Genomic DNA, 144,179 nt, shown 5'->3' with positions numbered 1-144,179 from the left:
TGAACCCAGTACCTCAGTTGAAAATGCAGAAATCACCCGTCTTCTGTGTCACTCACGCTGGGAGGTGGAGGCTGGAGCTGTTCCTATTCGGCCATCTTGGGCTCACCTTCATTAACTTTCTTCTAACTTGTTATTTAATCATAGATTTTGAGTTTATTTTAACAAATGTATTTTTTATTCCAACAAGTTCCATATGTCTTTGTTTTCCAAATATTGGTTTTTTTTGACATTCATTGCTTACCTATTTTTGTATATGAATAAGCTACAATCTTTTTTTTTCTTTTTTTTTTTTCTTTTGAGATGGAGTCTCACTCTGTCGCCAGGCTGGAGTGCAGTGGTGGGATCTCAGCTCCCTGCAACCTCCACCTCCAGGTTCAAGTGATTCTCCTGCCTCAGCCTCCTGAGTAGCTGAGATTACAGGTGCATGCCACCACACCTGGCTAATTTTTCATTTTTAGCAAAGATGGGGTTTCACCATGTTGGTCAGGCTGGTATCGAACTCCTGACCTCATGATCCACCTGACTCAGGCTCCAAAAGTGCTGGGATTAAAGGTGTGAGCCACCATGCCTGGTCTGGATCTGTATTTTTATAATAAGGTGTCAATGTGATTTCTCACAATCCACTGTCTTTATGGTCAGAATTATGAAATTCCAACACTTGAAGTATATCATAAAAAAATCACAATTTGACTGTGATACAACATTTATCACAAGATTATTTGGGATATTTGATATTGCAAAATGACTGTCTAGTGGACATGCTCATTTTCCAAATAGTCTAATTTCTCTAGTCTGCATTTGTTTCATAAATTAGCCCTCAGTGAAACAATAATGATGTCATATTTCTGTCATTTACTGAACAATTTCTATATGCCATATATTAACTCAAAACAATTTTACAAGATAGGCACTCACATTATTCTCATTTTACATATAAGAAAATTCAAACTTAGAGAAGTTGAAGAATGTGCACAACAACTATACAACTAGGACCCAGCATTCAAATTCTGAATTGTTTCATTCCAATTCCAAAACCATTTGAAACATGGCATGAAGTAGTTTACCAAAGTAGTACCTAATTTCCCTTACATATAGACTGAAGAAAAAAAATTCCTGGCCGGGCGCGGTGGCTCAAGCCTGTAATCCCAGCACTTTGGGAGGCTGAGACGGGCGGATCACGAGGTCAGGAGATGGAGACCATCCTGGCTAACATGGTGAAACCCCGTCTCTATTAAGAAATACAAAAAACTAGCCGGGCGAGGTGGGGGGCGCCTGTAGTCCCAGCTACTCGGGAGGCTGAGGCCAGAGAATGGCGTAAACTCGGGAGGCGGAGCTTGCAGTGAGCTGAGATCCGGCCACTGCACTCCAGCCTGGGTGACAGAGTGAGACTCCGTCTCAAAAAAAAAAAAAAAAAAAAAAAAAGAAAAAAAATTCCTGTTTAAATGCAGTCTAAGATTACCACTGTACTCCAAATTATTTGCTTTCTGCTGTAAGATCATGAGAAGTATAACATTTCATGTGATTCACAGATGTTTGGTAATAAACATCAACTTGCTTTTATCAGGTGTTTGTTTGCTTTTTACTTGTACGTTTTCTTAAAGAGTTTCAGATATTTTTGTAATGCAGTCAAAGCATGTCTACAAAACTCATTATGCTAGGTATGAAGAATTTTCATTGCCTCAACACTAATTGTCTAGTTTAGCTTATTTCAACTAAAATTAATTACTTGGTTGTTTCAGGAGCTATCTTTAACGTTAGGGATATAAAGTTAACTATGACATAGGCTCAACCTCTGGGAGTTTGCAGATACAGTCAGTTTGATTCCCAGTGGAGGTGTGGTCTGTTGTGACTTTCTTAGGCACATATATTAAACACTACAGCTAGCAAAAAACTTCCCTTTCAATGCCTACTATCATCACCACTATACCCATACCACATACCCCCCAGTATCAAAATTTTGGAGGTATTACTACACTTATCTATTTTTAGAAAGATTAGACCCAAAGGATGTGCATTACCATTTTTTTATTTAGTCTGCTAAAAAAGTATTCTAAAAAGTTGCCAACAGGCAAGAGACATATGTTTTCTATTGTTGGTGCCACTGAAATCCCATTTGTAAGCTTCTATCATGATAATGTTTTAACTTTTTCATCATTGCAAAATGTATATCTTTTAGAATGAACTAAAATTATTTCTTCCTAGTTAAGTCTTTATTAAGAGACTATGATATTCAAACTTGTACTAGATGTTATAAAATAAAATAAAGCAATTGAAGAAAGTTTAAAAAAACAAAGATTAAAAGTATGCAAAAATAAACAACTCTAGAGGTGCAGTTACAACTGTAAAGGTGCAGTTATATGATGCATGCAAGCCAGAGAGGTGCATGTCTCTACACATATGCAGCAAAATGTCAATGTGTAACTTGGTATCAGTCAGACAGTCCAGCATTTTAATAAGATGGAAGGCTTCTCTCATGGCATGGCATGAACAGAAAGTGTACAGGAGAGAGTGAAGGAGTGTGGTCTCTCTGAGAAATATAATAGGAAACAGGAATCAGAACCATTGTTAACAACACGAGAGGAGAAAGAGTGGAAAGTAAAGAGGATGGAGAGTGGACAGCAGCATAGTACAGCAGCTGAGGACACCAGTTCTACAGCCACATAACTAGAGTTAAAGTCTTGGAGGCCAATGAACAGAGGACCTTAAATTTCAGGCTGATACTTCTGAAGGATAATAGAAAGAAAATATTTCACTTAATTTTCAAAGGAGATGGCAGCTATATTTTCTGTTTGTGCTTGCTATGTTTTAAAATAGAAGTTGTTACATTCACCTAGACAAAACAGTCAGGAATAAATTGAAAGACAGGAGAGGTTCCAAGATGGCCTAATAGGAACAGCTACAGTCTACAGCTCCCAGGGTGAGTGACACAGAAGACGGGTGATTTCTGCATTTCCAACTGAGGTACCAGGTTCATATCACTGGAGTTTGTCGGATATGGGTGCAGGAAAGTGGGTGCAGCCCACAGAGTGTGAGCTGAAGCAGGGCAAGGCATTGCCTCACCCATGAAGCACAAGGGGTCAGGGAATTCCCTTTCCTAGCCAAGGGAAGCCATGATAGATGGCAACTAGAAAATCAGGACAATCCCACACTAATACTGTGCTTTACCAATGGTCTTAGCAAATGGCACACCAGGAGATTATATCCCATGCCTAGCTCAGAGGATCCTACACCCACAGAGCCTCAGTTACTGCTAGCACAGCAGTCTGAGATCAAACTGCAAAGCAGCAGTGAGGCTGGGGGAGGGGCCTCCACCATTGCTGAGGCTTGAGTAGGTAAATAAAGTGGCCAGGAAGCTCGAACTGTGTGGATCCCACCACAGCTCAAGGAGGCCTGCCTGCCTCTGTAGACTCCACCTCTGGGGGCAGGGCATAGCTGAACAAAAGGTAGCAGAAACTTCTGCAGACCTAAATGTCTCTGTCTGACAGTTTTGAAGAAAGTAGTGGTTCTCCCAGTATGGAGTTTGAGATCTGAGAACAGACAGACTGCCTCCTCAAGTGGGTCCCTGACCCCCGAGTAGCCTAACTGGGAGACACCTCCCAGTAGGGGCCAACTGACAACACATACAGCCGGGTGCCCCTGTGAGACAAAGCTTCCAGAGGAAGGATCAGGCAACATCTTCCATTCTGCAATATTTGCTGTTCTGCAACCTCCGCTGGTGATACCCAGGCAAACAGGACCTGAGGTGGACCTCCAGCAAACTCCAAGAGACTTGCAGTTGAGTGCCCCGACTCTTAGAAGGAAAACTAACGAACAGAAAGGACATCCACACCAAAACCCCATCTGTACATCACCATCATCAAAGACCAAAGGCAGATAAAACCACAAAGATGGGGAGAAACTAGAGCAGAAAAGCTGAAAATTCTAAAAATCAGAGGACCTCTTCTTCTCCAAAGGAATGCAGCTGCTCACCAGAAACAGAACAAAGATGAACGGAGAATGACTTTCATGAGTTGAGAGAAGAAGGCTTCAGATGATCAGTAATAACGAACTTCTCCAAGCTAAAGGAGGATTTTTAAACCCATTGCAAAGAAGTTAGAAACCTTGAAAAAAGATTAGACGAATGACTACCTAGAATAAATAGCATAGAGAAGACCTTAAATGATCTGACAGAGCTGAAAACCATGGGACGAGAACTACATGATGCATGCACAACCTTCAGTAGCCGATTCAATCAACTGGAAGAAAGGGTATCAGTGATTGAAGATCAAATGAATGAAATGAAGCAAGAAGAGTTTAGAGAAAAAAGAGTAAAAAGAAATGAACAAAGCCTCCAAGAAATATGGGACTATGAGAAAAGACCAAATCTACATCTGATTGGGGTACCTGAAAGTGACAGGGAGAATGGAACCAAGGTGGAAAACACTCTTCAGGGTATTATCCAGGAGAACTTCCCCAACCTAGCAAGGCAGGCCAACATCCAACTTCAGGAAATACAGAGAATGCCACAAAGATACTCCATGAGAAGAGTAACTCCAAGACACGTCATTGTCAGATTCACCAAAGTTGAAATGAAGGAAAAAATGTTAAGGGCAGCCAGAGAGAAAAGGTTGGGTTAGCCAAAAAGGGAAGCCCATCAGACTAACAGCAGATCTCTCAGCAGAAACTACAAGCCAGAAGAGAGTGGGGGCCAATATTCAACATTCTTAAAGAAAAGAATTTTCAACCCAGAATTTCATATCCAGCCAAACTAAGCTTCATAAGTGAACGAGAAAAGCCTCCAAGAGGCTTTTACAGACAAGCAAATGCTGAGAGATTTTGTCAACACCAGGTCTGCCCTACAAGAGCTCCTGAAGGAAGCATTAAACATGGAAAGGAACAACTGGTACCAGCCATTACAAAAACATGTCAAAATGTAAAGTCCATCAATCTAGGAAGAAACTGCATCAACTAGCGAGCAAATTAACCAGCTAATATCATAATGACAGGATCAAGTTCACACATAACAATATTAACCTTAAATGTAAATGGACTAAATGGTCCAATTAAAAGACACAGACTGGCAAATTGGACAAAGAGTCAAGACCCATCAGTTTTCTGTATTCAGGAGACCCATCTCACATTCAGAGACACACATAGGCTCAAAATAAAGGGATGGAGGAAGATCTACCAAGCAAATGGAAAACAAAAAAAGCAGGGGTTGCAATCCTAGTTTCTGATAAAACAGACTTTAAACCAGCAAAGATCAGAAGAGACAAAGGCCATTACATAATGATAAAGAGATCAATTCAACAAGAAGAGCTAATTATCTTAAATATATATGCACCCAATACAGGAGCACCCAAATTCATAAAGCAAGTCCTTAGAGACTTAGACTCACACACAATAATAATGGGGGACTTTAACACCCCCTTGTCAACATTAGAGAGATCAACAAGCCAGAAAGTTAACAAGGATATCCAGGAATTGAACTCAGCTCTGCACCAAGTGGACCTAAGAGACATCTACGGAACTCTCCACCCCAAATCAGCAGAATATACATTTGTCTCAGTACCACATTGCACTTATTCCAAAATTGACCACTTATTTGGAAGTAAATCACTCCTCAGAAAATGTAAAAGAACACAAACTATAACAAACTGTCTCTCAGACCACAGTGCAATCAAACTAGAACTCAGGATTAAGAAACTCACTCTAAACCACTCAACTACATGGAAACTGAACAACCTGATCCTGAATGACTACTGAGTACATAACGAAATGAAGACAGAAATAAAGATATTCTTTGAAACCAACAAGAACAAAGACACATTGTACCAGAATCTCTGGGACACATTTAAAGCAGTGTGTAGAGGGAAAGTTAGAGCACTGCAAGCAACAAGAGAAAGCAGGAAAGATTTAAAATTGATACCCTAACATCAAATTTTAAGAACTAGAGAAGCAAGAGCAAACAAATTCAAAAACTAGCAGAAGGCAAGAAATAACTAAGATCAGAGCAGAACTGAAGGAGATAGAGAAAGAAAAAACCCTTCCAAAAGATCAATGAATCCAGGAGCTGGTTTTATGAAAAGATCAACAAAATTGATAGACTGCTAGCAAGATTAATAAAGAAGAAAAGAGAGAAGAATCAAATAGATGCAATAAAAAACGATAAAGGGGGTATCACCACCGATACCACAGAAATACAAACTACCACCAGAGAATACTGTAAACATATGTACACAAATAAACTAGAAAATCCAGAAGAAATGGATAAATTCCTGGACACATACACCCTCCAAAGACTAAACCAGGAAGAAGTTGAATCCCTGAATAGAACAAATAACAGGCTCTAAAATTGAGGAAATAATTAATAGCCTACCAGCCAAAAAACTCCCAGGACCAGATGGACGCACAGCCGAATTCTACCAGAGCTACAAAGAGGAGCTGGTACCATTCCTTCTGAAACTATTCCAATGAAAGGAAAAGGAGGGAATCCTCTCTAACTCATTTTATGAGGCCAGCATCATCTTGATACCAAAGCCTGGCAGAGATACAACCAAGAAAGAGAATTTTAGACCAATATCCCTGATGAACATTGACGGAAAAATCCTCAATAAAATACTGGTAAACTGAATCCAGCAGCACATCAAAAAGCTTATCTACCATGTTCAAGTGGGCTTCATCTATGGGATGCAAAACTGGTTCAACATAGTCAAATCAATAAATGTAATCCTGGCCGGGCGCGGTGGCTCAAGCCTGTAATCCCAGCACTTTGAGAGGCTGAGACGGGCGGATCATGAGGTCAGGAGATCGAGACCACCCTGGCTAACACAGTGAAACCCCGTCTCTACTAAAAATACAAAAACTTAGCCAGGCGAGGTGGCAGGCGCCTGTAGTCCCAGCTACTCGGGAGGCTGAGGCAGGAGAATGGCGTAAACCCGGGAGGCGGAGCTTGCAGTGAGCTGAGATCCGGCCACTGCACTCCAGCCTGGGTGACAGAGCGAGACTCCGTCTCAAAAATAAATAAATACATAAATAAAATAAATGTAATCCATCATTAAACAGAACCAAAGACAAAAGCCACATGATTATCTCAATAGATGCAGAAAAGGCCTTTGACAAAATTCAACAGCCCTTCATGCTAAAAACTCTGAATAAATTAGGTATTGATGGGACATATCTCAAAATAATATGATCTATTTATGACAACACCAAAGTCAATATCATACTAATTGGGTAAAAACTGGAAGCATTCCCTTTGAAAACTGGCACAAGACAGGGATGCCCTCTCTCACCACTCCTGTTCAACATAGTGTTGGAATTTCTGGCCAGAGCAATCAGGCAGGAGAAAGAAAAAAAAAAAAAAAAAAAAACGGTATTCAATTAGGAAAAGAGGAAGTCAAATTGTCCCTGTTTGCAGACGACATGATTGTATATTTAGAAAACCTCATCATCTCTGCCCAAAATCTCCTTAAACTGATAAGCAACTTCAGCAAAATCTCAGGATACAAAATCAATGTGCAAAAATCACAAGCACTCCTATACACCAATAACAGACAAACAGAGAGCCAAATCATGAGTGAACTCCCATTCACAATTGCTGCAAAGAGAATAAAATACCTAGGAATACAACTTACAAGGGATGTGAAGGACCTCTTCAAGGATAGCTACAGATCACTGCTCAATGAAATAAAAGAGGACACAAACAAATGGAAGAACATTCCATGCTCATGGATAGGAAGAATCAATACTGAGAAAATGGACATACTGCCCAAAGTAATTTATAGATTCAATGCCATCCCCATCAAGCTACCAATGACTTTCTTCACAGAATTGGAGAAAACTACTTTAAAGTTCATATGGGACCAAAAAATAGCCTGTATTACCAAGACAATCCTAAGTCAAAAGAACAAAGCTGAAGGTATCACCCTACCTGACTTCGAACTATACTACAAGCCTACAATAACCAAAACAGCATGGTACTGGTACGAAAACAGATATATAGACCAATGGAAAAGAACAGAGGCCTCAGAAATAATACCACACACCTACAACCATCTGATCTTTGACCAACCTGACAAAAACAAGAAATGGGGAAAAGATTCCTATTTAATAAATGGTGGTGGGAAAACTGGCTAGCCATAAGTAGAAAGCTGAAACTGGATCTCTCCCTTACACCTTATACAAAAATTAATTCAAGATCGATTAAAGACTTAAATGTTAGACCTAAAACTATAAAAACCCTAGAAGAAAACCTAGGCAATACCATTCAGGACATAGGCATGGGCAAGGACTTCATGTCTAAAACACGAAAAGCAATGGCAACAAAAGCCACAATTGACAAATGGGATCGAATTAAACTAAAGAGCTTCTGCACAGCAAAAGAAACTACCATCAGAGTGAACAGGCAACCTACAGACTGGGAGAAAATTTTTGCAATCTACCTACCTGACAAAGGGCTACTATCCAGAATCTTCAAAGAACTTAAACAAATTTACAGGAAAAAATCAAACAACTCCATCAAAAAATGGGGAGACGTTAAGAACAGACACTTCTCTAAAGAAGACATTTATGCAGCCAACAGACACATGAAAAGATGCTCATCATCACTGCTCATCGGAGAAATGCAAATCAAAACCACAATGAGATACCATCTCACACCAGTTAGAATGACGATCATTAAAAAGTCAGGAAACAACAGGTGCTGGAGAGGATGCAGAGAAATAGGAACGCTTTTACACTGTTGGTGGAACAGTAAACTAGTTCAAACATTGTGGAAGACAGTGTGGTGATTCCTCAAGGAACTAGAACTAGAAATACCATTTGACCCAACCATCCCATTACTGGGTATATACCCAAAGGATTATAAGTTATGCTGTTATAAAGACACATGCACACGTATGTTTATTGTGGCACTATTCACAATAGCAAAGACTTGGAGCCAACCCAAATGTCCATCAATGATAGACTGGATTAAGAAAATGTGGCACATATACACCATGGAATACTATGCAGCCATAAAAAATGATGAGTTCATGTCCTTTGTAGGGACATGGATGAACCTGGAGACCATCATTCTGAGCAAACTGTCACCAAGGACAGAAAACCAAACACTGCATGTTCTCACTCATAGGTGGGAATTGAACAATGAGGACACTTGGACACAGGATGGGGAACATCGCGTACTGGGGCCTGTTGTTGGGTGGGGGGAGGGAGGAGGGATAGCATTAGGAGATATACCTAATGAAAATGATGAGTTAATGGGTGCAGCACACCAACCTGCATGTATACATATGTAACAAACCTGCATATTGTGCACATGTACCCTAGAACTTAAAGTGTATTTTAAAAAAATCTGAAAAAAAATTTAAAGACAGATGATACAGACAACTTTTTGCCTACAAATACGGCCTTTTTTCAGTGATAACATTTTGTTTCCTTTCCTGAAACTTAATGTTTAATAGTCTCAAGGAAAGCATTTATAAAATATAAATGATACTACACTGGGGTCGGGGTGGAAGCACCTTGCACTTCATCCTGTTGATTACTGAGCTCAATCCAAAAGCAAATAAGTTCCAGTTGCATGTGGCTTTTGTGTCCAAATATGGTAAAGCCACGAGGTCAAGAGGTTATGAGGTCAAAGCCAGCCTTACTTGTTTAAGGAGTTGGTAACTCCTATGCAATGTTCCTTCACAAACAACAGGAAGGCTGCTTACCACTCAAAAGAACTCCCCTATCTATAGACTGACTTCTGATGCTTTTATAGAGGAAGAAGCCTTCATTCCTTCTTTAAAAAGACTTTTAAATAAAAATACACTGTGCTACAAAAGGTCGTGGTTTAAATTTACTTCAAGGTATAAATGAACAATGTTGATTCAATCATGCCTATAGAATATTCACTTCTTTTTTTTTTTTTTAAGAGTCTCGCTCTGTCACTCAGGCTGGAGTGCTGTGACATGGTCTTGGCTCACTGTAACCTCCGCCTCAGGGTTCAAGCAATTCTCCTGTCTCAGCCTCCTGAGTCGCTGGGATTACAGGCACCCACAACCACGCCCGGCTAATTTTTTGTATTTTTAGTAGAGACAGGGTTTTGCCAGTTGGCCAGGTTGGTCTTGAACTCTCGACCTCAGGTGATCCACCCACCTCGGCCTCTCAAAGTGCTGGGATTACAGTGACTCATGGGAGTCACTGTGCCTCATGTGAATATTCACTTTTGATCAATCAGATAGTGTGATCACCTATCACAATTCTCTTTGCTCAGGGAAAAAATACTTCTCAGTGTGAAGTAACATTAAACATTCTGGACCACTGATTTACTTATTCAAATAACTTATTGAAATACATTAGGAAATGCAGCTTCAATTTTACCCACCATCTATAATTTATATGTTGAATAAAATTTAAATTTCAGCCTTACTACCTTCAAATTTAAAAAAAAATTTAAATTTCCAATACTAAAGAGCTTAGCCTCTGACCTCTAATAAGTACCATTTCTTAAATATCAAGGACTCCATGTTATTATAGGAAGATAAATCATATGAGAAAGACTCTAAAATGGATTTACTCTTAGATTCTATGTCAATTGCTGTAAAAGGCAGTTACAGTTGGCGTGTAAAAACCACACAGCTTTCAAATATTAACAGATTCCATGTGGAACTATGAGCAGTCTCTTTTAGGCAAAAGGAATAAGGAGAAAATTCAACAGAAGCAGCAGAAGGAGAACCTGACAAGTTAGTATAACAATTAACAAGTGGATGCCCATCAATTTGATAACTATCTAAGTATCTATCTTTATAAGGCAAATCTATTGCATATTTTAGGAGCAACACCTGCAGTTTAAAAAATTTAATAATGCATGTACACACACACCTACACACACATATACATACATACAAATGTATATATGTAATATACATATATATATAAACATATATATATGTTCCATAGTTATAATGCATGGTTTAAAGGAGAGGAAAGGAAGCTGGGCACGGTGGCTCACGCCTGTAATCCCAGCACTTTGGGAGGCTGAGGTGGGCTGATCATGAAGTGAGGAGACGGAGACCATCCTGGCCAACATGGTGAAACCCCGTCTCTACTAAAAATACAAAAATTAGTTGGGTGTGGTGGCGTGTGCCTGTAATCCCAGCTACTCAGGAGGCTGAGGCAGGAGAATTGCTTGAACCAGGGAGTCGGAAGTTGCAGTGAGCCAAGATCATGCCACAGCACTCCAACCTGCGCGACACAGCAAGACTCCATTAAAAAAAAGGTGGGGGGTGGGGAGAGAGAAAAGGAAAAAAGAGAGAAGCCTGAAGCCGGTTAGAGGTCTGAGGGACTCTAGGGAGAGAAAAATAGAAGGGAGGACAAATTTAGGGAAAATCCAGTGGCCCAAAATCCCAGTGTCCCACACACAGCCCAGCCCTTGGAGCAGGAGTGAAGAATTAGATCAGTTTTGCACATGAAAAAAAAAAAATAAGTTAAATCACAACAAAGCTGACTTGGTTTCCCTTTGAGCCTCCTGCATCACCACATGTCTGTCTGTCACTCTGGTCATTCCTGCCTCTCCACCACATACACTGTTTCGGCTCTCCTAGGCCTGCACCTGTGTGCCAGTCTGGGGTTTTCATGGAATGTGTACACAAAGTTAGAGTGAGGCTGCTTCAGAGTCTGGCCCATGTGTCCATCCAGACTCCAAGTGGAGTGCAGGGGTCCAGGGGAAGAGAGGGGTAGGTGTGGCAGACCCTGCCCAGGCAGTCTTCACATTGGACATGGGTGTGTGTGTTTGTATGTGTGTGCATGTGTGTATGTGTGTGTATATCTAGTTCCAGAAAAAAGAGCAACTAGAAAGAGGGAAAGGCAATATTTGGAGAGATAATAGTGGATATATTTTTATAACTGATGAAAGACAAATCTTTATAATTAGAATATATAAAGGCATATTCTTCCATAACCTATCATAGTGAAAATAAAGAAAAGCAAAGGCAAATAAATCAGCTAAAAACTGTCAGAGGGGGAAAAAAAGGATCATACCTGCAAAGAAACAACAATTAGAGTCAATGCAGACTTCTCAACCTCAGCAGTGGAAGCCAGAAATGTTTCAAAATACTGATACAGATTAATTTCACCAGTAATTATACACAGATAAAAAATTATTCAAGAATATGAACAAAATAAAAACATCTCAGAGCAACCAAAAATAGGTTAGTTCTCCGTCAGTAAACTCACAAAAAAGGAAATTCCAAATACTATATTTCAGAAAAAAGTAAAATGGTCCCAGAAAAATGAAGTCAGATGAAAGAAGAAATAAATGATTTAATAATTAACAAAAATTAAAAGGTTGATAAATCTTTTTTTAAAGACTACATCAAGTAGTCTTCTCTGCCTACATGAAAGAAGAGACTTCCACATAGAACAGATGTCTATCATTATATCTTAGTCTACACATTTAAAGTGAATTCCTTTCAAAATCCTGCCTAAGTGTGCTATGCAATTTGACAGACTGGTTTGAAAGTATATATGCATGAACGAATTTCCAAGAACAGCCAAGACAATCTTGAAAAAGAACACGATGGAGGGATTTGCCTAACTATAAAGCAGTGCTTATTACAAAGCACTAATAATTGAGACAATATTGTATTGGCTCAGGAGCAAACAAAAGACCGAAGGAACAGAATAGTAAGCCTAGAAACAGAATCACACATAAACAGAAACTTTATATATGACAATTTGCATTGCAAATTAATATGAAAAAGATGGAAAATTCAATAAATAGTGCTAAATAATTATTCGCATTTACTAAAAAATAAAATTTTATCCATATGTCACATCATACACAAAAATCAACATCAGTTAAAGTCCCAAATAAGATAAGAAAAAGCATAAGGCTTAGGAAATTATGAAACTACTTAATGACTTTAGACCAAAAAAGAATAAAATTTTACTTGTTTAATACATTTAAAACTAAACCACAAACAGGGAGAAGTTATTTGCAATACATGAGTCCAGTTTCTGGTTAAAACCCTTTGTGTAGTTTCTCAGGCCTAGCTGTAGGCAATTACAAATGTTTTACCCGGCAGGCCTCACAGGGAAGCTGTCCTCTCCACAGCAGACTTGGTGCACAGCAAGTGCCTGACAGTCTCTGAAGACAGTTGCAGTCAAGAACTCATATTCCTCTCTGGCTAGAATATGCTCTTTGCATATCCACATTCCTAGCCCAAGTGCCTTCTTTCCTAGGTTTCTTTATCTGAGGCTTTGGGTAGAGGTCTTCTTCTGGTACCTTGCTGAGACCTCCCTAATGGGCCAAAAAGAGGGGAAGAAAGTCTGAATATGGTTTTCTTCAGTCTGACTCCCCAGTACTTTTCTGCTCTTAGGCCCATTCCTCTTGCCCTCTCCCCACCTCAGGGTTCATAAAGCTGTCAGAGACCTTTGTTCCATCAAAAACAAAATAAAAAAAGGCAGGGCACTCTCAACAGTAACATGACCCCCATGTCTGTGCTGATCCACCTTACCCTCAACCAGGACACCTTTCCATGGAGAAAAATGGAACAGGGAGTGTAGGTGCTTTCTCTGGTGTTAGCCTATTGCCTTTGCCATGGGAATAATTAAAGCCTTGACTCTTCCATTTTTGACTTGTTCTTTAGTCAGCTACTCTGACACCTTACAGCTCAGCTATCTCTATCTCTTAGCTCGTCTGAGCTCCTAACTATATACAATTGATAAATGTTGAATATCCAGAATATAAAACGTTTGCCTACAAACATTAAAAAATTAGGAAATGGGGAAAAACATGAATGAATTACAGAATTAGAAAGAATGGTCCATAAACATACCAAAGATGCTTAAGCTTAAGCTTTTCACACCTATCAGATAAATAAAAGTGTAAATTTGATAATATAAAGTGTTGGCAAGGATATGGATAAATAGGAATCCCAATATGCTGGTGGCCATAATCTGCTTTCTGCAAGCTGGAGACCTAGGAAAGCTAGTGGTTTAATTCAGTCCAAATCCGAAGGCTTGAGAAGAAGAGAAGTCCGTAATGTAAATCCAAGCCTGAGGGCAGGAAAAGATAAAATGAGGAGCTCCAGCTCAAGCAGTGAGGCAAGATAAAATGGGCTAATTCCCCCTTCCTCTACCTTTTATTCTATTCATGTCTTCAGCAGACTGGTTGAGACACAATTCTTTTGGGGGGGACATATTCTCTGACTACAACATAATAAAACAATGTAATAATAAAAGTATTTTTTTAAAAAGTTAAAAATTTAAAACTCAGAGGTTTCAAATTTTTATACAAAAAGGAATAGAACCTGCACTTAAAAACCGGAGCTGTGATTTCCTTATAAACATACATTCTGAAAGCCCTAAGTAAATATTAAATGAAATGAATTCAGTCATATGCAGAAAGTAATAAACTTAGTTTAAATGACTCTAATCAAGAAATACTAGAATAAGCTGGGCATGATGGCTCATACCTCTAAGTCCCACCATTTTTGGAGATGGAGAGAGGCAGATTGCTTGAACCTCAGTGTGTGAAACAAGCCTAGGCATTGTTTCAAATACATGGCAAAACCCTGTATCTACAATGTTGGGGTCTGCGTGTTTCCTAAACAAAGGAATGAACACACAAGACAACACAATACAAGACAAACATGGCGGCCACCTCCAATGGCAGCCACCTCGAATGGTGTGCTCTGCTTTATTTTATACAGTCGTTTGTGGAATGTTGCCAAGTTATAAGACACAATGTTGTTTTTCTGACCTTTCCCTGACTTTCTGGATTTTCAAGATGTTTACACATAAACAAGCCCCCAGGGTCTGCTGTTAGCAGCTGGCTCCTTTGTCCTCCCTGTTTACAGGGAAGGAACACCCTGCTTCGTTTGCAAGAGCAGGACTTATGGGGAACGCCCTGCTTCGTTTGCAAGAGCAGGACTTATTGGGAACGCCTCGTTTGCGAGCATGTAGTCCTCTACACTACAAAAGATATAAAAATTAGCTGGGCCTGGTGACATGCACCTGTAGTCCCAGCTACTTGGGAGGCTAAGGTTGGGGGATCACTTGCACCTGGGAGGTTGAAGCTGTTGTGAGCCAAGGCCACACCACTGCATTCCATCCTGGGCAATGAAGTAAGGCCCTGTCTCAGAAAGACAAACAAACAGCAACAACAACAACAACAAAAAAAACACAAAAGAAAATAAATACTAAGATCAGGCATGGTGGCTCATACCTGTAATCCTAGCTCTTTGGGAGGCCAAGGTAGGTGGATCATCTGAGGTCAGGAGTTCGAGACTGGCCTGGCCTACATGTTAAAACCCCTTCTTTACCAAAAATACAAAATATGAGCCAGGTGTGGTGGTGGGTGTCTGTAATCCCAGCTACTCAGGATGCCGAGGCAGGAGAATCACTTGAACCTGGGAGGCGGAGGTTGTGGTGAGCCGAGATCTCACCACTGCCCTCCAGACTGGGCAACAAGAGCAAAACTCCATCTCAAAACAAAAAACAAACAAAAAAAAAAAAAAAAAAAAAAAAAAGAAAGAAAGAAAAAGAAATACTAGAATAGCTTAATTATATTAAAAATGTATTTATATAATTAAGTCCATTTATGGCCACCAGCATATTGAGGTTCCTATGTATCCATGTCCTTGTCGATACTTTATATTATCAAATTCTAACTTTTGTTTATCTGATAGGTGTGAAAGTTTAAGCGTCTCTGGGGTGGTTATATAGGATTCTTCCTCTTTCTGTGAACTATTTATGTTTTTCCCCCAAAGTCCAAAGTGTATAATTATCTTCCTAGAAGTCATAACAAAATTCAACAAAATTTAATATACATTTCTGCTGACTCTTCTCAATAGAATAAAAATATATTTTTGGCACATATTAATTAATAATCACATGGTGCTCTCACTTCTGGTATTAGCAAAGGACTTTACTGTAGACTAGTCCTATAACAAGTACCTAGAAAAGCTAGATAAAATATAAAACACATTAAATAGGGGGTAGGATCTTAAAGAAAAGGGAAACATATCAAAGCTTAGAGCAAAGGAAGACATATCAGAGCTTGACATTCCATGACATTTTTCCTCCTTGGCATTTGTCAACTTACAAATGGCACAGCCACAAAGCCAAGTACAAAATAGAGGCTAAAAGTGTGAGACTAAGCTGAGCTTTCACAAATTTATGTGCTCACAGAGACAAAACTTAAAGTTTGATACTACAAAGGCAGACAAAGCTTGGAAATTCTAGATTACAGAGAGAAAGGAAGTATATTTTCCACAAACATTTGCTTATTTATAACCAGCATGAAATCTAGAGACTAAGTGGCCAACCAGGAATATTCTCATAATGTTCTTATAGTTGCCTCACAGATTTCAGAGGCAAAACTTGCAATTCAGGACCCATTAAGGAAAAGGGTCTATGGCAAATATGTATGAATTTCACTTTGGTTCCCAGAGTAATGCAACTCAAGAGTAAAATTGATTAGAGATGGTTCAATTTTCTTTTTTTTTTTTTTTAATTTTTATTTTTGTTTTAAGTTCCAGGGTACACATGCAGGATGTGCATGTTTGTACATAGGTAAACATGTGCCATGGTGGTTGGTTGCACCTATCAACCAACCACCTAGGTATTAAACCCAGCATCTATTAGCTATTTTTCCTAATGCTCTCCCTACCCAATTTCTAAGGAGCAAAGCATTCAAGATGTGACTTGGGTGCTGTTAAAGGCATTCAGTTTCAAAAGGGAAACAGAGCATACAAGTTTGGACAATGTGCAGCCTGCCAATGTGAAAGAAAAGAAAATACCATTTTCTGAGGAGAAATTCAAGCTGACTATAGAAATTTGCAAAAGTAAGGAGAAGCTGAATGTTAATCACCAAGACAATGGGGGAAATGTCTCCAGGGCATGCTAGACATTTGTGGCAGCATGTCCCATCACAGGCCCATTTAGGAGGAAAAAAATGGTTTTTTGGGCCAGGCTCAGGGTCACTCTGCTGTGTGCACTCTAAGGACTTGGTTCCCTGTGTCTCTGGCACTCCAGTCTTGACTAAAAGGAGTCAAGGTACAACTTGGGCTGTTGCTTTAGAAGGTGGAAGCCCTAAGCGTTGGCAGCTTCCAAATGGTATTGAGCCTACAGGTGCAAAGAAGTCAAGCATTGAGATTTGGGAACCTCTACCTAGATTTCAGAGGATGTATGGAAACGTCTGGATGCCCAGGAAGAAGTTTGCTGCAGGGGTGGGGCCCTTACAGAGCATCTCTGCTAGGGCAGTACAGAAAGGAAATGTGGGGTCAGAGCCCCCACACAGAGTCCCTGCTGGGTCACTGCCTAGTGGAGCTGTGAGAAGAGGACCACTGTCCTCCAGACCCTAGAATGGTAGATCCACTGACAGCACCATGGTGCATGGTAGTACCATGCACCTGGAAAGGTGGAGAAACTCAATCTAAACCTGTGAAAGCAGCCAGAAGGGATGCTGCACTCTGCAAAGCCACAGGGGTGGAGCTGCCCAAGACCTTGGAAACCCACCACTTATATCATTGTGATCTGGATATGAGACATGGAGTCAAGGGAGATCATTTTGGAACTTTAAGATCTGACTGCCCTGCTAGATGTCAGACTTGTATGGGGCCTGTAGCCCCTTTGTTTTGGTCAATTTCTCCCATTTAGACTGGTGGTATTTACTCAATGCCTGTACCCTCGTTGTATCTAGGAAGTAACTAGCTTGCTTTTGATTTTACAGACTCATAGGCAGAAGAGACTCGCCTTGTCTCAGGTGAGATTTTGGACGGTGGACTTTTGAGTTAATGCTGAAATAAGTTAAGCCTTTGTGGGACTGTTGGAAAGGCATGATTGGCCTTGAAACATAAGGACACAAGATTTGGAAGCAGCCAGGGGCAGAATGATATGGTTTGGCTATCTCCTCACCCAAATCTCATCTTGAATTCCCACATGTTGTGGGAGGGACCCAGTGGGAGGTAATTGAATCACAACAGTGGGTCTTTCCCATGCTGTTCTCATGATAGTGAATAAGTCTCATGAGATCTGATGGTTTTATAAAGAGGAATTCTGCTGCACAAGCTCTCTCTCTTTGCCTGCTGCCATCCATGTAAGACATGACTTGTTCCTCCTTGCCTACTGGCATGATTGTGAGGCCTCCCCAGCCATGTGGAACTGTAAGTACATTAAACCCCTTTCTTTTTTAAATTGCCCAGTCTCAGGTATATCTTTACACCAAGGTGAAAATCAACTAATACAATTCCCTACTTAATAAATGGTGCTGGGAGAACTAGCTAGCCATATGTAGAGAATTGAAACTAAATCCCTTCCTTACACCTTATACAGAAATTAACTCAGGATGTATTAAAGACTTACATGTAAAACCCAAAACTATAAAAACTCTAGAAGGAAATCTAGGCAATACCATTCAGGACATAGACACAGGCAAATATTTGATCATGGAATCACCAAAAGCAATAGCAACAAACACAAAAATTGACAATGGGATCTATAAACTAAAGAGTTTCTGCACAGCAAAAGAAAAAATCATGAAAGCAAACATGCGCCCTACAGAGTGGGGAATTTTTTTGCAATCTATCCATCTAACAAAGGTCTAGTATCCAGAATCTCCAATGAACTTAAACAAATTTATAAGAAAAAGACAACCCCATTAAAAGGTGGGCAAAGGACATGAACAGACACTTCTCAAAAGAAGACATTCATGTAACCAACAAACATATGAAAAAAAAGATAGCTCAATTTTCACAGTGATTGAAAACCAACTTTAAATCAGCTTAATTCCCACTTGGTTTAAAGTGTTCTATTCTCCTTTAACTGCCTGCTAGAAAGCAAAAGTAAATGCTGAAGGAAAACATGAGTAGCCAGAGCCTTAAATTATCTATTAAAAGTTTTGTATACATTTTTATCATTTAATCAAAATTATTAGTTACATCAAAAAACAGAACTAAATGATCAAAAAGAGAAGAAAAAAATAATAGAAACATGTACACAGGTTTTAGAATTTGGAATTATTGGGCCTAGATTTTAAAATATTTACAACATAGCAAGAATCTCACCAAAGAATGAAACTCTATTTAAAACAACAAAAAATTTAGAATGCAAAATTTAATAATTAAAAATATGAACTCAAATAAATGTATTTGACAGTAGCTTTAAAAAACAAAAGGTATAGAAGATTAAAAATATGAAGAGAATGGAGAAGAGAAAAATTATTATTTTTATTTATTTTTTTTTTTTTGAGACAGAGTCTTGCTCTGTCGCCCAGGCTGGGGTGCAGTGGCCAGATCTCAGCTCACTGCAAGCTCCGCCTCCCGGGTTTAGACCATTCTCCTGCCTTAGCCTCCCGAGTAGCTGGGACTACAGGCGCCTGCCACCTCGCCCGGCTAGTTTTTTGTATTTTTTAGTAGAGACGGGGTTTCACCATGTTAGCCAGGATGGTCTCGATCTCCTGACCTCGTGATCCGCCCGTCTCGGCCTCCCAAAGTGCTGGGATTACAGGCTTGAGCCACCGCGCCCGGCCGAGAAAAATTATTAAAGAGCATAAGAGAGAGAGAGGAAATGTTAAATCTGTCCAATTTAAACATAATCTGAGTTCCAAAAGAAGAGAGAACAGAGAATGTTGTTGAATACTGACTGAGAATTTTCAAAACTATTAAAACGTATTAATTCACATCAAGCACTTTAAAACTGAAGCAGGATAAATACAAGAAGAAGAAAAAACACTGCAAATTTCTGGGGAAAAAAAAAGTCAAAGATAAATTTTTAAAAAATAATCTGAAAAAAAGACATATTACCTTCAAAGCAGCAATAATTTACCTTACACCAACTTTTCAGCAATGACAAAAGCCAAAAACTATGGAATGACCTTGTGATGGTTAATACCAAGTGTCAACTTGATTGGATTGAAGGATGCAAAGTGTTGATCCTGGGTGTGTCTGTGAGGGTGTCGCCAAAAGAGACTAACATTTGAGTCAGTGGGCTAGGAAAGGCAGAGCCACTGTTAATCTGAGTGGGCACCATCTAATCAGCTGCCAGCATGGCTAGAATATAAAGCAGGCAGAAAAACGTGAAAAGACTAGACTGGCCTAGCCTCCCAGCCTACTTCTTTCTCCCATGCTGGATGCTTCCTGCCCTTGAACATCAGGCTCCAAGTTCTTCATTTTTGGAACTCGGACTGGCTCTCCTTGCTCCTCAACTTGTAGGCAGCCTATTGTGGGACCTTGTGATCATGTGAGTTAATACTTAATATACTCAGCTTGTCAGAAAATATATATATCTCCTATTAGTTCTGTCCCTCTAGAGAATACTGACTAATAGAGACCGCTTTAAGTTGCTGGCAGAAAACAGGTAACAAACTAAAATTTGATAGCTAGTAAAAAATAACCTTCAAAAGTGAAGGTAAAACAAAAGTACTTTCAGGTTAAAAAAAATTTAAGAGGCCAGGCGCAGTGGCTCACGCCTGTAATTCCAGCACTTTGGAACGCTGAGGCAGGCAGATCATGAGGTCAGGAGATCGAGACCATCCTGGCTAACACAGTGAAACCCTATCTCTACTAAAAACACAAAAAGTTAGCCAGGTGTGGTGGTGGGCACCTGTAGTCCCAGCTACTTGGGAGGCCGAGGCAGGAGAATGGCATGAACCTGGGAGGCAGAGCTTGCAGTGAGCCGATATGGCACCACTGCACTCCAGCCTGGGTGACAGAGCAAGATTCTGTCTCAGAAAAAAAAAATTTAAGAGAGGCCAGGTGCAGTGGCTCATGCCTGTAATCCCAGCACTTTGGGAGGCCGAGGTGGGCAGAATGCCTGAGGTCAGGAGTTTGCCACCAGCCTGGGCAACCGTGAAACCCTGTCTCTACTAAAATACAAAATTTAGCCAGGTGCGGCAGTGGGTGCCTGTAGTCCCAGTTCTTTGGGAGGCTGAGTCAAGAGAATTGCTTGAACCCGGAATGTGGAGGTTACAGTGAGCTGAGATTGCACCACTGTACTCCAGCCTGGGTGACAGAGTGAGACTCCATCTCAAAAAAAAAAAAAAAAAAAGGAAATTAAGAAACTTCATGGTTCTATGAATCACCAGATAATAATGTATCTCTATTTTCATTTCAGAAAGAAACACATCATGGACTACAAGTCTCTTTAAATAAACATTGTGTACTGGAGGCCTAAGAATCAGAGCTACTCTTTCTGGGCTCCAAAAAACTGGGTGCTGCACACTACAGTGCTATCACTGAGTGAGTTGCTCCTGAGCTGTGGGGTAAACTCATTTGAGCTCTCTTCTGAATTCCACTCAAATGCTCTTTGAATGATGGCTACCAGATTTCCTACACAGACAAGAGGAAATAGAAGGTATGTACTTTATTGAAATAAGGCAGACCCCATACCCCTGCATCCATTTTGCTCAAGAAAGGAGCAAAAGAAATGTTTACTCTAGGTTTCAAAGCCAGTTGATGATGCCAGAATATACCCAAGCCTGCCACACAGACCAGAGACAGATCAAGTCACAAGTTCCATAAAGTGGAAATTAGTTTTTGCAACAGTCAGGAGTACATTTAAAAACAAACAAACAAACAAACAAACAACAACAAAAAAAACCTGTCTAAATATTTCAGATGAAAAGCTACCTCTGATATGGCTAAAATGCACACTATATCCCAATTTCTTTTCTTTTTCCACCTTCAGGCACTGCTACATAAACCTGTCAGTGTTATTAATGCTTCTCAGTCTATTATTCCATGGATTACTAAATATGGGAAGATCAGATAAAGAGGTCCTTAAAAGAAATAAACGTTATTGCCGTTGTAGGATGAACAATTCTGCCCTTCCCTTTTCTATGGCTTAGGGTGCTGCAGGCCTCCACAGAGGAGTGTGTGCCATAGAAAATAAAATAAACTAGCTCCATCGAATGCTCAAACAATAAGCTATAGAACAAAAATGCACTCTCTCAAAATCTTAAAAAATAATTTACTGTAATAAAAAGTTTCCAGAGTATTGTTAGCTGAGATTTTCAACTATTACTATCATTCAATTGTGACTGTTACGTTGTACTTCAAACCATTTTGCACAGTTACTGCATAATAATGTTTTTAAATTATTTGGCTTTTCCTTCACATCGTGTTTCTTTTCCAAAACCTATAAATAACCTGGAAATGACAAGTGTAGATGGTTTCAGAAGTTTGATAGTGATCCTCTTCATGTAGAGACTATGATCTACTCTGCGGCCTCAAATGCTATTTGTTCTCCACCCTGCCCCTGTCACACCCTGGTCTTTGCCCACGTGTCAGGTAAGTGGGACTGGTTGTCTCTGTTTTCACACAACAGGTCATCTTTATTCACTCCTTTCATGTTTATTTACCCTGCCAAATTAACAGCTCTTATTTATATTTTCTTTCTTCCTTCCATTCTTCCTTTCTTCTTTCCTGCCTTCCTTCCTGCCTTCCTTCCCTCCCTCCTTCCTCTCTTCCTCCTTTCCTCCCTTCCTCCCTCCCTTCCTTCATTCCTTCCCTCCTCTCCTCCCTCCCCCTTCTCTTCCCTCCTTCCCTCTTCCCTTTCTCTTCACTTCTCCTTGTCCACTCCCCTCCCCTTCCCTTCTCCCCTCCCCTCCTATCCCCTCCCCCACCTTCCCTTCCCTTCCTGTCATCCAGCCACTGAGTAACTACTTTACCTAGACCCTGTGCTTGGCTTTTAATACCTTTTTCTTTTGTGTCAATCCTCCAACATTGATTCTTTTAAGATATGAAAATGGAAACAAACCAGTGTTGTTTAGTGACCAACATATTGCTCTGTCATATAACTAAGGATTTGATATCAAAAGTAAAATAAACGCAAATGCATATTAAATTAGAATGAGAAAGTATTTTCTCTTTAGGAAGTTGTATTAGTTGATTCCGGCATTGCTATACAGAAATATCTGAGACTGAGTAGTTTATAAGAAAAGAAGAGGTTTTGTTGGCTCACGGTTCTACAGGCTGTACAGGAAGTATAGCAGCAGCTGCTTCTGGGGAGGCCTCTGAAAGCTTCCAATCACTGAGGAAGGCCAAGCGGGAGCTTGTGCCTCACATGGTGAAAGCAGGAGCCAGAAGAGAGGGGGGAGGTGCCACATACTTTTAAATGACCCAATCTTGTGAGAACTCACTCATTATCTCTAGGACAGGATCAAGGGGATGGTACTAAACATATCATGAGAAATCTGCCCACATAATTCAGTCACCTCCCATCAGGCCCTACCTCCAACATTGGGGATTGCATTTCCAACATGAGATTTGAGCAGGGATGACACATCTATATATCAGAAGTCACAAGTGGAAATAGAAAACATATGAGAAATTGGACAGTTACATAATGAAGAGATGGAAGATTTTTACTGGTAAGAGCCAATGTCCCAAAATGTGAAAATCAACGGAACAACCAAACTGATTTCAAAAAGAATTTAGGCCAGGTGTGGTGGCTCATGCTTGTATTCCCAACATTTTGTGAGGCTGAGGCAGGAGGATGGCTTGAGCTCAGGGGTTCAAGACCAACCTAGGTAACAGTGAAACCTCATCTCCACAAAAAATAAAAAATTAGCCAAGCATTTTGACACGCGCCTGTACTCCTTGCTACTCAGGAGGCTGAGGTGGGAGGGTCGTTTGAGCCTGGAAGGTCGAGGCTGCAGTGAGCTGTTCCATTCTGGTGACAGAGTGAGATCTTGTCACACACACACACACACACACACACACGTAATTCAACTTGATTTGTGTTTATAGAAGGGAATAAATATTTTGTGCATTGGATTTGTTAATTAAGAAAAAGAGCACAAAGGTAGTATTGAGAGGTGACAACATGCTAGCAGCCCTCACCAGAAGGGGCAAGACGGGTTCAATTCGTCATGGGACTGTTTGGAAAAACCCAGGAGAAGCCTCCCAAAGAACCAGTCAATGAGTGGTCATTGAAGATAAGAAAGGAAATGAGAGTTGTGGACAGGCAAATAAGCGATATCCAAAGAGAAAAAGAAAAAGTGAAATGGTCTGTGAAAGATGCTGCCAAGAAGGGCCAGAAGGATATCTGTGTAGTTCTGGCCAAGGAGGTGATCAGGTCAAGGAAGGCTGTGAGCAAGCTGTATGCATTCAAAGCACACATGAACTCAGTGCTGATGGGGATGAAGAACCAGCTCGCCGTCTTGTGAGTGGCTGGTTCCCTGCAGAAGAGCACAGAAGTGATGAAGGCCATGCAACGTCTTGTGAAGATTCCAGAAATTCAGGCCACCATGAGGGAGTTGTCCAAAGAAATGATGAAGGCTGGGATCATAGAGGAGATGTTAGAGGACACTTTTGAAAGCATGGACGATCAGGAAGAAATGGAGGAAGAAGCAGAAATGGAAATTGACAGAATTCTGTTTGAAATTACAGAAGGGGCCTTGGGCAAAGCACCCAGTAAAGTGACCGATGCCCTTCCAGAGGCAGAACCTTCAGGAGCGATGGCTGCCTCAGAGGATGAGAAGAAGGAAGAGGCTCTGGAAGCCATGCAGTCCCAGCTGGCCACACTCCGCAGTTAGGGGCTGCCTAGCCCACTGGGTGTGCTCACACTCCGCTCAAGAACTGCCATTTTATGTATCTCTTGCACTACATCTCTGTTGTGAGGACTACCATTTTGGAGAAGGTTCTGTTTGTCTCTTTTCACTCCCTGCCCAGGTTTTGGGATCACAAAGGGATTGTTCTTGTAAAGGTGGCATAAATAAATGCATCACTTTTAGGAGTATAGACAGAAATATCTTGTTGTGGGGAGGGGAAAGAAATCCATCTGCTCATGAAGCACTTCTGAAAATACAGGTGATTGCTTGAATGTCCAAAACTCTACTTTCGTCTATAAAACACTATATAAATGAATTTTAATAAATTTTTGCTTTCGCACTTGGCCCCACTGTAGATTGCCCTGTGCAGTAAACTTTCCAGGTGTTGGCTTCCCCAGATTACTTCATTTGTTGGGCGTGGAAAGAGTTGCTATGGCCAGGCATATGGGATTTGGAAGCTCAGCAGAAATGACTTCTGCTCTGCAGATGCTGCTCCCCAGCTTTCACAGACATGGTGTGGCAGCCGTTCTTTTATCTATTTAACCAAGAGGATGCTTGGGAATTGTGCTGCTTTTCCTGTTGGCTGGTGGCTGTAGTATGTCCTAGGGTGTGTATGTGGGTCTATTTAGAGCTTCTGTCCCTTCCTTCCCATTGCAAGTTGCACCCAGATCAGAAGCTGTAAGACTAGGTCTCTTTCACCTCTCAGTGCCTGTCCCTGCTTTGAGCTGGTTGTCTTGTGCATGGGACATGGGCCTTCCTATCCTTGTTTTCTCAAAGTCAGGAGCTGACCAGGAGCACACGAAGATGTGGTCATGCATCCTAACCAACATTCACTCATCCGGGACATTCTTGAGATACATTTATAAATCATTTCAGCAGTAGCACTTTGTATGTGTTGAGAGGTTACAGAGCTTTTCGACATATGCGATCTCATTTAGTCTTTACAAATAAGGAAGACAGCTCAGTTTGGGAAGTATCAGAGCTGGGATTCAAACCCAGATCCTCTGGTCCAAGTTGTATGTGCACTGAACTAATCAGGCAGGAAAAAAGCCCAGTCACTGTCTCACAGATTGGTTTTCATATATTATAGCAAAATCCTGAAACAATAGGGTCCTTCCAGTCTTATCATACAAAATGGCAATCTTGGCTGGGTCCAGTGGTTCATGCATATAATCCCAGCGCTTTACAAGAGTGACACAGGAGGATCTCTTGAGAATAGGAGTTCAAGACCAGCCTGGGCAACATAGCAAGATCCTGTCTCTACCAAAAAAAAAAAAAAAAAAAAAAAAGAAGTCATTCTTGAGTCCAGAGGACCCTCCTATTACTCTTGATTTCATCTTTAGAGTATAGTTTAAAAAATTTTTTTAAATCGGTTGTAGGTTCACAGCAAAATTGAACAAAAAGAAATTTGTGATATATCCCCTGCCCTCACACATGCGTAGCCTCCCACCACTATCAATATCCCACACCAGACACATCATTATTGCCCAAAGTCCATAATTTACATGAGGATTCACTCTTGGTATTGTACATTGTATGGGCTTGGACAAATGTATAATGATATCTACAATTATGGAATCATACAGAATAGTTTCACTGCCCTAAAACTTCTCTGTGCTTCACCTATTCATCCCTTTCTTTCCTAATCCCCTGGCAACCACTTTAAAAAAATTATTTTAGGTTCAGGGAGTACATGTGCAGGTAAACTCATGACAAGGGGGTTTGTTATACAGATTATTTAGTGACCCAGGTACTAAGCCTAGTCCTCAATAGTAATTTTTCTGGTCCTGTCCCTTTCCCACCTTCTACCTTCAGGTAGGCCCCAGTATGTTATTCCTTTGTGTCCATGTTATTTCACTCCCACTTATAAGTGAGAACATGCAATATTTGGTTTCCTGTTCCTGTGATAGTTGTTAAGGATAATGGCCTCCAGCTCCATCCTTGTTCCTGCAAAGGACATGATCTCATTCTTCGGCAACCACTTTTTACTGTCTCCCTAGTTTTCCCTTTTCTAGAATGTCTTATTGGAATCAGACACTATGTAGCCTTTTCAGACTGGCTTCTTTCACTTAGTAATATGCAATTAAGGTTCCTCAGGGATAGTACGAGATGCCACCCGGCGTTTACAGGAAGAGACTTCTAAAATCAGACGCCTTTCAAACTCTTATACCAACCTCTGGAATTGGCAGCATGGCTTTTCCCCTTTCTAGGTCCCATGGCAGCCATTTTCCTGTTACTCACCTTTGGACCCTATATCTTTAACGTTCTTGTCAAATTTGTTTCCTCTAGAATCGAGGCCATCAAGCTACAGATGGTCTTACAAATGAAACCCCAAATGAGCTCAACTAACAACTTCTACCAAGGACCCCTGGACCAACCCACTGGCATTTTCACTGGCCTAGAGAGCTCCCCTCTGGAGGACACTACAACTGCAGGGCCTCTTCATCGCCCCTATCCAGCTGGAAGCAGCTAGAGCGGTCATCGGCCAAGTTCCCAACAGCAGTTGGGGTGTCTTGTTTAGAGGGGGGATTGAGAGGTGACAATATGCTAGCAGCCCTCACTCTGGGTGCCTCCTCTGCCTTGGCGTCCACTCTGGTGGTGCTTGAGGAGCCCTTCAGCCCACCACGGTACTGTGGAAGCCGTCTCTGGGCTGGCCAAGGACAGAGCCCGCTCCCTCTGCTTGCAGGGATGTGTGGAGGGAGAGGTGCCGGCGCGAACCGAGGCGGCGCTCAGCGCTCACCGGCCAGCGCACTCGGAGCACCAGTGGGCGCCGCCAGCCCCAGACAGTGAGGGGCTTAGCTCCTGGGCCAGCAGCTGCAGAGGGTGCACTGGGTCTGCCAGCAGTGCCAGCCCGCCAGGCACTCAAATTCTCGCTGGGCCTCAGCTGCCTCCCGGTGGGGCAGGGCTCAGGACCTGCAGCCCGCCATGCCCGAGACTCCCCCTGACACTCTGGGGTCCTGCACAGCCGGAGCCTCCCCAACGAGTGCCACCCCCTGCGCCATAGTTCCCGGTCCCATGGACCGCCCAAGGGCTGAGGAGTGCGGGCTCACTGCACAGGACTGGTGGGCAGCTCCACCTGCAACCCCAGTGTGGGATCCACTAGGTGAAGTCAGGTGGGCTTCTGGGTCTAGTGGGGACTTGGGGAACTTTTATGTCTAGCTAAGGGATCCTAAGGGCACCAATCAGCACTCTGTGTCTAGCTCAGGGTTTGTAAATATACCAGTTGGTACTCTGTATCTAGCTAACCTAGTGGGGACTTGGAGAACTTTTCTGTCTAGCACTCTGTGTGTAGCTCAGGGATTGTAAACACACCAATCATCACCCTGTCAAAACAGTCCAGTCAGCTCTCTGTAAAATGGACCAATCAGCTCTCTGTAAAATGGACCAATCAGCAGGATGTGGGTGGAGCCAGATAACAGAATAAAAGCAGGCTGCCAAAGCCAGCCAAGGGCAACCCGCTTGGGTCCCCTTCCACACTGTGGGAGCTTTATTCTTTCACTCTTTACAATAAATCTTGCTGCTACTCACTTTTCGGGTCCACACTGCCTTTAAGATCTGTAACACTCACTGCGAAGGTCTGCAGCTTCACTCCTGAAGCCAGTGAGACCATGAACTCACCAGGAAGAACAAATAACTTCAGACCTGCTGCAGTTAAGAACTGTAATACTCACCACGAGGGTCCGCAGCTTCATTCTTGAAGTCAGCGAGACCAAGAACCCACCAATTCCGGACACAGTAGAATAGAACACAGTATATAGTACCATTAATTTAGAGTTGAATTAGAAAGATGGAGGAATAGCAGAAAATTAAAAAGAAGAAGATAAAAGGAAAAAATAATATATAAACAAAGACACAAAACAGACACAGGATAGGGTGGGGAAAGAATGAGAAGAATAATTTATGTTGAACACAGTCAATATCAGGCACTATATTCGTGATTTGTTTATAGACTTAATTAAACCCATATAGAACTCTGAAAAGTAGGCATTAATTACTTTGTTTAATAGATGGATATTATTAGCTACGAGTGGAAAGAGGATATACGTATCTCCCCACTTCTCATAGCTCTGCCTTTGGGATCAGCTTATTAATACAGCCATTCTGCTCTCCTCCTGTTGCAAGGGAACAGGCTCAGCCTCTGTGTGACAAATCTGCTGCAACTGACTCAAGAGAGCTGTGTGATTTCAGGGGTGAGTATTACGAAACCAGTGAACAAATATACTTAAGTCTCATTCTCCAAAATACTGTTGCAACAACACTGCATAACAAAGAAACACAAAATTTCAGTGGCATCTGGTAATAAGTATTTATTTCACTTCTAGATGTGTGGGTCAGATGGTGAGGCTCTCCTCCCTTGTGTGTTGTTTGTTCATTTGTTTGTTTTGAGACAGAGTCTCGCTCTGTCGCCCAGGCTAGAGTGCAGTGGTGCCATCTTGGCTCACTGTTGCCTCCGTTTTACAGATTCGAGTGAGTCTTGTGCCTCAGCCTCCCTGCCAAGTGCCACCAGGCCAGCTAATGTTTGCTGTTTAGTAGCGATGGTTGCACCATGGTGGCCAGGCTGGTCTCACTCCTGACCTCAAGTGATCCACCCACCTTAGCCTTACAAAGTGCTAGGATTACAGGCAAAAGCCACAGTGTCCAGCCTGCATGTGTTCACTCGGGGGTCTCAGCAAAAGAAACAGCAGCTACCAAGGGAAGCTTTCTGCATAAGAAGAGCAGAAGAGCAGAGGTACAAGAGGGCAAGCCCTCCTCTTCGAATACATTTCAAGTATTTGAAATGCCTCAAATATGTTTATATCCCATTGACCAAAGTAAAGCCACTGGGATAGACACTTTGCTTTAGAGTGAGTGGCAAAGGGCAAAGCATCAGATATACGGAGAGAGAAAGAATGCGGTCAATAATTTAATTTACCACACTCTAAAATCCCCAACAATTATAATCAAGAAAAATAGAAACATGCAGGCAGCTTAGTAGGCATTTGAGGTGTTCGTGTTTTTCCCCCCACTTCCACTAGCCAGCTATACTTTCAGTTCTCTGAATGAACCATGCTGTTGCATACTTCTGTGTCCGAAATTGGTGGGTTCTTGGTCTCCCCAACTTCAAGAATGAAGCCACGTATCCTCGCAGTGAGTGTTACAGTTCTTAAAGATGGTAGTCCGGAGTTTGTTCCTTCAGATGTTCAGATGTGTCCGCAGTTTCTTCCTTCTGGTGGGTTCATGGTCTTGCTGTCAGGAGTGAACTGCAGACCTTCATGGTGAGTGTTACAGCTCTTAAAGGCACTGTGTACCCAAAGAGTGAGCAGCAGCAAGATTTACTGTAAAGAGTGAAAGAATAAAACTTCCATAGTGTGGAAGGGGACCCAAGCCGGTTGCCGCTGGCCAGCTCAGGCAGCCTGCTTTTATTCCCTTATCTGGCCCCACCCACATCCTGCTGTTTGGTCCATTCTATAAAGAGTTGATTGGTCCATTTTACAGAGAGTTGATTGGTCTGTTTTGACAGAGTGCTGATTGGTGCGTTTACAATCCCTGAGCTAGACACAGAGTGCTAGACAGAAAAGTTCTCCAAGTCCCCACTAGGTTAGCTACATACAGAGTACTGATTGGTGTATTTACAAACCTTGAGCTAGACACAGGGTGCTGATTGGTGTATTTACAATCCCTGTATTTACAATCCCTTAGCTAGACATAAAAGTTCTCCAAGTCCCCACTAGACTTTGGAGCCCAGTTGGCTTCACCTAGTGGATACTGCACCAGGGCTGAAGGTGGAACTGCACTCCTCAGCCCCTTGATGGTTGATGGGACCCGGCACCGAGGTGCAAGGGGCCACACTCATTGGGGAAGCTCCAGGCACATGGGGGCCCACCGCAGGGGCGGGGGCTGGGAGGGAGCGGTTCTGGCATTGAAGGGGTGGCCTGCCCCTTCACACCTGTGGGCGTTTCTCGTTAGGTGGAACTAGAGACTTGAGAAAAGAAATGAGACACAGAGACAAAGTATAGAGAAAGAAAAAGGGGGCCCAGGGGACTGGCACTCAGCATACAGAGGACCCACGCTGGCACTAGTCTCTGAGTTCCCTCAGTATTTATTGATCATTTTCTTTACCATCTTAGAAAAAGGGAAGTGGCAGGATAATAGGATCATCCTAGGGAGAAGGTCAGCAGTAAGACATATGAATAAAGATCTCTGTGACATGAATAAGTTTAAGGAAAAGTGCTGTGCCTTGATATGCATATGCAAACATCTCCACAAACCTTTTTAGTGCATAAAGAGCAGCATTGCCGCTAGCACGTCCCACCTTCAGCCCTAAGGCGGTTTTCTCCTTTCTCAGTAAACAGAACAATCGTGTTTTACACCTAGATGTTCCATTGCCCAGGGACAGGCAGGAGACAGATGCTTTTCTCTATCTCAACTGCCAAGAGACCTTCTTTCCTCTTATACTAGTCCTCCTCAGCACAGACCCTTCACGGGTGTCAGGCTGGGGGACGATCCGGTCTTTCCCTTCCCAGGAGGCCATGTTTCAGACTATCACATGGGGAGAAACCTTGGACAATACCTAGCTTTCCTAGGCAGAGGTCCCTGCAAACTTTGGCAGTGTACGTGTCCCTGGGTACTTGAGATTAAGAGAATGGTGATGACTTTTCACAAGCATACTGCCTTCAGTCACTTGTTTAACAAAGCACACCCTGCACAGCACAAAATCTGTTAAACCTTGAGTCACCAGAGCACACGTCTCTTGCAAGGACAATGTTGGGGGTAGGGTCACAGATTAACAGCATCTCAAATACAGAACAAAATGCAGTCTCTTATGTCTACTTCTTTCTATATAGACACAGTAACAGTCTGATCTCTCTTTCTTTTCCCCACAGGGCATGGTGATGGTGGGCTGCAGGTCCTGAGCCCTGCCCTGCAGGGAGGCAGCTGAGGCCCGGCAAGAACTCGAGCGCAGTGCTGGTGGGTCGGCACTGCTGGGGGACCCAGCGCACCCTCTGCAGCTGCTGGCCCAGGTGCTAAGCCCCTCACTGCCCTGGGCTGGTGGTGCTGCCCGGCCACTCCAAGTGCTGGCCCCCGAGCCCGTGCCTACCGGAACTCATGCTGGCCTGTGTTGCCATGTTGCCCAACTCCAGAGGTTGGTATAAGAATTTGAAAGGCATTGTCTGATTTCAGAAGAAACCTTTTCCTATAAACGCCAAGTGGCATCTTGTACTATCCCTGACTGGTTAGTGTAAAAACAACACTTCCCCTAAGAAGATGCAGAGTCCTCCTTTCTCAGCAGTGAGGAGATCTAGGCCTTGACGGTTTTGGAGAGTCACTGCTGCTAAAGAGTATATTTGGGATTGAAAAGTAAGGATAGATTTCATTATTTCTTGCAAACTGTCTGAGAAATCCTTTGAGAGCATGTGGTAGTAGGATAATGAAGTAGATAAACCAGCTATTCTGGTTCCTGTAGCAGTAGCCATTCCTAACCCTACAAATAGGGGTATTAGTTGTACGACTCTGCGCTGACGGACTTAAGCTGTGATGGGTACTGATAAGGTCTGATTTCCTGGGGCAATATTAATGTTGGGACTTAGAAAGACTAAGGTGCAGGTGCCTGTCCACTTAGTGGGGAGGCAGATAGAGGTCGACATTCCACATAAGAATATGCCTTGACTGGGTAGACAGAACTTTACCCTGGCTTTTAAAGGAATAGTGTACACTGTTTTTTCTTTACTGCTTCTTTCTTTACTCTTCTACTTCTTCTTTGTCTTTTTCTGAATCTCTTTCTGTCTTTCCTTCTTTGACTGTCTGTCTCTTCCTCTCTCTGACTTCCTGTCTCTCTCTCTCTCTCTCCTTTCTGCTGGTCTTTCCTTGCCTCTGCCAGCTGCTTAGGATGCTGTTCTCCCTCTCCTTCCCATTTTGATGGCTTTGGCAGTGTAAGACTGCCACTTCCTTGTGTTTTTGCATGGCGTGCTGTAACTCCATGATCTCCTTGTGGTATTTAATGGGGGTTCCCGCAGAGGTTAGGAACTCTATTTCTTTCCATATTTCAGCATGGGCATGTAGTAGTAGATAAGCATACTTGCTATCTGTATACACATTTATTCTTTTTCCCTTTCCCAGTTCTAAGGCTTGGGTAAGTGCCACTAGTTCTGCTAACTGGGCACTGGTCTCTGGGAGAAGAGGCTCACTTTCAAGTACAGTTACATCACTAACTGTGGCGTAACCTGCCCTTTGTATCCCATTCTCCACAAATGAACTTCCATCAGTATACAGGTTAAGGTCAGGATTAGTTAAGGGGACTTCTAAGAGATCATCTCGGGAGGCATAAGTGTGGACTATAATTTGGTGGCAGTCATGCTCGACTGGTTACATTACTTTGAATCTGTTCATGTCTGTCTGGTTGAGTGATAACATGATAAATATGTAGTAAACACTTTTTTAAAAAATGGCAACTTAACAAAATATAGTGCTAAACAGTTTATTTTTTTATAACCTTTCAATCACCTCCTCCTTCATGGTATAAATGGAACCACTGTAGCCATACACCAAGGATATGCTATTCTCTGGGCTATATGTAGCTCATCTATTTTAATTTCTTGTGAATATTTTAAATCAAGGCAACAACTGGAAGTTCTCTGTCCTTTATCCTAAATTGATCATAAGAACACCCCAGAGGGGCATTTCAGAATATGTTACTGACATAGAAGAATTTGGATTCCTGAGCACTATTTACTGTTGTGCAATTTCATCACACAAAGAGATTGTTTGTTCAGTTCATTATATTTGCTTGCCGACTACATGACCTTTGCCTACCTTGTATAATGCTTCATTTTCTTCCACTTCCTTTTTGTAGTAACTGAGTTACTTTCTTTTAATCATGGCAAAGGACTGACATTAACACATCCCTCCTTTACCCCACCAAGGGGCCTTCCTGCTGACCTCATGAAGAAGGACAAAATGTCAGCGAGATTCATCGTGAGATCTGATGTGATGAAAACAGATGTGAAAAATCCAGACACTGCCCACATTGTGACTCCTGGAGAGAGCATGTGTGCCTTTGCACTCTTAAAATTAATATAAGCCAGGTACAATGGCATGTGTCTGTAATCCAGCTACCTGTCAGGCTGAGGCAGGATGATTGCTTGAGGCCAGGAGTTTGAGGCCACCCTGGTCAACATGCAGAGATCCAGTCTCTAAAACAACATTGAAAAAATTTTAAATTTAATACATCTTGTAGGGTTTCTAAAATTTCAAAATAAATTCTTCCCTGTTTCCTACTGAAGTAGATAAATAATATTGAATTTCAAAATGTCTGAGTCACTGGTAAGAGTCATTCAAGTTCAAATTATTTGACATAGAAAAAAATACAGGAAACAATATGTTTCACATTGAAAGAGAACTAGTTCAGGGTTCATGTGGTTTTCTTCTGGTTCTATACATCCACATCAGGCTTAGCATCCCCACTGTGGGCTTTTCAAGTTAGTTTCATAAAGTTCCTTTTTTTGCCTTTGGTGCATTCAAATATTCCACCTTTATTTTAATTATTTGAGCAGTTATTACTAGTTTTATGTGTGTGAATTGACTTTTCCTGGCACTTAGATGACATAAGTTTGTGTCAATAAATATAGAACCAAGTCAGCTCTGCTCTGTCTGTTGCAATTTTACCTCATTACGCCCAGTAGCAATACAAGTGAGGTGGTGACTGAGATGCCTGCAAGAGAGAAAGACTTTATCCATCCATTCATTTGTTCAACAAGTAATTAAAGCTCCTACCATCTTCCAATCACTATGCCATAAAAAGGTGAGGAAGATAAATATGGTCTCTCCTCTCATGGAACTTAGAGTGCACCAAAGAAGACATTTATTTAATATATAAACATGAGTTTTATACTTACACATAAAGTATTATGCATCTGTGTCAAGATCTAATCACAAAACAAAAACCACTTGTGTAACTAGAACAGAGGGAATTGGGAACTGGCTACACAAGTGATAAACAATTAAGAAACCCAGTGGAGGATGGTGAGGCCAGGCAGAGGCTAGCAACAGTGGGAAACCACCATTTTCCTTTTCACAGCCCAAAGGGATATAAGGAAGAGGCAATGTTATCAGAACACAAGGGTCACGTCACCTGGCAGGAGCTGGAGCCACATTAGGAAACACAACTACTGTCAATTACCACACCAGTGAAAAGAAGATTGAGGAAAGCCTTGACTTCCATTTTTCTCCACCCTCCAGTTTCTCTTCAATAGTTGTCATTGGCTGTAAAGCAACTTGCATGGGAGTTCATTCTTTTTGCAAAATAGAACAGAGCAGGACAGGGATTGGAGGGTAAATTGGCCCAGAATATACAACATGACAATCTAACCTAATATTGGGAATATCAGGGACAAAACCACTATTTATTCCTGACCATCATGTCAGCCTGGCTATGTAGCTACATAGTTAGAAATAGTTGCTGACAGTCTTAAGATATTCTTTCTTTTTTTCATTCAGACATAAACCTGAGTAATGGGAGGAAAAGAGAGAGGAAGTTCTAAAAATGGTATAGGCAACCAAATGGAGGGTGGGCTTATTTTTTCTTTATAGCCAGGAGCTTAGTATAGACGCAAATCGGAAACATAACAAGTATTGAACTACTATTTTCAAAACCTCACAAGGTTTGTGTTCAAATTTTATCTTTTGCATTTATAAGCTTTGGGACCTTTGGCAAGTTCTTTAACCAAACTGAATTTAGTCTCCTCATCTGTAAGATGAGGTTAATAGTATCTAACGTGAGATGTATTATGAGGATTTCCATATAGCAGAGACATAGGGATGTCAAGCTGGATGGGATTAGGGGGTAGGGGCTTCAAGTCACATTTGCACAGAAAACCAAATGCCCACTTTGTACTGCCACCAACTAGAGTTAATATATGTTAATGACTTGGATACATAGTAGGTGCTCAATAGTTACTTGTGTTACATTTCTAAGTCTGCCTAGAATATGGTTTTCTAGGATGCAGAACTTCCTAAAATAGTTGTTAAAATGCAGGCTATACTTCATTAATCCTCTCTCTGTCACCCAGGCTGGAGTGCAGTGGCACCATCTCGGCTCACTGCAAGCTCTGCCTCCTGGGTTCACGCCATTTTCCTGCATCAGCCTCCCAAATAGCTGGGACTACAGGCGCCCGCCACCATGCCCGGATAATTTTTTTGTATTTTTTTAGTAGAGATGGGGTTTCACCATGTTAGCCAGGATGGTCTCGATCTCCTGACCTCATGATCCACCCGCCTCGGCCTCCCAGAGTGCTGGGATTACAAGCGTGAGCCCCTGCACTCGGCCCATTAATTGATTGTTTAACTGGTAATTCTGAAATAATTAAGTTGCTGAGAGCTACAATTACAAAAGATTGCTTCCTTCCTAACACACCTTCTTAGACTGGATATTAAAACTACTGTTTCCACAGTGGAACAAATAATTCATGGAAATAGAATGAGTTGTGCAGTCAACTCAGCTGAATTCGTCAAGTGCCAGTTTAACTTTATAAATAGGAGCTTACTATAAGATTTTAAAAGTTATTCAGATAAGCAAATTTTAGAATAATGGTTGAAACAAAAGGACTGATTTAGTTAAGTTCTTCTCTGTGAGTCAGAAAGACTATGAATAACACTGTGAATAACACTAAATAAGACAGATGGACCAAGTGCGGTGGCTCATGCCTGTAATCCCAGCACTTTGGGAGGCCGAGGCGGGCAGATCACGAGGTCAAGAGATTGAGACCATCGTGGCCAACGTGGGGAAACCCCGTCTCTACCAAAAATACAAAAATTAGCTGGGAGTGGTGGCACACACCTGTAGTCCCAGCTACTTGGGAGAATGAACCAGGAGAATCGCTTGAACTTGGGAGGCAGAGGTTGCAGTGAGCCGAGATCACACCACTGCACTTTAGCTTGGGTGACAGAGTGAGACTACATCTCAAAAAAATAAAATAATAAAATAAATAAAAAGCTGGGTCTGGTGGTGTGCACCTGTAATTTCAGCTATTTGGTAGGCTGAGGCAGCAGGATGCCACTGCAATGCAGCCTGGACAACAGAGTGATACCCTGTCTCAAAAAAAAAAAAAAAAAAAAAAGAGAAAATCTACTAAAACTCAGTGAGAACACTAAGAATCTGGGAATCTAGATCATTTGAATCACAACCTGCTCCCTCTCTTCCCTCTTCCAACTCAGTATGAGAGAAATTTCACTTCAGACAAGCAGCCAAGGACAAGGGTTCCCTCCTGTCATAGCTGTCAGGCAAGGGGTAGATTTCCAGCATTTTTCAAATGCACCAGCTATGTTTTGCAGAGGCAAAATTTATCTGCTCCTGAGAGGTCAGAGGCTCCCTTCTTCCATCCAGCCCCTACTTAGTGCAGAATCTCTACCATAGGTGTTGTGGCTGGCTGAGAAGACTGAGAGCCTAATTGCTTTCACCAGAGTTCATTTATAGGGTGAAGGTTCCACTTTCGTGAGGAAAGCCGGGAGGACCAGAAGGTGCTGCCTCCATCTTGAATCCTCCTCTTAAAGGAAGGGTGTCATTCATAGCAAAGTCCCTACTTTAAGCCCCATGGCTCGGAGATTTTTCTCTCAGGAAAAGAAGTAGGCCTTCAGAAAAGAGTTTCCCATTTCTCCACAAAGAACTAGCTTTAATCTGAACCAAGTGTAAGAAAGTTCAAGCTTAAGGGTGTTCTTTAAAACTGAGGTGTTGAAAGATGGTGAATGCAACAAATTAAAAAGTTGGCCAGCAAGTTTGCTAAAGAGAATAAATGATGAAAACAATACAGAAACTACCTCTAAAATGAGGCCAATAGTTTAACTGTGTCAAACTACGGGAAATTTATGCCCAAGGGCATCTTAAATATAAAAAGGCAATCAGCCACCAATTAAAGAAGGCTAACATCTGGGTGTGATGAAGGAAAGAAAGAGTCAAAGAGAGCACTGCTAAAGCTGCTCTCATCTCAGCTGAATGTTCCCATGCCCAAGGTTGTGCCCTCTAAGGAGCCACATCAAAGGCTTCCCACTAAAATAGTACCATCAGAAACTAAAGGAAAAAACAGGCAAATAATAACAAGCACCATGAAATGAGGGACAATTATATCCACAATTGCTACAATATATTATTTAAGTGTCTAGTTTTCAGAAAGAAAAAAAAAAAAGACACATGAAAAGCAACAAAAATGTGTGACCCATACATACACACACACACTTTCACACTCACACACACACACAGGGCTGGGTGTGGTGGCTCACGCCTGTAATCCCAGCACTTTGGGAGGGGAGGAGGGCAGATCACGAGGTTAGGAGATCCAGACCATCCTGGCTAACATGATGAAACCTCGTCTCTACTAAAAATACAAAAAAATTAGCCGGACATAGTGGCGGGAGCCTGTAGTCCCAGCTACTTGGGATGCCGAGGCAGGAGAATGGCCTGAACCCGGGAGGCGAAGCTTGCAGTGAGCCGAGATCTCACCACAGCACTCCAGCCTGGGCGACAGAGCAGGACTTTAAAAAAAAAAAAAAAAAAAAAAAAAAAAGCAGGCAATAGAAACTTCCTTTGAGGAGGCCCAGACTTTGACCACTTCTGACAAAGACTTTAAAGTAGCTATTATAAATATGTTTGAAGAACTGAAAAATAAAAATCAAAAACAAAAAAACAGCCTTAAAGGCTTAAAGAATTGTATGATGGGTCTGGCACGGGGGCTTACGCCTGTAATCCCAGCACTTTGGGAGGCCGAGGCGGGCGGATCACAAAGTTAGGAGATTGAGACCATCCTGGCTAACACGGTGTGAAACCCCATCTCTACTAAAAAATACAAAAAAAACAAAAACAAAAACAAAAAAAACTAGCTGGGCGAGGTGGCGGGCGCCTGTAGTCCCAGCTACTCGGGAGGCTGAGGCAGGAGAATGGCGTGAAGCCGGGTGGCGGAGCTTGCAGTGAGCCGAGATCGCGCCACTGCCCTCCAGCCTGGGCGACAGAGTGAGACTCCGTCTCAAAAAACAAACAAACAAACAAAAATCAAAAACAAACAAAAAAAGATTGTATGATGGTAATATCTCATTAAAGAGAGAATATATTAAAAAGAAATTATTAAAAAAAAAAAAAAAAAAAAAAAAAAAAAAAGGACCAGGCCAGGCGCAGTGGCTCACGCCTGTAATCTCAGCATTTTGGAAGGCGGAGGAGGGCAGATCACCTGAAGTCAAGAGTTGGAGACCAGCCTGACCAACCTAGAGAAATCCTGTCTCTACTGAAAATACAAAATTAGCTGGGCATGGTGGTGCATGCCTATAATCCCAACTACTTGGGAGGCTGGGGCAGGGAATTGTTTGAACCTGGGAGGCAGAGGTTTCGGTGAGCTGAGATCACACCATTGCACTCCAGCCTGGGCAACAAGAGCAAAACTCCATCTCAAAAAAAAAAAAAAAAAAAAGACTAAATAGAAATCCTGAAGTTGAAAGTACTGGAATCAAACTTTAAAAATCACTATAGGGCTCAACCACAGATTTGAAGTGGCAGAAGAAGAAATGAGCAAACATGAAGCATGAAGATAGGCTAATAGAGAATAATATCCAAAAAGCAGATAGAAAAAAAGAATAAATAAAAATAAAAAATGTCCCAGAGGAATGTGTGACACTAAGAAACTCACCAACACACATATAATAGGATTACCAGAAGAGTAGAACAAAAGTATTCAAAGAAATAACTAAAATTTTCCCAAATTTGAGGAAAAACAATATAGATATATCCAAGAGGGTTAACAATCTCCAAGTAGGAAAAACAGAGCGCTATACATAGAAACATCATAGTCAAAGTGTTGAAAGTCAAAGACAAAAATAACTTTTTTTTTTTTTGAGATGGAGTCTTGCACTGTCACCTGGGCTGAAGTGCAATGGCACAATCTTGGTTCATTCTGACCTCTACCTCCAGGGTTCAAGGGATTCTCCTGCCTCAGCCTCCCAAGTAGCTGGGATTACAGGTGCCTACCACCACGCCCAGCTAATTTTTTGTATTTTTAGTAGAAATGAGGTTTCACTATGCTGGCCAGGCTGGTATTGTACTTCTGACCTCGTGATCCACCCACCTCGTCCTCCCAAAGTGCTGGGATTACAGGCGTGAGCCACTACACCTGGCCCAAAAAGAACATCTTAAAAGCAGCACAATGGCTGGGCGCGGTGGCTCACGTCTGTAATCCCAGCACTTTGGGAGGCCGAGGCGGGCGGATCACAAGGTCAGGAGATCGAGACCACGGTGAAACCCCGTCTCTACTAAAAATACAAAAAATTAGCCAGGCGCGGTAGTGGGCGCCTGTAGTCCCAGCTACTCAGGAGGCTGAGGCAGGAGAATGGCGTGAACCCGGGAGGCGAAGCTTGCAGTGAGCTGAGGTCGTGCCACTGCACTCCAGCCTGGGGGACACAGCCAGACTCTGTCTCCAAAAAAAAAAAAAAAAAAAAAAGGCAGCACAATGAAGCTGAAACAAGGACAATTGCAGACAAACAAAAACTGACAGAATTGTTAGCAATCCTATCTCATAAGAAATACTAATATAACTGCCCAAGGGGTTCCTCCTGCCTCTTGCACAAAGACAGACCATGGCATTGCAGTAAAAGAGTTTAATTAGACATGAGGCCAGCCACACCACATGGAAGGTGGAGTTAGTACTGCAATAATTCTCCTCTAAAGCTTCTAAATTACAGATTTTTCACAGGCAGTTTGGGGGAAGGGGTGGGAGGTTGCTAGGCTTGGTGCTGATTGGTTGGGGTGGAGATGAAATCAAAGGGGGTCAAAGCTGTCTTCTTGCACTGAATCACTTCTGGGTAGGGCCACAGGAGCAGGGTTGGAGGGTCCAAGTGGTGTCAGACGTGAAAAAAAACCTGAAAAGATATCTCAAAAGGCCAATCTGCAATAGTAGTATTATCTGCAGGAATGGTTGGCAATCTATGTCTACACCTCAGCAGAATCAGTCTCCTCTCTGCCCCCTAGCCTGATAGCCTCTCATTAACTTTATGAAAACAGATGAGTTTGGGGGAAGGTCTATTATTTAAACAATCATCTGGCCAGGCCTGGAGGCTCACACATGTAATCTTAGCAGTTTGGGAGGCCAAGGTGGGTGGATCATGAGGTCAGGAGTTCAAGACTGCCAAGATGGTGAAACCCCGTCTCTACTGAAAATACAAAAATTAGCTGGGCATGTTCTCAAAAACAAAACAAAACAAAAAAAAAACAAACAGCCTTCCAGAGTTAGCTCAGCCTAAGCCCAGGAATAATTGAGGCAGCTTGAAGCTAAAGGCAAGAGGAGGGGTGGGCTAGATCAGATCTTTTTCACTGTCTAATTTTGCTGCTGATATAATTTTTATAAAGGGGGTTCACTAGGGGAACTTCCTCAGGATGAAGGCAAGTGGCCTCAAAACATATTTTATAAGAAGCAAAATAGAGGCCAGGCGCAGTAGCTTACACCTGTAATCTCAGGACTTGGGAGGCTGAGGCAGGCAAATCATGAGGTCGGTAGTTCAAGACCAGCCTGGCCAATATGGTGAAACCCCGTCTCTACTAAAAATACAAAATTTAAGCAGGGATGATGGCACATGCCTGTAGTCCCAGCTACTCAGGAGGCTGAGGCAGGATAATCGCTTGAACCCAGGAGGCGGAGGTTGCAGTGAGCCAAGATCATACCACTAACTTCAGCCTGGGCGACAGAGCAAGACTCCATCTCAAAAAAAAAAAAAAAAAAAAAGAGGCAAAATAGAAAAAGAGCATGCTTAAAGGTAATTATGTAGTTGTAAAGGTAGTATAAATGCATATTAATTCTTCTCCTAATTGATCTACAAAACAAATGAATAAAACATCATGCTTATAATTTCATTGTTAGGCCTATAACATATAAAACCAATAATATTACAACGAATATGGGTGTGAGCAAAGCAGTATTGGAGTAAGGATGTGATACCAGATGATAACCCAAATCTACAAGATAAACAGAAGAAGAAATGCTAAATGAGATGGCTAATATGGCAAAACCTATAAGCATTTGATCTCTTTTGTTCTCTCAGGTTCTTTAAAAGACATACAATTATATAAATTAATACTTATAACAATGTATTGCTGCATTTGTAATATGCTTAGATGTAATATATGTAACGATAACTGCAGCAAAAGGCAGAAAAAGAAAAACTATGCAGGGGTAAATTTCCATATCTTACTGGAATTGTCAGTAAAACTCTGTAGTAGGTTCTGACAAGTTAAGATGCATGTGACAACTCTTAGAGCAACCACTCAAAAAAAGAACTTAAAAAAATTGTTAAAGAAATAAAAAGTATAACCACACAATATTTATTAATACAAAAGTAAGCAACGAAGGAACTAAAAGACATGAGGCATAGAAAAAAAAAGTGGCAGAATTAAATCCATTTTACCAATAGTAACACTAAATATAAGTGAATTAAATAACTCAATAAGGCCAGGCACGGTGGCTCATGCCTATAATCCCAGCACTTTGAGAGGCCGAGGTGGGTGGATCACAAGGCCAAGAGATAGAGACCATCCTGGCCAACATGGTGAAACCCCATCTCTACTAAAAATACAAAAATTAGCCAGGTGTCGTGGCATGTGCCTGTAGTCCCACCTACTCAGGACGCTGGCGCAGGAGAATTGCTTGAACCCAAAGGCAGAGATTGCAGTGAGCTGAGATAGCGCCACTGCACTCCAGCCTGGGTGACAAAGCGAGACTCCATTAAAAAAACAAACAAACAAACAAACAAACAAAAACACCTCAGTAAAATGGCAGAGATGATCAAACTGGATGAAAAAACAATAACCAACTATATGCTGTCTAGAGTTGACACACTTTAGATTTACAGACACAAATAGATTGAAAGTAAAAGGATGGAAACAATATATCATGCAAATAGCAACCATAAGTTTGCTGAAATGCCTATATTAATGTTAGACATATAGAACTTTTAAAAATGTTACAAGAGAGAAAGAGGGACATCTTTAATAATAAAAAGATCATCCTTAGGAAGATACAACATTTATAACCACATAACCACATATTCACCTAAAAATGGTCCCAATATACATGAAGAAAAGTTAACAAAATTGAAGGGAGAAACAGACATAAAGAAATAGATATTCAACAATAATATTCAGAGACTTCATGGTCCACTTTCGACCAATGGAGAAACAACTATGAGGAAGATCAACAAGGAAACAGAAGACTTGACCAACATTGTAAACCAGTTATACCTAATAGATACCCATAGAACACTCTATACCTAGATGAGACATATTATTCTCAAATGGAAGTGAAACATTCTCCAAGATAGACTACATGGTAGGCAACAAGAAAAGCCTCAACACATTTAAAATAATTGAAGTCATACAAAGTTCATTATCTGGTCACATTGGAATGAAGAAATCAATAACAGAATGAGAAAATAACAAGAAATTTGGGGGATGCACAAATAGTGGACATTAAACCACACACTTCAAAATAATCAATTGGTCAAAAAAATCATGAGGAAAATTCAAAAACACTTTGAAATGAATAAAAATGAAAACATAAAATATCAAAACTTATTACCTTAGAGCAGGTAAAACAGTGTTTGGAGGCAAATTTATGCCTATAAATATCTATATTTAAAAATTAAGAGATTTGAAATTCATAAAATCACCTTCAGATATTAAAAAGGAATAAATTTAAAGTAAGCAGAAAAAAGAAAAAAATGACTGAAGCAGAAACTAGTAAAACAAGAGACAATTAATGAAAATTAATGAAGCCCAAATGTAGCTTTTTGAAAAGATCAACAAAATTGACAAAGCTTTATTTAAACTGACAAAAAGAAAAAGAGAGAAAACTCAAGTTATCAAAATTCAGAATTGTCTTTGTTTGGGTTGCTCTAAAAAGCTACCATAGACTGCATATCTTAAAAACAACAGAAATGTATTCCTCACAGTTTTGGAGACAAGGAAACCTAATATCAAGACAGGCAGATTTGGTGTTTGGTGAGGACCTATTTTCTGGTTCATGGATAGTAGTTTCTTGCTGTGCCCTTATATGGTGAAAATGGGAAACCGGCTCTCTGGAACTTTTCTTATAAGGGCACTAAACCCAGCCTGACCTCATGATCTAATCATCTCCCTAAGTCCTTACATCCTAACACTATTATGTTTGTGATCAGGTTTTCAACATATGAATTTTGGAAAGACACAAGCATTCAGACCACAGCAAGAATAAAAGAGATAATATTGCTAGCAACATTACAGAACTAAAAAGGATTATAAGGAAATACTATTGCAATTGACTTCATGTTTATGTTCCCCATGATTTATATATTGAAATCCTATCTCCCAAAGTCATGGCATATACATTATTCTCAACTTTACATGGAACATTCTCCTGGGTAGGTCATATGGTAGGCCACAAAACATGTCTTAACAAATTTAGGAAGCTATAGATAATATGGAGTATCTTTTCTGGTAAAAATAGTGTAAAACTAGAAATCAATAATAGGAGGAACTGTGGAAACTTTACAAATACATGGATATCAAACAAAGTATCTTTGAATAACCAATGAGTCAATAAAGAAATTAAAAGTGAAATTAAAAAATTTTATGAGACAAACAAAAATAGAAACACAACATACATGCCAAAATCTATGGGGTACAGCAAAAGCAGTTCCAAGATAGAAGTTTACAGCAGTAAACACCTACATTAAAAATGAAGAATTATCTCAAATAAATGACCTAACATTGCACAGGTGGAACAAGAAAAACTAAAACCAAAAAAAGCAGAAGAAAATGATAATAAAGATTAGAGCAGAAATAAATGGAGCCTAAAGAAACAAACTTCAACATCCTTCATGATTAAAAAAAAACCTTCTCAACAAATTATGTGTATAGAAGGTCCATAGCTCAATGCAATAAAGACCATATATGACAAACCCATAGCTAACATCATACTGAATAGAGAAAAGATGAAAGCTTTTTCTCTAAGATCTGGAGAAAGACAAGAATGCACACTTCCATCACTTCTATTCAACATAATATTGGAAGTCATAGCCACAGAAATTACACAAAAGAAAATAAAAGTCTTCCAAATAGGAAGGGAGGAAGTCAAATTGTCTGTTTGCAGACAATATGATCTTATGTAGAGGTAAACCAAAAGGCTCTACCAAAAAACTGTTAAAACTAATAAGTGAATTCACTAAAGTTGCAGGGTAAAAGTAAATATGCAAAAATAAATAGCATTTTTATACCTTAATAGTGAACAATCTGAAAAAGAAATAAAAAACAATTTCATTTATAATAACTACAAAAATCAATAAGATACCTAGGAATAAAGTTAACCAGAGAGGTAAAAACTGTAGAATACTGATGAAAGAAATTGAAGAGGACACAAATAAATAGAAAGATATCCATGCTCATAGATTGGAAGAATTAATATTGTTAAAATGTCCATATTATACCAAAGTATGTAGAGATTCTCTGTAATCTCTGTCAAATTTCCAATGACATCCTTCACAGAAATAGAAATGCAGTCCTAAAATTCACATAGAATGACAAAAAACTCTGAATAACCAAACCAATCTTGAGCAAAAAAATCCCCACAACAACAAAGCTGGAGGCATCATACCAGTGAACTTCAAAATATATCACAAGCCTACAGTAACCAAAACAGCATGTATTGGCAGAAAAACAGGCATAAAAAACAATGGAACAGAATACAGAGTCCAGAAATAAATCCACACATCTACAGCCAACTGATTTTGGACAAAGGAGCCAAGAACACACATTGGGGAAAGGACAATTTCTTTAATAAATGGTGCTGAGGAAATTGGATATCCATATGCAGAAGAATACTGGATCCCTATCTTTCACCATACAAAAATCAACTCAAAATGACTTAAAAAACTTAAATATAAGACCCAAGACTATGAAACTACAGAAGAAAACACAGAGAAAATGCTTCATGACATTGGACTAGGCAAGGATTTTTTTTGACAAGACCTCAAAACACAGGCAACAAAACCAAACAGAAATTGAGATACACCAAACTAAAAAGTTTCTACACAGCAAAGCAAACAATCAACAGAGTGAAGAGGCAACCTACAGGGTGGGATAAAATATTCAAAACTATACATTGACAAGGCATTACTATTCAGAATATATAATGACCTTGAATCAACAAACAAAAAATAAACAACCTCATTTTAAAAATGGTCAAAAGACTTTAACGGGCATTTTCCAAAAGAAGGCATACAAATGGCCAACAGGCATATTAAAAAATACTAAATATCACTTATCATCAGGGATAAGGACCCTGGTCACTAATAACCATGTAAATGCAAATCAAAACAATGAGACATGCCCTCACTCCAGTTAGAATAGCTGTTATTAAAAAAGACAACAGAGGCCGGGCGCGGTGGCTCACGCCTGTAATCCCAGCACTTTGGGAGGCCGAGGCGGGCGGATCACAAGGTCAGGAGATCGAGACCACGGTGAAACCCCGTCTCTACTAAAAATACAAAAAAAAAAAAAAAAAAAAAAAATTAGCCGGGCGCGGTTGTGGGCGCCTGTAGTCCCAGCTACTCGGGAGGCTGAGGCAGGAGAATGGCGTGAACCCGGGAGGCGGAGCTTGCAGTGAGCCGAGATCGCGCCACTGCACTCCAGCCTGGGCGACAGAGCGAGACTCCGTCTCAAAAAAAAAAAAAAAAAAAAAAAAAAAAGACAACAGATAACAAGTGTTAGCAATTATGTGGAGAAAAGGGAAACCTTAATACACTGTTGGTGGGAATGTAAATTAGTACAGTCATTATGGGAAACAGTATGGAGGTTCCTGAAAAATTAAACATAGAACTATCATATGATCCAACAATCCCCCTATTGGCTATATATCTGAAGGAAATGAAATCAGTATATTGAAGAGACATCTGCACTCCCATGTTTATTGCATTACTATTCACAATAGCCAAGATATGGAATCAATCTAAGTGTCCAACAATGGGTGAATGGATAAAGAAAATGTGATATAATATAATGGAATATTATTCAGCCATAAAAAGGAAGGAAATCTTGTCATTTGTTACAACATGGATAAACTTGGAGACATTATATTTAGTGAAATAAGCCAGGCACAGAAAGACAAATACCACATGTTCTTACTCATATGCATAATCTAAACACATGAATCTCACAGAAGTAGTGAATAGAATAATGGTCACCAGAAACTGGGGAGAGTAGAAGTAAGGAGGAAAGGGGAGAGGATGGTCAACAAGTACAAAGTTACAATTAGAAAGGAAGAAAAGGTTCTGGTGTCCTATAATACAGTAGGGTGACTATAATTAACAAAAAAGTATTGTATATCTCAAAAGAGCAGGAAGAGAGGATTTTGTATGTTCCTACCACAAATAAATGATAAATATTTGAGGTGATGAGTATGCTAATTACCTTTATTTGATCACTGTACAATGTATACAGGTATCAAAACATCACATTTTACCATATAAATAGGTACTATCATTATGTGTCAATTAAAATAATTTTTTTAAAAGTGGTTCTGGGAAGGTGAGATATCTACATGCAAAAGAGTAAATGTGGGCCCCTACATCATACCACTTACAAACATGTACTCAAAATGAATCGAAGTCCTAAATGTAAGAGCTAAAGGTATAAAACTGTTAGAAGAAAATATAAGGATAAATCTTCACAACCCTGTAGTAGGTAACAGTTTCTTAAATGTGACACTAAAAGCTCAAGCGACAAAAGAAAAAGAGATAAATTGGATTTAATCATCATGTAAAACATTTGTGTTTCAAAAGACACCAGCAAGAAAGTAAAAAACAACCATGTGAAAAAAATATTTACCAGTCATATATCTGAGAAGAGATTCATATGTAGAATATAAAAATAACCTTCACAAGTCAATAATTAAAATATAAATTACATAATTTAAAAGATAGGCAAAAGATATAAAGGCAAAAGATATAAGTAAACATTTCTCCAAATAAGATATGCGAATGGCCAATAAATATATCAAGATATGCCAAAATCAATTAACTATAAGGAAAACACAAATGAAAACCACAATGAGATACCTCTTCACACTCCCTAACATGGCTATAGTCAAAAACACTGAAATATCAAGTGTTGGAGAAGTTGTGGACAAATTGAAACACTGTTGGCAGAAATGTAAAATGGTACAGCCACTTTGCAGAACTGTTTGGTAGTCCCTCAAAAGGTTAAATATAGAGTTACCATATGACTCAGCAATTCCACTCTTAGGTGTGTACCCAGAAGATATGAAAGCTTATGTCCACACAAAAACTTACCCATAAATGCTGATAGGAGCATTTTATTTGGAATAGCTAAAAAGTGTAAAAATGCAAATATCTATCAGTTGATAAGTGGACAAATAAAATACGATTTAGCCACAAATGGGAATATTATTTGCCAATTAGAAGGAATGAAGTACTGATACATGCTATGGCATAGATGAACCTTAAAAATGAGATAGGAGGCAGGACTCAACACGGGGCTCAGACAGTGGACCAAATTGAGTACTAGCTAAAACAGATCTGATGCAGAAGCACCTGCCCATAAGACATGCCCACTAATGTGCCATGTCAGTTTACCATTGCCATGGTAACAACATACCATCCCTTTCCATAGCAATGACCCGATAACCCAGAAGTTACCACTCTCATCGTATAAATTTTTGCACAAACCACCCCTTAATTTTCATATAATTAACAGTGGGAATAAATATGACTGCAAAACTGCCTCTAGGCTGTTATTCTGGGAGTATGGAGTAGCCTTGTTCTGCAAGGAGCAGTACTTCTGCTGCTGCTGTTGTATGCTGCCACTTCAATGAAAGTTGCTGTTTAATGCCACTGGCTCGCCCTTGAGTTATTTCCTGGGCTAAGCCAAGAACCCGCCCAGGCTAGGACTCAATTTTGGGGCTTGCCTGTCTTGCATCATCTGGTGACCAGCGAAGGGAGGAAGACAGTGGAGACGGCAGTGATTGGTGGAGATGGCAGTTATTGATTGGTGGAGACGGTGAGACCTGGATGCTGAGGCAGTACAGAGAGGTAGCGATTGGAGAGAGACAATGAAAGATGGCAGTCAGACAGGCAGTGAGATAACAAGAGAGAGCAGTTGGTGAGAGTGAAAGATGGCAATCTGCAATACCACAAGGAGAGAGACAGCAAAAAAGTCTGTGATCTTGAGGCTGCAAGAGCTGTAACACTGAGGCTGTAACAATAAATAGCTTCTAACACTACAGAGCTATAACAATAACCAAAGACTCTTTTAAGAGCCATCATCTTTCCCTGGCAGGCAGCAGAGCAAAGTGGAGGAGCAAGTAGCCATGGTGCTGCTGCCTCATGGGACCCACTGCTCCAACCAGCAGGTCAGTGGATTACAAGTCACTGTGCTGCCCCTCTCACAATATGGCAGCTGCGCCCACCCAAGCTGGGGGAACCTGGAGAGACCTATACCCAAGTCATGCATGGGAGATCACTTGGTGCAGTGGGTGAATGTCTCCTCTCTTCTCCTCCCCAACCATAATATTAGGTAAGGTAGGAAATAAAGGCCTTTGGCTAAGTGGTCAGTTAAAAGTTACCGGCAGTAACTTTTACCTGAAGCACATCTTTGTCACCATTTTTCCTGTTGTTTTTTTTTTCCCCCCTCACTTTATTTTATTGCTCCCCATTTGTTTTATTTTTAGTTCTAAAAATGTATGTTTTGATTGCAATCATTTGTTTGTGGTCATGTTTGCTTTCACTTTCTGTTAACTATTTGGCAATTGTTTAAGGCGGGATACTTGGTTGTGAGAGGTCCCCCATTGTGTGGACTCGAGAACACCAGAGTCAAATTGTTCTGCGATCCCAACTTGGTCTGGAGTTCAGTCTTGGCCACCCCTGGGGTGCCTCAAGGTTTTTGGCATTTGGTGAGAGAACACTCATTGGCTGAACTTCGGACACTCCAGGTTTTCAGCATAGGTATTTTTGGTCACTCCACTAAATGCTCTGGGGTTTCTGGCATTGACATTCCCTCTAGGACTCTGGGTTATAGTCCTTCCCCCTAGGGGACTATTGGGCTTGCCATTTTCTACCCTAAAGTTGGAAGTATTATTTTCCTAATAGTCAGCTGCAAGCCCCTTCCTATGTGCTGTCATATAACTGCCTTGCTCAAGCCCTTCTTGTTCAAAGAAACTGAGAGTTCCCAGACTCCTGGCCTGATGAACAGCACCTACAGTAATAGGCAAGTGGCCACCTGAATATTTTTTGGTGTCTCCACTTCTGGGTAGGTTCTCCAGCAAGTCAGGGCCTCTGAAGTCTCCCCTTGGGCAATGCAGTTTACCCTTCCCTTCTTCCTTTCTACAATCACTATTTGTTAGTCCCCCCTTGTATATCGCTCACTCTCTGTGGAATTTAGGTTCAACATCCAACTGCCATTTGTAGTTTGTAATCTACTTTTGTAACACCTTGCTATCTGTAGAAAGTGTGAATTTAAAAAGGGAAAAGTAACTAGGCATTTGCTAAACTTAGGCTAACTAAAACCCCGTGTAGAGATTCTTAGTGTACATGGGGACAACAGTGAGCATCCCAGAGGATTCACAATTAGGGTGTCTTTTAGACAACTGAAGTAAGTTTAAATTAGTGCAAAGAAAACTGGCACGAGTAAAGTATGGGGGAAAATGTCCCCCACGATCCAATCACCTCCTACCAGGTCCCTCCCTCAACACATGGGGATTATAATTTGAGATGACATTTGGGTGGGGACACAGAGCCAAACCATATTATTCTGACCCTGGACCCTCCCAAAGCTTGTGTCATTCTCATACTTCAAATCACAATCATGCCTTCCCAACAGTCCCCCAAAGTCTTAACTGATGATGGTATTAAACCAAAAGTCCAAATCCAAAGTCTCTTCTGAGACAAGTCAAGTCCCTTCCACCTATCAGCCTGTAAAATCAAAAGTAAGTTAGTTACTTCCAAGAAACAATGGGGGTACTGGCATTGGGTAAATGTTCCTATTCCAAATGGGAGAAATAGGTCAAAACAATGGGGCCACAGGCCCCATGCAAGTCCAAAACCTGTCAGGGCACTCATTAAATCTTAAAACTCCAAAATGATTTCTTTTGACTCCATCTCTAACATCCCAAACATGCTGATGGAAGGGGTGACCTCCCACAGCCCTGGGTAGCTCTGCCCCTGTGACTCTGAGGGTACAGCCCCTGTGGCTGTTTTCACAGGCTGGTGTTGAGTGCCTGCAGCTTTTCCAGGTGTATGGTGCAAGCTGTCAGTGGATCTACTTTTCTGTAGCCTGGAGGACAGTGGTCTTCTTCTCACAGCTCCACTAGGCAGTGTCCCAGTGGAGACTCTGTGTGGGAGCTCCAACCCCACATTTCCCTTCTACACTGCTCTAGCAGAAATTCTCCATGAGGGCTCTGACCCTGCAGCAGACTTCTGCCTGGACATCCAGATGTTTCCATACATCCTCTGAAATCTAGGTGGAGGCTTCCAAACCTCCGCTCTTGTCTTCTGTGCACCTGCAGGCCCAACACCACATAGAAGCCACCAAGGCTTGGGGCTAGCATCCTCTGAAGCAATGACCCCGAACTGTTCCTTGACTCCTTTTAGCCACAGCTGGAGTTGGAGTGGCTGAGACACAGTGTGCTGGATCCTGAGGCTGCACAGAGCAGCAGGGCCCTGGGCCTAGCCCAGGAAACCATTTTTCCTTCCTAGGCCTCTGGACCTGTGATGGAAGGGGCTGCTGTGAAGATCTCTGACATGCCCTGGAGACAATTCCTCATTGTCTTGGCTATTAACATTCAGCTCCTCATTACTTATACAAATTTCTGTAGCTGGCTAAAATTCCTCTCAGAAAATGGGTTTTTCTTTTCTACCATATAGTTAGGCTGCAAGTTTTCCAAACTTTTATGTTCTGTTTCCCCCTTTTTTTTCTGTCCATAAGTTTATTGTCTTTATTTGAAAACCCTTATAGAAAATTGGTTTAGCTCTCAGCAGTCTGCTCCTGAGCTCTGAGGAAGCCTGTCTTCTTTTGAGCTACCTAATCTTTCTTCTGAGCAAGGGACATTTTGGAATGGTTCCACTTCTTCTTTCTAATTTCTTTCTTGGGCTTCTTTTTGTAGACTGGATTCTCTCATATAGCAGCACGAGCTTTCTTATACATTTCCATCATGTCTAGAGTTATACTCTTCTTTATGTATTGAGATAACTGTTTCTTGTAAGCATCTTCATCTTCTTCCATTAAGTAGCATATGTAATCTGCAACATTCTGGCCCATGATGTGCTTCTGGTGTACTTCTGAATTAAATTCTTTGCTTTCAGAATCATAACCAGGGAATCATTTGGTACTGTGAGATACAGAAGTCTCCATCCACAGCTCCCTTCAGGGCACCAAAAACTTTATTGCCAGTGGTAGTTCTGGCAAGGCCTGTATCCAAACAGCAGGTAAAGGCACCCGGATGACCATCAATGCTTTCCACGTTGTATTCATTGCCAGTCATCTTCACTTGGCCTTCATAGATCTTGTCCACATCAAACCTTTTGAGAAGCCTGTGGATCAGCAGCAGGCCAGTATAATATGCTGCAGCATAATTTGTCAGGTCGACCTTCACACCATATTTTGGTAGTTCAAGTGCATATGCTGCACAGACTATCATATCCCCCTCTATACAGGCATAAGCAATCTGACAAATGATACCTCTTTTTGTTACATGAACGATCATCCTATATTTGGGTGTGTTGTATTTATTTTTATCCTGTATCACCAAGCATTTCTGAGCACAGTAATCATTTTTACCCTCTCATCATCTTCTAAATTTCACTTGGTATCTCTCAAAGTAGGCCTTATTCTTAACAACTTTAAGAAACCCCATCCTGTGGAACAGAGACCTCTGCTTCCCTTTTAAACATAAGTTCCAGTTTTGAACCATCTCTTTGTGAGTGCATATAGCTGAATGCTTTCAGAATCAGCCAGGCCACATCTTGAATGCTTGGCTGCTTAGAAATTTCTTCTGCCAGATACCCTAAATAATCTCTCTCAAGTTCAAAGTTCCACAGATCTCTAGGCCAGAGACAAAATGCTGCCTGTATATTTGCTAAAGCATAGCATAAGTGACCTTTGCTCTATTTCCCAAAAAGTTCCTCATCTGCATCTAAAACTGCCAGAGGCTTTCAAGCAAAGCGACTCCATTTTGAGTGAGGGTTAGGAAAATGAGGCTGAGACTTGCTGGGCTACATTTCCAGAAAATTAGGTGTTACTAGCCTCTAGATGTTTTTGGTTAAGGGAACAAATTTATGATGTTTATTGAAACAGACCCAGACTTGGGATTGTCCAGATATCCTGATATCTGGAGAACAAGGACATTCCTAATTTTGCTTTAAAGATAATAATATTGATTCTTATAAAATATAGTAATTAAGAAAATTAACCGTTTATCACAAACCCTTGTAGCAGAGCACATCTCCCCAAGAGCTATTTTTATCCTATAAATATACAAGCATTGTACCTAGGGTGGAAGGGTTCCTCTTCTTACTTTCAGGAACATCCTACTCTGTCTATGGAGTAGCTGTCCTTTCACTGCTTTACTTTCTTAATAAACATGCTTTTACTTTGCACTGTGGACTAACCCTGAATTATTTCTTGTGTGACATCCAAGAACCCTCTCTTGGGGTCTGGATCAGGACTCCTTTTCAGTTAACAAAACCACCTCAGCCTGGACTTCATTGTCTATGTCACTGTCAGCATTTTGGTCGAAACCATTTAACAAGTCTCTAAGAAGTTCCAAATTTTCCCGCATCTTTCTGTCTTCTTCTGAGTTCTCCAAACTATTCCAACCTCTGCCTGTTGCCCAGTTCTAAAGTCACTTCAACATTTTCAGGTTATCTTCATAGCATGACCACACTCCCAGTAACAATTCTCTGTATTAGTCAATTTTCACACTGCTATAAAGATACTTACCTGAGACTGGGTAATTTATAAGCAAAGAGGTTTAACTGACTCACAGTTCTGCATGACTTTGGAGGCCTCAGGAAGTTTATGATCATAGGTAAAGGTGAAGGGGAAGCAGACACCTTCTTCACAAGGTGGCAGGAGAGAACTGGTGAGTGCAGAAAAAACTGCCACTTTTAAAACCATCAGATCTTGTGGGAACTTCCTAACTATCACAAGAACAGCATGGGAGAAACCACCTCCATGATCCAATCACCTCCCACCAGGTCCCTCTCTTGACATGTAGAGATTACAATTTAAGGTGAGATTTGGGTGGGGACATGGACCCAAACCCATATCACATCCCAATCTTGCTTATTTCCTTCCTTCTGCTTGTTTTAGATTTAGTTTACTGTTTTGTTTTCAGTGTCTTAAAATTGGAGGTCCTATTATTGATTGGAGATTTTCTTGTATAGGTATTTACAGTTATAAATTCCCCCCTTTAACCATTGTTTTAGCCATATCCCATACTTTTTTTGTTGTGCTGGGTTTTTGTTTTCATTCATTTCACAGATTGTCTTTTTTTCCCCCGCTGTCTTCTTAAGGTATAATTGACAAAAATTGTTTATATTTATGGTATACAATGTGATGTTTAAACATATGTATACATTGTGAAATGTTTAAGCCAAAGTAATCAACACATTTAGCACTGCATATATTTATCTTTTGTGTGTGTGTGTGGCGACAGCATTTAAAATATACTCTCTTAGCAATTTTCAAGTATACAATACATTATTAACTATGGTCACCATGCTGTACAATACATCTCCATAACGTATTCATCCTAATTGAAATATTATACCTTTAGACCAACATCTCTACATTTTCTTCCACCTCACCCCCACCCTAGCCCCTGGTAACTACTATTTTACTGTCTGCTTCTATGAGTTGAACTTCTCTGGATTCCACATGTAAGTAATATCATACAGTATTGTCTTTCTCTGCCAGGATTATTTCAGTTAGCATAATGTTGCCAAGTTCCCTCATGTTGTTGAAAATAACAGGAATTTTTTATTACTTAAGCCTAACTAGTATTCTATTGTACATATATACCACACCTTCTTTATCCATTCATCCCTCAATGGACACTTAGGTTGATTCCATATCTTAGTTATTGCGAATCATGCTACAATGCACATGAAGGTGCAGATATCTCTTTGACATACTGATTCTACTTCCTTTGAATAAAGAAAATATGGCCCAGCCTGGTGGCTCATGCCTGCAATCCCAGCACTTTGGGAGGCTGGGGCGGGTGGATCGCTGGAGGTCAGGAGCTCGAGACCGGCCTGAAGAACATGGCAAAATCCCGTCTCTACTAAAAGTACAAAAATTAGCCAGGCATGGTGGTGGGCAACTGTAGTCCCAGCTACTTGGGAGGCTGAGGCAAGAGAATCACTTGAACCTGGGAGGTGGAGGAGGTTGCAGTGAGCCGAGATCATGCCACTGCACTCCAGCCTGGATGACAAGAGTGAGAGTCAGTCAGAAAAATAAAAAAAAAAAAAAAATACATTTTTTTTCTTTGTGTATATACTATAGGTTTTTAAAACTCAGAAGTAAAAATGCTGGCTCATATGATCATTCTATTTTTAATTTTTTCATGAACTTCCATATATTGTTTTTCATATGGCTGTTCTAATTTACATTCCCACCAACAATGTGTTAGGGTTTCCTTTTCTCCACATCTTTGCCAACACTCATTATTTTTTGTGTTTTTGATGATAGCCGTTCTAACAGGTGTAGGGTGATAGGTTCTTGGGGTTTTGATTTTCATTTCACTGATGATTAGTGATGCTGAGCATTTTTTCATATACATATTGCCATTTGTATGTTTTCTTTAGAGAAAAGTCTTTTCAAGAGCTTAGCTCGTTTTAAAATCAGGTTACTTGCTTTCTTGCTATTATTTGATTTCCTTATATACTAGAATTTTTTATGGGGGGGTATTTCAGTTTCTCACCCTTATCATCAAGACTCACTGCCTCCCATCATCAATATTTATTGAGCATTTACTGTGTACTAGGCACAACAGAACATACAGAAAACATTGTCCCTGCTCTTGAGAAGCTTACATTCTAAAAAGGTGTAGATAAGAAGCTTACATTCTAAAGAGGTGTAGAAAAAATACACCTCTTTTAAAATGGAATTTTTGTTTGGTGTTTTCTGCAAAGTACTGAGGAAATATTTTGAAAAGTGTCTTTAGGTATAACTTAGCCCCATCATTATTTAGAGAATAGAGGAAGAAAAAGAGGAAGGATTTGAAAGACAGACAATGACAGGTCATTTAGGATAGGTAGGGTTTTAAAGGGAGATAAACACAATCTCATCAATTAAGGAGAGATGAGCTGCAGTAAATAGGATGAGGGAAATAGTTCATGGGATGCAAGCAAAGGAAGCAGGGTGTCTTAGACATTGAGTGGAGCCAGAAAGATCATGCGGCCTTTTTCCAAGTACATGGCCAGCAAGTAGGAATGGTTTTTTTAGTAGACACGGGGTTTCACCATGTTGGCCAGGCTGGTCTCGAACTCCTGACCTCGTGATCCACCTGCCTCAGCCTCCCAAAGTGCTGGGATTACAGATGTGAGCACTGCACCTGGCCGAGAGCAGGCTTTCTCTGGGGAGTTCAGAATCTCATAATAGAACACAGAGAAGTTAAGGGCCAGACCCAATCTGATAGGATGTGTTGGTTGCATTTCCTTTTTGCTGATTTCAAAAGCTTCTTGGTAGGATTGTTGTGACTGATTCACAATCCCTTTCTTGTCATCACCAGCAGCAACCTCAGCCAAGTAATGGTAGTAATCTCCTTTCATTTTGAAATAAAAGACTTTGCTCTCTGCATGTGAAGCATTGGGGAGCAAGACCTTTTCCAAAAGAGACAGTACATCATTGCAGATATCTATTAGCTCTGTCTCAATTTTCTTTGTATTGTCGGGCCATCTGCTGTTTTTTCTCAGCACCTTCCATCTTTTGTTCAATAATTGAAACGACCTTCAAGATGACCTATGGGCTCCTACAACATTTTTGCAAGCAACTGAGAGAAGGTTCCTCTCCTCACTGGACAATTGGGCTTCTCGCTCTGTTACAGATTTCTTTTTTTTTTTTTTTTTTTTTGAGACGGAGTCTCGCTGTGTCTCCCAGGCTGGAGTGCAGTGGCGCGATCTCGGCTCACTGCAAGCTCCGCCCCCTGGGTTCACGCCATTCTCCCGACTCAGCCTCCCAAGTAGCTGGGACTACAGGCGCCCGCTACCACGCCCGGCTAATTTTTTTGTATTTTTAGTAGAGACGGGGTTTCACCGTGTTAGCCAGGATAGTCTCGATCTCCTGACCTCGTGATCCACCCGCCTCGGCCTCCCAAAGTGCTGGGATTACAGGCTTGAGCCACCGCGCCCGGCCAATCTGTTACAGATTTCATGCAGGCTACCATGTCATCATATCGCTCAGCCTACTTGGCCAGTTTGGCCTTCTGAAGCAGCTCATTTTTATCCATGATTAGATGTTCTGTTTCTGGATTGGGTGGTGGTGGCAGACCAATGGGGGCTCAGCAGTCTCTGGGGGGCAGCAGTGGTGGCAGTGGGAGGCTCAATTTCCTTATAAACTAGAATATTCACCCCTTTTAAGAAGTATGGTTTGCAAATATTGTCTCCCATTCCACAGCTGGTCTATTTCCTCTACTGAGCCTTTTTTGTGCAGATAGATGCTTTTTATTTTGATGTAGTCCCATTTGTCTACTTCTGCTTTTGTTGTCTATGCTTTGGGGTCATATTTTTTAAAAACCACACCCAGATCCATATCAAGAAGCCTTTTTACCTTTTTCTGTTTTTCTCCTCTTAGTTTTACAGTTTCATGTGTTACATTTAAGTATTTAATCCATTTTAATTTGATTTTTGGATATAGTATGAGATAAGGATCCAATTTTATTTTCTGTATGTGGTTATCTAGTTGTCCTAACACCATTTATTAAATAGAGTGACCTTTCCCATTGTGTCTTCTTGGTATCTTTGTCAAAGATGAATTGACCAAAAATGTGTAGATTCATTTCTGGCTCTCAATTCTGTTGTATTGGTTTACACATGCATTTTTATATCAGCACCATGCTGTTTTTTGTTAACTTTGTAGTACATTTTGAAATAAAGTAGTGTGATGCCTCTTGCTTTATTCCTTTTTGCTTATGATTGCTTTGGCTATTTGAGGCTTTTGTGGTTCCATACAAATTTTAGGATTGCTTTTCCTATTTCTGTGAAAAAATGTCATTGGAATTTTCATACGAATTGTATTGAATCTCCACATTTCTCTGGGTAGTATGAACATTTTAACAATATTAATATCTTTAATCCATGAAAGTGAAATACGTTTCCATTTATCTGTGTCTTGTTCAACATCATCTATCAATGTTTTATAGTTTTCAGTGTGTAGGTATTTCATCTCTTTGGTCAAATTTATTCTTAAGTATTTTATTCTTTCTAATGCTATTGCAAATGAGATTGTGTTGTCAACTTCTTTTTATTGATAGCTCATTGTTAGTGTATAAAAATGCAACTGATTTTTACTTGTTGATTTTTATTCTGTAACTTTATTGAATTTGTGGGTTAGTTCTAAGAGTTATTTGGTGGAGTTGTTAGGGTTTTCTATATACAAGATTATGTTATCTGCAAACAGATAATTTCACTCCTTCCTTTCCAATCTGCTTGTCTTTTTTTTTTTTTCCTGCAATTGCTGTGGCTAGGACTTCCTGCATTATATTGAATAGAAAGGGCAAGAGTGGGCACCCTTGTCTTGTTCCTGATCTTAGAAGAAAAACTATCAGTTTTTCACTATTTAATATGACATATTAGCTGTGAACTTATCACATATGGTCTTTATTATGTTGAGATACACTCCTTCTGCTATGGTTTGAATATTTTTTCCCTCCAAAACTCATGGTGAAATTTAATCCTCACAGTGGCAGTACTGAGAGGTGATGCTGAGCCCTCATGAATAGACTAATCCATTTATGAATTAATGGGTTAATAGATGATCATGGGAGTAGAACTGGTGGCTTCACAAAAAAGGAAGAGAGATCTGAGCTAGCATCTTCAGCTCCTCCCCATGTGATAACCTGAGTTGGTTAATGACTCTGTACAGAGTTCCTATCAGCAAGAAGGCACTCACCAGATACAACCCCTGCCCTTGGACTTCTCAGTCTCTATAACTGTGAAAAATAAATTTCTTTTCTTCACAAATTACCCAGTTTCAGTTTGTTATAAGCCAGAGAAAACAAACCAAGAAACCTTCCATACCTAATTTGTTGAGACAATATGAGGGATATTGGCTTATACTTTTCTTCCTTCCCTGGCGTTTGTAACAAAGTAATGCTGGCTTTATAAAATTACTTTGGAAGTCTTGTCTTCTCTTTACTTTTTTGAAAGAGTAAGAGCAATTAGCGTTAATTCTTCTTTAGGTGTTTGGTAAAATTAACCAGTGAAGCCATCTTGTCCCGGGTTTTTTTTTTTTTTTTTTTTTTTTGCTGTTGTTGGTAGTTTTTTTATTATAAATTTAACCTCTCACTCATTACTGGTCTGTTCAAATGTTCTCTTTCTTCATGATTTAATCTTGGTAGATTGTATATTTCTAGAAATTTATCTATTTCTTCTAGGTTACTGAATATATTGTTGTATAATTGTTTATAATAGGCTCTTAGGATCCTTTATATTTCTGTATCCGTTATAATGCTTTCTCTTTCATTTATAATTTTTAGTCTTCTCTTTTTTCACAGTTTAGCTAAAAGTTTGTCAATTTTTATGTTTTCAAAAAACCAACTGTTTCTTTGATTTCTGTTATTTTTATTATCTCCATTTCCTTTATTTCTGCTCTGATCTTTATTATTTCCTTTCTTCTGTAACTTTAGGATTAGCTTCTTCTTTTTCTAGTTCCCTGTGGCATCAAGAAAAGTTGTTCAAGATCTTCCTCTTCTCTTATAGGCATTCATTTGTCTCTATAAACTCCCCTCTTAGAGCTATGTTTGTTATATCCCATGAATTTTGATTTTTTTTCATTTTCCTTTGTCTCAACATTTTTTTTTTTATTGTAAAATTTCTTTTGTAAGACATTGGTTGTCAGTAGTGTGTTGTTTAAGTTTCATATATTTGCAAATTTTCCAATTTGCCTCGTTATTAATTTCTAGCTTTATATCACTGTGTTTGAAAAAGTTACTTGACATGGCTGGGCGTGGTGGCTTATACCTGTAATCCCAGCACTTTGGGAGGCCGAGGTGGGTGGATCACCTGAGGTCAAGAGTTCGAGACCAGCCTGGTCAACATGGCGAAATCCCGTATCTACTAAAAATACAAAAATTAGCTAGGTGTGGCAGTAGGCATCTGTAATCCCAGCTACTTGGAAGGCTGAGGCAGGAGAATCACTTGAATTTGAGGGGCAAAGGTTGCAGTGAGCCAAGATCATGCCGCTTCACTCCAGCCTGGGTGAAAGGGTGAAACTCCATCTCAAAAAAAAAAAAAAAAAAAAAAGAGAGAAAGTTACATGACACAACTTCAAGCTTCTTAAATGTCCTAAAACTTGTTTTGTGGCCTAACACAGGATCCATCCTGAATAATGTTATGTGCACATAAGAATGTGTATTCCACTAGTGTTGGATGGAATAATCTGTATGGTTCTTAGTTCTATTTGGTCTACCATGTTATTCAACTCTGCTGTTTCTTTATTTTCTGTCTAGATGATCTATCCATTGTTGCAAATAAGATGTTGAAGTCCCCTACTATTATTATATTGCTGTCCATTTCTTCCTTCAGTTCTGCTAATATTTATCTATTTAAGTGCTTTGATATTGGGCACATATGAATCTATGATTAATACATCCTCTTGGTGAATTGACCCCTAGATCATTTTATAATGACCTTTTCTCTTGTGAAACTTTTTGACATAAAATATATTTTGTCTGATAGAAATTTAGCATCCCTGTTTTCTTTTGGCTACTGATTACACGGAATATTTTTTCCATCTCTTTATTTTCAGACTGTATGTGTCCTTAAAGCTAAAACGAGACTCTTAGAGAGAGTGTATAGTTGAATTTTATTTGTTTTTGCATCCATTCAACCACTCTATTTTTGATTGGAGAATTTAATTTACATTTAATGTAATTATTGATAGGTAAGGAATTATGATTGTCTTTTTGACTGTTTTGTAATTTCTTTATTCCATTCTTCCTCCTTTGATGTCTTCCTATGTGATTTTTTTTGTAGGGGGAGGGCGACGGAGTCTCACTCTGTTGCCCAGGCTGGAGTGCAGTGGTGCAATCTCAGCTCACTGCAATCTCCACCTCCCGGGTTCAAGTGATTCTCCTGCCCCAGCCTCCAGAGTAGCTAGGACTACTGGCACCCACCACTGCGCCCGGCTAATTTTTGTATTTTTAGTAGAGACGGGGTTTCGCCATGTTGGCCATGCTGGCCTTGAACTCCTGACCTCAGGTAGTCCACCTACCTCAGCCTCCCTAAGTGCTGGAATTACAGGCGTGAGCCACCGTGTCTGGCCAAGTCTTGTAGCTTTCTAATTCCACACTTCAGCTAAGGCATAGGAATTTTTCTGTAAATTTTCTGAGTGCCCATGGCCTAAATTCGCAGCCATCAGAGATACTATAGCTCTTCTCAGTGGCTCTGCAATGAAGCACTAGAGTACATTAACCTCTAGTTTGCAGTTTAGCGCAATGTTTATTGCAGTGAAAGGTATTTTCATACTAAGTGGTATGTGCAGGTAAACCGAAATGCTATACATATAAATGAGCCCTGAGAATATTATTGGAGGAAAAGTTTTTAAATGAGGAAGACTAAATCTTGGGTTAGAAAACTTTCCCTCTTTCTCCATGGTATGCAGAGTAAGTACCAGATATTTTGGTCTCAGCCCTCCTAGATCCCATCTGCCTGTCTTCTCAGGATGCTTAAATATCTTTTCTGTTTAGTCTCAAAGTCTATTCCAATTTATAAGAGTTAATTACTAATGCACATATGGGTATTGGGGGGAATTGCATGAAATACAAACCAATATTAACAGAAGTTATTATTTTGGTGTATTGCCTACCACTGAACATATACCTCCCTGCGGATCCCCATCTGTCTCCAATTATACTCCCACAGCTGTGGGTGAATAGGCATTACTTAAGTGGGAGTAAAAAAAAATATGCTATTTTATCTGTTAGCCTATTAAATAGTTACAGTACTGAAAATATGTCTTTTGTGCCACCCTCCTGGAATTTTCACCAGCTGCCAAGCTTTTTCCCACCTCCAAATTCTTATTGGGCTTTGGTCCTCTTTTAATAGCTTTCATGTAATTTTTTTTACACATTTTATCTCAACTTGTTGTCAGTACTTATTGAGGAGATATAATTGAGAACTGGCAAGTAACCAAATCCTTGGAAAAAAGATAAAGCACGAGATAGTATCAACAAACAAATTTCACCCTTTTTTTCTATTTACTTAAGCAAGCTACTATCAGGGAGGTTCCCAAACATGTCCAACAGTTAAGCCGTCTTATCTACAGCTTCCACCCTGGAAGGCTGTAGTATCACATAACCATATACATACTTACAGCATAAATCATATATCTAATCATCCCCACTCACTGCAAAATGATAAATTCTCCCAAATTATCATTTAATCAAGCGACTTTCCTGTTCAAGAGTGTAATGGCTTAAGGTGCTCATTATATAACAAACTGGAATTAAATACGGTACTTCTAATAATGACTTCTTCCAATCAGTCCAAACTGGGTTCCCACTTATTCCCTATGATATACATCTCCGTACCGTAAAACTTTATCCTTTCTGCTCGGCGTGTTGGCACATTCTGTTCCTCCCATTAGAATATTTCCTGCACTTATTCAAATCATACCTATGACCACTGCAGAAACCCAGGCACATGATCATTCCATCCAAACCCCTGCGCTCAGAGACTTGACCAAACTCTAGCACAGCTTTAGCAGCATAAGGTCCTGTGCCCAGGACGACTGCCTCAGTAAGCTGAACTACGTGATGTAACCAGCACAGAACTGATGATAGGTCTCTGACATCCCTTTCTTAGAACATTTACTAAAGGGCCTACAGTTGTAAATACTTATTTCTTGCTACTCAGAAGTTCTCGCTCAAGGACCAGAGAGCCATTCCCTGGAAATGTAATCAAGAAGGATAAAATCCTCCGTAGGAGGATACAATCCTGCGGTAACTGTGGAAACACACACACACACACAGCTGGCCTAATCACATTTACACTAACAACTCTGTAGGTTCACTTTCTCTACTGAGCGCCCGCATATCCCTTTTCTCCTTTTAAAAGGCCCCTTTAAAAATGCCCAGGTCACCTCTGCACAAATCGAAATAGTGCTCAGCTCTTTCCTGTCAAGTAGTTAACTGAACAAATGTTTTCACCGCTTTAACGTCCAGCTGCGCTTATTTTTGACATCGACTACCTAAGGTCTACCTTTAGTCCTACGACTCTGACAAAACGATCTCAATATTGGCGCAAAATGACCTCCCCTTTCAAGGATCTTCCAAAGCACTTCCTGTCTGAGGCATACAAAATGTATTGGCACGGAATTTTACACTTACTGAACTTTATAAACACCTCGTCACATCCACACATTCAGGACACACACTAGGTATTCGGGTAAAAACAAAAAACAAACAAACAAAAACACAAAAAACTGGCTAAATACCCATTCCCCTCAATAACTCGGATGAGATATCTAAAAAGGGTCGACCTTCGGTACCTTTCTGTCCTCTCCCCTCTCGCTGTTTGCCTACACTGGCTTCCTTGCCTCCCCTTTTTCCCACGTTTATCGGAGCCAAAACAAGCACGGTTCAGCAGCCTCCTTTCCCAGCCCTAACCCTGTGCTGCAAAAGCGAAAATTCCAAGCCAAGAACAATAAGAGACCGCCCACCCGGGCTCACTCGCGACACTAGGGGGAGCGATACGGCTGCAGGAAAGGGGGAGCCTCGCGGCAGAGGCGGGATTTCCGGGGTCACGGGAACCGGCAGGGGAACAGGATAAAGTCCTCGGAGAAAGGAAAAGGAGCGTGGGATAGTAAAGGCGGCGACGCGAAGAGGAGGGGCTATACAGGAACGGAGGACAGGCGCGGAGGAGGTTCCCGGGGGGAGCAGAAACAAAGGCACGCAAAGCGGAAGAGCGTGTGTAAGGTAGCGGAAAAGGAAGTCACCGCCGCGGCCTGCGGGGCTACGAGGTCGTAAGGGCTGGCCTTAGCGCTTCAGTTTAGTGTTGTTAGTGGGAGAATCCTGAAATGTCGCCGTGGAATGGACTGTAGCGCTCGCTTCTCCAAACGTGTCCCAGACGGCGAGCCTCGCCGGCTCTGCGGCTTGTCTCTTGCAGGCGCCGCGCAGGCCTGCCACCTGCTGGACGTGGAGACGCGGTGCTAAGCGCCACGGGCCGACTGTACGCCGGGCGGGGAAGAAGGGCTCGGGGAAGAGATGAATCGGTCTTCGCAGAGCGCGCCGGGAGATCGCGAGATTACACTTTCAAAAGCATAAGGAGGCTTGCTTTCTACACACTAATTTCGGAGTACATTCGAGGCCCTGTGCTTAGTTAGGTAATGTTCCCTGTGACTTCTGTAATTGTCTTTTATGTATTAAATTGTCTTGCATAACTAAAACTTTTCCTGTATCGTGCCGCCAACTTTTCAAGAACGAAAGATGAGCAACTCCATTCTGGTAGAGGTGTTTTCATTGGAGAATTTTTGAGCTGCAGTAATCCTTTTAACGCTGCACACACATACAGGGGTTACACGTGTAGGGGATTAAAACCACAGTTAAGTTATAGGTTGAAGGGGCTGTTAAGGACTTCAGGCAACATCTAAATAAACACTCCGTTCTTTTCTCTGTTCCACATCTGGGAGCCTCCTGTATAGCACCTGTTGCTCTAGGTGCTAGAGGTACGCAGAGGAACTGGACAAGGGCAAGAAAAACAAAGGACCCCTTTCGAAGAACTAGCGTTCTGTTGGGAGAGACAAGCTTGTGGTGAGAAGTGTATTTGTGAAATCTACGAGGGCGGGGGAGGAGCGCAGTAATAAAACGGGTGATCCTTTCTTGATTTCTTATTGGGTTCTGGCCTGAAAGGCGACCGTATAATCAGCTGAGATTACTGCAGTGATTAACATTCCAGGAAGGGAAGCCAGCCTGTGAAGGAGCATGGCATTGAGACAGGGTGAGTGGTGAGATTGATAAACAGGATAGTTGGAGGGTTGATTTGTGGCCAGATTCTTAAGTCCCTGTATGGAATTTACGCTTAAGAAAATTATCGTTAGGCACTGCAAATACCCTCTTGCAGCTAAGACTAATTGGAAGAACTGGTTAAAAAACTAATTACAGCAAAGAGTGAGAGAGTGGTGATGAGAGATACAGATGTTGTGAGAGCAGACAATAAGGGGACTTTATGTAGTCCTATGTTAGAGGAGATGATTTGAAGTTACTCTGAGGAAGACAAAAATGTAACGGGAAGAGAGATCGCATATGCGAAAGCTTGAAATGGCGAAAAAATCAGAAGGATTTCAGGAACTGAAAGTTGTGCATTTTGCCTGTGTGAGGGAGAGTGTTGTGGGTGGCATGTAATGAACCTTGAAAGGTAGTTTATATTATGACAGCCTACAACCGAATCAGAACTTTTAAAAACAGGCGATATACAGACAGTCTGAAATCAAATGCTTCTGATTTCTATTGCGTGCTCTAGGCTAATTGTTTTCTAAGTATGAGTTTGCGTTAGTGTTCTGGATTTAGTGATTACAATATAAGGTGAAATAGGTAAGGGCTTTTAAGAGAAAATCTCACTTATTTCCTGTGCACTAAGGGGGAACAGATCACCTTTGCAGAACTTGAAAAAAAATGGAAAGTGCGACCTTTGAGCTCAGATGGGTTTTCTTTCCTCTTTTCAGTGGCTTGGTAGTGAGCTGCTCAGCTGCACCGAATCTTCTTTGTGGTGGGGCTGCGGGCTGCAAGACATCCTGCTTGGCAAGTTTTAAACATAAGTTTTACCCCGAAGAAAGCTTATAAAATTGTAAATGCCTCAGAACCTTTTCATCTTCCTGTGATTCTGGAAGAAATCCAAAATACCAGTCGTTTAACTACATGCTTCTGCAGAACCTGAATCTTAAGCTCTGTTCACTTTGTACTATTAGATTCTATAGTAGATTAATAATGACTAACACCTTGTCATCTCATCGCTGAGCTTTTGTCTAAGATAGTCTCTGAATTTAGAACTGGGATGAAAGTATACATAATAGGCTATTATAAAATTTTTAGAATTGGATTTCTAAACTTGGGGTCAGTGAATCTAGCAGGCTCAAGCAGTGTTCTCAGGTTTTTCTGGCACAGACAAGGAATGTAAGAGGAGGAGAGAAAAGGAGAGACGGTAGTGGGAGAGAATAGAATGAGAGAAGAGAGAAAATATGGAATTAATAGTGAAAGGAAACGTGAAGTGTTATAAGATTTTCTTGGAAAAATTGGCATTTCAGTGATCAAAGATACTAATGAGACAAAATACTACTATTACATAAATATTTAATGTTTTAATGATTTGAGGATAAAAGGATATCTGATGGCATTCATACTAAATGCTGTAGTGTTGATGTTGGTGAGAGGGATAATGTATCAAGACAGAGCAGACAGACCCCTTTACAATGAGAGCAGAAGATATGTTGTTTACTGATTCTACTTTCCCACAAAATGCTAATGCTTTTATAAGTTCCTACTCTTTATTTTCTAGATTAACTCTTTGTTTCTTCCCCTAAACAGGATTATGGAAGACAGGCAAAAAGAAAAAAAAAAAGGTTTTTTTTAAAGCAACCATCTATGTCCTTATCAGGTTTCTTTAGCACTTTTATTCTGAAGATATTATCAAGGTGGAAATCAGGGCCTCTGCCCCACATGGATCTCCTTCATTGAATTGTATCTTCATACCTGATTAATGGCATATTTTAGGCAAAAGCACCCAGGCATACTATATTTGACTCTGAATGTGTAGGCCTTCCAGGTTTATTAACTGAACTGGTACGTGACCTTGACAGCTTCCCTAGACTAGAAGCATTCCTAAGGAACCCTGAGCTCTAGTCTATTTGGCCTTCTTAGAATGGGACACTTCCCAAATTGAAGGCAGCCATAGGTTGCAGAGAGGAGAGAGGAGGGAGAAAGGGAGAGAGGGAGAAAGCAAGTTCCCTTTGTTGCCTCAGTAAATAGAATGCAGAAGGGAGGGACACATTAAGTCAAGTCTTATCTCAATACGTACTAGGTAAATTGCCTCTCATTCTGAGAAAGTTGTAGAAAGTGTGTCAGGTTATCCTTAACTCATAATACCTAATAGCCTTGTGAGAAAAGTCTGTTCAAATAGTTAAAGTAGGAAGAATACCACTAACCAGACCCTTATAAAATATGTATTATATATAGATATGTAGAATGACTTTGTATTGTCTATTAACCTCATTTTTTTTTTTGAGACGGAGTCTCGCTCTGTCACCCAGGCTGGAGTGCAGTGGCGCGACCTCGGCTTACTGCAAGCTCTGCCTCCTGGGTTCACGCCATTCTCCTGCCTCAGCCTCCTGAATAGCTGGGACTACAGGTGCCCACTACTACGCCCGGCTAATTTTTTGTATTTTTAGTCGAGACGGGGTTTCACCGTGTTAGCCAGGTTGGTCTCGATCTCCTGACCTCTTGATCCGCCCGCCTCGGCCTCCCAAAGTGCTGGGATTACAGGCGTGAGCCACCGTGCCCGGCTATTAACCTCATTTCTTAAAAAGTGTTAATATTTTTATTAGTGATGCAGTAGAGATTATGTTGCATACAAACCCGTTTTGTAAATATGAATAAAACCAGACAAGGAGCTCTTGCCCTTCTTTTCTGAAGAGGAGCAGAGATTCCTCAGCTAGGAGCGATGGAGAAGTTGTGGCTCTTTGGCAAGCTGACCAGAGGCCAGTGAAAGATTATTTGGCTATGCTACCCTCACTTGTAGCTACACCCCTGGGTTTGCATTTTTAAAGAACCCAAGAGTGAAATAGTTCTTCTTTCTCTTTCTTTGAGACAATCTCTCACTCTGTCACGGTGGGTGGAGTGCAGCAATATGATCTCAGCTCACTGCAATTTCTGTCTCCTGGGTTCAAGCTATTCTCCTGCCTTAGCCTCCTGAGTAGCTAGGATTACAGGTGAGTGCCACTACCCCTGGCTAATTTTTGTATTTTTAGTAGAGATAGGGTTTCGCCATGTTGGCCAGGCTGGTCTCGAACTCCTGACCTCAGGTGATCTGCCTACTTTGGTCTCCCAGAGTGCTGGCATTACAGGCGTGAGCCACCACGCCTGGCCTGAAATAGTTCTCTTTTCTTATTTTGTAAATATAGATTTTATCTTTAGTTTAGAAAATGATGACTAGGTACCGTATTACCTATACAGTAATAACCACAATATGTGTCATTAAGTTCCACAAAAATTTAATGTAAAATTCTGTGTTAAGAGCTGTGAGTAAGATGCAGTCCCTGTCCTGACCACCCCTAAAATTCTACAGCTTATCTCATATGTACCTTTCTGTTATGTTTTCTGGTTGTGCATGATTTTTTAAGAAATATCATTACCTTTAATAAGGACCCTTGCTTAGCTGCCAGACTTGTCAACAAAGAAATTTCAGACATCTGTAGGTGGTAATTATTGTCAGTGGCTACTGATGCAATATATAAAGCAGAGTTCTTAAGAAACTAGTTTTGCAACTGGCAGTTTAGGAGACTGGAAGGAAATCCTGGACAGGAAGAAAATATTTCCCGAGAAGTAAATGTAATGTAGCACACATATAGAGAGAGTAAAATGTGTCAGATGAGTTTAAAGAACAACAAAGTAAATAACTGTGGATGACATTATCTAGGTTAAGAAATAGAATTTACCCGTCTTCTGAAACTTAACTTTTTCAGCACTGGTTAGGTGACTCAACTGATATTTTTCTTCATTCTTCACATCTGTGTTTCTTTTCTTTCTGGTGAAATGCAATGTAACGTAAATTTCAACTCAGGGAACAAAAGTCATTTGTTATAGAAGTAATATATAGCTGTGAAACACTAGTATTGCACTGTTTCATAACCATAAAAATTCTGGTTACACATATGTAGGATAATTCTGGTTTTATATATGTGTGTATGAGTATATACATTTGATATTTACTTTACTCCCTAGCAGAGCTGGTATGTTGCTTGATTTTGGTTGTACTTCTGCTTAGAATTTTAAAAATTAGAATGAAAGCCAATAAAGCATCATAATTCCATGCACTGATTTAATGTTATTGGATCCATTTGTACCTAAAGAAAATCCTTAGACTACATGATAAAAGTTTACTGGTGGAAAAAAAAAAGATATCCTTTTATGAAGTTAAGATTATACATTAAGTTTAATGGAACTCTCTAGTAGAGCTCAATAAAAGGAGAGACTTTGCTCTATTTTCAATTAGATATTTGAGTTATTTTTGCTTTATGTGTGAGTATTTTGTTTCTCTGACAAAACTGCAAACTTTTAAAGATGTTTTGTTTCTCTCTGAAATAGCTAACAATGGGGTGATCACTAATAGGAATTCAATAAATAGCTGTTGAATTGCTACAGAACTACCTCTCACCAAATGCTCTTAACGTATGCATATGTGTCTATACACTTGGATCCCATTTCTGGACCAGAAAAGTCTACATATGAATGTAAATTTAATGGTCCATATGCCAAGAAACTAATAACTGTTTTTATTTCTGAGAATGCAGCTAAATGTCTACTTATCTACTTTAAATAATCCAATAAAGAATACCATCCTGTTTTAAAATATTTGTCTTAATTGCTAATCTAGTTACTATGTTTTTAAAATTTTGCCTTTAAAAAAGTAAAGGGAGCTTCAAAACTCATTTTGAATGACATATTTTGGTATATTTTCCTATTTTTCTCACAGACTTTGACCACTGAACTTCGGTCTAAGGGTAGTGAAAGGGGAGGTGAAACAGAAAGAATAGTGGTTGAGTATGGGAGAGTTATGGTTATGAATGGAGATTACAAACATAAACTTAATAATAAATACATCCTACCATGAGAATATAGGTGTTGCTGATGAAAAGAGTCAAACTCTGTAAAATATTTTAAGAGATTTATTCTGAGCCAAATATGAGTGACCATGGCCTGTAACATAGCCCTCAGGTCCTGAGAACATGTGCCCAAGGTGGCTAGGGTACAACTTGGTTTTACATATTTTAGGAAGGCATGAAACATCAATCAAATACATTTAAGAAATATATTGGTTTGGTTCAGAAAGGAGGGACAACTTAAAGTGGGGGTGCTTCCAGGCTATGGGTAAATTTAAACTTTCTGGTTGACAGTTGGTTGAATTTGTCTAAAGATGGGGATCCATAGAAAGGAATGTTCAGGTTAAAGATAAAGGGTTGTGGAGACCAAGTTTTTTTGGGGAGAGGAATCTCAGCAGACTTCAGAGAGACAGCAAGTTGTAAAATGTTTCTTATCAGACCTAGAAGGGTGCTTGGCTCTTAGTTGATTATCTCCTGGATCTGGAAAGAAAGCAAGGAAAACAGGGGGAAGGAGATGCTCTATATTATGTGGATTTTTCCCATAAGAAACTTTGCAGGGCAATTTCAAGGTATGGCAAGGAAATATATTTAGGAGTTAAATATTTTCTTGTTGTCTCATAATGTTATGCCAGAGTCAGATTGAAAAGTAAGTCACAATATATAGGGTCAAATAAAACCCATCTGATGAGAATTTATCATTTGTAGGGCATGAGTCCCCAGACCCCTTAGGTGGGAATTTGGGCAAGATTAAAAAATCAGAGCTTAGTCCTCAGTGTGAATAACCAATTTGTTTCAAGCCACATTGCTTGACATTTCTCAATAATGTCTGAAATTTTTAGTTTAGGTTTCTTCCACTAGCTAAGAGATTTTGAGGTAACTTGATATTTACATTTGAGTGATAACTTAGTGTCTAAAATCCCTGGTGTTTTTTTCATAACCACTTCGTACTTTGTAATTGGTAACAACATTTTATTTATAAGACTTTTCCCCCCTTCTGTTTTCCACAGACCTGAATTTTCTATGCTTATCACTTTATTTCTCCTTCAGGGTGAAATATTTAAAAATACACTTCTGTGTGCCTTAGAGCAAGAAAACTCTCAACAAAAGAATTTGTCCTTGCCCAGGAAAGTTTTGCTTTCCAGTTAAAGAGAGATAGTTTATTTGACCAGGATAGCTCATTTTCTAATAATGGTAGATAACTAATGGTAATAATTTCAGAAATACTTCCTTTCCATAGACAGAACTTTTATTTCCCTCTGGGAAAGCAGGGAAATAGGTCTTTGAACCAGACTGCAGTTTTGGGTAATGGAGCTATATAAGGGAAAGAGATAAGTTAAATATGGGGAATAATATTCAGTGAATTAAAATCATATTTGCAGGAACATTATTCAAATGAATCATTTGTTTAAAATTAAATAATTTATTATTTAAGTATATGGCAGTAATTTTTGGCATTTAAAAATTTTGTTTAGTTTCACAGTATCCTCTCATTCTTCTGCATGCCCAGTAATTTTATATAGTACTGGTAAAGTACCTATTATTGCACTAAATTAGGTGGTGAGAACATCTGTGATGTAAGCTTTCATTCTGCCTTTATTGTGTCAGTAAACATTTCCATGTTCTAATTAGATTCTTTTATTTTGAAGTTTATTTTAAAAATCTTGCAAGGTCCCTTGAGTTAACTGAAAATATCCTGGAATGTTGCAAAATCATGTGTGATCATTGTTCCCACTAGCTTTCTAGTTCTTCAGGAGGCCTTAGATACCTTAAAATCTGTTAATACCATAGAATCAGTTAATATCCTTTTCTAATTTGACAGAACAGGTGATGGGATGGAAGGATGTCACGAAAGTTACACTATATGAGTTTTGGAAAAGGAGTATGGAATTGCCATAGATGAAGACATTAAAGTATTGAAAATACTAAATATTTAGATATTTTGCAACTTGTAACATTTGACTTTCCTTATTAGTTGCTTATTAGTTTTGTATATTACATTGACCCAAACCTTATTAATCACAATTCATTAAGTAGGTCACCCAGTGCTTTCATTATTCTTTATTCGGGAACCATAGCTGTTGGCAACTGGTGACTTTCGGTGGGAGGGAGGATACAAAGAAAGATGATAAGAAATTTGAAATTAAGGGATAGAATAAAATTATGACAGTTAAAAGCAGGTCCCATCAAAGACATGATGGCAAGTTAGAACACCTTTCTTTTCTTGGAAAAACAACATCCAGTTTTTATTCTTAGATATCATTTTTTAAGAAGACAAGCATCTCGCTACTTGTTTTTGTCAATCTAAAATATAGTGTATTAGGTCATGATTTCTCTGAGTTACACTTCAGTCTCCTTGAGGAGATTTAAGAAATGTCTTGGTATCTTCAATATTGTAGTTACGAGCCACCTTAGTTGGTAAAGTTTTGAAATACTGTTCTCAAGTTTTTGAAATATATCTGTTTGAGGAGATTACATCCCACTGTGTGTTCAGATAAGTATTCATTGGAAACACTTTGGTAAAAATGTCACTTGAAGGCCACGTGACTTAAAGTGGAAAGGGGATATTGTATTGTAACCTTTATGAGGCATGTTCTCAGACAGTTTTTGATACCATTTTTTAACTCACATAGTAGATACATTTTTAAAGCTATAAAACAAGTTTGTGGCATTCCTTTTGACTGCCTGATGAGTTATTTTTTTTACTTGCCTACATTCTCCCTCATTATCTACTAAGTACCCTTTATGTATTCAGTACTGTAGCCACTAGTGACACAAAGTATGTACTCAGAATAACTACTCTATAGTCATGCCAAAAGCTAGAAATAATTCAAATGTCTATTAAGATTAGAATAGATAAACTGTGGTATATTTATATACTATGTGAAAGGAAAATAGACCTCAGGACCCCAAAATCACTAAGCCAAGGGAAAAGTCAAGCTGGGAACTACATCAGGCAAACCTTACTCCTATATTATTCCTAAATAAGATGGCTGAAAAGATAACAGCTACATACCTCCTTCACAATTTGCCCACAAGGAAATTCCTTGTGATCCTCACAATCTTTACCCTAAAACTAACTTCTGTTGAATTTCACTCTGACATTTAAACAGATAGCTTATGTTCATAGGTGCTGGACAGAAAGCCATCCCTCTGGGCTGGGCGTGGTGGCTCACACCTGTAATTCCAGCACTTTGGGAGGCCAAGGTGGGCAGATCACTTGAGGCCAGGAACTGGAGATCAGCCTGTCCAACATGGCGAAACTCTGTCTCTACAAAAAATAGAAAAATTAGCTGGGCATATTGCCACATGCCTGTAGTCCAAGCTACTCGAGAGGCTGAGGCATGAGAATCGCTTCAACCTGGGAAGCTGAGGTTTCAGTGAGTGGAGATGGTGCCACTGCAATACAGCCTGGGCGACAAAGGAGAGACTGGCTCAAACACCCCTCCCCTGCCTGCAAAAAGGAAGTCATCCCTCTGCTAACCTCAGACAAATGCACATCTGATTACTTCCTCTGCCCTATTTATGTGAAAATGCAGATTCACTGAGCCAGACTAAACTGCGTATTCAGTAGAAGGCTGATCAGGTACTCAAAAGAATGCAACCTTTTGTCTGTTATCTACCTATGACCTGGAAGACCTGCCTACATCTACCTCCTGTCCCCTCCCCACCACCACCCTGCCCCCTAGAAGTTTAGAGTTGTCCTGTCTTAGCTCGGTCAGAACCAGTGTACATCTTACACATATTGATTGATGTCCCATGTCTCCTCAAAATGTATAAAAGTAAGTCGTACCCCGACCACCTTGGGCATGTATGGTGAGAACCTCCTGAGTCTGTGTCTTGGGCGCATTCTTAACCTCCGCAAAATAAACTTTCTGAATTGGTTGCGATGAGACCTGTCTCAGATATTTTGTGTTCACAAATAGAATACAGCAATGAGAAGAATGGGCTATTTAGACTCTGATTACACATAACACTAATGGATGTTAATAAAATTGAAACCAGACACACAATATATAATATTCAATTTATATAAAGTTCAAAAGTAGTCTTGTGTATTAGAAGTCAAGAAGTTACTTTTACTTGAGGGTTTTTTTGTTTTTGTTTTTGTTTTTTTGAGAAGGAGTCTTGCTCTGTCGCCCAGGCTGTAGTGCAGTGGTGCGATCTCGGCTCAATGCAAGCTCCACCTCCCGGGTTCACGCCATTCTCCTGCCTCAGCCTCCAAGTAGCTGGGACTACAGGTGCCCACCACCACGCCCAGCTAATTTTTTGTATTTTTAGTAGAGATGGGGTTTCACCGTGTTAGTCAGGATGAGCTTGATCTCTTGACCTTGTGATCCACCAGCCTCGGACTCCCAAAGTGTTGGGATTACAGGCATGAGCCACCGCGCCCGGCCTACTTGAGGGGTTTTGACCGAAAGGCGACACAGAGAATCTTGTGAAGTTCAGGTTATGTTCTGTTTCTTGATTTGGGTGCTATTTACTAGAATGCATTCACCTTGTGAAAATTCATTGAACTGTAACTTATATTTTATATCCTTTTCTGAATGTAGTCTTGTATCAACAATAATGTTTAAGTAGGGTAAGAAAAGCTTATGGGCAGAGAAGAGATTACTCAGGAGGTGAAAGAATAAGAGGAGAAGAGTGACAGAACCTTGGGGAACAGAAAAACCACACAGACATTTGTATTTCCCTCCCCATTATTCTTAGGACCCTTTCCAGCCTTTTGCCTGAAAGCTTTGCAGAAAGTAAGAATAATGTTAAGAATAAAATTTCTGTTAGAGAGTGGGATTGCTCTTGTAGCATTTCTGCATAGAGGCTGTTTCCAAAGGGACACTTGGACTCTATTTATTCTTAGATTTTGAAAAAGTTAAGAGTTGGAGAATGAAGAAGCATGTGATGCAAAAGGCTACCTGGAGGCAGGAGATGGTGCAAAATACAGAGCAGCATTTTTTCTAAGCTTTCCTATTGTATTAGAACACAGTAAATATACTGAAATTATGCCATTGTCTCTCAGTGATATATACTGAAATGATATGCTTTGTGAATTATTTGGTTTGAGAAGGCGGGAAAAATGAAAGGAATTCTGTACTGATCATTTCCTGAAAGAGTGCTTTTAGAAATGGGGAAGTGGCCAGGCGGGGCGGCAGGCGGGGCGGCTGACGGGGCAGCTGACGCCTATAATCCCAAGCACTTTGGGAGGCCAAGGTGGGTGGATCATTTGAGGTCAGGAGTTCGAGACTGGCCTGGCCAGCATGGTGAAATCCTGCCTCTACTAAAAATACAAACATTAGCCTGGCATGGTCGTGGGCACCTGTAGTCTCAGGTAATTAGGAGGCTGAGATATGATAATCATTTGAAGCCAGGAGGCAGAGGTTGCAGTGAGCTGAGAGAGCTCCACTATACTCCAGCCTGGGCAACAGGGTGAAACTCTGTCTCAAAAAAAAGAGAAAGAAAGAAATGGGAAGTATTCCCAGTTCCACAGAAGGGTTCATTACTACAGCCTATTAACACATAATGAGTGCCTATTCATCTGTACTACTGCATACTTATTTCTCTTTTCCAGAAATGGCAAAAAGTCTTTTGAAGACATCCTCTCTGTCTGGAAGGACAAAATTGCTACATCAAACAGGATTGTCACTTTATAGTACATCCCATGGATTTTATGAGGAAGAAGTGAAAAAAAAACTTCAGCAGTTTCCTGGTGGATCCATTGACCTTCAGAAAGAAGACAGTGGCATTGGCATTCTTACCCTGAACAATCCAAGTAAAATGAATGCCTTCTCAGGTATTAGGGATCTTTTTATTCCTGAAGAATGACACTAAATCTAACCCGTTATCACATATTTTTTTATCCTTGCTCTGGTGACAGAATGTTTTAAAGTCCTGGTACTCTTGGTAGAACATGAAAAAAATAACAAAAACAACAACTCTGTAATATGAACCAGAAACACTTTAAGTAATTTTTAATAATTATGGATATTTGAATGCTTTCAGAAAATTCATTAATACAGATAATAATAAAAAGGAAACCTAAATTAATCTTGATTATATTTTCCATTGAAATTCATTAACTGTTTAATAACTTCTTTGTTCTCAGCTAATTCTTCTAGGAAACAAGGAGGAAGAGGTTTCAAAGAGTTCCTGAAACTAAAGAGAAAAGCCTGTTAATGAAAAGAATTATTTAGCTTAATTTTTTTCTATGAATTGAGATAAAATCAGTGTTAGTTTTTAACCTTTTAATTCAATGGTTACAGAAGAAAAACGGCACTTGTCTAGCTGTGGACTCTTCCCTAACTCTTAGATGCTAGTGAATGCCTTCTATTTTCTAGTCAACACTCTTAGCATATAAGAATTTTATATTTAAGAGAACTGAAGATGCAGGACATGTGGTACTTTGTAATTTTTGCTGAAGCTCAAATTTGAATTATGCTACAACTATGTTATGCAAGAGCTAATGAGTAGCCTTGTTGAATATTCACCACTCCTATTTTCAAGTTGATTTTACTAATCTCCCCTTTTCAGTTATGCACTTCATGATTATAATCTTTAGTAGCATTTGAAATTTGGGGCTTAGAAAATCTCACAAAATTTTCATATATCTACTTTATATACAGTCGTACTATAGACATAATTCAATAGTCTGTAAACTTTTTGTAAATTACCAGTGGTGAGTCTTTAAACCCAAGATGACTTTTCTCTCCACTTATCAGAATTCAGAGAGATTTCTCTGTACCATTGCTGACCAATGGAAACATAATATAAGAAACAAAGGTGAGCCACATGTGCAATTTTAAATATTCTAGTCGCCATAGTTTAAAAAAATAAAAAAAGGTAAAATTAATTTTAACAATTCACTTATAACTCAGTATATCCAAAGTATTTTTTCAATATGTCACTAATCTAATAATTATGAGGTATTTTTCTTTTTATTTTCACACTAAGTCTCTGAAATCTGATATTTATTTTATACTTATGACACATCTCAATTTGGACTAGCCACATATCAAGTGCTCAATATATACAGGTGACTATTGACTACCTTATGAGACTCTGTAGTTCTATATGTTCTGTTGGTTTAGGGAGTAAAAACCAATTTAATATTAGTCCAGGAAAAATAGAAATTGAAAGGTAAAATTTCTCTAGAAGGTTAAATTTGGATCAATAGTGATGATTTGTTTCTGAAAAGTTACAAATAATTTTTCATTCAATTAGAAACAAATATTATTTTGATACATAATATATAAAACTAATAAAAGGAGTCGTGCTTTGATTTGGGTAATGATATTTGGTGAAGTTGGATTGAGACAGGATGAATGAGCACTCAGGGCCCTTGTTTAAAAATCATTCAGTTAGATATTCTTTAAGGTCTCTTCCATCTTTTGAGGTTTACTTTGCAAAGTTGAAAAGATTAGTTTAATAGTAAACTACTGGTATGGATTTTTCTTATTCTCATAGCCAGCGTTTCAGCATCGTAGGAAAGGGTTAAAAAAAATCAGCACCATAGGAAAGGTTTTAAAACAAAGGCCAGCATTGTTTATTTATTTAACTATTTTTATTTTATTTATTTATTTATTTTTGAGACGGAGTCTGGCTCTGTCACCCAGCCTGGAGTGCAGTGGTGCGATCTCGGCTCACTGCTAGCTCTGCCTCCCAGGTTCATGCCATTCTTCTGCCTCAGCCTCCCAAGTAGCTGAGACTACAGGTGCCTGCCACCACGCCTGGCTAGTTTTTTAATATTTTTGGTAGAGATGGGGTTTCACCATGTTAGCCAGGATGGTCTCGATCTCCTGACCTCATGATCCACCTGCCTCCACCTCCAAAGTGTGTGATTACAGGTGTGAGCCACCGCACCTGATCTGTTTTTAAGAAGCTTAAATATTATGAATGATTAAAGATGCATATTAACCTATACAGATTTATTCTTATACTAAAAGTGTGGGTTTCTTCTTTCCCTTACTAGACTGTAAATCACTTGAAACAAAAGAATGATATTTCTGAAGCATCTAGGACATCCTTGGAAAGGGTTACAGTTTTAAATGCAGTCATTTGTTGCTTTGTGATGGGGATACATTCTAAGAAATACGTTAGGTGATTTTGTCATTCTGTGAACATTATAGGGTGTACTTACACCCATAACCTATTACATACCTATACCATATGAAATAGCTTGCTGCTCCTAGGCTACAAACCTATTCAGTGTGTTACTTCCCGAATACTATAGGCAGCTGTAATACAAACATGTGAATAATGTGTTGTACTACATTACAATGACTATGATGGTTACTAGGTGATAGGAATTTTTTAGCTCTGTTTTAATCTTGGAACCACCATAGTATATGTGATATATTGTTGATGCATGACTGTAGGTCATAATTAGCCATAAGAAAGAATAGCTACGTTAGTCATTTGTGAGTTAGTACCATTAATATAACATTTATTGTGGAACCACCTCACTCCTGGTTACTTCAGAAAATGGCAAAGAAAATAAGTTTTTGACATTGTGGGATTTATATTCCAAAGAAGTGTACATAATTTAATGGGGCCATGTTTTGGAACCTTGTGGTACTAATTTTTTGCCAGTTTTTAACCCTCTGTTATGATCTTTATACATTGGCTTCTAAAAGCATTGCCTAGGCAGAGGAAAATAAAACTAGTCATGTTGAAAACCGTGAACTGTATGAACTTGGAAGATCACCAAAGATAAGCATATCTAAAAGTTATTGATTAGATCTTAAAATGCCAGTCCCAGCTGTTCCTGTGTTAAATTTGTCTATTATAAAGAAGCTCAAATAGAACTTTGGAGTGATATCAAGGTAACAATCTATAAATCATACAATTAATGGTTGGTAGGCCTGTGAAGAACTTCCATCGTATGCCTCAAGCCCCTCAGAGGACAGTTTGTTAACCATAGAGAAAGATGGTATTACTCATTTCCTCAACTAACATCCTATTCTGATGTCAGTAGTATAGGAATTGCACTTTGTTCTGTATACCGTGTGTCCAATGTATCATAAGTCTCACAGTCATGTTATACCCATAAAGCTTTATTGACTGAGACATGTATTGCTGAGAAGTCAGGTCTATGTCTTGTCTCTACCCTAAGAAATAATTTTTTCTTATTACCATATCATTTTCTTATTCTTAGGACAGCATGGTATATTCTTATTCTTCTACATAATCATATATTTGTGTGATTTCTTAAGATAGATGGAGAGAGAGACACATAATAAATTTACACTTACAATGCAGGGCCTGCCATATATATCTCTCCTATATACTCCATAGTGCCAGTGCAGTAGGCATTTGATAGACATTCAGTAAATATTTATAAAATATAGGACCTAAGAGTATGCTTGACACCTTATGATTTATAAATTATTTCTATTTTTCCAGTCACCTTCATATATTTGTGATTTCCCCCTCCCATCTCTGGCAGGTGTTATGATGCTACAACTTCTGGAAAAAGTAATTGAATTGGAAAATTGGACAGAGGGGAAAGGCCTCATTGTCCGTGGGGCAAAAAATACTTTCTCTTCAGGATCTGATCTGAATGCTGTGAAATCACTAGGAACTCCAGAGGCAAGTGTTATATGAATTATGCATTAGATTCTACATGTTTATTAGACATGTATGACTGTGACATTTATATTTTACTAATGGTTATTATGATGACTTTAATAACTTTCAAAGGATTATAGGGATATTTTGGTTTGTTTTCTTTTTTAGAATTATAGGAGGAACAAGATAACAAGCAAATGATTCTGAGGTTTTATTAGTAGTATATCTGCAAAAGGCTCTTGTTAAAAGCATTGAAATTACTATAATTTCTAGTTTAGCAGAACACTCTCAGTTGTGTTAGATATTTTGGAGGGATTCTCTCTCTCTCTTGCTGTTAATGTTGCTCCAGCCCCCTCAAATGCCCCACTTTGTCTCTTTATTTTTAAGGTGAGTTGATTTCTTTTTTAAAAATATTTTTAAGTTTAGAATAATTTTAAATTTACAGAAAAGTTGCACATGGAATACAGAGTTCCTATGCACCCTGCATCCGGTTTCCCCTTTTGTTAACGTCTCATATTCCTGTGGTACATAGATTTGTTGTTACTAATGAACCAATGTAGTAGTCTGTTCTCACACTGCTATGAAGATCTACCTGAGACTGGGTAATTTTTGAAGAAAAGACATTTTATTGACTTACAGCTCTGCACGCTATATAGGAAGCATGCCTGGGAGGCCTCAGGAAACTTACAGTTATGGTGCAAAGGAAAGGTGAAGCAAGCACATCTTACCATGGTGGAGCCGGAGGGCGGGGGGAAGTTCCACACATTTTTAAACAACAAGGTCTCATGAGAACTCATTCACTATCACAACTGCAAGGGGGAAATCCACCCCCACAATCCAGTCACCTCCCACCAGGCCCCTCCTTCATCCTTCAACACTGGGAATTACAATTTGACATGAGATTTGGTTGGGGGACACAGAGCCAAACCATATCATCCAACATTGGTACTTTACTATTATTGAAACTCTGCTGTATGATTTCATTTATATATGGAATCTAAAATAGTGAAACTCTGCCTAGCATGGTGGCTCACACCTATAATATGAGTGCTTTGGTAGGCTGAGATGGGAGGATTGCCTGACTGACCAGGAGTTCAACACTAGCCTGGACAACATAGCCAGTCCTTGTCTCTACAAAAAAATAAAAAAATTAGCTGGATTTGCTGGCACATACCTGTAGTCCCAGCTACTTGGGAGGCTGAGGTGGGAAGGCTGCTTGAGTCCAGGAGCTTAAGGCTTCATTGAGCCATGTTGGTGTCACTGCACTCCAGCCTGGGTGACAGAGTGAGACCCTGTCAAAAAAAAAAAAGTAAAATTCAGAGAAGCCAAGACTGGAATGGTGATTGTCAGGGGCTTGGTGGTGGGGATGGGCAGGGATTGATGTTGAGTGTTCTTGTTACACATACACACAAAATTAATATTAATAATAATAAAAGGGGTGGGAGGAAACTTTGGGAGGTAGTGTATATGTCTAGGGCCTTGATGGTGGTGATGGTTTAATGGGTGTATACTTGTCCACAGGCTCATCAAGTTGTATACATTAAATATGTACAGCTTTTTACCTGATAATGATAATTCAACAAAGTAGTTAAAAAAAGAAAAAAGAAACTCCACACTTCGTTCATATTTCAGTACTTTTTCTACTGGTGCCTCTTTTCTGCTTCAGGATCAAATCCGGGATACCACAGTACCTTTAGCTGTCATGTTTCAGATTCCTCTTATCTATGACAGTTTCTCAGGCTTACCTTGTTTTTCATGACCTTGGCAGTTTTGAAGAGCACTAGTTAGATATTCTGCAGAATATCCTTCAAATGGAATTCGGTGTTTTTCTCATATTAGACTGGGGTTGTGGGATTCTGAGAGAAAGACCAGAGGTAAGCTTCTATTTTCATCACATCACATCAAGGGAATATGCTGTCAAGGTGACTTATCACTAATGATGTTAACCTTGGTCACCTGGCCAAGGTAGTGTTTGCCTGGTTACTCTATTTTAAATTTACTTTCCATACTCCACTCCTTGGAAGCAAGTCACTAAGTTTAGTCTACACTCAAGGGGGAAGGGAAAATAAATTCCATCTCCTGGAGGGGGGACATATATGTCCATTATTCTTATGTAAGGGGGATTTGGGTCTTCTCCCCCATTTATTCATATACTTATTTATTCAGTTGTTTATATCAATATGCACTCATGGATATTTATTTTATATTCATTATTCATTTTGTTGCTCAAATTGTTCCAGCTTTGGCCATTGGGAGCCCAAAGACCAAAGGCCCAAAGTCCTGTCTTCCTTTGACACATCCTTTTGTTTTTTGAGTATTCCCTTACTTTCTAGTATTATAAGATACTCCAAGTTAATCTTATATTTTCCCTGCTCCAATTATGTAATGAGTGATTTCTTCAAGGAGTCCTGGTTATGGAAAATGGTAGAGGATGGTGTTAGAAACTAAGATCTAGGTGTTAGGTGTTTCTTTTTTTCAAGTACATTGATATAGCACATTCCTGGGTTAGTTGAGCCTACCTGTGACTATAATAGGATCAAGAAAAGCTCTTAATGCAGAGTGAGACGTCTTGGGTTTAGACATAGGTCTGCTACTCATTGCCACTCAACTAATTAGCCTTAGCTCCATGGGATATATAAAATCTATCTCACTAAAATCTATTGAGGATTGAGTTAGCTATTCTAAAGTGCTTTGTAAGCTAGAGGGAGCTACTATAACATTTTAAATAGGTAATATAAATTAATAATATTAAGATGATAGATCAGCCAGGTGCGGTGGCTCATGCCTGTAATCCCAGCACTTTGGGAGGCCGAGGTGGGCGGATCACGAGGTGAGGAGATCAAGACCATCCTGGCCTACACAGTGAAACCCCGTCTCTGCAAAAATACAAAAACAAAAAATTAGCTGGGCGTGGTATCAGGCGCCTGTAGTCCCAGCTACTCGGGAGGCTGAGGCAGGAGAATGGTGTGAACCCAGGAGGCAGAGCTTGTAGTGAGCCGAGATCGCGCCACTGCACTCCAGCCTGGGCGACAGAGTAAGACTCCGTCTCAAAAAAAAAAAAAAAAAAAACAAAGATGATACATCAAATTCAATATCATCACTTTTCCTTTAGCAGTCATATGAAGTTAGTACTTTTGTTATTGTTGTTTATTTGTTTCGCTTTTTAAAGATGAGGGTGCAGTAGTGTGAAGGGCTGAAAAAAATGAAGGACAGGAAGATTAGCAATGAACAAAGATGGTCATCATTAAAATCAGCAAGAATTTGAATGCTTTTAAGTGGAAGCTCTTTAGCATCTCATAAGAAGTTTTACATGAGGTATGTACATAAAGCACCTAGTTCTGGCACATAGTAAAGTTCAAGAAGTAGTAACAACTTTAAAAATATGCTTTTGAATTACCCTGATAGAGTAAAAATGCTATCATCTTCCTTTATCAATCTTACAAGGAACCTGTTTTTCATGAATTCAGTGCTCCTTCCCCCTCTACCACATCTTCTAGGAGAAAAAAAGAAAGGAAATGAAATTAGAAAGGGAAAAAAGTAAGTAATATTTGTTTCCATTTAATTATAGATGTGGGCTGTAGGTGGGTAATAAAGTTTTCATGATATTATACAAGTCTCATACCACTGTATGTAGTATATGATTATTATTTGCATATGTGAGAAAGAATCTTTCAGATAATCAGAACACTGGCTTTGATAAACTTGGATTTGAAAGCTGGTTTCAATACTTTCTGGCTAAGTGATTAGGCAAGTTACTTAATCTTTCTAAATCTTATTTTCCTAATCTATAAATGAGGATTATTGTAGATATTTTGCTGAGCTATTGTGAGGATTCAAGATAATATATATAAAGTGCCTACTAGAGCTGTATCTGAAAAAGGTAGCTATTATTTTTATTTCAAAGATCTTGAGATTAATAAACATTTTCATTAATGAGATGATGCATAATTTGTAGCACTCCCACTAGACTTAAATTTGTGATGTATCTGAATGGTTATAGCACTAATCTGGAAATTTGAAAAGACAGATTTTTCTCCCCCAAGATCTAATTATTAGCTATGTCACCTGCAAGTCATTCGATTATACAGGTTGAGTATCCCTTATCCAAAATGCTTGGAACTATAAGTATTTCAGATTTTACATTTTTTCAGATTTTGGAGTATTTGCATATGTGTATATATCTATATATAATGAGATATCCTGGGAATGGAACCCAACTCTAAACAAAAAGTTCACTTATATTTCATATACACCTTAAACACACAGCCTAAAGGTAATTTTATACAGTGTTTTCAATAATTTTTTACATGAAACAAAGTTTGTGTACATGAGGTCAGCTGTGGAATTTTCCACTTATGGTATCATGTCAGCACTCAAAAAGTTAGATTTTGGAGCTTTTAGATTTCAGATTTTCGATTTTGGAGTGTTTAGATTTCATATTTTCATAGCTCAACCTATATATATGTATTTTTCATCTCTCGAATGGTTGTATCACTGTTCACCTTAGTTCATGAAAGACACTGTTAAAGACAGAATAATATAATAGACTCTTGTGGGTTTGATAGAAGCTGGTTAGGAAAACATCTCTAGTAAGATGAAGGGTTATTTTACTTTCTTATTTTCTTCTAGTTAGAAGGTTGTTTCTGCCTCTTTAGATCATATAGCCACTATTCTTTTTCTCTGTATTTAAAGATGGAAGTGGAAACATGCTCATTGCTTTATATATACATCATTATATATATGTAGTATATATACATCATTGGTCTGGCGTAAGTCATGCAGGAAAACATGGAGAGAGTTTTTATTCCAGCTTCAAATAAGGAATCACTTAGTAAAGTTTATTCTTTCTAGTACCTACATTCTCCAAGTAATCTGCTCTTTTCAACGCCTGAAGTAAATCTTGATTAACAGCTGAGGAGTAGTATTACTGCAAGTGTTTGTCACTTGTTGCTATATGCATCTGCCAGTCTCATCAAGGAAATGTGGAATTGTGAATCTGCTTTACAATGAGTGTGCTTAGAACTCAGATCAGATTCTTATTTTATTTAAAACATTGATCTCATTTTATTTTATTGAGACAGAGTCTTGCTCTGTCGCCCAGACTGGAGTACAGTGGCAGCAATCTCAGCTCACTGCAACCTCCGTCTCCCGGGTTCAAGTGATTCTCCTGCCTCAGCCTCCCAAGTAGCTGGGATTACAGGCATGGGCCACTATGCCCAGCTAATTTTTGTGTTTTTAGTAGAAACAGGTTTTCACCATGTTGGACAGGCTGGTCTCAAACTCCTGACCTCAAGTGATCTGCCCTCCTCCACCTAACAAAGTGCCAGGATTACAGGCATGAACCACCAGGCCTGGCTGGTTTTTTGTTTGTTTGTTTTGAGACAGAGTCTGGCTCTGTCACTCAGGCTGGAGTGCAGTGGTGTGATCTCGGCTCACTGCAATCTCCACCTCCTGGGTTCAAGCAACTTTCCTGCCTCAGCCTCCCAAGTAGCTGGGATTACAGACATCCGCCACCACACCTGGCTAGTTTTTGTATTTTTAGTAGAGACGGGGTTTCACCATTTTGGCCAGGCTGGTCTCAAAACTCCTGACCTCAGGTGATCCACCCTCCTTAGCCTTCCAAAGTGCTAGGATTACAGGCGTGAGCCACTGCACCCAGCCCGACACCTGGCTATTTAAAGCATTTTATAAGGTAGATGAATTCTTTATTATCCTTTTATGAAATCTCTGAAGTCACAGTATAAGAAATATATAGCATAAAAATAAACACTTTGAATATTTATGGATAATTTTAAGAATTGTAACAATACGTGCAAGAATTGTATGTATGTAACAATACATACAAGAATTGCAATAATACATATGGGGTGTGTTTATCACATTATGATATTAAAATTAACAAGAACTAGAAGTAGTTTATGTAAAGTTCCTGATGTTTCCTATAAACTATATTCCTATATACTTGAGAAGGAACTATAAATCTGTGTAAAGCTGAAATTTAAAATGACCTCAGGACTTTTGAGGCTCATGCATGTGTTATATATGAGTTACAGCTGCAATATATAATTGCATCTCCCCCTCATGGCTGAAACATTCTGAAACTTACCATGACTTTAAGTTGTAAACAGTTTGTCTGTCAGTGTCTTTGTTGTTACAGATGCATCACTAGCATCTACTTAATTTGGTGAATTTGCTTTCTGAGGATGATGAGATAACTGAAATATATGACAATTTTGGCAACTAGATTATAATTCCTTCTAATTGTAATAAAATGCTTGGAAGTGATTATTAAATGGCTTTTTTATCATAAAAATATAATTATTTTGATGTTTTTGCTATTTGTTCAGTTTTCAAAAGCTTTTTTTTATTATAAATTACCAAATATGGGTAAAAGCAGAGACTAATACAGTGAAACCCTCATGTACTCATAAGAGCGTCAAGCCTATCAACATTTTATTATATTTGTTATCTATTATTCCACTTTTTTTTTTTAGTGTAACTGATCCCATAAGAAGTTGGTCGCATCTTGGTATGCTTTGTTTATTGTGTAGGAAAAGAGCTCCAACTGTCCCTATTAGGCAGGTAATTCTTGGTTCAGATGGTAGAGGCCAGGAGATCCACTAGGATAACACAAAGATTAACCCTGCTGAAAAGTTATGTATGGGAAAGACAAAGGAATAAAATAGAAAAAAATATATTTAAATATTAAGACTTAGATTTGATGCCACAGATGTCCTGTAGGCTACAAGAAGTTTCCTTTCAGAGGGAATATGTAATCAAAGTGCAGTTATAGGCTTTAGAACGTAGGGAAATAAAACCTGCTTAGTCTGCAATGGATGGGTATAATGCCTCAAGGAAAAGTGTGGCATTTAGAAACCTTTCTGTTCTTAATCTGTCTCCTCCTTTGTCCCTTAACTTTCCTTGTTACTTTTCTCCCAATCTATTGTTCCTTAGATCTCTGTTCCTTATATTTCTACAGTGACCTCAAAGTTCTTGTCTAACTTCCTTGTATTTGCTACTACTATTGTACAGTTCCATACCCTGATTAATTTATAGACAATCGGCCAAGCACAGTAGCTCACACCTGTAATCTCAGCACTTTAGGAGGCCGAGGTGGACAGATCACCTGAGGTCAGGAGTTCGAGACCAGCCTGGCTAAAATAGTGAAACCTGTTTCTACTACAAATACAAAAATTACTTGGCCATGATGGCAGGTGCCAGTAATCCCAGCTACTCAGGAGGCTGAGGCAGGAGAATCACTTGAACCCAGGAGGAGGAGGTTGTAGTGAGTCAAGATCACGCCACTGCACTTCAGCCTGGGTGACAGAGCAATACACTAGCTAAAAAAATAAAAAAAAAAAAGACAAGCTATTTTAATTTTCTCTAAACCTTTCCGTGTATTTTGAGGAAATTAATAAATCCATATAATAAACAAGAAAGAGGCTTATTTATGTTTCTAAATAAGATACTTCTACAGGCTGGGCATTTTTCCACTGTAAACATGGCTTAATATGATGTTAATCCTTCCTTTTGGCATTTTGGCTGAGCATTGTTCTTCTTGTCCTTGTTTTATGAGAAGGATCTAGAAGAGTAGGGTTGGATCTCAGGTATCATCCAGATAGCATGAAAATACCACTGCCTGCAGCAACTTTCAAAACCTTGTTTTAGTACTTCTCAGCTTCCAGCTTTTATACATAGAGCAGGTCTAGCTTTTTATTGGTTCCTCACCCACAGCTTACTCTATCACAGGTATCTCTTACTGGCTTGTTTGCTTTCTTCAACCCAGTGAGAGGACAGAGCATTTAACCATTGTGGGTTTAATAACTTTGGGGGACAAATTTAATGAAATCTTTCTTATCTCTAGGGCATGTTGGCCAATACTGCTTAAACTTCTGTTTTATGATACACTTAAAACCAAAACATACTCATTATCTATTGCCAGTATTGTTAGTAATATTAATAATAATGATAGATAACTTTTATTCTCTTACTATATGTCAGACACTGTTCTAACCTCATTTGGTGCCGTAACTTGCTTAATCATTACTAGCTCCCTTAATAAAATAGGTACTACTACTAGCACAATTTGCAGATAAGAGACTGTAGGACAGAGAGGTTAAGCAGGTTGGGCAAAGTCAAACTAATTAGAAAGTGCTAGAGCCCAAATTCAAACCTAGGCAGACTGGCTTTAGAAACTGTTGTTCTAACCGTTTATTTCATATGGCTTCTAATAGACATTTTTAGTGTGTGCCTTTTGTCTTTTGAATGAAAATTATAGTAGTACACAGGCTAATACTTGCTTTACCTTTATTTCTACCAATTCTATATACTTCATGGGAATTTTAAGTAATCTAAATCTAGCAAGAGCAAATATGCATATTAAAATTATTTGATGTAGGTAATAAAACAGGTTTTATTGGAAATGTTTTTAGCAGAGGATAAACCAGTTCACTTTGAAAACTTTTTAGCTCTTTGTGCCTGTGTTAATTTTCTCATCACTTTGTGAGCTACACTGATCTTCCTGATAACAGCTTTGGATTAGGAAATTCCTTCCACATTGGCTTTTACTTTTTCTTGACTGCATTTGTTTTATAAATCAACATAGTTCTCCATCTAAAATTCATCTAATTTTGTTAAGTTCAACAAACACTATGTGCAAAACATTTTACTAGCATCTGAGGAGGGAGAAGGCATAGTATCACCATCAAGGGACTTACTGTCTAGACCTAGCAAATGCCACGTTCCCTTCTCCTCTCTAAAGCCTCTCTAACTACCCCCATCCCAATTGAAATGAATAATTTCTTCTTTGACACTCTTCTCAGTTTGTTCAAGCACTTTTTATAATACTTATACTTTGATAGTTGTTGTATTTCTGTATCTCTGGCAAAATTATTGAGAACTTATTATTATGTTCTCTAGTCCCCGTCTTGTAAAGATGATGTGTCTGATAATGCATCTAAACACATATTCATACAACACAATTTATAAGTACTATAATTAAGGCATAAAAATAAAAATACTATGGAAACACAAAAGAGAAAATTGTTATTGTGAAATTTAGAAAATCTTGATGGAAAAATATATGATCTGGGCATTCCTTGACATACGTAAAGAGAAGGACAGCCTACTCCAACTAGTAGGAATGATGAAAGCAAAGACACAGGAGCCACAATAAGTGTAAGGTGTTAGAGGGATGACAAATAGTTTGTGTGGTGAAATTAGGATGCTTGGATGAGGGGTATGGTAGTCAAAGTTGATAAGATAGTTTGGAATCAGGTGGTCTTGCCAAGAAATTCAGGTTGTATTCTATAAGACATCATCATCCTACAGGAAGGATTATTAGGTAGCAGGATGGAAGATTATATTTAAGAGGAAAAAGAAATTAAATACAGAAATCAGTGAGGAAGCAAAGCTGTTGTCTCCGGCCATACCACCCTGAATGCACCCAGTCTTGTCAATCTTGGAAGTTAATCGGTGTCGGGTCTGATTAGTCCTTGGGTGGGAGAAAGCAAAGCCATCTTATTGTACTTATCAAGGCTTGAGTAACACAGGTATGAACTAATGCAACAGCAGCGGAAATATAAAAGAAGGGATCAATATTCGAAATATTTCTAAGGAATATCCAAGGAGAAGTACTTGGTAAATAACTGAGTGTGAGAGAATTGTGAAATAGGAAAGCCAAACATAGTACCAAAATTCTGAGCCTTATTGACCACTAGCTCAGAACTCTTACACTAACTTTTTCCACTAACACAGAACTCTTATGCAATCTTTTACAGAGTTTCTAGGTATATTGTCATCTTTCTAAACATCCTTTAAGTCAAATAGTGCAAATTTTTTAAAAATTTCTCATTTCTTACGGATGAGGAAACTGAATTACATAGTCATGACTTGCTCAAATTCATGTTGTTATTAAGTGGCAGCACTAGGATTCAAACTCAGTTGTTTTACTTTCAGTTGGTTTTGCTGTGCTGAGTTTGAGGTGCTATCAGAATGTGAAAATGTCTAGTAGATTTTAGCACTTTATATGGAAGTAGATGAGACTTCCAAAAAAAAAAAAAAAAAGGAAAAGAAATTATAAATAAAGAAGAGAGTAAATCATGGATTGGATTTTTGAAACTGCATGGATTTAGGGGATTAGTTGGATAAGAAGAGCCAAGGAAGAAGACTGGAAAACAACAAACAAAGAAATAAGAGAATCTGGAGTGTAAAATGTTAGTAGAATGTGAGAGCAAATATGAGAATGAAGAAACTGATTAAAGAAAAGTACTGTGTGTTATGAAGAGAGAAAAGATGAATAAGGAAAAGTCATTTAATTTGACAAGTAGGAGATTATTAAAAGCTTTTCAGGAGAGATTTTGGGATAAGGCAGAGGGCCAGATTACACTGGATTGAAGAAAGTATGTGAGCTAAAAAAAAGACAAGGCAATGAGTTTGGAGTACTCTTAGGAAATTTGTTTAAGAAAATTATAAGTTGTGGCAATACCAAGATAAAGCCTTAGAAACATTTTTTTAAGAAACCAAAACTTAACATAACTTTTGCCTTCTTTCCCTTCTTCTTTGATAAGTTTATCGTCTTAAGGATAACAGATGGGTATATCTTACGCCTTTCCCCCCATCATTACCCTGAGTAGAACTCCATAGTGATCTAGAGTATGTGATCTGTCACTTATCCCTACATCTTTGCTAATACCTCATGCAAAGCTGAGCTCAAGGAGCCCTAGGATGTCAACAAAGTCAAATACAGCATTATTTGCATTTCAGACAACATCAAAGAGTTTTAAATGGAAACATCATTGTTTAAAAAATACATATTTTTGGCTTCATTACTTTGTAAAAACTTAATTTAAAAAATTTAATGTAATATATTTGCATTATACCTTTGTGTTTCTGCTTATTTTTATTTAAAGGATGGAATGGCCGTATGCATGTTCATGCAAAACACCTTAACAAGATTTATGAGGTAATGCATCCTTCTTTTTAAAACACGATTTCTAAAAGACCAAAAATAGCTTTTTACTATTCCGTTATTTGTACTAGTTAAGAAATAATAGCTAATTTTTAAATTACATCTATTCTAATGATGTCCTATTTTTTGTGCTATAGAGGATAATCATTTAATTACATATAAGGATAATCATTTAATGAGGTATATACATATATATTTTAAAAATAAAAGAAATGAAAGATAGGAAGAATTTAAGACATATCCCCTAAAGAGCTCATATAACTAGCTGTATTTAGGAGTAGATATTAGGAAAGTTAAATACTGGTGTTAGAGCAGAATAATAAAGACACTGATCTATATGTGACACATAAAGGTTACCTAACATTCCAAATTAGTAGAATGTGTAGTGAAGTGGTCTGTATCCAGAGATGAGAGAAAGAACTATGGATTGGAAAGTTTTTACAGCTTTCTGAGGAAGATGAATTGACTTTGTACCTAGGTAAAGAAGCAAAGAGGAAAAATTCTTGTTGGCCTGTCAAGGTATGTTTGAGGTTACAAACTGTGACATGTTTTGGCTGATTAGTTTCCTACTTTCACATTCCAAATGTAGACAAATTTAAAATTATGAAAACTAAGGAAATTCTTATTTAAGCAAGGTTATTAATTGTGCACTGCTGTATTTTTGGTACTCATTGTATCTGAGAGTCTAGAGGGAGTAATAGAATCATAACATTACTATTCTAAAATAGTATCTTCATTTTCTTAACCCCTGTTCACCTCCCTTTTCCTATTGCATTTGACTTTTTCTTACATAAATCTGAAAAGTTACTATTTTTTAAAAATAATTCTTTCTACATGGGAGCGGTGTATATTAGGAATTTTTCAATTAGTTTAGACCTGCACCTTTGCATTGTAGGTTAGAACCTACAAAAATTCCATACTTGCAAAACTTTTTAGATTTACCTTGTATTCACACACCCCTGCAAAGTGGGTCTTTGCAAACAGGAAAGGTAAAAGATTTATTTTTACCGCAAAATCATGCCTTTATATAGGATTAGTATGTGGATTATTTCAGGCAGCAATGAGTTGATTTTTGAAGGAACCTTCATAACACAGTTTTGGAGCTCTATCTTCTGTAACACATTTCGAACCTTTGGATATAGCCTTGATTTTCCAACTTTTAACCTGATACCAATAAAAATGGACAAAGATGATATCACATGGAATTATTCTGAAGAACCACTGCTGCTGAGAAGTTCCAGGAGCTATAAATTAGACAAAAGCATCCATTTATTTGGGAGTAAGTTACAATATGGCTATAGCCTAAAAATATGTAATGATTCAAGGAGGTATTTTGATGAACTTACATGGCATTTATTGTGAACTACTGTATCTTTAGTATTACACTGTTTTTCTTCTCATGATGTAAAGGTTCAAGCTTCTGCTATCCTTTGATGTGTGTTTGTTTTTATGAAGACTGCAATATTTTGTTTCCACTGCATTTTAAGATTTTTTAAAAATAACATTTGTAAGTGAATATTGAAATTAAAAATTGTAACATCAGTTTTTTCTTCAATATACAGACTTCCTTTAATAAGTGTTGCGCTGGTTCAAGGTTGGGCATTGGGTGGAGGAGCAGAATTTACTACAGCATGTGATTTCAGGTAGGATGAAAATTGCATTAATTTCTTGCACAAATATAATTAACTTGCTCAAATTCATTTTTGTCTTAATATCAATATTTCATATATTCTTAAATAGGATAAACCTATTTTCTTTTTTGAATATTTTCTTTTTGTCAGTCATTAGATAATTTTTATCTAATATAACTTCATGATCACTTCATTATTATGCATTTTCAAAAAATTAACAAAACACAAGGTTTTAAGATTTTGAATAGAGCAAATCCATATTAGCAAAACTCCTGGAAGGAAAGCTAAGGAAATATATGAAACTTTAAAATCCAAAAGGATTATACAAACAAAGTAAGCAACGTTAAAAAAGAAAAATAGAATGCAGAAAGAGAGACTGCTGTAGCTGTTTTCTCACCAATAAAAAGAGATTTTCTGAGATCCCTTTGTCTTCTTTCTGCTGTGATTTATAGCAACTTTGTGGGACTTTTGGGAAGATTAGGGAGTAAAGATAGAGAAAGTTCTTTGGGACCCATAGCTCTTCAGTCCCTATAATTATTTTCAGTATTTGATAGCTATATTATATAGAAATGACATTTTGTAAAATCTAATGCTTTAGACATCTAAACTGCTTTCTCAGTACCATTCCCAAGGCCTACTAACACAGCTAGCTATAAAGGGACCAGTACACTGCTCCATAAGTTATCTGTACAGGCTCACACACTGGAGCCTCTTTATAATGCAAAAGGTAGTATATATAGCATAATTAGAGGTAAACTGGCAAAACAGTAAAGAGCCTGAGCACTGATGTCAGGTGGACCTAGGCTGAATCCCAGTTTGCCACTTTTACCTATTTGACTTTGAGCAAGTATTTTACCTCTCTTCATCTCAGTTTCTTTATCTATAAAATGAAGTATCTCCCTTAAATATCTATAAATTTAAATAAGATAGTGAATATATAGGTTTTAGCATAATGTTTAACCTAAAGTGTATGTAAGTATTCACATAATATTCTGGCTTAGAGTTTTAAGATTACCTTATACAACTGTCTCTTACCAATGCCAATATGGTAACATTCTGGCATACTTTGAAACTCATTGTCTTTTCATTTGGAATGTTTTTCAGTCTTTGGGCTAACCCTGGCCTTGCCATTTTTTAAAAAAATCATTATACGCTTGACCCTAGCTAAGAAAAATATTGGAGTATACATTAAGAGAAGACTTCTAGTAAACTTTTTGTCTCACTTTCAGACACTGAAGAGAAAGTCGTTCTGCGCTGGCATGTAATGCTCTAGATATTTCAAAACATCATGTTGTACATTTAAAACATTTTTAGGCCTGGCATGGTGGCTCATGCCTGTAATCCCAGCATTTTGGGAGGCTGAAACGGGTGGATCACCTGAGGTCAGGAGTTCGAGACCAGCCTGGCCAACATGGTGAAACCCTATCTCTACTAAAAATACAAAAAATTAGCCAGGTGTGGTGGCACATGCCTGTCTGTAGTCCCACAACCTGGGAGGCTGAGGCGGAAGGATTGCTTGAACCTGGGAGGTGGAGGTTGCAGTGAGCCAAGATCACACCGTTGCACTCCAGCCTGGGCAACAGAGTGAGACTCTGTCTCAAAAAAAAATAAAAAATTAAATAAAAAATTAAATTTGTTGAGCTACAAATTACATACAATAAAATGAATCCATTTTAATTGTATGGTGTAAATGGATTTTGATGCATATATACATCCATGTAACCACCTCCACAATCAAGATTGAGAACATTTTTATCACCCCTATCTGTATGTCTTCGTATACCTCTTCCCAGTCAGTTCCCACCAAGGTAAACACTGATCACTTTCTCATTTTAAAATAGATTTTTAAAAAAGAATTTTACATAAATACATTTCATAGAGTATGTACTTTTTAATGTCTGCCTTCTTTAATTCAGTATAATTACTTTGAGAGTCATCCATGTTGTACCATTTATGAATACTTTGTTCCTTTTTAATGTTGGAAAGTATTTTATTATGTGGATATTAAAGTTTGTTTCTGAGATTTATCTGTTTTTGCATTTTTCAGTGGTTTGTTCATCTTATTGCTTAGTAGTATTGCTTTCTATGCCTATGTAGCACAGTAAGTGTCATACATTAACGGGCACATGAGCTATTTCTGGTTTTGGCCTATTATAAATAAAGCTGTTGTGAACATTCATGTATAAGTATTTGTGTGGGCATATGTTGCCATATCTTTTGGGTGAAAATCTAAGAGTGGAATTGCTGGGGTGATATGGTAAGTGTAAGTGTATGTTAACTTAAGCAGCAAATATATTGGTTTCTTATATTTTCTAGGTTGGTTGTATAATTTTTATTCTCATAAGCAGTGGAAGAAAGTTCCAGCTGCACCTGTCAATCTGTTTAGATTTAGCCGTTTGATGGGTGGGAACCATTGTGAGAGCTCATTGTGATTTCAGATTTGAATTTCCACAGTGACTGGTGTTGAGGATCTTGTGTTTATTGGCCATTAGATATATCTTCTTCTTTGTTGCTTCAAATCCTTTGACTCTTTAAAAAAAATTGATTTGTCATATTATTATTGAACTGTAGGAGTTTTTTATATATTCTATATAAAATTCCTTGGGATAGCAATAATTATAGTAGCAGAGGTGAAGTATGCTCATGTGTCTATGTCTATCTCGACTGTAATACTAAATACTATCCACAGCCTTAGGAGCAAGAATACTTTCTCACAGCCTGTGAGTTGTTTTTTTATTAGTAGTATCTTTGGAAGAGCAGAAATTTGAATTTTTAAAATACTTTCAACTTCTCATTTGCTCTAACTATACACTTATTACAAACTTGCAGAAATCATACATGTAACTCCCACATACCTTTCAATCAGTTTCCCCAAATGTTAGTATCATATGTAGCCACAGTGCAATTATGGGAAATTAACATTGATTCAATACTTGTAATTAATCTACAGACCTCATTCAGTTTTTTTCAGTTATCATACTAATTTTTTTTTTTTTTTTTCTGGCCCAGGATTCAGTCAAGGTCTGTTTTTTCGGATATGAATATAGCCATCCCAATTTTCTCCAATTTTCTTTCTTTTTTCTTTTTCTTTTCTTTTTTTTTTTTTTTTTTTGAGACAGAGTCTCTGTTGCCCAGGCTGGAGTGCAATGGCATGATCTCAGCTCACTACAACCTCCACCTCCTGGGTTCAAGCAATTCTCCTGCCTGAGCCTCCTGAGTAGCTGCAATTACAGGTGCCCGCCACCACTCCTGGTTAATTTTTGTACTTTTAGTAGAGATGGGGTTTCACCATGTTGGCCAGGCTGGTCTCGAACTCCTGACCTCATGATCCAGGGCCCACCTCTGCCTCCCAAACTGCTGGGATTACAAGCGTGAGCCACCATGCCTGGCTCCCAGTTTTCTTATGGTTAAGATTTCTGTGGTGTATCTTCTTCTGTCCTTTCATCTTTAACTTGGCTGCCTTGTTCAAAGTAGATTCTAGTAGACAACATATACTACGGTTTTGCTTTTTTATTCAGAATGACAATTTCTGCCTTTTAATTGGAGTGTTTGTTCCATATATATAGCCAATGTTGTGTTGATATAACTGGGTTTAAATCTGCCATCTTGGTACAGGCATAACTCTGAGATATTACAGGTTTGGTTTCCTCCAGACCACCCCTATAAAGTTAATATCACAATAAAGTGAGTCACACGAATTTTTTTGTTTCCTAGTGTGTATAAAAGTTATGTGTACACTATACTATAGTCTGTTAAATATGCAATAGCATTATATTTGAAAAAAACAATGCGTCTATCTTAATTAATAGGTAATTTATTGCTGAGAAATGCTACCAAGCATCTGAGCCTTCACCGAGATGTAATCTGGTGGGGAATCTTGCCTCAATTTTGATGGCTGCTAACTGATCAGAGTGGTGCTTCCTGATGATTGAGGTGGATGTGGCAATTTCTTAAACGAAGACAACAATGAAGTTTGTTGACCGATTGACTCTTCTTTCACAAAAGATTTCTGTGTAGCATGCAGTGCTGTTTGATAGCATTTTACCCACAGTAGAACTTCTTTCTGCCATTGATTTTTCAAATATAAATTTATGTAATATTCTAAATCCTTGTTGTCATTTCAACAATGTTCACAGCATCTGCACCAAAAATAGATTCCATCTCAAGAAACCACATAGTTTTTTCATCCATAAGAAGCCACTCCTCATCTATTCATGTTTTATCATGAGATTGCAGCAATTTGGTTACATCTTCAGGCTCTACTTCTAATTCTAGTTATCTTGCTACTTCCATCACATCTGCAGTTATTTCCTCCACTGAAGTCTTGAACTCCTTAAATCTTCATGAGGGTCGAAAGCCAACCATGAGGGTTGAAAACAATTTTTTTTTTTTTTTTAATTTTTAACATAGTAGATGTATGTATTTATGGAGTACATGAGATGTTTTGCTACAGACATGCAATATGTAATAATCACATTATGGAAAATGGGGTTTCTGTCCCCTCAAGCATTTATCCTTTGTGTTACAGATAATCCAGTTATACTCTTTTAGTGATTTTTAAATGTATAATTAAGTTATTATTATAGTATTGACTATAGTCACCCTGTTCTGTCAAATAGACCTTATTCATTCTTTCTATTTTTTTTGTACCCATTAACCATCCCCATCTCCCTGCCAACTCCACACTACCTTTCCCAGACTCTGGTGATTATCTTTTTATTCTCTATCTTTATGAATTCGATTGTTGATATGGTTTGGTTCTGTGTCCCCACCCAAATCTCATGTTGAATTGTAATCCTCAGTTTTGGAGGAGGGGTCTGGTGGGAGGTGATTGAATCATGGGGACAGACTTCCCCCTTGCTGTTCTCATGATAAGTGAGTAAGTTCTCACAAGATCTGGTGGTTTAAAAGTGTGTAGCACTTCTTTCGCTCTTTCTCTCCTGCTCTGTCATGTGAAGATATGCCTGCTTCCGCTTCGTCTTCTGCTATGATTGTAAGTTTTCGGAGGCCTCCCCAGCCATGCTTCCCATACAGTCTATGGAACTATGAGTCAATTAAACCTCTTTTCTTCACAAATTGCCCAGTGTCAAGTAGTTCTTAATAACAATGTGAGAAAGGGTTTGTGGAATATTGCTCAAGAAATTTTTGCCAAGTACAGTGACCCTGAGATTTTCCCCAGTGTTTTCTGGTAGTAGTTCCAGAGTTTGAGGTCTTAAATATGTCTTTAATCTGTTTTTTCCTTTGTGTGTGTGTGTGTGTGTGTATGTGTTTTGTTGTTTGCTTTTTGGGTGTTTTTTGTCTTTGATTTGATTTTTGTATGTGGTGATAGATAGGGGTCTAACTTCATTCTTCTGCATACAAATATCCAGTTTTCCCAGCATCATTTATTGAAGAGAATGTGTTTTCTCCAGTGTATGTTCTTGGTGCCTTTGTTGCAAATGAGTTGCCTGTATATCTGTAGATTTGTTTCTGGGTTCTCTATTCTGTTTCATTGGTTGTCTGTTTTTATGCTATTTTGGTTTTTGTAGCTCTGTAGTATGATTTGAAGTCAGGTAATGTGATTCCTCCTGGGCTGTTCTTTGTGCTGAGGATTGTTTTAGCTATTCTGTGTTTTTTGTGGTTGCATATAAATTTTAGGATTTTTTTTTTTTGATTTATGTGAAGAATGTCGTTCATATTTTGATGGGAATTACACTGAATATCTAGATTGCTTTGGGTAGAATGGACATTTTAACAATGTTGTTTCTTCCAATCCATGAACGTAGAATATCTTTTCATTTTTGATGTCCACTTCAATTTCTTTCATTGGTGTTTTATAGTTTTCATTATAGACATGTTTCACTTCTTTGGTTAATTCATAGGTATTTAATTTTATGTGTGGCTGTTGTAAATGGGATTACTCTTTTAATTTCTTTTTCAAATTGTTCACTGTTTACATATAGAAAAGCTACTGATTTTTTGTATGTTGATTTTTTATTTCTCAACTTTAGGCTTTTTCCAGACATAGATTGTATAATCTACAAACAAGGATAATTAGATTTCTTCCTTTCCAATTTGGATGCCCTTTTATCTTCTTCTTGTCTGATTGCTCTAGCTAGGACTTCCAGTACTATGTTGAATAACAGTTTTGAAAGTAGGCATCCTTGTTGCGTTGTAGATCTTAGAGAGAAGGCTTTCACCTTTTCCCCACTCAGTATGATACTAACTGAAGGTCTGTCATATATGGCCTTTAGCATATTGATGCATGTTGCTTGTATACCTAGTTTCTTGGTGTTTTTTTTTTTTTTAATCATGAAGGGATATTGAATTTTATCAAATGCTTTTTCAGCATGAATCCAAATTATTATATAGCTTTTGTCCTTCATTCTGTTGGTATGATGTGTCACATTGATTCATTTGTGTATGTTGAACCATCCTTGCATCCCAGAGATAAATTCCACTTGATCATGTTGAATGATCTTCATAATGTATTGTTTAATTCAGTTTGCTAGTATTTTGTTGATGATTTTTGCATCAATATTCATTGGAGATATTGGCCTGTAGTTTTCTTTTTTCAAAGTGTCTTTATCTGGTTTGGTATCAGGGTAATACTTGCTTCAGAGAATGAGTTTGGAAGTATTCCCTCCTCTATTTTTCAGAATATTGGAATAGTTTGAGTGGGATTGCTATTAGTTCTTCTTTAAATGTTTGGCAGAATGTAACAATGAAGCCATTGCATCCTAGGTTTTTCTTTACTGGAAGACTTTTTATTACATCTTCAATCTCTTTACTAGTTATTGGTCTGTTCAGGTTTTAGATTTCTTTCTACTCAATCTTGCTAGGTTGTATGTGTCTAGGAATTTGTCCATTTCTTCTAGATTTCCCAATTTATTGACATGTAGTTGCTCATAGTAGCCACTAATAATCCTTGAATTTCTGCAGTATTAGTTGTAATGTCTCCTTTTTCATGTCTGATTTTATTTATTTGGAATTCCTCTTTTTTTTTTTTTCTTTGTTAGTCTGGCTAAAGATTTGTCAGTTTTGTTTAACTTTTCAAAAAAAACCAACTTTTTGTTTCATTGCTCTTTTGTATTTCTTTTCTTTTCTTTCTTTTTTTTTGACAGAGTCTCACTCTGTTGCCCATGCTGGAGTGCAGCAGTGTGATCTCAGCTCACTGCAACCTCCACCTGCTAGATTCAAGTGATTCCTCTGCCTCAGCCTCCTGAATAGCTGGGATTACATGTGCGTGCCACCATGCCCAGCTAATTTTTGTATTTTTAGTAGAGATGGGCTTTCACCATGTCAGTTAGGCTGGTCTCGAACTCCTGACCTCGTGATCCACCCACCTTGGCCTCCCAAAGTGTTGGCATTACAGGTGTGAGCCTCCATTCCCAGTCAATATTTTTTTAAATTTTGATTTCATTTATTTCTGCCCTGATCTTTAGTATTTCTTTTCTTTTTTTTTTTTGAGATGGAGTCTCGCTGTGTCGCCCAGGCTGGAGTGCAGTGGCTGGATCTCAGCTCACTGCAAGCTCCGCTTCCCGGGTTTACGCCATTCTCTGGCCTCAGCCTCCCGAGTAGCTGGGACTACAGGCGCCCGCCACCTCACCCGGCTAGTTTTTTGTATTTTTAGTAGAGACGGGGTTTCACCATGTTAGCCAGGATGGTCTCGATCTCCTGACCTTGTGATCCGCCCATCTCGGCCTCCCAAAGTGCTGGGATTACAGGCTTGAGCCACCGCGCCCGGCCTAGTATTTCTTTTCTTCTACTAATTTTTGGTTTGGCTTGCTCTTGCTTTTCTAGTTCTTTAAGATGCATTATTAGGTTATTTGAAATGTTTCTTGTTTTTTCATACAGGCACTTATAGCTATAAACTCCCTGTTAGTACTGCATTTGCTGTATAGGCTTTGGTATGTTGTGCTTCCATTATCATTTAAGAGAATTTTCAGTTTCCTTCTTAATTTTTTAATTGACCCATTGGCCATTCAGGAGCATATTGTCTAACTTCCATGTATTTGTGTAGTTTCCAAAATTCCTCTTGTTATTGATTTCTAGTCTCCATTGTGATCACAGCAGATGTTTGATGTTGTTTTAATTTTTTGAATGTTTTAAGATTTGTTTTTTGACCAAATATATATGGTCTACCTTTAAGAATGATCCATGTGCTGAGGAAAAGAATGTGTATTCTCCAGCTGTTGGATGAAATATTGCATAAATATCTATTAGGTACAATTGTTTCTATAGTGCAGATTAAGTCTGATGTTTCTTTGTTGATTTTTTTGTCTGGAAGATCTGTCCAGTGCTGTATTAATCCATTCTTGCATAGAACTACCTGAGACTTGGTAATTTATAAAGAAAAGAGGTTTAATTTGCTCACAGTCCTACAGGCTGTACAGGAAGCATGGCTGGGGAATCCTCAGGAAATGTACAGTCATGGCAGAAGATGAAGGGGAGGCAGGCACATCCTACATGGCTGGAGCAGGAGAAAGAGAGAAAAAGGGGAGGGTACTACACGCTTAAACAAGATCTCATGAGGAATCATTCACTATCACAAGAACACTAAGGGGGAAGGCTGCCCCCATAATCCTGTCACCTCCTCCTACAACGTTAGGGATTACAATTCTACAAGAGATTTGGGTGAGGACACAAATCCAAACCGTATCAAATGCTGAACGTGGGGTGTTGAAGTCTCCAGCTATTACTGTATTGGGGCCTATCTCTCACTTTAGCTCTAATAATATTTGCTGTATGTATCCAGGTGCTCCAGTGATGGGTGGCATGTACATTTAAAATTGTCATATCCTCTTGCTTAATTGGCCCGTTTATCATTATATAGTGACCTTCCTCATCTTCTTACAATTTTTGTCTTGAAATCTATTTTGTCTGAAATAAATATAGATACTCCTGTTTTCTTTTTGTTTTCATTGGCATGGAATATCTTTTTCCATTCCTTTATTTTCAGTCTTTGTGTGTCTTTATAGGTGAAATGTGTTTCTGGTACGCAACAGATCATTTGGTCTTTTTTTTTTTTTTTAATCCATCAACAGTCTATGTCTTTTGATTGCAGAGTTTAGTCCATGTACATTCAATATTATTATTGGTAGGTAAGGACTTACTCCTGCCATTTTATTTGTTTTTTGAGTTGTTTTGTGGTCTTTTCTTTCTTTTCTTCCGGTCTTCCTTTTTGTGATGATGATGTTCTCAGTGATTTGTTTCAGCTTCTTGCTTTTTTTTGTGTATCTTTTACATTTTTTGGCTTGCAAATACTGTATCTTATTAGGCTTGCAAATACTGTCTTATAACCCATTATTTGAAGGTGATAACAACTGAACATTGTTTGGATAAACAAACATGCAAAAAGAAAATAATAAACACTTTATGCCTTTATCCTCCTGCTTTTTAATTTTTTGTTGTTTCTAGTTATATCTTATTGTACTGTCTATGTCATATAAAGTTGTTTTAGTTATTATTTATGATTGGTTCATCATTTGGTCTTTCTACTTAAGACACAGTTACAGTGTTTTAATATTCTGTGTTTTTTTGTATGCTTACTATTACTAGTGAGTTTTGTACCTTCAGATGATTTCTTATTGCTCATTGACATCGTTTTCTTTCTGATTAGAGTGCTCCCTTTAATATTTCTTGTAGGACAGGTCTGGTGTTGATGAAATCCCTCAGCTTTTGTTTGGAAATCTTTATTTCTCATGTTTGAAGGATATTTTTGCAGAATATACTATTCTAGCATGAAAGGATTTTTCCCTCAGCACTTGCAATATGTCATGCCATTCTCTCTTGGCCTATAAGGTTTTCACTGAAAAGTCTTCTGCCAGACATATTGGAGCTTAATTGTGTGTTGCTGGTTTCCTTTCTCTTGCTGCTTTTGGGATCCTTTCTTTATTACAGACCATGTTTTTATCCTTGACCTTTGGAAGTTTATTAAATGCTTTGAGGTACTTCTGTTTGGGTTCAATCTGCTTTACTGCTCTATAACCTTCTTGTACTTGGATATTGATGTCTATCTCTAGGTTTTGGAAGAGCTTTGTTATTATTCCTTTGAATAAACTTTCTAACCCTCTCTCTTGCTCTGCCTCTTCTTTAAGGCCGATAATGCTTAGATTTGCCCTTTTGAGACTATTTTCTATATCCTGTAGGAACGCTTTTTTATCTTTTTTGTTTCCTCCAGCTGTATTTCAAATAGCCTGTCTTCAAGCTCACTTCTTCTGCTAGATCAATTTTGCCATAAAAAGACTCTGATGCATTCTTCAATAGTATGCCAGTTGCATTTTTCAGCTCTAGAATTTCTGCTTGGTTCTTTTCATTTCAATCTTGTTCTTAAATTTATCTGATAGGATTCTGAATTCCTTCTCTGTGTTATCTTGAATTTCTTTTGAGTTTTCTCAAAACAGCTACTTTGAATTCTCTGTCTGAAAAGTCACATATCTCTTTTTCCAGGATTCGTCTGTGATGCCTTATTTAGTTCATTTGGTGGGTACATGTTTTCCTAGGTGGCCTTGATACTCGTAGATGTTCTTTGGTATCTGGGCATTGAAGAATTAGGTATTTATTATAGTCTTCACAGTCTGAGCTTGTTTGTAGTGGTCCTTCTTGGGAAGACTTTCCAGATATTCAGAAAGACTTAGGTGTCATGGTCTGAGCTGTGTCTGCTTTAGAGGGCACCCGAAGCCCAGTAATGCTGTGGTTCTTGCAGACTTGTGGAGATACTGCCTTGATGGTCTTGGAGAAGATCCAGAAGAATTCTCTGGATAACCAGGCAGAGACTCTTGTTCTCTTCCATTACTTTTTCCCAAACAAATGAAATCTCTTTCCCTGTGCTGAGTCCCATGGAGCTGAGGGTGGAGTGAACCAAGTAGCCCTATGGCCACCACCACTAGGACTGTGCTGGGTCAAACCTGAAGCTAGCACAGCACTGGGTCTTGCCCAAGCCTTCCATAACCACCCCCTGGATACTTCCTATGTTCACTTGAGGCACTAGGACTCTATAATCAGCAAGTGGCAAAGCCAACCAGTCCTGTGTTCTTCCTTGCAGGGTGGTGATTTCCACTAGACTCTGGACAAGTCCAGAGGTGCTGTCTGGGAGCCTGACACTACAGTCAAAAACTTTAGAAGTCTAGCTGGTATTCTGACTTGCCTGACCTGTAACTCAGACCACAAGACGTAGACCTTTCCAGGCTTCTCTCCCCTTTCCAAAGGTGGAGGAGTGTCACCCCATGGCCATTGTCACCACTGGCTCACAGGGAATACTGCCAAATGATCATTGATATTACGGTGAAAATCTGTTATCTAGTGTAGCCACCTTCATCAATAACCCTAGCTAGATCTTCAGGATCACTTGCTGCAGCTTCTATGTTACCCCTTACTGCTTCACTTTGCACTTTTATATTATGGAGATGACTTCTTTCCTTAAACCTCATAAACCAACCTCTGATGGTCTCAAACTTTTCTTCTGCAGCTTCCTTACCTCTCTCAGCCTTTGTACTATTGAAGAGAGTTAGAATCTTGTTCTGGATTAGCCTTTGGCTTAAGGAAATGCTGTGGCTGGTTTGGTCTTCTATCCAGACCACTAAAACTTTCTTCATATTAGCAATAAGACTGTTTCACTTCCTTATTATTCATGTGTTCACTGGATTAGCACTTTGAATTTCCTTCAAGAACTTTCCTGTTGTATTCATAACTTGGCTTTTACCCTGAATTTTATGGTAATTACTTTCTTGCTTTCCTTTATAGTTTTATAAGCTAAATATTCCAAAATAAATATAATTTTTATTTTTTTGACTTCATATAAATGGCATCATATGGTAGTAGAAATAGAATGAGAAAAGATTCATATGCTAACTTATGAAAAACAGTAAATTTTATATTTTTCTTTTTTATAATTTATGACTCAGGTTTCAATTCATCCGTTAAAATATGTCACTTCATGTTCACACATACAGAGATTTTCCAGTTTTTTTGGTGTATAAGACAGTTTACAGAAATCCTAACCTCTTGAAAACTAGTGTTCAATAATGGGCAGAATTCTTATGCACAATTAAAAAAGGTTATTTTATATGACAGTGCCCTCTGCTGTCATCAGTGCAGATTGCATTAGAATGCTGCTATTACTACATTTTATTATGTGAGGAGAAAGCAGTCATTGGCTTTATGCTTGATATGTGACTAAACAGGAAATGTTCTATGTGTGAAAGTATTAAATACATTCCTCACTTTACATTGAAATACAGGTAGTTATGAAATATATAATTTCAACACATAAATATAAAATGTACATCTCAATGTATAATTTAAAAAAATTTAAGACTGGGCACAGTGGGTAAGGCCTGTAATCCCGGCACTTTGGGAGACCGAGGTGGGTGAATCACCTGAGGTCAGGAGTTCGAGAGCAGCCGGGCCAACTTGGTGAAAACCCATCTCTACTAAAAATACAAAAATTAGCTGGGCATGGTGGCAGGCGCCTGTAATTCCAGCTACTCGGGAGGCTGAGGCAGGAGAATCGCTTGAACCCGGGAGGCGGAGGTTGCAGTGAGCTGAGATTGCGCCACTGCACTCCAGCCTGGGCAACACGAAAAAGAAAAAAAACAGAATCTTAAGCTATATGCAAGTGTGTGTTATTACACTGAAAAATCCTCTGTGTAAAAGAAAATGAAAATTCAAGAAAATTAAGACTTTCTAGATGTCATTTGGAACAAGTGAAAACCCTCTAACGTAGATTCCGGTGTTCATCTTTATTAGATTTTTGCACCATCCTTCATATTGATTTCTCATCGATGTTTAAGTGTATTAAGGTTTAGGACAGAAAAGCACAATAGCAGGAAAAATAATCCTTTAATACTGCTAAATTGCCTAGCTGTCATTCTCTAATTGAAGAAAATGTGATGAATCCTAGAGCTTCATAAAATATTTAATTTTATTTGTTACAAGATGTCTGAGGGTATTGCCTACTCTCAGTATCTGGAGATACCAGGTGCTTTTGTCAAAAAGCTTCTGATGAAATCTTATTCATTTTTGGACCAGCTTTTCTGAAAGTGGTGTTTGTTTATTAAACATATTTTAGCACCCACATGTGCTAGGCACAGCCATTCACAAAACTTATGCCTTGGTTTTCTGTTTCATTTTTCTAGTAATATGTTTTTGTTATATTTTACCAAATTATTGGTCTGCAATCGATTAGACAGCTTTTTTAAAAATGAAGAAATTGATCCTTGACCAGAGAAATTTGACAAGCACTGTCCTAGGCTATTCAGCCTTTTAAAAATCCACATACCAAAAGCAACTATAGTTCTTAAATGTTAGAGGCTAATAGAGAGGATTGCATACTGAATGAACTACCTTGGTAGCCCCAGTTTCCAGGAAGTGATAAATCAGTACAAGTTCCTCTAGCTGATTTTTTCCCCTTTATTTTATCAATACCTCACCAGTTATTTTCTATGACAGATTGTTTTAATTATTTCCTAAGAATGTCTGCTTGTTCTAAAACAACACGGAAAGCTTTGATATTATTTGCTAAAAAGATATGTTCCTTCTTTTATGTGTGTTGGCCCTTTTAGCTTGTTTAACTTTCTTACCTTGGAGAATTGCCTGGAATTCACTCAACTGACATTTTCATCCATGCCAATGGAAGTACTTCAGCAGACGGAGATACTTAATATGAATATATAAAAGAAATGAACTCATGTAGCATTCTAACACTGTTCCCTTCCCCCAAAACCCTGTGAGCACCAGCTGATAATAGATGTAATGAATACATATGTCAGAAACACTCAGTTCCATTTTGCATCAATAGACCCTCACTTGAGTCATACTTTTCATGTAAAATATTCCAAGAGAAAATGGCTTTTAAAAACCATTTTTTAAAAGCAAAAAACTAACATGAATTAAAAATTGGTATTTCTCAATGGTCAGAATCTAGTCAAGCATTATGTTTCCATTTTAGTGACAACATTGATGTGAGGAAATGAAAAGCTAGAAATGTGATAAAACAATATAGCCTCTCATTTTTAATCCACCTTGACAAATTAAAGATATTTAGAATGAAATATAAATTAAGAAAATGTTAATACATGTAGTAGTTTTCTGTTGCTGCTATAACAAACCACCACAAATTTTGTGGCTTAAAACAACACAGTATTATCTCACAGATGTATAGGTCTGAAGTCCAGCTGGGCTCAGCTGGTTTTTCTAAACCTTGTCTCATGAGACCAAAATCTAAGTGGAGTGGGTTCTGAAGACTGTAGGGGAGGATTAACTCCCAGGCTCATCCAGGTTCCAACGGGTAGAATTTGGCACTTGAAGGACTGAAGTCCCTGTTTCCTTGCTGCCAGCTCGGGGATGAGTCTTTGCTCCTAGAGGCTTTCTGAATTCCTTCTCATGCTTTCCATGTGGCTCCTCCAGCAGTGGCGAGTCAAATTCCTCTCATACTTTGAATCTCTCTTATTTATCCTTATGCTTCATTTCTCTGACTACAGCTGGAAAATTTTCTCTGCTTTTAAGTGTTCTCATGATTAGATTGGGTCCACTCAGATAATCCAGGAAAATTTTCCTATTTTAAGGATGTGACTTTAGTTACATCTGCCGAGTCTCTTTTGCCATGTATGGTAACACATGCACAGTTGCCAGGGATTAGGTCATCTCTTCAGGGCCAATCTACCTACCACATATGGGCTTGGCATAGGGAATTTAATTGTCAGATTTGTTGCTAACTTTTATATTTCTATTTCATTGCCAGTGAAAAGTGATAACTTTGTTATTCTAATTTTGTAAACTGTATTTTTATTTTTTTTAATGTTTGCTTACTTTTTAGAAAACAGTAATAGTACCTGCATACAGTCATGCATTGCTTAATGATAGGAACACTTTATGACCAATGTGTCATTAGGTGATTTTGTTGTTGTGCAGACATCATAGTATGTAGTTAAACCTAATTATACCATCTAGGGTGCAGCTTACTACATACCTCGGCTATATGGTATAGCTTATTGCTCACAGGCTACAAACCTATAAAGTCTGTTACTGTATTGAATGCTGTAGGCAGTTGTAACACAATGGTAAGTATTTGTGTATCTAAACAGAAACGGTTCAGTAAAAGTACCGTATAAAAGATAAAAAACTGAAAGCTCGTATAGGGTATTTATGGTGAATGGAGCTTGCAGGACTGAAAGTCGCTCTGGGTGAGTGAGTGAGTGAGTGAGTGGTGAGTGAATGTGAAGGCCTAGGACATTACTGTACACTTAGAATGTATTCCTTTTACTTTTATATATAAAAAATTAAATGTAAACAGCCTAAGGCAGGTCCTTCAGAAGAAATTCCAGAAGACAGAATTAACTGTTAACTTTTGTACTATATAAGCTTTTTAATTTAAAAAAACTTTTTTTGTTCTTTTATAACAGCACTTCATGTAAAACACAAAATACATTGTACAGCTGTACAAAAGTATTTTCTTTTTTTATATTCTTATTCTATAAGCTTTTTCTATTTTTATTCTATTCATCTTTTTTTTTTTTTTTTAAAGCTAAGACAAACACACATATTAGCCTAGGCCTACATAGAGTCAGGATCTTCAGGGGCAGTAACATGCATGCATGGAGCTGTCATCTACTATGATGATAATGCTGTCTTCTGGAATTCCTCCTGAAGGACCTGCCTGAGGCCATTTTACATTTAATTTCTACATATAAAAGTAAAAGGAGTACACTCTAAAATAAAAAGTATAGGTCGGGTGTGGTGGCTTATGCCTGTAATCCCAGCATTTTGGAAGGCCAAGACAGGAAGATTGCTTGAGCTCAGCAGTTGGAGACCAGCCTGGGCAACATAGTGAGACACAAAAAATACAAAAATTAGCTGGGCATGGTGGCACATGCCTGTAGTCCCACTACTGGGGGGGGATGAGGCAGGAGGATCGCTTGAGGCCAGGAGGTCAAGGCTGCATTGAGCCATTATGGCACCACTGCACTCCAGCCTGGGTGACAGAGTGAGAACCTTTCTCAGAAAAAATAAATAAATAAATAAAGCATAGTACAGTAAATACCTGAACCATTAACATGGTCATTTATTATTATCAAGTATTATGTAATGTACATAATTGTATGTGCTATACTTCTGTACAGGTAGCAGTGCAGTAAGTTTGTTTTTAACAGCATCACCACAAAAATGTGAGTAAAGCATTGTTCTATGACATTACAATGGCTATGATATCACCAGGCTATAGTAATTTTTCAGCCCCATTATAATCTTATGGGACCATTGTCATACAGTCCATTGTTGACTGAAATGTTGTTATTCAATGCATGACTGTATACCTAATTTATAAAGGATTCTCTGATAGATATTATTTTAAACATACCTGTAGTATGAATGGTTAGCTTGGTTTCAAGATCAAGATTCTAGAATGTGCTTCAAGAAGTACTTAAAACACTCATTCCTTGATTCTACTTTCTAATTCTAGTTATTCTAAAAACATGGGAAAATAGAGAAAATATTATTCTAAAAACATGGGAAAATAGAGAAAAATCTCTCAAAACTACTTTAGAAAATAGAAAATGACAGACTGCTTGGCTTTTAGCATCAACTTTTGGCAAAAAAGGCATGTACACATTTCTATATATCTAATATTTAATATTTTACTATTGAATTTGGTGTGAGAGAGAAACTGGAATTGTGTTTTTTAATTTTAAATTTTGAAATAATTACAAACTTGCAGAAAAGGCATGAGAGTAACACAAGTAATTTCCCTGTGCCATTCATTCAGATCCAACGATTTTTAACATTTTGCTATTGTGTTTTATCTTTGTGTATCATATATTTTTTTCAACCAGACTAAGGGTAAAGTATTGTACTGTGTTCAAAAGTTACTTAGATTAGTTCACTGTTGTTTTTGTTGTTTTTCCTTCAAAGGATGTTGAAATGGTCTTGGGTGAATGGTCTCGTTGTCTGAGGTGTTATCCAAGCTCCTTGTCTCACAATCAAGAAAATTAAGGAGCGTCGACACAAGGGGGGAGGTTGGAGTGAAAGTTTATAAGTGAAAGAAGAAAGCTCTTCACAGTGGAGAGGGGGCCCGAGTGGGTTGCTGTTTTTACAGTTGAATCCAAAAGCTTTTATAAGAAACTCCCCTCATCTGTAGCTATTTGTGTAACTCTCCTTATCTGTGCAGCTGTGGGTATGTCTTGGGTAAGCACAAAGTGCAGCTTCTCTTGTTTGTGTAACTTGCAGGTCTGTTTCAGGTAAGCCCACCCCCGTTCCTGTGCAAGTTCCCACAGAGCCTACCATGTATATGCCTGAAAAGGGGAGGAACCTTTTTCCTGGAAGCCCGCTAATCACACAAAGGAAAAAAGGCTCTGTTGGGTCTTGCTTTCTTATTAGTGTAGTTGCAGTTTAGTTTTTCCCCAGGCTGTTCTGTTTGTGCCTGTAGCTGTGATTTTTCAGGCTATTTCTCCAAGGACTAGCCTTAGCTGTCTGCCTGATTTTTCCTTTTCTCCCTCAATGTGATTTCATTTGAAAATACCTTCCTTTAGTTTTTGCATTCAGTTTAAATTTTTTCCCTTGTTTCCAGCCTTATTTTATGTCTTGAATATGTTAGAATGTTGCACTGAATAACTTTATGTATACTTTTTAGTAATATTAGTGGCATATCTTAAGGATAAACACTAGAAATAGGATTGCTGAATCAAAAGTTAAACAAATATTAATGAGTTAATGAATATTTATTATTGCCGAATTTTCTTCCATAAGAGATAGACAAGTCTGCATTCCCTCTAGTCTGTTTCACTTAGCCTTGTCAACAGAGCCTACTATTAAACTTTTGAATTTGCAAATTTCATGGGTAAGGAACAACATTTCAGCATAGCTGTAATATGCATTTCTTTCTTCTTTTTTCTTTTTTTTCTTTTTGAGGCAAGGTCTTGCTCTGTCTCACCCAGGCTGGGGTGTATAGTGGTATGATCACTGCTCACTGCAACTTCCGCCTCTAGGGCTCAAGTCATCCTCCCACCTCAGCCCCCGGAGTAACTGGGACTACAGGTATGCACCACCACACTTGGCTAATTTTTGTATTTTTTGTAGAGACAGGGTTTCGTCATGTTGCCCAGGCTGGTCTCAAACTTGTGAGCTCAAGTGATCCATGGCCTCCCGAAGTGCTGAGATTGCGGGCATGAGCCACTGCACACAGCCCATTTCTGTTAAAGTGAAGTTGATTATGGTTTAATATGTCTTAAGGACCATTTAAAAAAAATTTTTGGTGAATTATTTATTCACATTTTGCTTATTTCTCAACAGGATATTTGTTTTTTTCCCTCAATTTTTTTTAAAGTTCTTCAAGTATTAGGGATAGTGTCATTATCTGTGGTATGTTTTGCATATATTTGCTCAGCTTGTCTTTTGACTTTGCTTGTTTTTGGTTTTTATTCTTTTTTGCCATGCAAGCCTTTTTAAAAAAACACAATCCACTTTGGGAGGCTGAGGCAGGCGGATCACGAGGTCAGGAGTTCGAGACCAGCCTGGGCAATATGATGAAACCCTGTCTCTACTAAAAATATAAAAAAATTTAGCCAGGTGTGGTGGTGCGCACCTGTAGTTGCAGCTACTCTGGAGGCTGAGGCAGGAGAATCGCTTGAACCTGGGAGAGGGAGGTTGCAGTGAGCCAAGATCGTGCCACTGCACTCCAGCCTGGGCAACGGAGTAAGACTCCATCTAAACACACACACACACACATGCGCGAAAGTAGTCATATCTGTCAATCTTTTTAAAAGTTGCATCTGGATTTCGAGTGGTAATTTAAAAGCCTTTCCATATACCAAGGTTATAGAGAAGTTCATGTGTGTTTCTTCTAGTACTTGAATGGTTTTGTGTTTTACATTTATATATCTAATCCATTTTGAGCTTATTTTCATGTATGGTGTGAGTAATGGATCTTATTTCATCTTTTTTCCAAATGATTATTTGTCCCAACAGCATTTGTTTTAGAAAGCCTTCTGTGTTCCAGTGATTTGAGATAACACCTGATCATGTACTAGATTTCCACTTGCAGTTATGTCTGTTGAGAGATTTTCTGTTGGTCTGTTGTTTCCAATTTTTCTCTAAAATGATTAATGCTGTGATAATTACCTTATGCAAAAGGCTTTACCCACATTTCAGATTATTTCCTGAAAATAAATCATGTAAGTAGCACAAATACTTAATCAAAGGATATGCAGTGTTAACAAGGCTTTTGATAATTGCTACGTTATCTTCTAGGAAACATTCTACCAATTTATATTACCACCAGCAGAAAATGTTTGAGAGCATCCTTTCTTACAATGAGTATAATCTTTTAAAGTATCTTTTATAATTTTGATAATCAAAAATTATATTTAAATTTTATTTGCCTTTTTAGAGATTTTTGGTGATGCATACATTTTCATGTTGGCTTATTTATATGTGTATGAATTCTCTGCATTTTCTTTTCCCATTTCTCCTTTGGGGTATTGAGCTGTTTATACACCAAATGAAAAGCACATTTTTATTCCTTTATCTCCCTAGTGAAATAAAATTCTCAACTATCCAATTAGAGCCTGCCTATCTGATTTGTTTTCAATCTCTAATGCTGTTTTCATGAATATAAATAACCCTCAGCCAAGGTATTAGCATTTCCAGCTGCTACGCATTAGTTCAAAGTATATTACAAAGAAAGGGAGCTATAAACATGCTTATCCCAAAGGAGCTTACAAGGTAGCCTTTTGCACTTTGGGAGGCCGAAGCAGGTGGATCACCTGAGGTAAATAGTTCGAGACCAGCCTGGCCAACATGGTGAAACCTCGTCTCTTCTAAAAATACAAAAATTAGCCGGGTGTGGTGGTGGGCACCTGTAATCCCAGCTACTTGGGAGGCTGAGGCAGGAGAATCACTTGAACCCAGGAGGCAGAGGTTGCAGTGAGCCGAGATCGCACCACTGCACTCCAGCCTGGGCAATGGAGTGAGACTCTGTCTCAAAAAAAAAAAAAAAAAAAATACTGGCTTAATAAATAAAGTACAATATTACACACACTTGCACATACACAAATAAATGCATGCACACACAATCCCGCCCCCACCCCAATTCGAAAATAACAAATCCCATTTTTGATTTGGAAGTAACTTTACTCTGAATAGGAGATGTCCACCTCAGGAAGCAGTCACATTGCCCATGTTGCTTTGTTTTTGTAGTTACCACATTACTTGGAAGTTCTTCAGAGCTGTGACATCAAGAAAATCTACCTCTGATCATGCCAGGATTACTGAATGTTAAAATCAGACTTAAATATCACAAAACATTTTTATGTCTGCTCCCCCCTCTCAACCACACACACAAATAAAAATTTTCACACATTCAACTATATACCTTCTTATTCAAGCAGTGTCTTTGCATAAAATGAATGGAAACTCATGAAGCCAATCATCTGAGACTTGGAAATCAGAAAGCTGAGATTATAGGGAGAATTTTTGGGTTCTCTTTTCCATAGTTTGTTTTGTGATGTTATAGATGGTAGAAAACAAAAGGGAGAAGGTGCCAGGAAAATATATGTGTGAACAAGTAAGTTTATGTTTGAGGCATAATTGTAAAAGTATTATTTGTGGTCAGAGATGCTGTTGCTAATTCTATAATTTTCTATGCTATATTTCCCCATGTGAGCAATTTACGTTGTTGTCCTTGGCCCTTTATGCAATCAGTGTAAACGGACTAGCAGAGTTTCTGGCCCTAAACTAAAGCTTATTTATACTTAAATCAGTGATTCCAAACTTTAAATGTGTAACATGATGTTAATTTTGTAACATCAATGGTTTAAAATTTCAAGATATTTATCTTACTTGTATTGAACAGTTCTCTTTAAAGAAATCTTAGAGGGATAAGTGTCTTATCTGTTTTTTAAAAGATCAGCTTGCAATCTTCTGCTTCAACTGTATCTGTAGTAGAATACAGCATTATTTCTAATTTTATTTGGCAATATAAAAATTTAGTATGTCTTTTGGTCTCCATTTATATAACCAGCATCGAAGAACAAGAGTGTTTGCTGGTTATACAGTGTTGAGCATTGCTCTTTTACTTTGAATATTTAGAGGTTATGTGATTTTAATCCAGGGGACAACTTTATACTACTTCACTAGCAGAAACACTACTGTTATTTTTACTGACCTATCAATACCACCAACTTAATAGTAATAAAAGCTAGTATACATAGAGTTTATTATGTATCAGACAACAAAATATGTACAACTTTTATATTTCAAAATAAAGTAGGTAATACTGTATTCTCTTGTAGACTTGTCTGAGGCAATTTCACACAGATTTTTTAAAACATAAAGACACTATAAAAGAATTGTGGAGTACATATGTTCAAAGTATCTATCAAGAGGTGCAGAGATGTTAAGTACCTTCCTAAGATCTAGAGATGAATCTTCCTCTCCTCTTTGTACCACGTTTCTTTTGCCTTCACTATATTTTACAATGTGTGGTATGTAGCCAGGCTAGTGGTCATGCTAGGATTTCAAGCCCAGCAGTCTGGCCCCTGAGTATATGCACTAGGACACATCAAAGCTGTACATTCTTCCAATTCAATTATTTATATTTCCATCCTTCATCACAGAATTTACTAGGAGTACCTTGCTTTAATAATCAACATTACAAAAAAGGCTGGTTTTTTTGTTTGTTTGTTTGTTTTTGTTTTTTTTGTGGTTTTTTTTGCAACTTTTCCACTAAAAAGTTCCTATTAGAGTAACATTTGATAACTTTTTTTTAGAATGTTCTTGAATACATTTGTTCAAAGACCTGAAACTTAAGTTACTACATCAAAAAGTAGTAACTCACTGAACAGTCTTTCCTGGTGCCATCAACACTTGACTTTGTATCACCTGTCAAAAGTGAAACTCTTTCCCCAGTTGTCAGTAGTTTTTCCTATAACATTGTTTCATCCAGACAGTGGTAACAAGAAGTATATCCACATTTGATTAATCTCATCTCATCTCCTTTGCCCCAGGATGTCAGAGGAAATTTTAAACATTGCCAATGATTATGCTATTAAACAGTCAGAAGACACCATTCTTTTACTTGTCAAAAAAAGCTAGTTTAATATGGCTTTATAAATTAAGTCTGTCATAAGTCTTCAAAATTATAAGAACTAAGTCTTCCATTACTCTGCATAGATTATCCCTTGCAATAATTATATTACCAGGCAACTGCATCTAAACTCTGGAAGGAATTAGTGTATAATCCTGTAGGATCTATCAGGAAACTGTTTTGGGATACATCTTGTTGATAATATAACAATGTCCTTCTTAAATTAGGTTTTTCAGCATTTTAAATTTTATATTTAAACTTTAAGTTTTAGGTTAAATTAGTCTTGTAAAGGTTACCATCTGAATGCTGTGTTTATTAGAGGAAACTACTTGTGTTCTTTTGTCACCAATGAATTTTTTGGTCATATTTATTTAATATATATTTAATGTATATCAGTACACAAGCACACCCAAGGTATACAGTTTGCAAAGAATGGATGTTAGATTTTGATCACAAAAGGTGTTTTACAAAGATAAAATTTGTTGAGTTGTAAAATATTTGTTGGAGTTGTAAAATATGATTCCAAAAGACATACTTTACGTAAAGTAAGGCAAATGGAAAAAATTCACCATCGAGATGATGATGATTTTTCTTTAGAAGCAAATAATTCCAAATATGAATGTACTTACATAGGTAATAACTTTTGTTGTCATAAGCTCATCTACATTAATCCAACATCTAGGACTTTAACCACTTTTTATATTCAGCTGATTCTAAATGAATTTATTCCTGGCATAGTCCTTTACTCCATATAGGCGCAGCTCTGAACCAATTCCAGGATTCAGTTCAGAACAGTTACATATTTAATGTATTATGTGAAAAGCCTATAGGATTGGGTTCAATATTGACAATATTCCTATTCTAAGAATATTAGACATTATTTCTATAATTTCTATTCCTTTTGACCTTCTTTTGTGTTTAACAAAGCAGTATTCCTCTTACAATGTTGTGATAAATTCAGATTTTTATAAGACTTGTTCTTTCTTCCTCCCAATTTTAAAATTATTTCTTGAAAACTATTATTTTTCATAGCTATTTGCCTCTAGAAGCAATTGTTCATAATCAAGGCATATTTTCCTTTGTAAAAATTTACAACTGTGAAGACAAAGTTTCCCAGTGAGTTAATAAATGGGCATTTGTCAGAATTCTCTGGGGTCAAAGAAAGACTGAGTTTTTTGTTCTTAGTGCTAATAGAACCAAATCACCTGCATTTCAGTATTTAACACGTTGGAAAGCCAAACCAACTTATCTTCTTTTTTTGTACTGAGTAATTTGAAAGTGAAAGCTTTTTGAAGCATGCATTCAAAGTAAAACGCATCAGCATCATTTCCTAAATCGTGTAACTTTACTCAGTCTGTTGAACTGGCAAATGTCAGGCCGTTTGCTATGCCCACCAATTTCTTTGTGTTAACTCCCCTTTATTGCTATTCTTTCCTTATTAATCATCCTATTCATAAAAATCCCATGATTGGGGAAAATGAACCCGTTAGGGAAACTCACTGCTATCAGTCTAATCCAAGCCTCTATCAATAACTTTCTTACTGGTATACCTGATTCTACCTTGCCTAGCTAACTATTATGTGTACCATGAAGATACTGAAGCCAACCTGCGTAGGTTTAAATCCAACTCTGCAATAGTTGTATTGCCAGTTCCTTAAAAAAAAATGGTATAAGAGCTTTGAAATGCTAAATAAGGTCGTCATGCACATGTCAACTAGAGCAGCCCTTGTAAAGTGTCAGACGCTAATTCTTTGGTTGACCTCCTCTAAATAACTGCACACTTAAAAAATAAATAAAATCCGAACTCCTGACTAAGGCCTGTAAGTGTGCTTCTCATTTTATTCCCCATGTTTCAGTTACACTGTACTTGTCTCCAGAGATACTAAGCAGTTCTACTTCAAGACTTTTGCACTTCCAATTCCTTCTTCCTGGAACATCTTTTCCCAGATTTTTGTATTGCTCACTTCCTCAGGTAGCTGCTCAAATGTTCAGTCCTTCTTCGTCCCAAATAGCACACCCCCAGCACACATATCCTCAAGTCAATAGTCTCCTGCCTCATTTTCTTTTTCTTTTTTTGCTATAAAGCACTCATTGCCACTGACTTTATAATAGTTTAGTGCCTCTCTCTCCAAACTGAAAACAAGCTCCTGAGCACAAGGATTTTATTTTGGTCATTCCTGTAGTCTCAGCACCTAAAACACCACTTGGCATTGGTAGTTCTTGGTAAATATTTGCTGAATAGATGCTGTATTTAAAACGGTTTTTTTTCCCCCTAAGGACTTTTGAGAGTCTTAACTTAATATGCTTGTTTGTTTTTCATAGTATGCACCTAACATTTCCTACTCCCATACTTTCACTTGATCCGGATCCTCTCATTAGGTCACCACTCAAGAAATACCAACTTTAGGCTTTTAGAAACAAAGAGTAGGTTCTTGTTTGCAAAGGGTAAACAAGCACAACAAAAAATGTTGATACTGTTTTCAAAGGAAGTTTTAAATACTATTAGTGAATTAAATTCTAGACAAAACAGCCATATTTTTCAAACATTGTTTTTAATATATCTACCTATAAAGATCTGTGGAGAGTTCACATCAGATCATGAATGGGTAGTACTTTATGATTAGGGCATATATACACACACTCAGAGAGTTACAATTAAGCTTTTCTTTTTTCTCTTACAGGTTAATGACTCCAGAGAGTAAGATCAGATTCGTCCACAAAGAGATGGGCATAATACCAAGCTGGGGTGGCACCACCCGGCTAGTTGAAATAATCGGAAGTAGACAAGCTCTCAAAGTGCTGAGTGGGGCCCTTAAACTGGATTCAAAATACGCTCTACACATAGGAATGGTTGAAGAGGTCTTGCAGTCTTCAGATGAAACTAAATCTCTAGAAGAGGCACAAGAATGGCTAAAGCAATTCATCCAAGGGCCACCGGAAGTAATCAGAGCTTTGAAAAAATCTGTTTGTTCAGGCAGAGAGCTATATTTGGAGGAAGCATTACAGAATGAAAGAGATCTTTTAGGAACAGTTTGGGGTGGGCCTGCAAATTTAGAGGCTATTGCTAAGAAAGGAAAATTTAATAAATAATTGGTTTTTCGTGTGGATGTACTCCAAGTAAAGCTCCAGTGACTAATATGTATAAATGTTAAATGATGTTAAATATGAACATCAGAATTACTTTGAAGGCTACTATTAATATGCAGACTTGTTTTTAATCATCTTTTGAATATCTGAACTCATTTACCTCATTTCTTGCCAGTTATTCACTTGGGTATTTACTGCATAATCTGGAACATTTAGCTAAAATATACACTTTTGGCTTAAAAATTATTGCTCTCAATTCTAATAATAATTCTTAGCTTATAAGCAAAGAGCAGTGTTTAAAAGGAGAGCTTCTATACAAAACCTATTCCTGGTGTTACTTTTCGTAAAATTTTGTCTTACCTGGAAATAATTTACCAAAATAATGAGTATTGCTATTAAAGAGCAAAAGTGGGGAGGGATCAGGGAACAAGAAAACAAGAAAGGATATGATCAATTATTTTCTTCTGCTCCAAACAGCCGGAGTAAAATTCATGGGAAATGGCCCTTAATTTAAAAAAAGATGTACCTCACTACCCACTACAAATTTGGAACTTTATTTGATCTTTTCAATAATTAGTTTTCTATTATAAATTATCTACTAAACAGTGGTAGCCATGACATGGAAAGTCAACTGATTTTACAAATTGAACATTCATTTGTGTGCCCTGGAATTTCCAACTAGTAATAAACAACTACTGTTGATGTAGTTTTAAAATTAAAACCACTCGAAGGGACTCATGAAGCATCTTGCAACATAAATTTGCATTTTTACATCAGATTTTTTTTTCCTGAAAAACCTTTTATAACTGTCTTTCAAAAGTAAACGTAAAAATGCACAACATAAAATGTTTATGATCATCCCAGAAATACACTTTTTAAAAAATGTGAAAGTCCAAGAATTAAGTTCTAGTTCTGACTCATCACAAGAGGTCAAAAGTATTTGCTACTGTAACATTCAATTCACATTTGAGAATCATGGTAAAAATAACTTGCATTTGCCTTATACATGATCCTACTGTTGAGTTCGGAAAATATGGTTAGACAGACTCACGTTACTTTTTTTCAGAGGTAAATTCTAGATTACTGTGTCAACCTAATATTTTCTATTTGGCCATAGATGTAAAATCTACCAAATAAAAGTGGATTTTGTGGTCTACAACATTTTGTTTAAAGTGAATTCATGTCTGCTAACACTGTAAGTCTGCCATTTAATCCAGAGTGTTAGACTACTAATGAATATGGTAAGGAAAATATAAAATATTAATGGTATCTGCTTTAATTTTATTTCCATATATATTTATTATATACACACTGCCTATAGGTTCTGTTTAAATAATAATCTGTTAAATAAATAATCTCTTAAGAAAAAAAATCAGACTTTTCTGGGCAGGTGATTTAAAGCTGAAAACAACCAATTAAAACTACCACTTTTTAAGTGACCTTTGGTCACAAATGTCAAAATGTTTCCACACCCTTTCCACACTCAAACAAGAGACAAATTGTTTTTGATAAACTCTAGTATTTATTAAATTATAAATTTTGTAATCAAAAAGAAAAATGCTGACCAGAAAAACCTCAAACTATAAGACTAGACAGCAAAGCCTATGGGAACGCCATGAAGTGTGTTACAAACATTCTGAAACATAAGTTACTGGCTGTTTTCATTTCCGTATCAATAACTTTACTATAAAATAGTAGTTATTCATCTATTTTGAAATCCCAAATTCACATCTATTCTTACATTAAATTATGCTTCCTGCTCATAATATCAAACATCTCACAGGTGCCAAATTTTAGTAATGGTCTTATGCCAATCCATGCAGAAAAATAAGACACAATGCAGGAGTCAGATGAGGACCATTAATGCACAGATAATACAAACACACTGGCCAAAAGAACTACAGAAGTTTTTAAAAACTATAAAGTAAACAGACCTCGAGAAAACTGGGTTATTACTAAACAGCTCTCAACTATTAACACCCAAGTTCCTTACATTAAATAAATTTCTCAACAGAGACATGTTAGACATTTTGATTACGGGTCTATCCTTCCCATACCCCTTCCCACCCCAACTCCCAAAATGCACTACTAGGGATGAGTATAATGTTATGTGGGCAGAAATTTACAGGCAACCTTTTCAACCTTGAGCATGGAGCTGAAGACATTTTTATTTAAACTTCAGTTACTGTGCACTGTCCATCAGGCCTTCTAGATCTGACACTGACACTCACTGTTCCACCCCCTGCTACTGATCGATCAGTTCCCGATTGATCTGATCGATCGGATACTGTCTGGTTTGCATTAGAAACCAAAAGTCTCTGTTGGGTCAAGGAGTGCTGTGCAACAACTGCAGATGATACATTCTCACTATCACTACTGGCATCTGATTCAGTTTCTTCAATGGAGGTGTCTGGTGCTGGTACCCTGCCTGAAGATGGTGATTCATGATCTTCTTCTCCTTCTCCCCTATGACTCCTTTCAGCTATGCTGTCTCCACTGAGTTGTAAATGAGCAAAAGAGTCTTCCAGAGAAGTGCTTGCATCAGGGGATGGTGTTGCAGGGCTTGTTAACTGACCATCTACTGACGTTAGGGGCCTTACAGAAGACACTAGGGGCTGAACAGAAGCTCCACTCTGTGCTGATACACTGTCCGCTCCATCAGCAGAGCTCTCTCTTGCTAGGTTTACGGTATTAGCATCACAGTCTAGCCTAAGTCCAGCTACTCCCTTCTTTGGTATATCTATTATATCTCGCTTAATCTTCCTGCGACGTCCATGTTCATTTCTCCTATATTGAACCATATTTTCAAGATCAGCGACATACAGAAAGCCAGCAATTAACATTTCAGTGTTCTTTTTACCTTTGGAAAAAGCATCTTCCAGCTCTCTACTAGTGCGCTCATCGTACTGCCACCACCCATTTCTTCCTTCATAATACCATGCATATTCACCATTTCCTCTACTTGCTGCCTTGAGTTCTTCTGGTGACAACAAGGTTGGCTTGTCAAGGAAATCCTCGGGAATTTCTTGTCGACAAAGAGCACACCGCTTTCCAAGCCATGAAGCTCCTTTTACACATAGATAGCAGAAAACGTGCTTACAGGGCAGACTGACTGGATGAACACATGTTTGCAGACAAATGGCACATTCAGGGACGGTTAAAGAAGGTGCAGTATTAGAACAGGACTCGTTTGCTTTCCTGTTTGTAGGAAGCATGTTTATTGAATGATCAATTTCACCACAGCCAGCCATCCTAAGAAAAAATACATAAAATATTAAAGTCATGTTTTAATTCTTGCAATATCTTAATTCAACAATTATGAAAATACTAACCACCTATTATGTGCATTATATGCAAGCCACATTCTAGACAATGGGGATATGAAGATGAAAGTAGAAGAAAAACTCTCCAACCAATGAAAACGTTTTATAAGCATTTACTTGTACATACTTTGGGAATGTATAAAAATTCCATCAGTGCACTTACAGATCGGCCCTGGAGAAACACACTGAAGAACTATATAATGAAAAGCTGCATCCAGTGGAGGGAAAAAGGATCATGGCAGCTATTATACAGTGAAATGAACGCTAGACAAGAAATCTAAAAATCTGAGTTTTAGAGTTCTTTATTAACTATGTGCTCTTAGGCATGCAGTTCAACCCTTAGTCTAAATTTCCTTACCTGCAAATCAGAGTTTACAAAGCTCAGGTAAAAATGAACAAAAAAAGTGCTTTGTAATCACTAAAGCTTCATAAAGGTAACAATCACATAAGACCAAGGGAGAAAATAACATGAATACTGAAGATGCCCTGAAGAGGAGGAAGAAAAAAAGATTTGTCAAATTGGATGTATCCAGCTTAAACACTGACATAAAATTTATAATTTCTGCCTTGCTGATTCAGATAAACGTTTACCAAACACCTACCATGGTCTAGATACTAAGTACTGATGGGTCTAATGATAAATAAGACACTCAAGTACTCTGTTAAATAAGGAAACAAATATGCAGATAATTACAATATGGCCTGATGCCTGCATAATCAGAATGTGTTAACATACTTACAAAAATAACAATGAGAGAGAGAGAGATGAGAGGATGGACATAGGTTAGAAAGTTTAGTGTTCATTCAGAGGGGCCTGGGCAGTGGAGCAGATTCCAGGCAGAGGCATGTGCAAGACACTGAGTCAAATAGTCATACAAGCAATGGAAGAGCAGGAGATGAAGGTGTAAAGATAATCAAAAGCCAAGTCATGAAAGCCTTATTGTGCCCTGCTAAGGAAACATTTAATTTTTTTTTCCCCATAGTTAAAAAAAAAAAAAAATTAAAAGGGGAGAAAATAATAGAGGGAGGAAACCACTGATAAGTAAAAAAGACTGAGAAATGAAGATGAAGATGTCAGAGATTAAAGCTTAAAATGCATGACAATCTTTGTGCCAGCTAATTCTGCCATTCTAAATGGGTCCAGTAGTTACAAAAGATATAGTCACTAACAATGCTTACGCTCATCAAAAATTGAAAAACAATAATCCTAGGCTATCATCACAGCACATCCAATCTTAAAACAATCCTTTTTTTTTTTTCTTTTTACAGCCTTTTCTGTGTTCTTGGTTCCTCAATAGACAAGGCTCAAAAAGATGGCAATTTTCTAGTAAAGGAAGCAACACATTAAGTTTTTAAAAAGATGGCACATATTTAGTAAAGGAAGCAACACAGTTTCAGTGGAAGAACTGATCACTAAAATGCTTAATTTCCAAATTATTTTCAACTTTTAATAACATTTCCAATCAATTCCTTTACCAAAAATTCTAGGTTATAGACATCAAGAAAGTACAACTTTTTCCTAACCTATGGAAAGTTCTAAGTCAGGGGTGTCTAATCTTTTGGTTTCCCTGGGCCACACTGGAAGAAAACGAATTGTCTTGGGCCACACATAAAATGCATTAACACTAATGATAGCTGATAAGCTAAAAAAAAAAAAAAAAAAAAAAAAAATCACATAATGTTTTAAGAAAGCTTATGAATTTGTGTTGGGCTGCATTCAAAGCCACCCTGGGCCGCATGTCGCCCACAGGTTGGATAAGCTTGTTCTAAATAAACCCTAACAGGACGTCTTAGTATGTTAAGCACTATAAAAGCTTTCACATATTTTGAGATAAACACTTGCCTTCAAAGATCTTGTAACTTGAAACAACAATAAGTTACAAACTAAGGCATATGTTTTTTAAATAGCCAATTAACATTCCCTGCCTATTTCCTCCCCTAAAAGAACTGGCTGTGCACACATTTTGTTAGGTTTTCAGAAACTTTCATCCCTTTCAATTTAGGTCAAAAAAGTAAGTTTCCATAAAATTCCTGAAATTCTTTTTGTTCCAAGTTCCATATTTATTTAAAGCTCCAGTTAAGAAAAAGAACAAGAAAGCAATCCATTTACAAGTAATAATTTAATAGAGTCTACTCATAATTCTATTCATAAGACTAAATAGAAAAATGGGCTGATGATCATCATTACTTTGGAAAAACAACAGCAACATCTTTACATAAGAAGTCTATATCTTAAACCATCTAAGTACCTTATGAACAAAGGACAGGCTCATAAATTTAAAACATAAATAAAAATAAAGTCTGGTAAAATGTAAACAAGATACCCAACATGTCACATGGACCAATGCCATGCTTTTAAATACGTAATTCCAAACCTATTGTATTTGTTTTAAGTAAAACTGGTCCAAGAAGTCAGTTTTCCATCACATACAGCTCGTTTATCTACAGAAAAAAAAGTTTTCAACCTAAAAATATTATCCTCCACCCTACTTAATATGATCAATATTTTGCATGTATGAATAAACCAAAACACGTAATTTCAAAACTAAGCAATTACAATCATCCCAGGAGAAGGCATGAATTGTAACAACAACACAATTGGAAAGGCAAAACAATTCGGTTTGTGCAGGTATTTTGGTTCTGTCATTAGAATGAAGTAAAGTTGGACAAAGTTAATCTGAAAACAATGGACACCAGACAGCTAAGTGGTCATTATTTCATCTGAAGCACTCTTAACTATCAATTTGCCATAGCAATTTATAAATTCTGATTCTGTTTAGACCATCAAGTATCCTGTTAGTCTATCACCAACAAATGGGTAGAAAAACTTAGTAATATTTCTTCTTTAATTCTGAATGAGGCACATGCAATAAGCAAGATACACATAAAATGTGTAACAAGATAGACACAAAGTAACCCCAAACTGCTAGTCTACCTGTAAGACATACTTCAAGGCTTTTTAAAAAACCATTTTAATCTACCCTACACAGGCTCTATTTTGCATACTTTCAATGATCTTAAAATAGGTAGGAGACTAAATGTATGCAGATGATCATACCAATATGTAAATAAGAAATGCTTTTCCCCTCCCTTTGTGTAAAGCAAGTATTAATGCTAAGCAAAAGAGGTATTCCCTATCTCATAAGTGTCTCATAAAATTCTAATTTTGAATCATTTTGAAAAAGGGAATTTATTTCCAGTTTACTAAACTAAAAATTTAACACATAGAAATTTGGAGTGTAGTCCAATTCTATTAATAAGTATAATACATCACTTATTTTCAAAGACGTTTTCACTGAATTCTTCATGTGATATTCCAACTTTTAAGTATAAATCACCTTCTTCCAATAGATAAACCATGTGAAATATTTCTGTAAGACTATTAAGAGTTTATTAATACTAAGTCGTCTTCTTAAGAAGACAAAATATAGAGGGGTATGGGCAGAGTTAGTGGAAATCTCCAAGAACTCAGATTTCCTTGAAACTTCTTGGATAATTAGTCAAATGGAAGGCAAAATTATTATAAGCAAAAAAGGTCTTTAGTATATGTAGTATTCAAGAAATTTTTAGCCAGCAATAAAAACTCCAAATATTAAAAATCAGATTTTTAAAGTCTGAATTCAGAATCCAATTACAGACACAAAAAAGGGAACAATCCTACACATAATTTCAAGGGGCTCAAGGATTTCTATGAAGCTGGTCCACATATGAACCACTAATGAGACAAGAGGAGTTCACTGAAAGGTTTTACATCAGGTAATAACAGCCAGTTTAGTAGCTTCCAGACCATTTGAACAGCAGGTTGGAGGAAAGTATGGTAATGCAGGAGGAGGTAGGTGAAAGGGAAACTAGAATATCCAGGTAGTAATGCAAGTATAAGATAATTAGAGGCAGGGTGCTGATGTAAGGTTCCAATAATATAAGAATGCTAAGGAAAAAGAAATGAAAGCATTTGGTTACTGATGGGTGGTGACACATTCACCAAAATTCAGAATTTGAGGAGAGTTCTGTCTCAGACATAATGACTTTATTAAGGTCTCCAGGTGGAGATAGATAGATGACAGCTGAATTTACTCGTTTGGTACTCCAAGGATAAATCTAAGCTGAAAAAAGTCTGGTGACTCACCAACACAAAAATGGTCCTTGGAGCCATGAAAATGAGTAAATGCCCAAATTAAACCTGTAGAGAGAGCAGTCAAAAGGGCCAGCCACAGAATCTTGAATTACTCCAATATTGGTCTGGTAAAATAGCCAGGAAGGGGTGTAAGGAACGGTCAGAGAAGAACAGGGAATAAAGATAGACCACCACCACAAAAGCCAACAAGGGAGACATTCGCAATAAAGAATAATCAAGCAAGTTACTCTAAGTGACAAAAATTTCACCATACAATTCACTTTTGTGTGGTGCAAAAGTTGTGAACCCCACACACTTAGTAGCTATTTTGATTTCCTAAACACCATCAATCCCAGTAACCTTTTACTCGGCCAAGACATCTTTCTTTCCCTATTCCCCAAAGACTATCATAAAACTTCTCCCTCCTAGTTTATCAATATACTAACACCTCTATCACTGAGAAATTAGGTAAGTCAAAAATAAATCCTGAAAATCTATCTTTACCTTTACTCTGTCTTATCATTATTCCTCCTGGCTCAATATGGGGTACTGCTACTTGTTTACAAAGCTAACCACTCAACATCTAGTTAGTACTGTCACCTAACTCCTCCAAGACTGATCAATATACTCTGTCCCTAAGTATAAAAATCAATTAATATTGATTTTATGTTAAATAAATGTAAAATCTGGTAATATAGTAAGTACTAAATAAATGTTCATTCCCGGCACTTATTTTGAATTCTCTTTCTCCTACCCTGCCTTCCCACATATTACTGTTACCTGACTCCTCTAAAATGTGTTCATGATTAGGCAGTTGTTTCCCTCCTCATTCCCTTGGCTTGAAAAATGTTTCTTAATTTTCTTTGACTGTTAAAATTCTACTCATTCTTTAGAGGCAAAGTGAAACTTACTCTGTTCACTCTGAACCGTTCAGATAAAATTAATCTCTCCCTCTGTTCAGTTTCAATAGCATCTTGTTGTTACCTTAATATGGCATCTATTCCACTGTTTGTTAATTACATACATGTCTCATTTACTAGATCATAGTAAGCTCCTTGATGACCAGCACCTAGACTATCTGACCTATTAAGATATTTAAAAATGTATATAGATAGATAAATGGACAGGATTAAATAAAAGATGTATTTTTAAAGACAAATGTTTATTAGTATCATTTTTCAATTATCAAATTTTCAATACTGAATAAAAATATGGTCGTACTTTTAAGTAATAAATTAATTATTGTTAATACATATCATTACATGTAACCAGTATCATACTGGAAGAGTAGATAGCAAGTTTTATGTCAAACTGGGAAAATGTGAAATAGGATCTACTAAGGTCTCTCTTGGTCTAATAAGAAAAACGCTATAATTAAAAGTCAATAAAATATTCACTACATTTTTCATGAGTGATATCAAGTTGCATATGGTTTATATTACTTTAGAAAACAAATATATTCATAGTGCAAAAATGTTTCATCAGTAATAGGGTGAAGTTAAATATGGACAAATCCAAGGTAGTATGTAACACTTTAAAGCATTTCATGCAAAGATAAATGATGAAAGCACAGCTAGTAAAACTGGGGATCAGAGTGAAGTGATATGAATAAAAAGCAATGAGGTACTACATTAAAAAAATCAATTATGTAGAAATTCCTTTAATTTAGTGAAACAAGTTTTTAGTAACTAGAGTTTTTATAACCCAGTAGTTTGTCTTATTTATAAAAGCTAGTACTACTTGCCTAGCTTAGTTATTTAAGAAAATTATTATGTAAAAAGAAGGTAGAACCCAGAGGACCTGGAGATCTCTTCAGTATTTTAGCCTTCTATGAGCAAACTCCTGTGTCTTCAGTTTTTCTTAGAGATTTTTCCCTCTGAGGAGACTTGGAAATCTACATTAACGATAATTTAATGTAAATAAATTGTTAATAAAGCACCTATAAGTCAACAGAAAATGCTCATTTTATATAATTAAAACTAAATATGACAGATACTCAATTTACTGTGCTTTAAACCAATCCACTTAATTTACTGCAGCACTCAAAAAACATGATGCTACACTTACATTACTATTACAGATCCCACAGATGCCTGCCATAAAAATAAAGCATTTTCTTCATCAGCAGTCAGCCAGCTTGCAGTATTTTCTCTTCCACTGCTGGTTCATTCTTTATGCTGCAAAAGAAAAAAGAGTAATTAAAATCAAGAGAATCAATTAATTATTTATAATCCTTTCACAAAATTCAGTGGAAAACTTTATCTTAAAAGTGGAAAAAATTAAAGACAAGATGCATGCTTTTACCACTGCTATTCAACATGACTGTAAGTTCTAGCAGAGCAAATTAGGGAAAAGAGATAAAGGTATACAGACGCATAAGGAGGAAGTAAAAGTATATTTATTCTCTCTATATAGAAGATCGCATAGAATCCCCAAGAAAGCTAATAAACAAATTCAGCAAAGTTGCAGGTTACAAGTTTGACACACATAAAAACCAGTTGCATTTTGATACACCAGCAGACAACAATCCAAAAAAGAAATCAAGAAAGCAATTCATTCATAATAGCATCTAAGGGAATAAAATAGCCAGGAATCAAACCAGGAGGTGAAAGACTTGTACACAGAAAACTATAAAGCATTACTGAAAGAAATTAAAGAAGAGCTAAGTAAATAGACAAGTGACGTATGGATTGGAAGACTTAACATATTAAAATGACAATACTACCCGAAGTGATTTACAGACTCAACACAATTCCTATGACAATTCCACTGACCTTTTTTTGCAGAAATGGAAAAGCAATCCTCAAATTCATATGGAATTGCAAAGGACCCTAAGTAACCCAAACAATCTTGAAAAATCCAATGTCAAAACTTACTACAAAGCTAAGGCAACAAGACAGTTTGGTGCTGGCATAGGATAGATATAAATATACCAATGACATAGAATTGAGAGCACAGAAATAAACTCATACATCAATAGTCAACTGATTTTTCCAAAAGGGTATCAAGTCTACTCAATGGGGGAAAGAGGAGCCTCTAACTAATGTTGGGACAACTGGATTTCCACATGCAAAATAATTAAGCTGGACCTCTACCTTACACTATATATAAAAGTTAACTCAAAATGAACCAATAACCTAAATATGAGAAATAAAACCATAAAACTCTTAGAAGAAAACACAGGGGCAAATCTTCATGGCCTTAGATTTGCAATGGATTCCTAGTTATGACATCAAAAGCATGAGAAACATAGGAAATAAATTGGGCTTTACGTAAGTTTAAAATTTTTGTGCATCAAAAGACACTGTTAAGAAAATAAAAAAACTGCAGAATGGGAGAATATTTTGGCAAATCATGTATCTGATAAACATTTAGTATCCAGAACATGTAAAGAACTATACAGCTCAACAACAAAGACAAACCAATTAAAAAGTGAGCAAAAAATGAGCAAAGAACTTAAAGAAGATATACAAACGAGCAATAAACACACAAAAAGATCCTTAACATTATTAGCAATTAGGGAAATGTAAATCAAAATCACAATGATACATCTATAAGGATGCTACAACTTTTTTAAGGGGAAAATAATAGTGTTGGTAAGGATGTAGAAAAATAGGACCTTTGAACACTGCTGGTAGGAAGGTAAAAGGGTGTAGCTGCTGTGAATAATAATTTGTTGCTTCCTCAAAAAGCTAAACGTAATTACCAATATAACCCAGCAATTCCACTCCCAGGGATATAGCAATAGAATTGAAAACAGGTTCTCAGATACTTGTATGCCAATGTTCACTGCAGAAATATTAGGCAAAAGGTGGACACAATTCAAGTATCTGTCCACAGATGAATGGATAAACAAAATGTGGTCTACAAATACAACAGTACATTATTCAGTAATAAAAAGAAATATGTGCTACAACATAGATGAACCTTGAAAACATACTAATAAGCCAGATACAGGAAAGATTGTATGATTCTACTTATATGAAATATCAAGAATAGGCAAATTCATAGAAGCAGAAGGTATCAGAGGTTACCAGAGACTGAGGGAAGGAAAGTGAGGAGTTATTTGCCTAATGGGTACAGAGTTTCTGTTTGTAATGCTAAAAAAAAAAAAAAAAAAAAGTTGTGGAAAATCTATAATGGTGATGGTTGCACAACACTGTAAGTGAAATTAACTACATGGAATTGTACTCTTAAAAAATTGTACCATCTCAGTCATTAACCTTCTTTCTTCTCATTTAGTATTTCCTTCTTCACTTCACCATGTCCACTACAGGACACACATCACATTACACAGAATAATCAAGAACACATGATAACGAAAGAAACGACAGATCTCACAGTAAACACAAAATAGAAGAGACTTGAATATTCTTTTAGTTCCATGTGGCTCTCATACTATGGGCATCTATCTCCCTAAGGTATCTCAAAATTCTAGTGTTTAAAGAAACATATTCTTAAGGCCGTATGTAACCTCTAAATACAAGCTGACTTATCCTACCAAATGTTTAACAGAACAAACAATTTGTTTTAAAATCAGAGAACTTTCAAAAGTGACTGTGATGGTTAACACTGAGTGTTAACTTGATTGGATTGATGGATACAAAGTATTGATCCTGGGTGTGTCTGTGAGGGTGTTGCCAAAAGAGATTAACATTTGAGTCAGTGGGCTGGGAAAGGCAGACTCACCCTTAATCTGGTGGGCACAATCTAATCAGCTGCCAGTGAATATAAAGCAGGCAGAAAAACGTGAAAAAGAGAGATGGGCCTAGCCTCCCAGCCTACATCTTTCTCCCATACGGGATGCTTCCTGCTTCGAACATCTGACTCCAAGTTCTTCAGTTTTGGGACTCGGACTGGCTCTCCTTGCAGACAGCCTGTTGTGGGACTTTGTGATTGTGTAAGTTAATACTTAATAAACTCATATATCTATATTCTATTAGTTCTGTCCCTCTAGAGAACCCTGCCTAATATACTGACTAAACAGGGTTTCTAAGAAACCTGGCTTTTTGTTTTACTCTGACTTTAGATGATATGGACTCCACTGTTTTGACTTTCCTCTCAACCCTTTCACCACCTTCAAGGAGCCTACAACTTCAATGGCATCAAAGAAGGCTATGTTCATTTCCTTGCTGCAGCCTACTCCAAACAGAAACTGCACATTTTCATACACTCCCTATATATAGGACAGGAGGAGACAATTTACTGCTCCAACATCATTACTTCTTTCAAGTCTCTATCACACTGACTTTAACATACCTTATAATCCCCTAAAACTGCTCTCTCACCACCTATAAGGGATTAATGTCATCTTTTCACTACTGATCATCCTCTTCATCCTAACTGCTGACATAACTATGAGCCTATTTAAATAGCCTTGAAAATGAACCATCCAACACCTATTGCACAGGTTCTGAAACTTGTCCCAACTTCAGTGATCAGAATCACTGAAACTGCTTGTTAGAAATACAGATTCTCAGCCCCTTTCCTTAGGAATTCTAGGCCAGTAGACATAGGTTTAAACCTAGGAATCTCACCCCAGGTGGTACTCATGCATTAGTCCTTCAAATGCAATCTGAGAAACACTGTCCTCAATTTTCAGTTCCTTAAATCCTAAATTCGAAGAAATTAATCTCCTCTCCGGCAACCAAATGTTATGATCACATTTGAAACTAGTTGTCACCTAAACTGCTGCCTCTCTGAAATCTTAATCCGACTCTCAGATCACAAGCTCTGGTTCTTCCAGCCCACTCATTCCCACACCTGCTCTTCAATTTCATGGGGACCTACAATCTCTTGACCATCTCATTTCCTTTCCTGCCCATTCTGGAACCCAATCTTTTTTACTTCTTACTTAACAGAACCCTTGGCTCCCTCCTATCTTTATCTCTCATATACACACATTTTACAAACCCCCATTTCTGCATAATTCTTACAATATGACATCTCAGGTTTCATGCCTTAACTACTTTTGTGTTCATGGAGAAAAAGACAAAGTCCTTTCTCTCACCACACAGCCTCCTGCTCCCCGACCCCAACCAACCACAACATAAATTCTGTCAACTTTTATTCCTAATCCCTTTGGAATCTATCCTCTCTACCCATTGCTAATGCTCTAGTTTAAACCTACATCATCTCTCACCTGAACTATAGTACAGCCTGATTATCTTGTGTCACTATCACCCTCAAATTCATTTACTAAGCCTTTGAGATTCTCTCTCTCTCTCTCTCTCTCTCACACACACACACACACACACACACACACACACACACACACACACACTCTCACTCACTCTACAGTCTGTTTCCCAAGCTGGAATGCTGTGGCATGATCATAGCTCACTACAACCTCAAACTGCTTGGCTCAAGTGATCCTCCCATCTCAGCCTCCCAAGTAGCTAGGACTGAATGATATACTTAAAAGGCAAAATGAACCAGGTTTCTTCCATATGTGAAGCACAATATTGGCTCCTCAGCCTACACAATAAAGACAAAGCTCCTTAGGACAACATTAAAAGGTTTTAAAGATATAAACTGTAAATAACTAGTCTCTAGTCTTTTTTATCTTCAACAACCACCCATAGATTAATAATCTAGTTGTATCAAATTACTCATAGTCCTGCAAACCTCCCTTTGTAGCTCTGTATTTCCTCCTGCCTGGTACAATCTATTCCCTTTTACAGCTTATGAATGCCTATTTGTTCTTTAATATATTACACAGAAATGGTTATCCCTACCATTTTCTCTGACTACCTCCAGAAAGTTAATTGTTCTCTCTATATATTTTGTATGTTTTTTTATTACTGAATTTATCACATGAACTAATTTCATTCATTTGTGAAGTCTGACTCTTCTGTGAAATCATGAACCCCCTGAAGATAGGGACCTTTTTATATCTCTAAGTAGCTAGTAAAGTGTCAATCAATTTTTGTTGAACTGATATTTTTTGGATGAATAAAAAATCAACTCCTAAAAGTAACTATTGTGAGGAACAGAATATCAAAGGATTCGATTTATTCAAATAACACTTGAGTTCTAATCGTGAACAAGGCACCCAGCTGGAATCTGTAAGATACATAAAAATATCTAAGTTTTAATCCTTTCTTTATATAACTTAAAATCTAAAGGAGTTCCTACATTTACAAATATAAAATTCAACACATCTTTGTATCTTCTGGCAAGCAAATCATTTACCCAGCTATTGTTCATTGGCAATGAATTCTCCAAAATGGAGATAAAAATCTAAGCATAAACCAAGATGGGTTTCTGAACAGCCAAAACAGCTTCACAAAGCTCTTTCCCCAATAAAGGTTATGATTCTTCACTAGGATGACCACATACGTTAGCTCAGCATCTGTCCAGTTTGCCCTTGGTCTCCTAACAAAAGTGTTCCAGTTCAGAAAAATTATACAGACATTCTACCCTTTACCCATCACAAAGGTTTTCGGACCATCACTCAAAAGTCAATTTGCTCTTACTTTACCCTTTTGTTTTAAGAGACAGGGTCTGTTAACCAGGCAGGAGTCCTGTGATGCTCCTACTGCAGCCTCCCAAAGTGCTGGGATTACAGGTGAGGGCCACCATGCCCAGCCTTTACCCACAATTCGAACATGAAGTTTTTTGCTCAAGAAAGTCCTGCTGGGTGTTGCTGTTGGTCATTAGCACTGTCTATCCTTCGCTATCTTACAAGTCTTTTAAGATGTACCAATCCATCATTCTCAGAACCTAACTGATTGAATGTTAAAACTTCTAGTGTGGGAGATTCAATTAAAACATTTCTTCTAAAAATTTTGTTTAATCACTATTTGTACTTTAATAATTCAGATGTGTAGAAGGTACCATTTTATTCCTATGAAATACACAAAAAATATGTCCTTGTTTCTAATTCTCCTTATCCCTTGAATTCATTTACACATTATCTCTAACCAATCTAATTTATTCCTCTAGGTCTTCCCCATAAATATCTTATCTCCGAAACAAAAGTTGATTCTTAAAGGAATCTAAGTTAACTGAAACAAAGCAGCTTCAAAACAAGTACAAAAAAATCCTCTAAAGACCCCATATTTGAACACCTAAATAAGCTGTGATCTTTTCTATAAAACTATTTCACATCGTTGAAATAAAGCTATAGCCACAAATATTGAAATAAAAGCTTTGCTGCATATCCACTAGAACAAAGGTACTAAAAAAAAAAAAATCTGATTAATTCAAGGAGATGCAGTTCTCTCATTCTGCTTCCCTTATTTAAAGACTAATGATTAAATTCAAGTAACTTATCAATAGCAAAATTATTTGAAAAAGCCCCTTACAAAGAACACACACACACAAACCCAGGAGCAGAGAACTATTTACTTAATTGTACTGAAATAACAGCAAAGTATCTATGAATAATGACTTTCCATCAACATGACCTTTCTCCTTCAAAAGAACATCCTTGCCCTCATCACACTCCTCTAGTTTAGTTACGTTTAGGAGTAAACAAAAGAATGTATCAGTGACCATAACTCACATTCCAGTTTCATTATATTAATGCCATTTTCAAAAAAAAACACAGCCAAAGACATATTTATTTTAGCCGATTTCTTCAATTTTTTTTTTTCTAATTCTTGCCTGAAGTAATTTCTAGGATTCTCTTAGAAACGGCTTTCTCTAATTTTCAAAATATTGATGATTTCATTTCTTCCTTCAAAGATCTTTGACGATAACTTCATACAGTTGACCTTCCAACAACACAGGTTGGAAATAAACAAAAAGACTTATATACGTACAGTTTTTTCAATAAATATATTGGAAATTTTTTGAGATTTGTGACAATTTGAAAAAACTTGCAGATGAATCATGTAGTCTTGAAATATCAAAAAAAGGAAAAGAAAAAATTAGGTATATTATGAATGCATAAAACATATAGTCTATTTTATCATTTAGTACTATAAAATGTAGAGAAATTATAAGTTAAAGTGTATCAAAACTTAGCAAACACAGACACATATGGTGCCATTTGAGGTGGTACAAGAAATTTAAACAAATGTAAAGATGCAGTATGAATCATAGCCATATAAAATTATAGTACATATTGTAATAATTTCCTGTTGCTATTATGAATTTCCACTTAATATGCTGTGTGACACTAATCATCTCTGCGTGTATTGGAGTAAAACGTAATTTCTTGTTCCTGCGCATTTTTCATCATTAGTGCAATACCATAAACCTTGAATAACACCATGGGACCCATGTGAAGTGCCACTAGTGATGCTAGAAGTGATCCCAAGAAGCCAAGAAAAGTCATGCCATTACAAGAAGTTAAATTAACTTGGTATGTGCCCTAGATGGGTCTGCAGCTGCAGTTACCCATCATTTCAGACAGACACCTTGTAAACAGGTAACATAAACACAGTATCGGTAAATGCAGTACTCTAAATGTAATTTTTCTTCTATTTTAAGAATATAGTATATAATGCATATAACATACATAACGTGTTAACTGACTTTACAGTAGGCTATTAGTAGTTAAATTTTGGGGAAGTCAAAACTTTACTCAGATTGTGCAAGGAGTTGGCACCCTTAAGCCCGTGTTGCTCAAGGGTCAATTGTACTGCCCTCTGATTGTCTTTGAGCATTCTTTTATTTCACCTCTAATTATGCATTATCTTTCAAAAATACATTTGTGTAAAACAACATAACTAGGTCTTCTTGGCTGAGATTTAGCAGTATTACCCAACCAACAAAAGTGACTCCAGCTAAAAGCAGACCAAAAACTTAACAGATGTAAACAGGAATCCTACAGTAACCCTGAGTCCACAGTTCAAATAATTTTAGTCAATCTTGCATGCTTTGGTGACTTTTTCAATTTCTATATCCTCATGAATAATCTTTTCAAAGTGCAGACTAACTGGATAAACGCCAGGGAAAGAAAATGAATTAAAACTAATATAATGCTCTAGATCCTAGCTATACAAACTGGGATTCCCAACTAGCACTATCAGCCCTACCTGGGAGCTGTTCACAAACGAAAATCCTAAGTGCCACCCTAGACCTACAGAACCAGATCTCCAAGTGATTCGCATATTACAGTTAGTGAAACACTACCAAATCCATGTCACTGAATCCTCAAAACAACTGTGAAATATGACTGTACCTATTTTACAAATGAGGAAGCCTAAGCTCAGGAAGTTAAATGACTTACCCAAAGTCACAAAGCCATCAATATTGGGAGATGCGATTCAAACTCAAATATACCTTTAAACAAGTCTTTCTACAACGTATTGTCTCTCACAGAAAAGGTCAAGTATTATCTAACAGAAATATGATGCAAGCCACATATGCAGTTTCGAATTTTCTATTAGCCACATTAATAATAATAAAAAGAGGCCGAGCATGGTATCTCACATCTGTAATCCCAGCACTTTGGGGGTAGTGAGGCAGGGGGATGGCTTGAGCCTAGGAGTTACAGACCAGCCTGAGCAAGATGGTGAGACCCCCATTTCTACAAAAATAATAATAGAAAAAAACAGGTAAAATTAATTTCAATAATATATTTTATTTAATCCAACGTTTCTACATTACCACTTCAATATGTTTCAATATAAATTGTTAATGTAATATTTTATGTTCTTGGGTAAGTGTATGCATAGTCTTTGAAATCCAGTGTGTATTTTACACTTACAGCACAACTTAATTCAGACTGGATACATGTCAAGTGCTCAATAGCTCCATGTGGCTAGTGGCTACTTTACTGGGCAATGCTGGTCTAGAATGTCTTGCATATTAACCTCATTACAAAACTGACAAGTCATTACAGGAATCATTTAATAGAGACAATGAATTCAATGTTAATTTACCTAGACTTTTGCCAAAGACAGATAAAAAAGAAAACTGCATATTCTGTTACAAAGTTAACAGGTTTAGGTAGCCCCAATTCTGCCAAACTGACTCATCACCTACTAACTCAGAGAATTTATACAGTTGACCCTTGAACAATGTGAGGAATTAAGAGTGTCTACCCACTGCACAGTCAAAATTCCAGGAAAACTTTTGACTTTCCAAAAACTTAACTGCTAATAGCCTACTATTGGCTGGAAGCTTTACTGATAATATAAACAGTGGATCAATATATATTTTCTATGTTGTATTACATATTGTTTTCTTGCAATAAACTAAAAAAACGAAAATGTTATTAAAAAAATCATAAGGAGGCCGGGTGCAGTGGCTCACGACTGTAATCTCACCACTTCGGGAGGCTGAGGTGGGCAGATCATGAGGTCAAGATATCAAGACCATCCTGGCCAACATGGTGAAACCCCATCTCTACTAAAAATACAAAAATTAGCTGGGTGTGGTAGCGCACACCTATAGTCCCAGTTACTTGGGAGGCTGAGGCAGGAGAATCTCTTGAATCCGGGAGGCGGAGGTTGCAGTGAGCCGAGATCGCACCACTGCACTCCAGCCTAGTGACAGAGTGAGACTCCGTCTCAAAAAAAAAAAAAAAAAACCATAAGGAAGAAAAATATATTTACGTTCATTACGTAGAAATGGATCATCATAAAGGTCTTCATCCTTTTCAGGATAAGGAGAAACAGGAGGCATTGGTTTTGCTCTCTCAGGGGTGGCAGGGGCAGAAAAAAAAATTCTTGTATAAGTGGAACTGCACAGTTCAAAGCCTTGTTCAATGGTCAACTATAATTTCAACTGGGCACAAAATAGGGCATACATGTAATACTTAGAACAGTCATGTGAAGAAGTCCTCAGAAAACATCCATATTATTTGAAAACAAAGATTTTTTTAAAGTTGGAGGAGAAGGGATGCTTTTATTTTAACCAATAGGGGGATGTAAAACAACAGCATAATTTTAACTGCAGGCCAGAATTAATTTGCCAAACATAAATAACTCAAACATACATAATTCCTACTGGAATGAATGACTTGTAAATTTTACACCAAACTTAATATGATGATCTATTAAGAAGGTAACATAAAAAAAAAGAAAAAGTCTAAAACCAAATTAGATACTTTGCCCCTAACAATTCTGAAGGAAAAAAAAAAAGTGACAAGTAAAACTTAAAAATATACAAAGCGGTTTAGGGATTATCAATGAATTTAAATCTTGACCCATTCAAATAAGTGAAAAATAAATACAACTAAAAATGAAGTAATATTGTACCATTTATAATTTGTAACAACTCCAAATATTCATACTCCCACTTTTCAAGTCAGTCACAAGATCAAAGTCGAGTTTTTTCAGGTAATAGATTCAAGCAAGCGATTATCTTTAATCAAAGAAAAAAAAAAAGAGCATGTAACATCAATATAAGTACATATAAAAACAAAGACAAATATCAATTATAAATATTTGAAGACTTACTGTATTTTTCCAATTATTAACAGCTAATGTCAGATTTTTACCATTTATTCAAAATACACAAAACAGGAAATGTTCTACATGAAAGCACTTAGTAACAGAAAAAATACTTGAAATGTTCCCACTTTTAGTATACAACTCAAAAAAAAAATTATATATACATAAAAGGAGTAGATAAATCTAAATGTGAGTTAGCAGACGCATCTTAGTATTTTTTATGAACCAGTCCCAAATTGAAATATGTAACTAAATGCCCTAATCATCGCCTGCTAAAAATTAGCTGAGAAAAAGAATAGGTCATACTTGGAAACTTCAGACAAAACTCATTTCAACTAAATGGGGTCTGATACTTTATTTTAAAGAATCACTTCCCTTTAAGACGTTACTATGTGGCAATCTACTTACTGCCTTCACAATCTTTATACTAGCGCATTAAACCCTTTAATTTTTCTCAAAACAACAAAAAAGTGGGCTTTGCATTTTATTTCAAAACATGAGATGTAAAAGTGAACAAATACTGTCTTTTAATCATATCACACACAGATGTTTCTTAGCCAGCAACGATTTCATAAACAAGGAAGCTCTTTGGCAAATTATCTGTGTGACCTTGGTCAAGTCAAAAGACCCCCAGTCTTTTGTTATCTCATCCTACTGTATAATTCTGTAATTCTAAGTTCTAAATGCTTTAATTAGCAGTCAGTTAACAACACTTTGGATTTGAATTAACCCAAAAGGTCATACGCCACAAAAACTAAACACAGTCCATAAGTAAGCACAGGTGGTTGTAGCCAAGTGTTACATAAATTGGTTTCTATATCTACAAAGATGTTGTTCCACAAATTCAGATTCCTCAGGCACAAGGCAACCAGATAAGAGAATGGAAAAGGCTCAGTACCTTCTGTTACTAACACAGGAGAAAAATACGCATTCGAATTCCTAACTGTCAGAGCTGTTAGATGTTTCCTGGTAGTATATGGTTAACATATAAAATAATACTCTTTAAACAGATCGATATTGTGAAAACAACATATTTAATATCCTTTTCTTCTTTTAACTCAAAATATCGTTTTGGATCCTTTTTTAAAAAAGTCTGTTCCTTTCCTCTGACAATTTTAAGTTGGTGGAGACTGAAACAAAACACTTTGTAAGTTGACATCTCCTTTTAAAAAAAGTTAATTTTTTCTTTCTCTTGTCTAAAAGACCAGCTATTTGGAGAAAGTTTTCCTGATGATTATAATTCTACCAAGTTTTGAACAACCAGCGAAGAAAAAAAAAATATTTAAATGTATTTCCATTCTGCCCACATGACACACTGGCCCATTTGAGACATAAATTCTAAATGAAAGATTGGACTGAACAACATCCTCCACTCTAAGATATACAAGGCACCAAAACAAACACATCCAAAATCTATTTTTAGAGTGGTGTTTCACTCTTCCGGTTTTCTCTTTAAAACGAGATTTACTTGACCTATTTTCAAGTGTTTTTAGGGCACCCAGGCACTCTATACAAACAGTATTTGCTAGTCATAAAACAGCAAAGCAAAAATCACAAATCCTGGTATTAGTGTGGGACATTTTCTCCATGTGTCCTTACGTGCCATGTCTTTTAAAAGTCTAAATATAGATTCACTGACTAAAATGTCCTAAGTCTTCCAAATTCTATAATTATATACTGGATTGAATGCCATCATACGTTCACATCCCATTTGAAAAGTACACACACGGGGTGGGGGTGATGCGCCCAGTACCTGAAACGTCAATCATACAAAGAACAAAGCGTTCCCTATCTTTGGGCTTTCTTCTCACCTCAGTTCTACATTGTTTCAATATTACAAAAATATTAAACAAAATGTTCAAAACTTGAGATATAAGTGCTCACTAAAATGGCACTTGTAGAAAAGAAATTAAAACGTATACCAAAATGATTAACGATAAAAAATTCTAGTTGCCAGGATGTGTGTGTAAACTTACAGTCCTGTAGGTTTTACCTGTGGAGAGGACGGTTCCTTCTCCACACTCTTAAAAACAATTTTACATTCTTTAGAAGCCTTCGCAAAATAAATAGCGACAACAATGGAAGACCGACACTCCTCTCATGGGATGGAGGGTAGGAAGAGAACTCCCCACCCAACAAACAGAACAAAGCAACAGTCTCAGCTTTCAAGATGCACAGAGGGTTTGGAGGCTCAAGGGATACTGTGAGATCTCTTAATTGTTCCGATGCTTCAACAGCCGTCAAAACAACTAACAATATGCAGCGCTGGGCTTCACTAGAACAAGGTGCAGGGATTGCTCTCTTCGTATTAGCCAAGACCAAGACACCGAGGAGGAGGAAAAAAAGGAGGAAGAGAGAGAAGAGAAAGCAGCAGCCAGAGACACTCCGGGAAAAGACAAAAATGCAGACTGTACGCCCTGGCTTCGATCTGACCCAAGGCCTAAACTGTCTGACCCCACACGGGAAACAGGGAGCAGGCTACTGTCGAAAAACCATCGCCGCCCCTACACCTCGAGGCCAGGAGGTCCCCGGGTAAAGGCCTGAAACCACGGCCCAGGGGGAGGAGAGGGACCCGCCTGCCACCCGAGGCAGCGACGCGGGCTCAGGCGGAAGACGCTGCGCAGTAATGGCCGCTGCTCCGCCCCTCGCACCCGGACCGAGACCAGCTCCGGCCGTCACCTAGGGCAGGGGCTGCGGGGCCCTCGGGCAGCGCATGGGCTGTCACGGTCGTCTTGCCTGCCCCAGCAGCCAAGGCGGGGGTGGTGGAAAGGGCTGAGCTGTCCCATCCCGCCTCTGCGCGGACAGCCGGGGCCGCGCCAGCCCAAGGGCGTCCATCTACGTACCGGCCCCTGACCCCGCCGCCGCCCCTCTCAGGCCCCGAGCGCAAGGCCGACCCGGAGTACGTTGCGGCTGGAGGTGACACCGCGAGGTATGCCTCCTGTCCCCGAGTGAGGATCCTGGAGTGGCCGGCGTTCACCCTGCTCCCCCGAGAGGGCCTCGCTCCGACTCCCACCTCTCCGGCCACAGCTGCGGCCACCTCGCAGTCTTTTCTCTCTGGCCTCGGAGCCCGCAGCGGCCGGGAACGCGCGCGGCCGTCACGTGACCACTCGGCGCGTCACGGAGGCGGGGCCGCGCGGGGCGGAAGCCGTGCCGCGCACCCGCGAGCTGGCTCCGGCGTCTCCTTTTTCTGTCCCTGCATCGCTTCGCTGCCTTCCCGCACTCTCTTGCTTGTGGGGACCGGCGACTTCCCTGCTTGGATTCTTCTGGCTGCTTTAGAGTGTGCTTTAGTTGTATTAGGGCCCAGAGGCACTGAAAGAATGCAGTTCCAGCAGAGAGAGGTTTGGGGTGGAGGAAGTAAAACGTGTGTAGGCCCGGCAGGTGGTGCTGCTCAAAAATCCAGCTTTGCTATCCCGAGGAAGCCCTGGGGCGCCTAGCTGAGTTTCGGCTTGAAGATCCCTTAGCAAAAGTACTGCTTGTTCCACTTCAAGAAAAAAAAAAAAAGGAGGGTCGTGGGCGGGGATGGAGGGCAGAGAGTACTTTAGGACTTTCCAATTTATTCACCTTTTTAATGGTTGAGCAATTTAATACGGGAAAAAATTGGTATTTTATTTTGAGCCCTCCCCTTTTTAAAAAAACAGAATAGTGCCTGAGAAACTGAAGAAAGAAATTAATCTGCGTGAGAATCTAAAATTAAATAGGTTATTTTGGTCGCAAGCCTGTGGTTTTAAACATCAGACCTCTAGCAGTAATTCACCGTTTTAGCATGTACGTTTCCTTTTTCAGAACTGATAAAATTTTCCTAATGTGTAGGAAAATGAAGAGGGTGGAAGAGCAGACCTTTTATCTTTAAAAGAGTATGTATTTCAACATTCTGTGACAGTGTCTTCTCGCATTTTGGGATTTCATTAACTGATTCAGGATTGGAAGTTTTCAGTGCCCTTATAGGTATAGAAATGTATATGTTTTCTGTTATTCCCCTGAAATCAGTTTATTTCAGGGTTTTTATTCACATATATTAATATGTCAACCAATCTCTTGAAGGGTGCATCTAGTTCAGTGATGCTTGTGCATGTATGCAATACTGTTTTTCTTATAAGTTCTATACATGTAGAAATATTGAAGTGTATATCCTTTAAGCTTAGTTTTCTATCTTTATCTTCTTATTAGCCACTCAGTTTTGTCCCTGTATCCTACACAGCCCAAGAACAGAGAATCGCTAAAATTTGATATGTACTCGAAGATTCCAGCTTAAAGAGGTAATGCTAGTATTAACTAACGATGTACCGGGTGTTTCTCTAAGTGCTTTATTCATATATACCCATTTAATTCTCCTAATAAACTATGAGGTAGACACTATTATTCTTCCCATTTTACAGAGAGAGACACACAGCTAAGATTTGAATCCAGGCACAGACTGTAAGATGTCAACTAGTTCCACCTCTTCTCACTCATACCCAGGGTCTTTGTATTTCAAATGGCTGCATTTTTCCTTGTTCAAACCCATCTTTAATTCATCTCTTTTATGTCTTATATACATTGGCATATAATCTGTTGGCTCTTCCTTCAGAGTATATCCAGAATCCAACTGCTTACCACCTCCACTACAATCTGCATTATCACTTGTTTGGATTATAGTATTATGGTAGACCAAGAACTAGTCTTTTCTTTGACTCTGTTCTCAATACAGAATCCAAAATTACTTAAAAAGAAGTGAGATCATATCACTCCCTTACTCAAAGTCTCCTATGGCTTCCCAACACAAGTACAAACCAAAGTCCTAACAATGACTTTAAAATCCTCCCCTCATTACATCTTTGACCCCACAGACTGTTTACCCAGCTTTGTATTCCCAGAAAGCTCTCCACAGGCTCCCAACCTCATAGTCTTTGCAGTTGCAGTTTCCTCTGCTTAGAACACTCTTCCCCGTCATGCTCCCTCCATATGTGCTCAGATGTCCAACTCTTCAGTCAGTCCTTCTACTTGTCACCACATTTTAAATCATGACATTTCCCATTCCCGATATTTCATATTTCCTCCTTTACTTTTTAATACTTATCACAATGTAATGGATAATTTATTTTACTTACTAATCTTCATCATATGTCTCTCCACATTAGGATGCAAGACTTGGGAGGCCAGGAATGTGTGTTCTATTTTGTATCTCAACTGCCAGGAATAGTGCCTGACCCATTTAAAGAGGTTCTCTGTAAATATGTGTTACATGAGTGAATGAATGAATGAATGAATGAATACACGCATGGCCGGGCACGGTGGCTCACGTCTGTAATCCCAGCACTTTGGGAGGCCGAGGTGGGCGGATCATGAGGTTAGGAGATCCAAGACCATTGGGGCTAACACAGTGAAACCTCGTCTCTACTAAAAATACAAAAAAATTAGCCAGGCATCGTGGCACACGCCTGTAATCCCACCTACCCGGGAGGCTGAGGCAGGAGAATCGCTTGAACCTAGGAGGCGGAAATTGCCTGAGATCATGCCACTGTACTCCAGCCTTCACTGCAACAGAGCGAGACTCTGTCTCAAAATAAAAAACCACATTCATGTATGTGACTGTGTTTATATATACACATACATATGTATATACTTATGTATACACATATGTATACATATATACATGATACTTATGTGTATGTACATATATATGTATATACGTATATACTTATATGTATATACTTATATGTACATATATATACACTTATGTGTGTATATATACATATACACACTTTTTATGTATATTAATAAAAGTGAACTCATTATTTTTCAGTAGTTGCATATGAAGAGCAGAATTGAATGCATGGAATACTATACACCCTACCTCTATCAGCCACTTGAAAGAAAGATAGTGAGAAGTTTATATCTTTGAATAATACAGGACAGCACCTCTCAACATTGTCAGAGCGCTGGTTTCCAGTAATTAAGAGTAACTGGTTTCCAGTAATTTTAAGTACCAAAACTTCAGATTATTTGCTTAAAGAAATAAATCCGAGCCTAACAGTTTCAATATATTTCTGTAACAATGTTACTATAACTGGGATTCCATTTCTCTTCATTCAATCAAAGGTAAAGAAGTTGCAGCTGACTGCTAGGAATTACCCAGTGGCCTGTTTGATTATAGCTCATTGTCTATTTCCCACAACTTGCAAAATGCTTTCCTGAACACTACACATCTCCAAGCGCCTACTCTTCTCCACATATCCTTCCAACACTCAAAATTGTCCAATGTTGTTTGTTTTACTTAAGGATCAAAGCATTTTTTTTGTTTACTTAATATTCTAAGACATCCATGAAAATGCATTTCATGAGAAAATGATGTGTTACAATAGAATGTATGTTGAAACCACTGATGTGGCTAATTTAGGGTGGCGGTGTTCAAAGTGTTATCTAGTGACCCGTATGGGTCTTGTGACTCTTGTGGAGTGTCTGATAGTAAATTGTTCTTATACTACTACTAAGACTCTAGTTACTTTACTTGCACTCTCTCAAATGTACAGTGGAGTTTTCCAGAAGCTACATGATATGTGATATAACAATAGATTGATTACAGAAGCAGATATGAGAATTTGGCTGTATCTATTAAACCAGTCATTAAAACGATGTACAAAAAATGTAAAACTCATTCAGTTAGCTTTGTTTTGGAAAATGTAGGGTTTTTTTTTTTTTTTAAGTATGGTAATACTTAATGGGTCTTATTTTTAAATGAACTAGTACATATTGTAAACCATTCTCAGTTTCAACTTTTAATTTGGTAAATATTGGTTAACTCATAAACAAAAGTTCTTTGGGGTCTTCTGTAACTTAACACTGCATGTGCCACGTTGGTTTCCCGCACCCATTAACTCATCATTTACATTAGGTATTTCTCCTAATGCTATCCCTCCCCCCACCCCACAACAGGCCCTGGTGTGTGATGTTCCCTGTCCTGTGTCCAAGTGTTCTCATTGTTCATTCCCACCAATGAGTGAGAACATGCGGTGTTTGGTTTTCTGTCCTTGTGATAGTTTGCACAGAATAATGGTTTCCAGCTTCATCCATGTCCCTACAAAGGACATAAACTCATCCTTTTTTAAGACTGCATAGTATCCCATGGTGTATATGTGCCACATTTTCTTAATCCAGACTATCATTGATGGACATTTGGGTTAGTTCCAAGTCTTTGCTATTGTGAATAGTGCCACAATAAACATACGTGTGCATGCGTCTTTATAGTAACATGATTTATAATCCTTTGGGTATATAGCCAGTAATGGGATTGCTGGGTCAATGGTATTTCTAGTTCTAGATCTTTGAGGAATCGCCACACTCTCTTCCACAATGGCTGAACTAGTTTGCACCAAACTGACAGTATAAAAGCATTCCTGTTTCTCCACATCTTCTCCAGCATCTGTTGTTTCCTAAATTTTTAATGATCACCATTCTTACTGGTGTGAGATGGTATCTCATTGTGGTTTGGATTTGCATTTCTCTGATGAC

At 38.3% G+C, this 144,179-nt stretch overlaps 2 protein-coding genes, 1 long non-coding RNA gene and 2 pseudogenes across 24 annotated transcripts; 2 read left to right on the top strand and 3 right to left on the bottom strand.

The window, feature by feature from the left end:
* The first annotated feature begins 23,842 nt into the window (after positions 1 to 23,842).
* Positions 23,843 to 24,508, top strand: LOC102135165 (charged multivesicular body protein 3 pseudogene; annotated as a pseudogene).
* A 24,718-nt stretch (positions 24,509 to 49,226) lies between these two features.
* Positions 49,227 to 54,808, bottom strand: LOC135970536 (large ribosomal subunit protein uL18 pseudogene; annotated as a pseudogene).
* Positions 54,809 to 59,367: 4,559 nt separating this feature from the next.
* LOC135970535 (uncharacterized) lies at positions 59,368 to 62,498 on the bottom strand. The gene is made up of 2 exons (XR_010586229.2): positions 62,405 to 62,498; positions 59,368 to 59,441 (listed from the first exon to the last, which is right to left on the bottom strand). It is a non-coding gene; the product is annotated as an uncharacterized lncRNA (long non-coding RNA).
* Positions 62,499 to 63,710: 1,212 nt separating this feature from the next.
* ECHDC1 (ethylmalonyl-CoA decarboxylase 1) lies at positions 63,711 to 118,060 on the top strand. Of its 11 annotated transcripts, none has more exons than XM_065543361.2 (7): positions 63,711 to 64,539; positions 67,588 to 67,709; positions 75,163 to 75,384; positions 79,036 to 79,178; positions 90,068 to 90,120; positions 91,689 to 91,769; positions 116,496 to 118,060. In XM_065543361.2, the coding sequence occupies exons 3-7, from the start codon at positions 75,165 to 75,167 to the stop codon at positions 116,902 to 116,904; spliced, it is 906 nt and encodes a 301-aa protein (XP_065399433.1). In that variant the 5' UTR covers positions 63,711 to 64,539; positions 67,588 to 67,709; positions 75,163 to 75,164; the 3' UTR covers positions 116,905 to 118,060. The 11 variants fall into 11 exon arrangements, with proteins under 11 accessions (XP_065399433.1, XP_065399432.1, XP_005551816.1 ...); XM_074037009.1 differs by lacking the exon at positions 63,711 to 64,539 and adding an exon at positions 64,675 to 64,726 and having other exon boundaries at positions 65,451 to 67,709; XM_065543360.1 differs by lacking the exon at positions 67,588 to 67,709 and having other exon boundaries at positions 63,711 to 64,112.
* Positions 118,061 to 118,403: 343 nt separating this feature from the next.
* Positions 118,404 to 139,765, bottom strand: RNF146 (ring finger protein 146). Of its 12 annotated transcripts, none has more exons than XM_005551749.5 (5): positions 139,535 to 139,765; positions 126,406 to 126,515; positions 126,139 to 126,232; positions 120,583 to 120,710; positions 118,404 to 120,153 (listed from the first exon to the last, which is right to left on the bottom strand). In XM_005551749.5, the coding sequence occupies exon 5, from the start codon at positions 120,150 to 120,152 to the stop codon at positions 119,073 to 119,075; it is 1,080 nt and encodes a 359-aa protein (XP_005551806.1). In that variant the 5' UTR covers position 120,153; positions 120,583 to 120,710; positions 126,139 to 126,232; positions 126,406 to 126,515; positions 139,535 to 139,765; the 3' UTR covers positions 118,404 to 119,072. The 12 variants fall into 12 exon arrangements, with proteins under 12 accessions (XP_005551806.1, XP_065399428.1, XP_065399429.1 ...); XM_065543356.2 differs by having other exon boundaries at positions 139,586 to 139,765; XM_065543357.2 differs by having other exon boundaries at positions 139,705 to 139,765.
* Positions 139,766 to 144,179: the final 4,414 nt, after the last annotated feature.

The sequence above is a fragment of the Macaca fascicularis genome, chromosome 4, assembly GCF_037993035.2.
Source record: "Macaca fascicularis isolate 582-1 chromosome 4, T2T-MFA8v1.1".
NCBI classification, from domain to species: Eukaryota; Metazoa; Chordata; class Mammalia; order Primates; family Cercopithecidae; genus Macaca; species Macaca fascicularis.
The sequence above is the reverse complement of the archived record's forward strand: the minus strand, read 5'-3'. Positions and strand labels throughout refer to the sequence as shown.

What these genes read in the sequence shown, in the direction of transcription:
- ECHDC1 (XM_005551756.4), top strand. An exon ending in TAAAATGAATGCCTTCTCAG is followed by an intron (nt 75,385 to 79,035) that starts GTATTAGGGATC and finishes CATCTCTGGCAG; the next exon opens with GTGTTATGATGCTACAACTT. An exon ending in AATCACTAGGAACTCCAGAG is followed by an intron (nt 79,179 to 90,067) that starts GCAAGTGTTATA and finishes TTTTATTTAAAG; the next exon opens with GATGGAATGGCCGTATGCAT.